General features: G+C 36.1%; 9 protein-coding genes across 10 annotated transcripts; 7 read left to right on the top strand and 2 right to left on the bottom strand.

Annotated features, from left to right (window-relative positions):
• Positions 1-13,810: 13,810 nt before the first annotated feature.
• On the top strand, positions 13,811-21,991 carry LOC123553317 (uncharacterized). Its single transcript, XM_045343056.2, has 3 exons — positions 13,811-14,396; positions 20,796-20,924; positions 21,330-21,991. Exons 1-3 carry the CDS (start codon positions 14,153-14,155, stop codon positions 21,743-21,745), a joined length of 789 nt encoding a protein of 262 aa, XP_045198991.2. The 5' UTR covers positions 13,811-14,152; the 3' UTR covers positions 21,746-21,991.
• Positions 21,992-26,132: 4,141 nt separating this feature from the next.
• LOC123551350 (uncharacterized) lies at positions 26,133-41,134 on the bottom strand. 2 transcript variants are annotated; one of them, XM_045340210.2, is made up of 4 exons: positions 40,955-41,134; positions 40,182-40,432; positions 28,780-28,893; positions 26,133-27,844 (listed from the first exon to the last, which is right to left on the bottom strand). In XM_045340210.2, the coding sequence occupies exons 2-4, from the start codon at positions 40,273-40,275 to the stop codon at positions 27,513-27,515; spliced, it is 540 nt and encodes a 179-aa protein (XP_045196145.1). In that variant the 5' UTR covers positions 40,276-40,432; positions 40,955-41,134; the 3' UTR covers positions 26,133-27,512. The 2 variants fall into 2 exon arrangements, with proteins under 2 accessions (XP_045196145.1, XP_045196144.1); XM_045340209.2 differs by having other exon boundaries at positions 40,182-41,134.
• Positions 41,135-46,519: 5,385 nt separating this feature from the next.
• Positions 46,520-55,198, top strand: LOC128556290 (betaine--homocysteine S-methyltransferase 1-like). Its single transcript, XM_053540860.1, has 7 exons — positions 46,520-46,674; positions 47,998-48,188; positions 50,007-50,201; positions 51,918-52,029; positions 52,886-53,064; positions 53,882-53,963; positions 54,624-55,198. The coding sequence occupies exons 1-7, from the start codon at positions 46,650-46,652 to the stop codon at positions 54,968-54,970; spliced, it is 1,131 nt and encodes a 376-aa protein (XP_053396835.1). The 5' UTR covers positions 46,520-46,649; the 3' UTR covers positions 54,971-55,198.
• A 5,410-nt stretch (positions 55,199-60,608) lies between these two features.
• LOC123551349 (betaine--homocysteine S-methyltransferase 1-like) lies at positions 60,609-73,634 on the top strand. Its single transcript, XM_045340208.2, has 7 exons — positions 60,609-60,792; positions 67,367-67,557; positions 69,043-69,237; positions 69,925-70,030; positions 70,584-70,762; positions 71,514-71,595; positions 72,765-73,634. The coding sequence occupies exons 1-7, from the start codon at positions 60,780-60,782 to the stop codon at positions 73,118-73,120; spliced, it is 1,122 nt and encodes a 373-aa protein (XP_045196143.1). The 5' UTR covers positions 60,609-60,779; the 3' UTR covers positions 73,121-73,634.
• A 275-nt stretch (positions 73,635-73,909) lies between these two features.
• LOC128556580 (sodium/potassium/calcium exchanger 1-like) lies at positions 73,910-76,223 on the top strand. The gene is made up of 6 exons (XM_053542107.1): positions 73,910-74,134; positions 74,346-74,544; positions 74,709-74,942; positions 75,043-75,290; positions 75,525-75,884; positions 75,921-76,223. Exons 1-6 carry the CDS (start codon positions 73,910-73,912, stop codon positions 76,221-76,223), a joined length of 1,569 nt encoding a protein of 522 aa, XP_053398082.1.
• Positions 76,224-78,675: 2,452 nt separating this feature from the next.
• On the top strand, positions 78,676-87,112 carry LOC128556579 (S-methylmethionine--homocysteine S-methyltransferase BHMT2-like). The gene is made up of 6 exons (XM_053542106.1): positions 78,676-78,745; positions 79,569-79,646; positions 80,419-80,613; positions 84,634-84,812; positions 86,091-86,172; positions 86,619-87,112. Exons 1-6 carry the CDS (start codon positions 78,730-78,732, stop codon positions 86,894-86,896), a joined length of 828 nt encoding a protein of 275 aa, XP_053398081.1. The 5' UTR covers positions 78,676-78,729; the 3' UTR covers positions 86,897-87,112.
• A 3,108-nt stretch (positions 87,113-90,220) lies between these two features.
• LOC123553316 (uncharacterized) lies at positions 90,221-94,572 on the top strand. The gene is made up of 7 exons (XM_045343055.2): positions 90,221-90,255; positions 91,218-91,276; positions 91,832-92,024; positions 92,551-92,578; positions 93,149-93,361; positions 93,577-93,689; positions 94,365-94,572. Exons 2-7 carry the CDS (start codon positions 91,233-91,235, stop codon positions 94,500-94,502), a joined length of 729 nt encoding a protein of 242 aa, XP_045198990.2. The 5' UTR covers positions 90,221-90,255; positions 91,218-91,232; the 3' UTR covers positions 94,503-94,572.
• Positions 94,573-98,936: 4,364 nt separating this feature from the next.
• LOC123551348 (uncharacterized) lies at positions 98,937-116,552 on the bottom strand. Its single transcript, XM_045340207.2, has 9 exons — positions 116,491-116,552; positions 109,689-109,775; positions 107,582-107,733; positions 105,569-105,720; positions 105,036-105,148; positions 103,042-103,129; positions 101,976-102,132; positions 99,929-100,043; positions 98,937-99,208 (listed from the first exon to the last, which is right to left on the bottom strand). Exons 2-9 carry the CDS (start codon positions 109,762-109,764, stop codon positions 99,156-99,158), a joined length of 906 nt encoding a protein of 301 aa, XP_045196142.2. The 5' UTR covers positions 109,765-109,775; positions 116,491-116,552; the 3' UTR covers positions 98,937-99,155.
• A 13,298-nt stretch (positions 116,553-129,850) lies between these two features.
• On the top strand, positions 129,851-139,783 carry LOC123552786 (betaine--homocysteine S-methyltransferase 1-like). Its single transcript, XM_053540861.1, has 7 exons — positions 129,851-129,994; positions 130,621-130,811; positions 131,021-131,215; positions 131,780-131,891; positions 136,293-136,471; positions 136,962-137,043; positions 138,889-139,783. The coding sequence occupies exons 1-7, from the start codon at positions 129,988-129,990 to the stop codon at positions 139,155-139,157; spliced, it is 1,035 nt and encodes a 344-aa protein (XP_053396836.1). The 5' UTR covers positions 129,851-129,987; the 3' UTR covers positions 139,158-139,783.
• Positions 139,784-144,179: the final 4,396 nt, after the last annotated feature.

The raw sequence follows: 144,179 nt of genomic DNA, 5'->3' as shown, positions 1-144,179 counted from the left end.
AACTTTCAACTTAAATTTTTTCAAATCTAGTGCACAAGAATGAAACATAAAATAGTCAACTTAATAATCCCACGGTGTAATTATGTTTATACATGCATCGATTAATTAAACTATATAGAGATCTAACTACTTAAAAATGTATGAAAGAAAAAAGTAAAATGAATTGCAAAATATCGACAAAAAAGAAAAACTAATTATTTCTATTTTGTACGACCTCGCTCGCTTTTAAACAAAAATATCGACAAATCTTCGGTTCTTATAGACCCTTGGTTCAGTTAACGTCACCTTTCATTTTAAACTCATTTGAAACCGCTCTTGTTTGCTGACGAGGAGACGTGCACCCCAAGCCTGATGACATACGAATAATTCATAAATTCGTATAAACAAACTGTTTGCGATAAATTATGTTATTTTCACGTGCTGATTGCATGTAGGTCTTCTGTTTGCCTTAGCCAAAAAAACTTACAATATGTACTTGTCGACAATGCTTCACACTAGAATAGAATGTTTCAATGGAAGCGTTTGGAGAAGAAAACATAAAAACATGGTAGTCAAATAATGTTTCTGCACGTACACTTGTAAGAAGAGCCATGCAGACTTGCAAAGTCATCTACACGCATATTTGGCACTCTCATGACGCATGCATGCCTCATGCGCTGTAATCTCTAATATGTAGAACATTAACAACGAAGAACCGAACCGAAGAACGCTGAAGTTAAACATAAAGAAGCAGAAAACGCAATATTGTCACAAGGAAGAAGTGTCTGACATTAATAGTGCATTTTTCAATTAGAAACACAACAAAACAAATGTTTGAAAAAAAGGAAAATTCATATATTGCCGTGTAACACCTAATAAATTCCTAATTAGAGCTTTTGACAGGATTTCTCAAGTATTGGCTATTATACTGGGGTATTTCATGGTCCATTTTGATCTACACTCTCGCTTCATCTGAAATCTCTATAAAACGTTTTCTAACTTTTTCATGCTTAGCGCTTTTATGCTTTTTTTTTTTTTTTTTTTTTTTGTTTTTTGTTGCTTTTTAGGTTTCTTTTTTGTATTTCTAATATTGACAGAGAAGCAAGAAACACTGCACTAAACACTAAATTAGCTTACTACAGAGAGCGTGCAGAGAAAAGGTCCAGGCCACTCTGTCTGTCTTGTTTGATTGCCATTTTAACGCTCGATTCCTGCAGGCGTACATGGATTCCTGGGATCAGTTCATGTTCAAATAAATATGCTCATCGATTGTTAGTAAAGTAATGTCTTACACCAACTGACATAATACTCGAATGCAGATCATTTGAATCACTGTCGTATACTTGTCGCGGGTGCAAGTGCTTGTGTGTTATGATGGATGTGACCATGACCACAGCAAGATTTGCTCCATTTCCTTATTCATTTCATAAAACATTATTTTATTCTGTGTCCGAAACCACCTTAAGTTCTTAAAGAAAAGAAAATCTGAAACACGTTAATGTATTTTTACATCAAGTGTTATGGGCATATAAAAATCATTGCCCTGACGTAAAATACAACAGCTTCGTGTTAATGGCTTTGATGAATTCATCACAATTGATATATTTAAAGTTTTCTTTGTTCAGGGGGAAATAGTATATTGTTTGAATTTCTACTTTGTTATTTTGCAACTTTAAAATACGGAGATTACCTTACTTAACTATGTATTTGCAAAGCAAACAAGCCCAAAGTTTTGTGGCTACCTTCAAGCCTAGGTTCATAGTGCTAGTTACTTTAAAATGTACTAGCATTCAATATCTAATTTTCAAAAACCATAGACATTACTACCCGTTTTATTTTTCATGTTTTGCAAACATTTTGTCTTCATTCTCACTGTGAATCAACATGAGTTCCTCTTAAGTGTCCTTTTGTAAAAACGTCATCATAAAAAAGAAATATCATCATATATTTGAAATGAAAACATTCAGAAAACATCGAAGACTAAAGGGAGAAAATAAATAACCCTTAGATACATTAATTGTTGTTAAACAGATTATATTTTGTCGGATGCTTTTGTTTGAAACGTAAGTTTCTCTCTTTGTCTCTTTAAGCTCTTACATACACACTTTTTACATATGACTATTTGCTTCTTTTAGTGTTTTGCGCACACTTGTAAATTGCTGCCAAGAATGCATAAAGGCTGAGACTAAGACTTAACGTAACAATTATTGCCAGTGCTTTGTAAACAGCTTACAATATTTACAGCTTATCTTGGTTTAATTGCAGACTTCCACTTTAAAATACTGGTCTTCCGAGAAACAGCCAGTCATATTGAGTCTTCTTTTTCAGACCGGTTCCCAAATTAGCTTTATAATGCGTTGCAATTTTTGCCAAATCAGGAAAAAGTGGTATTTTTTACTTCTCTAGAACCAAGAAAATGAATTCTTAACGGGTCTCATACGACAAAATAGTTTAAACTGGCATACTAAACTGACATGTTGTCACTAAAATCTTATCTACAAAGCCTAAAATAGTCTTTGTCTTAAGAACTATAATGCGTAGAACGTTGTTAGCCTTTTTGAACTATGTCTTTGTCGTCCCTCTTGTGAAAAAAAAAAACAATCAGCTGTCTAGCGGCTAGTCGGTGGGGTTACGTATGTTCTGTTAAGTCCGGAAGTATTACTCAGAGAGATGGACATCTTGGGTTCATCCCAAACAAAATCTCTAAACGAATCGTGACTCAGACCCAATAAAACAATCAAGAATGTGCTCTGCGTTTTAGTATAAAAAGTATAAGGAAAAAATACATGTAATGGTAAAATAATCTATCGATTAAATCAATCATATCTTGATAAAATAAAAGAGATTATTTAAAGAGAAAGAAAATATCTGGGAATTTGAATTTGAAATAAGATACAAATAAATTATACATTTTGTTCTGCACGACCTGGTGCACATCTTTTCATTTATCGATAAATCTCAAAACTTGCAGACCCTTCACCTTTAACTTTAAACTGTTCCTGTATTTGGACGAGGAGAGGTGTGATATGTAAATAGAGTAAACCGCCACTTAGTACTAAAACCTTTTTATCACGAACACTTATAAATTTTTTCAAGTGCTGGTTAGGTTCTGTGTTTGCCTAAACCGAACGTTTCAGACCAAGTTTTGTACAAAATATTTGATGCCAATATTTCACAACATGTATTATTTAGGTGCAATTAAAGATGCAAATACTTTGCAACGCTTTTGATGAGTTTTGACCATGTAGTTCAACTACGTATCAATTTTGTATGGTCGGCTTCTTTGAAAAATGAAAATATCAATATACAGTCTAACCTGTACTAACGGTCACCTCTGATCAGCGGTCACCTCCGTTCAGCGGCCATTTTATGACGCCCCCGACGGATTTTCCTCTATTTTATCACTTTATTCAGCGGCCACCTGCCGTCCGCGGCCAGCGGCCACCGAAATTGCCTCCCGACCACCGTATTTGACCCCTTTCAGTGGCCATTTTTCTTCCAAAACCAATTATTTTTAGGCAATAATCGCCGAAGATACCCGATTTTGAGAAGCACGTGGTTGTTAAGTTTCGCGTGACTTCACCAAAAGAACGACAAAATGACATGAGCTTCTCAATTAAAACTGATAACCAAAGGTGTAATCCCCTTTTGTTATGATCAAATGGCCAGTAAGTATCGGTAATTAGCGTGTCACCTCGTGTCAGTTTTGTTGTTCACAGTTTGACCTCGGTTAAAGATAATACTCGATAACTAATTAGTAGCATAATATTTGTGATTTTTTTATACTTCCGTCATCAAAATACTATTAAATTTATACGAAATTAATTGTGTTTGAAAAAATATATAAACCACTCTATCTTGTACGGAACGTAACGGCAATCTTAGATTTAGCGTAGACAATAAACGCCGAGAGTAGCTTCCCTTACCAAAATTGCGAAAATTGTAAACAAACTTGTTCTGTAACAATTTTTGTAGTAAAAAAAAAAGCACGCCGTAGTTTTAGATTGCTAAGAAGACCATTCGTATTGCGAAGGCAAATGCACGTCATTGTATCCTGGTAAAATAATAATGGAAAACCCAAAAAGAAATGGGCCTAAAGGCTAGCCTATAGACTGGTCAGAAGTCTGAAAAATACATATACTGGCTGCACCTCCGATCAGCGGTCACCTGGCTTAAGCGGCCAAATTGTCTGCTTCCCCTGGCTGGCTGCTTAAGACAGGTTAGACTGTATTATATTAAAGAAGCCTCTGTGAAGAAGTTCCTTTTAATAACATGCTTTCATAGTTTTGTTGTAGTCGTCATTGCTTTACGTTTACTGTGAAATCATTAATATTCGTGGGGGACTAATTTTCGTGGATTTCGTTGTTGCGTCAATCCACGAAATTTAACCCCAACGAACAAGTAATATTCCCATTCATCTAAAGTTCAAAAGTTGAAATCCACGACTTTATATCCCCACGAATTTGCCGTTTAGACCATAACCACGAAATTTCATGCCCACGAAATTAAATGATTTTACAGTATATGTCAAGTTCTACACATGTCGGCTATCTTTTAATACATGATGCAATCTTTAGCCATGTCAATAGTCAACAATGTACTGAAGTACGTTAAAGCCAAACATAAATTAATAATTTAGATATAAAAATCAACAGCAAACAGTTATTTGATCGGGAAGATGGACACATAAAAATTAATTTTGAGTACATTTATCAATCAAATAAGTCTTAAAATGTAAAAAAGCAGATAAATTTCTTGTTTGAAAGGAGGTGTAAAAGTATTTGTTACAACTGCACCTGTCCTCAATGTTTTTCGTTTTTCTTTTTCTTTTTTTTTTCTTTTTTTGGACTTTTTTTTTTCAAGAAAGCTTGTTTGGAACTTACTTTAAACACCTTAGATTACTGTAAATTGCTCTTTTTAAGTTCTTAACCAAGACATTTCATCGGTGCTCTTTAAGTGCCATAAATTACTTATTTTTTTCCATTTTTATCACAATGTTTATTTCTTACAATAAAATACCAGTTCTATATTTCAAAGAACATATCGATATGGAAAGATAAATCAGCACATGCTACCTGTCAACCTTAATTCTTACGCATAGCAAAACATTCTTGTTACAAAAATCTGACAAAGAAAATTTTGATAAAACTGTAAGAGTGTCTTTTTCTTGAAAGGTATTTTCTATTGATTAATTCTTCACATCTGTAGCTTGTCTTCTTGTATCGTGATAAATTGCCCTGTTTAGTACAAAAAAATCACATGAGGGATTATAGCAGTTCTTAATCATTACTTTTTATGTTGTGATTCATTATCTGAGCCGCGCCATGTGAAAAGCAACATAGTGGCTTTGCGATCCGCGCAGTCTGGTCAGGATCCATGCTGGTCGCAAACACACTATGTTAGTTTTCTCATGGCGCGGCTCATTTGACCATGTGATTCAGCAGGTACGTGATTAAGCACTTCCTTGTAAAGATCGTAAACTAACAAATTTCGTTTCGCTAAACCCAACAACAAATTCAATAGAAATTCAAAAAGAGGATAAATCAAAGAAAACGCCTTCGTCTGAAAAATTCTGCTGTATTTAGATATTTTCTTCTATTGCTAACTAATTGTCTTTAAGTAACTTGTTATTCTTTTGAAACATATGTAGAACACAAGAAAAATATACAAATGTATCAAAAAGGCATCTGGAAATCGAATGTATAGAACACATCACTTCAGTATGACAAACATCTATATTTAGATTTTCAATGTATCAAACCCTTTGCAGTAAGAAACCAGTAGTTTTGCCTTAATACAAAAGGCGAAGATGATTACAAGAAAAATAGAATTAATGCATGAGAACGATACAAAAAAACACAACAACTAAAAACAAACAGGAGAACAGATCGATTCATACTTATAATTTACATTTGCAGTATAATGAAAGCAATTTTTATCACTATAACTAACATAATCATATAAAATAATTGTGCAATATTATAAAATATCATAAAAAATTGCAGCTGCAATTTTGCATCATTCCAACTGCGTCACAATGTTTGCATTTGCAAGGTTTGTTTGGGTTATTTCAGTGAAAATGGATACAAATATTTGCTTATTGTTTGAATTTTAAACTTGTTATTTTCCAACTTAAAAAGAATGGAGATTATATTATTTAAGTAGGTATTTACAAAACAAACAAGCCCAAGTACAGTGGCTGCCTTTAAGGTACTGGACCCCTAATAGTAATGTTAAAAAAATGGCATTTGTTTGGTATATTCTTAAAGTTGACCGTGTTTCGCACTGTGTTGCAAATTTTAAACAATTTTTACCGTGCCGTTTTTTGTAAATTTTGTATAGTTTATGGTATTTCCTCAAGCTCAAGTGGAGACAAATTTCAGTGTGATGGCCACTATCTAAAACGTTTGTAGAGAATTCATTACAGCATTAATTTTTATAAAAGAAACATCAAACTACTGTTAAACAATTATAAAACACAAAATAAAACTGTAAATATCATTTTTTCTAGGACGCCTCAAGTAAACAGATTTAATGAGACAGAATTCTAACTCCAACATAGAAAAATTAAGGTCGAATCCTGTGGGTCTGCTTTGATATTTGCTCACTTCATTCAAAAATAACCTTTGGGCATAAGTAAAACCTACCTGCATTTCTTCCACAATATGTAATCTAAAGAATGAAGGCAAAATAGAGAACTTTTACCGCATGAAACTCAGTATTTTTAAAGATTTTTAACTCTACCCCTCCTGATTCAGAGGTAATTTCACTTTGAACAGCAAGAAATCACTTATAAAATGAATTTTTTCCACATTTGTACAATACATCCATAATAAGTCTTGAAAGAAGTAAAAACTTACTAGAAAAAAAGGAAAATATGGAAAAAAAATGTGGGTCCCAGTGGGGCTTGAACCTACGCCCCCCTGAAAATTGCAATCAAAGTAGGTTTATGGTAGGAATTGAATATCCTTCAAAAAGGAGGTACTCTATTATGGGTCCAATACCTTAAGTTGAGGTTTTTACTGCTAGCTACTTTAAAATGAATGTATGTTCGTCGTCCGTCAAAATGGTTTATAATCCATCTTTTCTGTTTCCACCTACCCTCTGCCCTTCACCCACTAACTAAAATATACATATACAGTGTTGCGTCATTTTTGATGAAAGATACAACTAAATATATTTAAAATGCATGTTATGCATCGGCGTTATATGACCGTTTTTGTCGATTCGCCGTAAAATCCAACTCACTCAAGTTCTGCAAAAAGGACAACTTGTTTCGAAGATGGGGCCTAAAAGGCTGATATAAAATCAATTGCTGTGAAACAGAAAGGCTTGATTTATTTATTGACATCTTATCTGAGGCTTGAGACTTGAGCATGTGTTCTTTTTTTTCTTTCTTTGCTCTTCAGACTGTTCTTCGCACCATTTTAGCTTAATAAAGAAATTTTCGCACATAGTCAAAATTTCCAACGAAATGTGAGATTGACTGCATGGATAATCATTATTCCTTGGTAATAATAATCTCTTATACTTTCTGACTCTTCTGACCTGTTAGTTGACCAAAATTTCAATTATATGTATTAAAAAGAGAATTATTACGCATGATTTCACAGATTTAATCTATGTGAGAGGCATGAAATAATATTCATTTTCCCGTGGTAAGTAGTAACTCTATTTGTCTACTTCTTTGCTGGTTAAGTTAAAATCACTTGTATGATTAAAAAGAAGTCTATAACTGGCGAGTTTCCGTTCTATGTCGTTCAAAGAGGCACAGTCAAAAAATGATCTTCAGATTGTTCACATTAATCATTCTATCAAGTAAACATGATTCTTAAACATCATGCATATTACAAATTGACATACAGCCGCTTGTTTCCTTTATGAAGCCTTAAACCTTCAAGAACTTTAACACGCAGAAACGTTGTTATTCTAGGTCATTTTGGTCTATATATTTGCCTTCAAAGTACTTGACATGTCAACTGCATCTTTTGCATTACCATTTATTCAAAACTTGCCGGTGTCTTCTTTGCTTTATGGTTAACATCAATTTCCCAACACAGACAGTTGTAAAATCAAACAACGCTTGGAACTTTGAGATTCTTTCTTGAGAAAAAATATTGGTCTGCGAAAAGTTGGAAATTTTACTACAGTTCTTGTCAAACTCTGAAAAAAAATACCCAGTCGGTTGCCTTAGGTACTTAGCTGTTTGCAAAAGATTATTTCATTTTCCATGATTTTACGTTTACAGTGGAAGCGTCGAAACAAACAAAAAAGGCATAAAGAAATGATAGTCATATAATGTTTTGTTAAGTTATCTAAAATATTTATGCAGAGTTTTTACTGATTTTTAAACCATTAACATTTTAACTTATTTGAGATTTTCGGATCATGTAGTTGTTGTACTATACATGGTTAGCCCATCTTGAAAGGACAACACAATGCTTAGCCTAGTATTGATTCATGTTTTATTATCATTATACCAGATTTATATACGGATGTTTTACCGATAGAGTTGCTTTAATGATTCACATTTTACAGTCATTGAGCCGAGAATGTTTTTTTCTTCACGTGCCTTGTTTGAAGAACCACGCAGAGTTACAAAGCTGCCGACGTTGATAATGATATTTGCATTTTGTATTCTAATGCTGTGAAGTGTATTTCACCTATACTGTAATCTCTCACCTGTAGATTATTAACAACAAACTGAAGTGTGCTGAATTCAACCTAAGGGATTAACAAGCCATTCTGAAAGACAGCTATATCCCCCACCGCTGTTATGGATAGTGAAAGGGTTGATGGTATTGGATGGAAGCATTGACGTTTTTAAATATATTTTATAGTCCATGTATGACGACGTCAATATCTTAAGTTGTGACCTTGAGCTTGAGCCTGCATGGCTGACACATGGGTTTTGCAAACCATCTCAATAAAGTGAACACTTGACCAAAGTTTCAAGAAATCCTTCAACTGGTTTAGCAGAAAAGGAGGGGACAGGAAATTGAAGGCTCAAACATTTGAGTTGTGACCTTGACCTTGAGCTGACATGGGTGAATTTGTAGTTCTGAACATCATCTTGATAAGGGAAATATTACAGCCACGTCATATTAAAATCCTTCAAGGTGTTAAGGAGATATAGAGCGGACACAAAATGGAAGGCTCAAGCGTTTGACCTTGAGTTGTAACCTTGAGAGGACATGGCTGACTCATAAGTTCCGCACATTATCTTGATGAGGTAAACATTTGACCCAAGTTTCATGAAAATCCTTCAAGGAGTTTAAGTTATATGGAGCGGACAAAATTGTTACGGATGGACGGACGGAGACCATTCCTATACCCCGCATCCCCACCCCCAATCACTCGTGGCGGGGGATTAAAAAGCAGAGGGAAAGGAAGACGAGCAGTTGCACGTTTAATTTTGAGTATATATTTGATTTAAAATCATCAAAAAATAAACGATGCAAAACGAAAATACGTATTACCATCGCAACGGAACTGCAAGAATTCGTTATTTCAAATATAATAGTACACCTTCATCGGAAATATTCTGCTATTTTAAATATAAGCATCAATAGCCAACCTTTTTTCAATGTACATATTTTTCTGCCGAAATTCAAGAAAACACGTTAAAAGACATGAACTGCTGCTCAATAGCACAACACTAAATGTACATGATAATAATATAATAGATATTATCAACTTCTTTGCGCTAAGAAACTAGTATTTCAGTCTTAATGCAAAAGACAACAACATGTGACAGTTTAGTCAATATCAAGATAAAACCATGCCACAGCTAGCAAAAGGCATTGTTATTCATATGACCCTTTTTACCACACAAAACCCGAATACTGATAGTTACACTACATAAATAATAATATCTGTACGAAGATTCTGTGGAACCAAGCAAATCAAAAGCAAACCCGGTTTCACTGAATCTGTTTTAAACCCATAGAGATAAAACTCTGCATAGAAGTTCCGCGAAAGTTACGTGACACAATTTAATTTATTTATAATTTTCATGACTATATCAGCGTAACATCGGTTCTTCGTCTTACAAAATTATTGCTACAACAGTTCTACCGGCCTAGCAAACTACGAAAAGCTGTGCCTAAATTTACCGCTGATCGTCCGAACTTTTAAAGAAAACAACATAAGCTTCATCTTACACATCCCGTGTACTATAGGGATATACCGAAAATAAAACGATACTTATTTTAATCAAATAGTTGTAAAATCGTTTAGAAAATTTATTAAAAGATGAAACGATGCAAAACTTGCATAGCACATTGCGTATTTGGCGATTTACCCCAACTGTTAGAGGCTACACATTCCTATTTCGCGATGCGATGACTATACAAGTGCGAAACTCCAAGGTGCTTTTCTCCCTAATTCCACACACACACAAAAACCCAAAACAGAGAAAGTGGGTGATTTTTTAATCTTGTAACTTTTTGAATCGGGCTGATGCTATTGATGATCAGACTGCAAACACGTTATTTGAACACCTGTATACTGATACGTTGGATTGTTTCTTTATACTATCTGGTATTTTTTTTACTAATGTAAGAGGTATTTCAGCGGGATTCTTTTACTGATACAGTCTTCTAAAACTAGTTGTAAATAGGGTGAGTGTAGGACTGGCGTTCACAAACCCCACTTTACTTTACATAGGATAGTGACATTTCCAAAGCGGTCTTTATATTTCTAACTTGCTTTTTGTCCGTTTCGTTTTACGTAATATGTACATTGTCTTCTATGTTGGTGGTGTCACTACTCTTCACCTTCCCCTATCAATGCACCCGATCTTATTAGCCCGCTTGTTTTACGCACCCTTTTCTTCTCCCTTTTTTGATATTTTCAGTATAATGCAAATATACTTGCTAACTGGTACCTGAAGACCTGAAGGAACGCGTCACCTATATCTTTCCATTGTAGTTTTGACTTGCGGCTGGCCTACTTTGCATTGTTTTGCTCCTTGTGTGTTTGTGGTGATTACTGCTTCTAGGCCGTCCACATTTACCTGTTATTTTGGCAAAGCAAAAGCCAAACCTTTCGTTGTTGAACAATACTGAGCAAAATCTGATCGCTCCCTAGATCCGATGTTACGCTGATAATCGATGGCTGGAGATTAACTTAACCCTGAGTAATCTTCGTTTTGAGGATTTTATCTATCAATGTAATAAACAAAGGTCGTGGAAGAGTAAAAATAAATCCTCCAATATATGACTACCATATCAAGTTATTTTGTTTCCTAACCTGTGACAATCCACCTCCACCCTTTACTAGAAATATATAGTTTTTTAACGTTTATATTTTGTTTTGAGATTCAACATGGCTTTTTAAAACATTTCTTCACACACACACATACAGTCTTCACATGAATTTCTGATGTAGTTTGTGTTGAGCCAACTAAAAATTTAAAAATTAATGTTTGAAGTAACATGAAGACTCCATCGCTCACATGAAGTAGAGCGGTCGCATTTATATACTTATTTACATTTCGTTTAAAGCTTGCTTGAGATTCAAACAAGAGTTTCTACCTTTGTTTGCTCTATTGTCATTCGTGCCCCTTTCAGATGAAAATATTTGCTTAATTAACAAAGATATCTTTCCTTGGCCTGCTCACGTACCGAAATTCTTAGGACAGTATCGAATATTTGCTAGAGATAAATAAATAACATGTCATATTTGTTAGTTTAACTTTTATTTACGTTGGTTTTGATGAATGCTTGAGCCTGACTGTTTGAATCATTCTTGAGGAGCCAGCGAAAACCTGTTAATCGTCAAATATAATACCTACAGGACCACCGTTTCCCTCGCGAAACATTTTACTTCGTAACTGCCATCCTGTAAGAAGTTGTTTTTAGTTGCTGTAGAAAGCAAGTGTCTTGCTGTACAACCGCTCGAAATTGAGTGCAGGGTCCAAACTTCAGACCAGCCTTCCAAGAGACAGTCAGCATCATGCACTCGGGACCTGAATAAAACTACAATTTGTTAAATTTGACATACCAAATAATATATTTATTTCTCTTGGTTCTGATACGGCATAAATACTTCAAACTGAAAAGTGGCATCTCTGGTTTAACAAAGGCACAACGTGACGAATGACAAACATGTTACAACGCTTGGCCGAAAAGCGCTTGCCTCTGCGTTTGTCTTTTACGTTAGGGAACTGACTTTTGTTGGACTTTGTTGGACACTCACTTTCTTATCATACTTAGCATTAGTCCTAAGCTTAATTGAAGCCCGTTAATTACTTTTAATATGTATGACTGAGGCATGAAGTATTAACCCTCTAACGCTTGTGACCTTGCCTTGTCTTTGGCCTTGGAGGCACGGACCTAATAACAAGATAAGGTAACAAGATGTTAAAACGAAAAACAAACAGAACGCCACTAAGAGTTCCATAGAAAGGCATCTTCTGTAAAATGAAAATAAAATAAATAAAATAAAAAAGAGAATAAAACACGAAATAATAATAAGATACTAATCGTCTCATATCACTGATTAATACTGCTATTGTGTTATATTTATGTTCAACAGATCGAAATATCATATGAGCCGTGCCATGGGAAAACCCAACATAGTGGGTTTGCGACCAGCATGGATCCAGACCAGCCTGCGCATCCGCGCAGTCTGGTCAGGATCCATGCTGTTCGCGAACGGTTTCTCTAATTACAACAGGCTTTGAAAGTGAATAGCATGGATCCTGACCAGACTGCGCGGATGCGCAGGCTGGTCTGGATCCATGCTGGTCGCAAACCCACTATGTTGGTTTTCCCATGGCACGGATCAATTATAATATAATTGCACATATGTCTATCTATTATGAAATGGCCGATCGAGTAATAGACGGCTACTAAAATGACACCGAGAGGCGGCTTCAAAGTATTGCAAACTTGAGTTGTCTTCTTTCTTTAACCATATTAAGTAAAAACATACTAGTTTACATTTCAGTGACATACTGATAAACATTTCAGTGAATGTTAACTTTTACCTGACCAACATATTACTAACTTATTTGTACTTTACAAACTAATTTATTGTTTAATATCATTTGGTACATTACACGGTCCAAAATCTCAGTTTATTCATAATTTCTCATATTTTGTATAGTAAGGGCACTAGAACTGTTAAATTTTATTACATTTTATAGACTGTCATTAGTTTAATCGTACGATTTGTCTATTTATTTAGAATAAAGACTGTGTATATTTGTCGAAATTTACTTTTGACAATTTTACAACTACCATTATATTTGCTAATGCACTTATGTTCAAAATTCTGGCTCTATTTTCACGTTCTGATTAGATATTTCAAGTATCTCCACTATAAAACCCCATGATTTCAAAACATCGATTTCAAAATTTCTTAAATGCCCGTGCCAACCTTCAGAAAGGAAACATTTAAACTTTCAATTGCATTTTTTCGTTATCTTTAATTGGCAAGTAGCGCAAGGCTTTCAATGATTCTCTATACGTATTCAGTATAAAGTAACAATAAGTGTATTTCTCTAAATGGGCTATTATTTCAAAGCCAAAAGGTTATACATTTAATTTCGAATTCATTTTACTTTATTATATTTCAAATAACTCTTTCGTGGAGTAGATAAAGTTTTGCGAATAAAAGGGATTTATTTTCTAAGGTCGAAAAACTTTCAACCATACGTCATTGGAATCAATAGAAAGTCTGTAAACAAGAAGTGTAAGATAGAATTTATCACCAACTAATTAGGCGTGTACGGGGAATATCGTTTCGCCTAAAAACATTTCTTTGTCTGTAAATCCAGTGAAAAGGACGTTGACTTTGGGGGAAAGACGAAGACAAAGGGATTACAGGATATTGTGCAGTCATTATTATCAGATAATTTCATTCATCAATAAAATTTGAAATACATACGACTGTAAGACTGAATAAGGACAAGAAGACAGAAAAGGGCAGTGAAAAAAGGAAAACATGTTAGTCACATTCACTTCTATAAGAACTTGGTATTGATCTGAATATCACAGTAAGAGGAAAAACAACAGATAATTTTGAAATAATATAATAAAACTTAACATTAACTTCATCCGAAGAAGAAAAAACATCAGGTGACATATCAAAAATAACAAAAATAAAGGAACTTTTAAGAATTGAAAAAGATAATTTAAGGAACACAACTGTTCTAAAGCAAGCCATGACTTTAACAACTGCGGATGCGGATGTTGACAGGTATATCAAGGAAAGTTGCAGAAGCTTTAAAGAATGCGAGGTGAAGAATACGGCAAGGAGGAACTCCTTACTCAAGAAAACTCTTGGGATCGAATCCGAGCGGAGGATAGCTAGTGCCAAATTGTCCAGAGAGGAAAGGCAGTTGAGAGAACAACTTAAACAGATGAACATTGAGAAAGCGAAGAACCACATAGTCCACAATTTAAGAGGTAAGTATTAAGATTTTTTTTTCTTAAGTTAAAGGTAATCTGTTTGTTTTAAAGTAATACAAATAGCTGACGCCGTATGACCACTTCGTCAGCATTAAGACGGTTGAAGACCCTGGTAGTAGTAGACCGTCCGGTCATTACCTCAACGCCAAATTTAATTTTGAAGATGACCGGCTCTTCAAATGGAAACATTTTAATCAGCATGGGTTTAATTTTAAGGGACTAGAATTTCAAAGGCATTGGCCGTATTTGCCCCCAATCATTGCAATACTTGGATACGAAGAACCTCAAGGTCGGACACGCACATTTAAAATATCAAAATAACCACACTTTTCAATATCTAGCAGTTTTTTTTTTGTTTGTTCGGGTATAAGCCATACCAGCACAATATATGAGCCGCGCCATGAGAAAACCAACATAGTGGCTTTGCGGCCAGCATGGATCCAGACCAGCCTGCGCATCCGTGCAGTCTGTTCAGGATCCATGCTGTTCGCTAACAGTTTCTTTAATTGCGATAAACTTTAAAAGTAAACAGCATGGATCCTGACCAGACTTCGCGGATGCGCAGGCTGGTCTGGATCCATGCTGGTCGCAAACCCACTATGTTGGTTTTCTCATGGCGCGGCTCATATGTCTTTTAGCTACATTCCAGTTTTTAATGCTGGACGATCTCTCCATGCATTATTTTAGACATGCACGGGCACCTGGTCGAAATAACCGACCTTTGCAAGCCAGCTGGGTCCCGTTGTTCGAAACTTTAACCGGCTGATAAACTAACCGTCTGTTAAATTTTTATTTAAAATATTAGTCTTGGTGGGAAAAACTTGCATGGTGTTTTGCTTTTACTGCAAATACTTTTAGTGTACATTATCATCAATTCATACATTTGTATTTTTAAGTCTTCTAAAATGTCATAATATAACCCTAAAGGTTAATCAACCGCTTAATCGCCTGTTAAAGTTTCGAACAACTGGGCCCAGGTTCAACGGATGCGTTCTCTTTGGATGTGATTTTTCCTGTGGGACCTCTGACATTGTTTTCTTCTATGAATTGAATCCTCTTCAGCGTGTTTAAATATATTTCAACATGGTTCTGCTTTATATTAATTTGAGCATATCTGACCTTTTGGCAACAGTTAATATCTTTACTTAAATTATCAACTGAGGACTAGCCAGGACTTTTATATATCTAATGAATTTGGCCCGGTTGAAAAATGTCTCCAAACATAATCCAAGTGTATCAGTTACATATGTTTCAAAAGAAAGAGAAAAAATATACCTTGCGCTTTCAAGTTTCCGCGCTGTCAGTTAACATAATATCAAACTTTTGTTAATGATACGAAACACTGATACGAGTAAATAATCATTCAATCACTTTAGAATATTTGTCAAAGATAGTGTTCAGGGATGGACCTTATTTGATAATTAAGAAGTTAATTAAACACATGAATGCCTTTTTTTAATAACTGATTCTACAAAGGTCATGCGTAACATACCACATTAAGTAAGAATTTTGATACAGTCAATATGAAAATGTTATAATCATAATAGCTGTAGTTATGTTGAATAATGTTGAACAAAGAATGCAATGTTAATTTGAAATTATATTATGCAATGTTAATTTGAAATTTTATTATATATAATAAATTTCGAAACAACATATAAAAGTCTTACCAAAGTTTAAAATCAAATTGCTTGTAATTGCTTTATGTGTAAGGTGATCACGAATAGTAGTTGTTCATTTTTTTTTTGCAATCGTTTCCTCATGTTGTACTTTCTTAGATTTAACTCATACGAAGAAAGGTTACTGCGTTGTATTGCTTTTTTATAAAATGAAAACGGAAACGCTTCACTTACGCCTAGGGAAAACAAATTAAGTTTAATAGTAATTTTAAAATATTTTATGAGTTAGTACTAAATACCAAATATCATGAATTGCCCTTTTCCTGGCATAAAAAGTTATTGTAGGAGATAAAGCCCTTTTTGCTAAAAACATGTATTATGGAAGACATTTAGCATCTGAACAAGTCCTGTTATATTTCATTCATGGTGCCTATATAGCAGAACCATGTTTTGATATATTATCTAAACACGAAGACCTTCGAAATCATGAGATTGGGTATTCTGTGCATGTTCAGCGTCTTTTTAACAACTTTTAAGTCTTTTAAACGACGGTGTCAAACACATTACCCAACATTTTAGTGCAGCCTCACTGGAATATCAAGCCGTATTCCCGAACCAGTAACATTGTAGTGACTACTGGCTTACCAGTTCTAAAACGTCCCTTTTAATGCTGAGCGTCAACCAGGTGTATGTGTCACAGCATTTACTACAACAGACAACGACTAGGGACATCTCACTGCGGTGAATTTTAACCGCCCTTTAAGCGAAAAAAAAACCGCTATTTCCGAATTTCATACCAGTAACGTTTTTTTATGCGTAATGTTAGAAATGCAATTTAAACAAAAATAAAGCCTTTTGAAATGACAGCCTCTAGAATATGTTCGATCGAACTGACAACGGCTTAGATTTTATTTGTAACTGATATTGAGCACAATTTCCGGAAAACATGCAACATCGTTTGAATTAAAGTGACAGCAGAAAAAAAAGTATTCCATACGCAAAATTTGGTCCAATATTTGTTTACATTTCATGTCAAATATAATTGGACGTATTCATAAATATTTCAATAATGCACAGAGTCCGATAAAAAGACAATAAAAATAATTGACCCGACGTCTCAATATTTGTAGAGACCAAATTCGATAGCCTTTGAGCAGTTAAAAGTATAGATCTGTTTACAATAATTGAAAATAAACAGGCTTATTTACGATACTACCTTTCTTTTATTTAATGGCACCAGACAATGTTTGTCACATTGCCAATGCTTGTTGCGTCTGTGTATAATTAAACCAACAGAGGGGGCGTCGGGATGTTTTCCGATGTATCATTTAGTTCAATTTTCAATTAATCCCTATTTATTTTGAAGAAAACGTTTAAAGCTCTTTTGAACCATTTACTATTCTGATTCAATAGGAAGTGTTGCTGTTAGCGGGACTAGAATCTGTGGTGGTCAACTGACCGTTTATACAAATGACCACTAAAGAGACTTTTGATTCACGAGGTATCCACAGGTTCTTTGATTTTATGTTCCAAAGAACATATTCAAAATACATAAAAACAAAGCCTAAAGATTTTGTAATACATTGTACAAAACTGAATAAAAATGATATCTATTTTTAAAACTAACCTTATTTTTACCCTGTTTCATTTACTTATTTATTTATTTATTTGGATTTTATGGCGCACCAACACAGTATAGGTTAAATGGCGCCAAACAGGACTACAAGTTTTGGTTTCACATCTCATTTACATCGAAATAAAAACATGAGGTATGGAATCAAAATTTGCATACCAGTTGGAATCACAAAATTACAGCAAAACCAAGTGTTAAGACCCTAGTAGTCGCATCTTACGATCATAGGTAAGGCAGTTTTTCCAATTCTTTTTCATACACAGATCGTCCCAGAACCACATGGGGCGTGTTTCATTTACGTCCTCAAGTTTGTTAGATAAAGGCATAATACTAATGTAACCAATAAATTTTAAGAAAGTATCACAGTTGTGAAATAAACAAAAATACGTTGTTAAATACAAGGAATAGCTTCTATGTTCAAAAGTGGATGTTTTGAAACGTGGAAAAACTCCCGCAGAAGAATTTGCCACGGGAGATTCGCCAATACAACGTGTGGAAAGTACTCCTCCGACGGAAAATCTTTTCAAAATGATTGTCTTTAAGTATAACAATATTTAAATAAGGTAAAACACGTCCTTTTACACTTATTAATCAGTTGATAAGTCTGATGTCGGCGCCGACTGGTTTTACTAAATGTTGGAGAAAACCTCCCGTCGGATCGTAATAGAATTGCGGGAGAAAAAAGTACTCCTTCGGAAGAACTATCTTAGATTATTTAAAGTATAACACTCAGTCATACTTTGTAATCGGGTATGTTTTCAGATTTCAAATTTCAAAAAGGAATGATAGCTTTCTGGATTTGCAAACTAAGTCCAGAGACTAACTGTGATAGATTCATTCTAGGATACCTATTGTTACATGTTTTTGTATCTTATTGAACATATGAGCCGTGCCTTGGGAAAACCAACATAGTGGGTTTGCGACCAGCAAGGATCCAGACCAGCCTGCGCATCCGTGCAGTCTGGTCAGGATCCATGCTGTTCGCTTTTAAAGCCTATTGAAATTGGAGAAACTGTTAGCGAACAGCATGGATCCTGACCAGACTGCACGGATGCGCAGGCTGGTCTGGATCCATGCTGGTCGCTAACCCACTATGTTGGTTTTCCCATGGCACGGCTCATATTGTTCTTTGTTATATATAAACGCAGTAACGACTAAAGTAAGGGGAAAATCTGGTTGTAGTTCATAAACATGTAACACTTGAAAAACATGAATAAAGTTGAATAAGCTGAAGTAGACTGACTGACTGTATACACAAAAACTACCCTTGTGGATTATCAGGTGGTATGTAAAAGTACAACTAGTCATTTCACACTGTTAACATTTCAAATTGGATCCAAAAGCAGTATAAAATTGACATTCATATTTCATATCTGTATCAAGAATTTTATTCGTTAAAGATATTCTGCACGCTTGTTAAATCGGAGGTAACGGCATAATGTCATTTATCCAAAATAACGTAGAATCAAGCCTGGGCTCGGTATACGGAAATGAAAATCGTTTGATGAATAAATGGCAACCCATGAATTCATTTAATAAAACGACAGTGATACTATCTTTTTAAAGATATAATACGATATTAAAATGTTTGGCACGTTAAGTAGTTTCAGATAATGTCTTACAATTAGTGTTTAATACACCATATTACTCACTATGTGGTTATTTAGGAATGTGAAAAGATTTTTCATTGTAGAAAAATTCTATTCACGGAAATGACAAAAATTGTGATTTTCTCATAGACGTTATGAAAACTTGTTTGAGGGTTCATCTAGAGAAAAATATCATGCACGCGATCCTGTCTTTTTATTTGTCAAATTTTCTAAGTTTATTCTGAATTACGTAAGTTTTAAAAACTCATTGTCCGTAATCCCATGGAATTATCTTCTTCTTTCCAAAAAGGCCAAGATGCATTATATTTTCGTTAATGAAAAACAAGAAGTCAAATATCTAATCGAATTTTAAATTTCAAAAAAAGCAAATTCTGATAAGGTGAGATATATCTTTTCCGTGGGATAACATATCTAGGTACACCTGAAGCCCATCGATTGTAATGTCAAGAAGGGAATAGGTATGGGAAGACTGGTTGAAGGGTTCTTTTCTCACATGTGACCCAACGTCTATCAGAGCTGTTTGTTCTGCATCATCTGTATATTTTACATCTATAAGCATCAAAGTCACTATGTCCAATATCCTGTTCATAGCTACTATCCAGCTTCCTTTAATATCCATTATGACTGGGAAAGAAATTTTTAAAAAGAAGTGAAAAAAAAAATGACGAGTGTGATGTAAAAGGGCAATCAGTCCTGGCTTTAACCAGGGATCCCTCGCTTTCAGAGCGAGTTCTGTACCTACTGAGCTAACTGGCTGCCTGACACATATTCTCCCCTAATATGCCAGGTTCTAGCCCTACACAAATCTCCACAAAGTGGAAATTCTGCATTGAATTTCAAAGATAAACAAGCCCTACTTTGGGTGCAACATGTCGTAGGGTGAGAAACATTTGTAGTCAATCTGGGACTCGTACCCGTGGGACCCCTCGCTTGCATGGAGAGTTTACTACCGACTGAGTGTACCGGCTGCCTGACATTTATCCTCCCCTAACGTGACCATGTTTGTACCGCGACATACCTAAGTGCAGTTTGTTATTTTATTCTATAAATTTTCTGTATAAAGATCAACGCAACCAAGCAACGAGTCTTTTCATGAGGTAATATATACGCAACACCTCTCATGCCCCATATAAAACAAATGACTGGCGGTCACAAGCCGCCAAAGAGATGTTTCTCAATTTCTGACCTTTCAAGGGCATGAGTTATCAAACCTACAAGAATTTCTTTTGAACAATCATACTAGACTGAAAGTTTCAGAAATCAGAACTAAGATTGAATTGAAACAGAAGCAGACTTAATATATGATATGTTGTTTACAGAGGAGAAAACAGAATTATCTAGTGTCCACCATTAAGATATTTCATATAATCACTCCTTAAACTACGGAGATTCCACAAGCAAAATATTGTTCATGTGTTTGTTAAACCAAAGAAAATAAATGATTTTGATTGAAGTTAAAGGATTATTTTCAGACTCGAACTGATTAAAATGATAAAACACTGAGCTTTAAAAATGATACAATTTTTATTTTCAGACAGTAAGAAAAAGAAGAAGGTTCCAAAGATACCTGAAGAGCATGCGCTTCCTATAGAGCCATATCCGGTTACATTCAGAGCACACACACCATCCCCAGTGGATCTTGACAAACAGTTGGAGAGTGCCGGTACTTACTTTTCAATACTTATCAAATTCGGTTTGTCATCTGCAAATGGCTTGACATAACTAAAAGACATTAAATAAAGAGACCTTAAGATACCTTAAAGACTTTAATTGACAAAACTTTTCTTGGTAGACTAGACATTCGCGAGTTTGACCGCGGTTTCTATGGCCCTACCTAGATTTTTATACTGGTCTGAAATCTGAGTTCAAAAGTTCGAAACAATCAAATTCATTATCGTTAAAACAATAAAGACGTTTATAACATTATGGTACATTATGTAAAATTGCATGTGTATAATGCAGTTTGGTTGTGACTACCAAAACTCGAACGAGTATAGCTAACACTACCAAACAAGGCAGCTCGATAATTTTAAGGGTTTGTTTTCAATGTAGTAATCCTTTATTTCAGGTAAAAGATATGTTGGGTCCAGAAGACGGAGACAGTCGAAAGAGTTCGAAGATTTGTCCCTAGACACCGAGTCTGGGTCCTTGTCACATATTGAAGAGCACGCACACGAAAACATTGGAATAAGACCGCGTGTGTATTCCATGTCATATGCTCAAAAGATTATGTCGGAACACCATAATTCACCAAGAGTGTCACCAGATTTAAGGCGTAAACTTCTCAGCAGGAAAAGTGGAAGGGGAGGTCATTCAAGTAGCTCTTCAAAAGAAAGTTTGAATGATAGCACTGAAAGAATTACCTCCCTTGAAGACTTACATTGGATCGGAAATCCGGAAGCAATTCACTCAGTCAGACGACCGCGAAAAAAAGCAGACGAACTAGAATTAGAGTCAGAAATACATAAACTGACAATAAAATGACGTCAAAATTTTTAAGAAGTGGAAGCTGGTGAAATATGTATATATTTATATACAGATATGATGTGCCAACAATACCATAACAGTTTATGACCTGATTTGACACATTGCAGTATACATAAAATAATTTACAATCTTACGTTACTTTTTATTTCAAATATATAAAAAAGATGTTCAGTCGATGTTTAGTATCTGATTAAATGACAGTTGTTATATATGTACATAACATTAATTATAATTTTAACTGCGTTTCTGTATTTTCTTTAGGACATGTACGTTCTTTATTACTGGTATGGTGTCTCGTAAAAAATATCTGAAAACTTTTAGAAAGAGCAGAAAATAGCATTGCACAAAATCCTACCAGAACACAAACTAATCACATTTTTGTAAATGTTCTTGATGAAGCGTAATTTTGTCAAGTAATCAGTTAATCTCTGCCAAGGAATCTTTATCTTCGTTTAATTTTCTTAAGAAACAAGTGGAAATCAAACTGGTCCTTTCTCGGATTTTTTGGTTTTGTTTTTGTTGGTTTTAACGTCATATCGACACTACTATAGGTCAATGGCGACTTTCAAGCTTTCAATGGTGAGGAAAACTCCAGGTGCCCTTCGTGCATTATTTCGTCTCAAGCGGGCAGATGGGTAGAACCACCGACCTTCCGTAAGCAAGCCATCCCGGCTTCCTCACATGACGAATTAAACGCCCACAATTTTCTTTTGACATAAGGTGGCGCGAAGTTGTTGATCTTAACTGAACTCTTATTAATGACAAGTGCAAGAAGATTGCGCTCCCTTGCTTTGGCATCCCCTCCACTTTCACTATGAGTAAGTAATCGTGCCCACTTTAATTCTTGCTGCCGGAATCCTAAGACGGTGCCCGATTGTTGTTTTGTGCGTATGTGTGCTTGTGTGTCTGTGTGTCTTGGGCGGTGCACTACAGTGTTGATATATCTTACTTGTCTGTGTTTTGTCTTGTACGCGAGTGTCTGCGCTGCTGTGGTTTACGTTGTAGGGTAACTGTGATTAAGGAACGTAGCATTCCCTTTTGAATGTTCATCCTTGTTCCACTTTCCTCTTCAAACCTCCACCCCCCACCCCCACTTCCTCCCCCTTTTTGCTTAAGATTAAAATGTACTTGTTGGATTTTTGAAGCAACCCGTCTATAATATATTTCCGTTACAGCTTCTTTTTGTTGTGGGCCTACATTGCAAATGCGAGGCTCTGAGGCTCTGTGCTTCAGAGAAATCTACCCTTACCTACTATCTTTTATAATGTTTTTGTTCTTGTCTTGGGGCTTTCGGAGACGGGGTCTCTTTGCTGTATACTTTGAGATGCTTTAATATATCAATAATGCTACCCGCATTTTGCTATGACAAAAGAAGGGTCTGCCATGGCAACATGCCAAGGAGACCCAATTCTTCACAAGAGTTGAGATAGATTAATAGGTGTGATGAATTCACCTTAACAAGTCGTTACATTTTGTCAGAATAATTTTATTTTTGATATATTGATAATGTTACACATAAGCACAAATAGTGCTTGACTCCCTTTTCATGCTATAATTGCTATAATGATTGTTGAATTGCTGTTAATAATAGGATTTGGGTCATTTGTTGCTAATTTGGGTTCTTTATGTTGATAGCTGGATCCCAGCATCACGCATTACAATAGTTAAAGGGAACCAGATATTTGTTAGAGCAAGTACTCGTTGCAAAACCCTATGTATAAATGTAGACCAGTCAGAAACAAGTTCTATAAATAGCACCAATCAAAGCTCATGTCTACTAAAGTATGAATAGGTAGATGGATGACAGAGAGATAATTCTGTATCCAGCGATCGAAGAAGATACATCGAGGATGCAACTAATAATTTATCCCAGTACCTTGATGAGGAAGTTATTGCAACTACACTGTCAGGGCGGATAAATTATCAAAAATAAAACGTTTGAAGTTCATAGACTAAAGAAGTGGTGCAGAATTTCAACAAGGTTTCGAGCTATAGGGCCAGCGCATAGGAGTTTTACCTTAAGGATAATTGAATGCTATAGACGATAGCAAATAAAGGCTGAGCATCGGAAAGCTGAGACAGAGACCCAGAGTTTGGTAATCTACTGAGATAGTAGGAGAGTTCCAGCTTATAGACGAGGTTCAGCGTTGTTGGCGAAGTACAGCCAAGGCATCAGGGTTATATCTATATGGTTGTTAAATGCTACATGAGATAGCATATAAGCGCTGAGCATCCAGGAGTCAGGGCAATCTTATTGAGTTACAGTTTTAATTAACAGGACATAAGCTGAGCATCTATGTGATAGGACTCGTACGTTGTTATTCAAAGACATAGTCTGACGGGAACTTTGAGACAAAAAGACCAGTCAAGTATAGTATCTCCAGCCTATAGGAGTTTGAGCTGATTTCATTAGTTGAAGATTAATAGTTTGAATGATTTTTGACTGATCCTTGAAATTATCTTGCTCATAATTGAAATCATTTACGAATCATTGGTACACGAAGCATTAAGGCAAGGTAGCCAGAGGAAAATTTTATATACGAGATATTTGGTCTCACCAGCTCTACGTTTTAACAAATGAAATTCTATATCGTTTGTCAGCTGGTCTAAGACATAGTCACCTTAGCGATTGGACCAATTTCTTTGTTCGAGATACTAAAGGCGTAGGCAATTCCATGGGCAATATAACTCGTATCTTGACACTTTTTAACAAAATACGTTTATATATATTTACAGGAAATTGACCGAATACACAATAACGCACTATAAGTGCGTGATTGGGAAAGTCAATGCGCATGTCAGCTCCGACATCTAGTTTAATTTAAATTTTCACGGAGCAGTCTTTCATTTAAATCCCAAAATCATTAATATCATATCCTATCGTTGTTTTGTTTATTCTGTCAGCATGTCGGAATATCTTTTATAGCATATCAGCGTAACGTTACTTTAAAAGCTAATAAGCATTATATTTGTAGCATATCGATGTTACTTTCATGCAAATCTCATTACTTTATTAGCAAATCAACATTACTTTTAGCATATCTCCATCACTTCATACCAAAATTTAGCATTGCTTTTAAATCATATCGGAATTAATCGTACAGCGAAATGTTGCAATTTTTGTGACATATATCGGAGTTACAATTTTTACAGAAAATTGGGGATTATTGCAAATCCATCATTACATGTCGGCTATGCGATTGCAAATCGGTGTTACTTGTTGCACACAGTGAAATTACAATTTGATTTGGCTTTAGTTCAATATCTTATCTAACTCAATTTGTATAAATTAAGATACAACTGTCAGAAATCATTGCATTCGTTTAAAGTTTGAACTTCGCTGCACTTGTGCACGTAAATTTGTTGGTCTTATTTCATTAGGTGCTATAATTTGAGTTAAATGGTGATAAGAGGTATGTGGCTGTCTTAAAAGGTATTGATTAAGCCGAGTGTTTGTCTTTACCTTCAAAAGGAAATCCGCTTTCAAATGTTAATAAAACTAAACAGTGAGATTACTAAATGACACCCCTCTTTTACTTCTAAAGGTTTTTTCTTTCCATTTGTCTTTAAAATTAGTTAAACTGAATGTTAACACGTATTTTGTATCATCAAAGAAAGAGGCATTGCAATGATTGCCGGGTAACGTAACGAAATGGTGACAAGGCATTTCTTGACCAGCCCATAAGACGAACGGCATGTGCCCATACATGTTTGATTCTCATACGATATACATGTAAATATTTGCAAATGCGCCGTTTAGCTTTCAGTAGCCGACTGAAAATGTGTTTGATCTATTTGTAACAGGACTGGATAAAGAAAAGACCTACTGGACTTGTCGGTGATTTCATAAGCTTCTCTGACAAAGATTTGTTAATTTTCTATCATCATTTATACTGCAAATTGCCAAAACAATAAGTGTAACATTTAACATGACTCCTTATATAAAAAGCCGGTCAATATTTTGTGCTATTGAGGGGACTATAGTTCAACACTTAATTTTGCTTAAAATACACGTGATTTCTGATGTCATGTAATAAAACGCATGCCGTTGGAATCGCATGCCGGTCAATAGTCAAAAATATTTGCCTTCGATCCTTCGAGCAATATTGACCGGCAAACCATACTTAACAATTAGATAGACACAAAACTTGTTTTATATGTTCATAAATTATTGTCAAAAAGAGCATTATATTAGGCATACAGTAATCTCAATAACGTTACATTCCTTAATTTTACATTTATATGAGTCATTCATGAAACGTAAAAATACACTTGGACGTTTCAAGTAAAACTTTAATCACACGGTCATATGTAACTCGGTAGAGTTATCTCCCTTTGGTCTGAATAAAATTGACGAAACGGGATAAAACTAGCAATAAGCCAATTGTCAAATCGACATGTAATTTATTAATAAATGATTTTAATAAGATTTTATTATATACATATGTAAATAAGATTTATTCATAGACAAACAACATTAATATTTAATTAATATACTCAATATTGCAAATATGATATACTGTACACACCATAAAAATACACGTGAAAGAACTTGTACAAAGAAAGTATATATATATGCATGTAATAAAAATATACGTAGTTCTATGTTCTATGTCTCGTTCTGACAGATGGTTCCTACTTTATAGAAACTGATTATTTTTTGTTGTTGTTTGCGAAAGAATATTAGCATTTCATCTAACAATCTGAGCCCAGTTCTACCCCTAAAAAGGAAAGTATCTACATAAAGGTTGCTAGTGGTACAACTACTGAGTAGAACTCTTATTAAACTAATTGTAAAAAGGTGATAACACTAAAAGTCAATACAGTGGTATGAATTAGCAGAATCATTACCAGTGGTGTCTTTCATGATTCGCCATCATTAAATCGCCCCTACTGGATGTACGCACGTGTTGTGTGTACGATATACTGAAACATAGGTTTAACAGTGTACATTCAATGTGCGCGTACACTCAATGCGGGAGAATTAATGCTGACCTTTCTTGAGTTCACACTTTACAATTTAGATGATCTAAAACTTGATATTGTGAAATAAAAAGTCATGAATTTCACAATTTCGCACTTCACTACTTCACATTTTTTCCATTAAAGTTGAAATCGTGTAGTATGAAATTATAATCTTCACGATTTCATGATTGTTGAAATTTAAAAAAAATCATCGGTGTGAAATCCTGAACTTCCTGATTTCATACTTTACGATTTCAAACTTCACAATTTCACATTTTTAGAAAATAAAAAAAAAATCGAGAAATTGTGAAGTACGAAATTGTGATATAATTTCATATTTCACGATTTCACGTTTCACATTATGACGTGTGAAATCATGAAGACACCAACGGTCAACTGTTTCAGTTTAAATCACAGAGCCTACGTTCCCTATCCCAAATTGCAAACAAGAGTATACATGTACAATGCAAGTAATAACTGCAATTTCAGATCAACGCCTAAGAACTTGCAGTCAGTTTGCCGAGGGCTCAGTTTAGGGCGGTTCCACACTGTAAACACTAGTTATATCTTTCTGCCTAAAATGGCTTTGTATGATATTATATATAAACACAAACAGAAATTGCAAATTCAAAGATGCTATTTGTAACACCTTTTTGAACGGATGATGAACACTGTCTAGTAAGATATAAACAAAAAAAGTTCAGAGACTTATAGAACTTTTAAATCCCCTCTTTGGACGGAGAATTTATAATATCACAGCAGTGTTTGCAACCTGGAGTCGAAAACATTTAGTTTTCTTTCATTTATTGTTTGAAACTGACCGTGCAATAGGTTTCTTTTGAATTGTGGGACTAAGTACACCGTTCATTGTTGGCCTTGACCCTGTCTTCTTCAAAGATCCTCCTCTCGTTTTCGCGCCAATTTGCGAATCAGTTTGTCGGCGCGCCAATGGCTTTTTAGTGGCTTGTGCCTTATTTTCAGAAATCTTTAACTCGCCGATTTTGTTATATTCTTCTTCGTCATTTTCGTTTAACTTCTCAAGGTCAAACTTTCCTGTTGAAGCACACATGTGCAGATCTTCTAATTCTCTGGATCGTCTACGTCCTTGACCTTTTGCCTTCGCTCGTTTTACTAAATGAAGAAGGAAAAAAAAAACAATAAGGAAGACTTCTGTACTATTTTTAGAGAAAAAAATAGTTTTAAAATTCTTGGAACGTAATTCTATGAACGGTAACAAAATCATTTCGGTTATACAACTGGTTGGATGCACAATTATTAAACGGGTATGCGTATGTCATAATCAGATACAAAGATTAAGGAAACAAAATACTGTTGGCGCTTGAAATATTGTCATTTGATACATTTAAATAACCACAAGACATGTACTTTAACTGTTAAAAAGTGCAGACTAAGCAGAGATGTGTAACCTTTGATAAAACCGCCAAAGTGTCAGCACTACGGGGATATGTTTGTGTCTATTTGGTATTTTACTTCCAACGAAAATAGCTTTGGCCAAACAAAGTAAAATCAAATTGTAAGGTGTCACGGTACTGATCAAAGACTAGGAACACAAAGAAATTTCCTGACTTCCGTTATATGACAGCCTGCTTGCTAAAAACACCTAATAAAGACAGTTAGTTACTCGTTATTGTTTCATACATTTCAAAACTTACAATGAAATTCTCGTACTGCATATACCAGTCATTCTTAGACGATTTTTTGACACAGTTCCTTTTCAAAAATATGCTATAAAACAAGGATAAAACGTCCCATCTTTAATTACCTTCAGAGACTTTTGTGTCATTTAAAGTGTGAAATGCCACATACTGAATGTCAAATACCAAATATATAATGCTAAATGAAAAGTGATAAATACCTAGATCTACTACGCAGATGGTAATTGTCAAATTCTTAACGTTTTTCTTTAATGTCTATACATGCTTTGTGTATTACATTAATTGAATGTAATCTCACATAAAGCTAATAATGGTATAAAATCTCCACTGCTAAAGTGTTTGTGGTGTACATAACCTTAAAACAATAGCTAGAATGCCAGTCCAACATACCATTTTCATCCGCCATATCTGAGATTAAATCTTTGGGTATAGGAATCCCGTGCTTCTTCCAAAACTTAATTAAATCCTTGAAACCTCCTTCGTCCGGGTTTGGCGCATCTTCAGCTGTAATCATACAAAATGTTGATGAAATGTACCATTCAGCAACCTTTTATTATTATTAATAATAATATTATTACTATTACACCAAATTTATACAGCGCTCTTTTCATGATAATCACGTCCAAAGGCGCTTTCCATAGCTTAAAGGCAGCCACTCAGTCCTCTACTACTACAGACACAGAGTGATCTGACCAGAGGGACAGAGCAAGAGAAAATCCTTTTGATACAGGTTAACTAATATCCTGGTTACAAGACGCTACGAGCTCCGTACGAGTAGATTTTCATCGAATTTTTGACCTTGTAGAGGACTCGGGAACTCGGTGAAAATGTTTCACCGAGATCCCGAGTTCTTTACTAGCTCGTTGAGATTTTCGAAGTCCGGAGCAGCTCGCAAGAGCCCCGTACGGGAACAGCACGGGCCCCGGAAGAGCTCGTACGGGCATCGCACGGATTTGGAAAACTGCAAGGCTTGCTGATGCTTGCACGACTATCATAGGGGACTCGCGCGGTCAATGTACGATGTCCGTACGATATTAAGGACACCGTACGGAGAACGTGCATTGTCCGCACGGGGCTCGCAGGGCATTACAATCAGCTGCGCGGCTACAAAAGGACATTTTTTTCAGACGTCGCAAAACTAGTTTATTCTTGTCGATAGGACACCGTGAAACACCGTACGAGTGCCGTGCTAGCGCCGTTCAAACTCGCGAGTACCGTTCGAGGTACCGCCGGGCTCCCCGCGAGCTCCGCACGACTTGTCTGCGATGTCCGTACAGATATCCTTCCATTGCAGGCTCTAAAGATCATACGGATCCGTAGGTACTGTGACGAGACGCTACGATTGTACAGAGACCGTAAGGATTCTTAAATTGGTGGACTCGTACCTTTTTTTAAAACCGTATGGAAATCGTACGGTTTTGTGACCAAGGCATTAGCCTAACTCTTTGCGAATAGACAAAACTGATACACGCGAAACTGTCTTTCCTGGAAAGAACGAGTACTGGTCTCTTAGTTAGGTGGGAGACACTCTTTACCCTACAGGTCTATCTCTCAGGAAAGATTTTTAATTGAGATTTTCTTGACATAAAATTTTAAGCGAGAATTTCTCGTAGTTAAAACCTTGGACTTGTAATAATCTGGGATTGATCCGCAGCCAATCAGGGTAAAATTAAATACAAACTAATTTAGAATTAAATAGTGAAAGATTTGTTGCCAGACAGTAAAAATTTTAGTCAAAATAATCTAAATGATTTATTTGGCTATGCCACTCCAAATGCCTGAATCACTTTTTATGTCTTTATTTACCACTTCATGAGAAAACATTACATTAGTGTAAAAGAAAAGAAAAAGCAAGAACTATATTTTGCTGTCACCCTGTAGCAGTGAAAACAAGCTTGAATTGAAACATGACACAATAAGGGAGCGACTGTATTAAATATTTTAGAACTATACGCATTGAGTTTTCCATTATGTGGAATGTATGACTTGTTTTTTGTTCAAGGGCGAACCATTATAATATAATATAATGCAAGTTACAGTGTATTAAATCTTCACGTTTCTTGGCTTTTTAGCATTTAAACATGACTCGGTGTTTCTTTTCTACCTATAGGATGTTAACCACTGAATGAACTTGAAACATTTTAACACTATAAAATTGAATAAGATAAATGCTTGAAATATAAAAGAAATTTAATCCTTTCTTAAATTTACTTGATTGATAATTTATGAATACGTTTGTATTAGGGATATAGATCTTCTTTTATGACTTAATTCGCCATAATTTCCTTTAGAATGATAAAAGATTAATAGCCAGTTAAGTTTTTATGTCAATATTATTGAAAAGGTCATTTTTTCATTAACTATCTTTAAATATCACGTTGTCTATTGTGAATTACAAACTATCAAAATACTTTTTGCAATATTAGAACTCAGTTTAACATAATTATATCGAAATTTAACACAGAGGTAAAATCTAAAGTGTAGCGTTTCATTTTCCCACTTTATTCAAACTCAATTTTCGAGTGAGAGGTGATAATACACGTGTAGAATTCATGTAAAAATTCGCTTCAGTCACAGCCTTAAAAAACTTTTAAAACAAGTGAAAAAGAACTTATAACAATTGCCCAAGGGACAGTATGTTATTTATGTATTTTCTCTGAAATCTTTAAAGAGGCGGTTTTCCTTTTAAACTCCATTTGCCAAAGAATCAAAATGGACAATGCAGGGGTAAACTTCAAACGTTATTTTTCTATTTAAATCTGGTCACGTTTTAGTGCATCATTTAGTGTATCATTATGAACCATATATGGAAGTATTTATAACGTCTTCAAAGTATCATTGAAATGATAAATGCCCTAATTTTAACATTAACAAGACTGTCAATACTTAAGAAAGCTTTTAAGGTATTAATTTCTGAGTGTGTCTGTAAGTAATATAATTTTGATAGTTACTGCCTGTCACCCGATGAAATGAGGTCCATGGTTAATTGTTACTGTTAATGATGTTTATAGGTATGGGTGCTATTACTACTGTATCGAATATGTCAACTACAAAGCGGCAATGCAGCTGGATACTTTTTCGGTGTTATAATGTAACATGTCTGACTTTAATGATACAGAAAATCATGACCCATATTAAACAAGAAGATACACGGCCGCATTAGTCAATGCACACTTTAAGCTGCACTCTGCACATTTATCTATGATCGGGTATTTATAAAGCAAAACAAAAAGTACTGAGTTTTTAAAGTAAAGTTTCATGTTTTTTAATGTAGAACATATTTTACAGAACACATATTTTACATCATAATTATATTAATCATAATCTAGGAAAGTCTGACAAAAAATAAAACTGAAAAGGAGGGGCCGAAAGTGGGGGACGAAATGACCATTTTTGAATCGTCGAGAAATACGAAATGACTAAAATGGGGACGAGTTGACTGTGGAACGAGTTGACTAGGGAACGAGTTGACTGTAAATTGTTTACGGGAGATCACTCCGTATCAGAGTGGCAGAGTTGGCAGGTTTGTAGTCGAACTCTGCCGCAGTTTCACTACCGAGGGGATTCAGGTTTATGACGTAAACTGGAGTCCACAGGAGTCTTGCAACGGATTATACTGTCCAACAATACAGCTCAGAGCACCTTCACACCCCTTAAGAAGATATTATCTATTCCATTCGAAAACTTGTGGAATTTTTCATCCACCAATAAAAATGTACAGTTTTAATCAGCTGTTAAATGACCTTCACCCCAGATATTTACAGGAAGTAAAGGTGTTAATACGGCCTATGGCCGGAAAAAAGACGTTGTAAGATTTTTGTAAAAGTACGGTGCCCCTAAAGTGACATGTTACGCACTTTTTTCCACTTAGGTAATGTGAGACTTTTTTGATTTCTTTTAAACGAAATCATTTCGTTTAAACGAATTAGTTATTTTGTTTAAACGAAATAGTTATTTCGTTTAAACGAAATAAAAAAAGTCTCACATTATCTAAGTGGAAAAAAAAGTGCGTAACATGTCACTTTAGGGGCACCGTATAACAGCTTGACAGTGACCCGTTTATTATGCTTATGTTCAACAGAACTGAGAGAGACAGATTTTTGAAGTACATAATACTGGTTTACCATTGACCAATTACGCAAACAAAGAGAGACAACTTTCATGTAGAAATGTGTCTTTTGGGGTTTAGGTATTGCAACAGCTGTTTCTCAGCTTGCCAATGCATTTGCAACTGTGTGCGCAGAAAGCAAGTGGAAAAAGCCATCATGGGATTCGGAAGTTTCGGTCTTTTTCATTGTTTTTAAACAAAATCGACCTGTCGAGACTATTGCCTAGCAAAAAAGTTACCCCCCCCCCCCTTCCCCTCCCACCCCCACCCCGAACACCCTGAAGGGGAATTCGTCATATCTGCTACCATGGAAACCATATTTTCTATATTGAAACTTACTGAAGAACCTGCGTATTCTCCAAACAAATAATCCTGTCTAAGTAAGGTTTCATGAAAAAGATTCTTGTACTTTGAACGTTACATAATTTTCTTAGGACGACGGGCACATTTTTATACTATCTCGCCAGGCATACGTATGTTTTTGACAACACAGAAAACGACGCCAGACGACCTTTAGCTTTTTCCGGAAGTAAAGAAAATGAAACTAAATAGGCTAAACTTGTAAACGAAAGTCTGTAGTCAGGGGTCACGCGTAGAGGTCACCCCGTCTAATACCTCAGTCACACATACGGCGCGGATAGCTACGTCTAGCTACAGAAAGAAGCGTCCGTATCGACCCGTACCTGAGCCGTACCTTAAAGTAGTAATCCGTATCAATCCGTACCAATCCGTACGGCTCAGGTACGGATCGATACGGATTACTACGTTTCTATCCGTGGCTAGACGTAGCTATCCGCGCCGTATGTGTGACTAGGGTAAAAATGAATGCGCGTGGACTTTTTGCTTTTGCTAATGGGGAGTCGATTTCCAGCACTTTCTAACGATTTGAAAATATCTGGGCTTTAGCACGACTTGTCAACTTTTCATCTAGTAAGAAAAATAATATTTGAACTCGGAATAAACACAAATCCCACAGGGGTCTGTAACGGTGCAAGGGTATATGGAGATCTCTGGCACTCCGTCAAATCGTTCAAGGTCCTTTTTGATGATGTCTAAAAGTGTCAGTATGTGTCTCGAATGTTCGATATTTCTGTATTTGAGAGCTGCAGACCTACCCATTTCAGAACTTTTTTTCAAACTAAATTTCGAATAATAAATGTTGATTTTACGGAAACGCGAAAGGGCCATCAGACGCTAATATGTTTTATTACGATACAGGCGCGGAAGGCGGACAAACAGATGGATTATGGGACTCGCGTCTATTTCACGGTATATAATGTGATTGAAAAGTTCATTGTATAGCATAATTAGCATTCGATAACATTACTACTTCAAACAAACGTTATTAAACTTGACTGAACCTCACGGCTAATTTTGTTTTAAGCTTCAGTTACTTCAGTTGAAATTGCGTAAATTGAAATCCGTTAAACAATGTACCTAACTGAACTGACTCAACTCTAATTCGGTCGTGTGTTCGTGCTTGGGGGGAAAATCAACACTAATGCCAGAAACTTTTACAAGTACATTTTTCTACTTCTCAAAAACATGTTGTCTAATTTTATTTTCATGTTTTTCTACTTGTGCTTACACACGTGGACGTGCCGGTTTTAACGTTCGTACATTTTCAATAAAACGTGAGAAAGAAACACTATCTCTTAAGGGTCATTGACTGTCTACAAAATATGCTTTGTCACTTAAAGCATGAAATAAATGGAATTGTCTAAAGGGGTGAAACATGAGACATGGTGTACTTTCCTGGGCGAAAAGGACTTTTAATCAAGTATGCTTGTGTTATGAATGGTGACATGCAGAAAGTCTTTTGCGACTACTTGTAGCTGCGAAAAAAAAAAAAAAAACATTAATAGAAGTGGTTAGAAATCTCCTGCTTGTATGAAACCAAATCAGGGGCCTCGGCTATTGTACCTTGCAGCTTTTTTATACTGACGTAGTTCTCCGGAAAAAGAGTTTAAGTAGTGTGATGCTGCATGACCAATACGAACTTGCAGCTGGAATGAGGTACTGCTGTTGGGGAACCGCAATCAAACCATGAACAGCCTTGCATCAACGGTGCCTTAGGCTCGCCTGGATGCGAGAGATCCAAACTCAAGATCTTTGTGTGCGCGTTCCTAGCAGAGAAGCAGCACTCAGTCTTTGCCCTGACAAGCGAGAAAGAGCTAGTCTCCTTGTTGCAAGTGCGAAGTATGAGACACAGAAAGACCAGAGTGGTGTTCTTATTTTTTCGCCCTATTGATGTGAGAATACCATATCAGGTTCTGAGCATACATGATGTAATCGTAATTCAAAGTGTTAATGTAATGCTATCTTGATATTTCAATTAAATGTAATCATCGTCGTAAAAGAATATGTACTGTGTAATCATAATCAGAGGTAATCAGTTACATTCTGCCATGTAATCTTTTTATTTCCATTACATTATTATAATTGTAATCGAACATGAAAAGGTGTAGTGTTATCGTAATCAGATGTAGTCATTTACATCCTGTCTTGTAATATTGATTATTCAATTTTATGTAACCGTAATCGTACGAAATATAGTGTAATTGTAACCTGAAGTAATCAAATACTTTATTAATAAAGTAATTTCTTTCGATTTCATAAATATGTCTTCTTAATATTGCAACCATTTATAGACTCAAGCTAACTCTTGAATATAATTCGTCAATTGTTTGATTTAGTTACTTCTTTTTTTTAAAATTTAATTGATCAAGGCATTTATGGAGTTATCTGTTGCATGTTCAACTTTACGAGCATGATTTAAAAGTCAATTGTATCTGTCTATGTTCTAAATGGGGATAACTATCTTGCTTGAAATGTTGAATAATTATAAATATTTACCTTAAATATTTAATTGATACGTACTTATGGTAGTCTTGTTAAGCAATAATGATAACACTATTAGGAGAACCGAGGGCATAACACCTACCGTACATAAGAATACTATAGATGGGTCATTAATTTTTCAGACTTGCAATAATTGGAGGCATTGTACTAGAGATCACATTGTAACACCTAATGTAATATTTCATTTATTCCACGGGGGTATGTAATTCAATACACTGGTACTTGCAGTTCCTTTAATCGTTTATCTTGCTAAATCTTATAATTTGTACATTGTAGTAATTTGAAGTTCCGTAATGCTTTTAATTTTATGTTAAAAATATCAGATAATGCAGCTGTCCAAATACAGAACATGCATAATTAAATGGCTAGAAAAGTACTACTATCAATATTACACATGAACTTATAAAATCAGAGCCATAAAGGGAGGTAATCAAAACAATGGATTAAATAATACTTTCTACTGTGTTAATCAAATATTCAAACTTTTGACAAGTACATGTGAAAATTATTATTGAAAATAAGACTTATAATGACAAGAAAATGACCCTATATTTCATGTTCGCAAAAAAAATGTGGGAACCATATTTTAAACAAAGCAAAATGACCCTTTAAGAATAGGTGATCTGCTGCCTGTCTGCATGTCCAATCCTTGTTCAAGTTGTTGATGAAATAATGAAGTACGTAAAATCAAATGTTAATACACAAAACAAATGTGTATTGTCGCTATCCTTGCATTAAAAACATGACACGACGACTAAATATATTGTGTTCATATGTGATGTATAATTCCGGTACAATTTTTAATTACCATTCTGTAAACATGTTTTAAATATCCATAGCCGGGGCCCACAAATCAACAACACTACCAAAAGCATGTACTGACGGTTTTTTAACGTTTCTTTCAAACATGACATTACCCATAACGTTGCATATTACTTGAAAAATTGGTAAACAGGAACACAGTTTCAAGAAGAAAACTGAGTTATTTTAGGTACGAACACATTTCTAGTACGGATGGGTAGGAAGGTAGTAAGAAGCTTTCAAAATTTATATGAATTCTGCGAGATACTAGATAAAAACGACCCGAGTGATACTTCCCAAAATCATTAATATGATTCCTAAAAACAAACAATCGCACAAGTTACAAGCGATTTTTATAATTTCCCGATTATCGACAAAAAAATGAACAGACGCTGAGTTCAAAAAAGGGTAAAAAGAAGGAGAAGCAAGTAAGTACATTGTTGGAGGCAGTGAGTTTGGGATTAGAACTGATACAGCAAAATATATTACGGATTAGATTGAATCTATTAATAACCCCTTTCAATCGATTATATTGAAAGTAATTGGCCACAGATGCTTGGCGGGACGTGGCTCCCTCTTCAGTAACTTGCTTGGTCCGGTCAGACAAGGCCTTTATCAAGCACAGGTGGCAGTAACGTTCCTAGGATACAGTATGGGTCCATGGGCCATATGCACTTAAATTTATTACAATTATAATGTTTTCTTAGGAAAAAAATGACAAAAAGCCATTTTGAAAAAAATTTTGCTCCTGTGACAATGAGCCATCTACAAGGTAAGTATGAACAGTTTCACACGTGCATTGCTACCAGGTCCGTATTTTTTTTTCAAAACAATATTTCCTTATCAATGATTGGCCGCCTTTTCGGCAAGAGATTAATCTTTCAGAAAAACCTTACTTCAAAACCCAGTTCCAAACCGTTTACGCATCACGAGCGAGCAACGGCGTACAAAACGATAGTGATTTCTCCACCCGAAAAAATCCCACACATTTTTCGCACCGAAGTCTCCCCCCTAAAACACATCAAGTACTCCGTCCCAGTTAAAAATAACGTTACAACCGGTCAGAATTGGCCAAATGCAAACTAGCAAGACCGAACATCAGGTTTGACTCTTCGTAATTACTTACAAATTTGCAATTTAACTTTTTCGCTTTCGAAAATTACTTTCGCCTGCCATGATTACCGTTGACAAAACGGTGGTTGTAAAGAACGTTTTCATTGGCGGAGACAGTTTACGTATTTCAAACGTAGCGATAAAATCCAAAGAGTACCCAAATATAAACAAGCAGCGATGGCTCACGAAGATTATTTACCAAATTCAAATAAATAACAACTGGTAAGTAATAAAGTAGAATTGAACCTTACTTTTAGTCTTGTTAGTTTACATTTAGCATATTCTGACTGCTTGTAGCGCAACTTTTAACTGACAAGGTGTACTTGATTTGTTTTAGGGGGGAGACTTCGGTGCGAAAAATGTGTGGGATTTTTTCGGGTGGAGAAATCACTATCGTTTTGTACGCCGTTGCTCGCTCGTGATGCGTAAACGGTTTGGAACTGGGTTTTGAAGTAAGGTTTTTCTGAAAGATTAATCTCTTGCCGAAAAGGCGGCCAATCATTGATAAGGAAATATTGTTTTGAAAAAAAAATACGGACCTGGTAGCAATGCACGTGTGAAACTGTTCATACTTACCTTGTAGATGGCTCATTGTCACAGGAGCAAAATTTTTTTCGAAATGGCTTTTTGTCATTTTTTTCCTAAGAAAACATTATAATTGTAATAAATGTAAGTGCATATGGCCCATGGACCTATACTGTATCCTAGGTACGTTACTGCCACCTGTGTTATCAAGTTGACAGGGTTGTCTCTTATAAATCTCATATTGCTCCACGATCGAGTGGTATATCCTGTCGGACGCCTAGCTAAAACCCATAACAGTCGAGTCAGAAGCTTGTTCGTCTAGAAATAACACGTACACTATTTTACAAAAACATAAATGTATTACTTCGCCTAGGCAACTGTTCATGTTTATCACATTTTTGAAACACAGATAGTTTTGCTCTGTCCTGACACTGAATTGAGATAATATATTATATTACATATAAATGGTTATAAACATTTTTATTCATTTCAAATAGAAACAATAACTTTCATATGAAATGACGTCAATGAATGGAGAAAACTAATGAGCCAAAAAGATATTTGACCTCAAATTGAAATGGTTCAGATCTCTCGCATTTGGTCGCTAAATGGACCTTCTCGGGTGTTTACTAGTCCTGTTCTAAAAGCAGGACGGAGTGCAAAATTTAGACCACTCGCAGGAAAATATCAAATTCCAAAATGGACGATGTGTGGCTTTAGGTCAGATGTTATTAAACAGCGGCATTTCAATTGAATGGAAAAAAAAGGTGTAGGGAAACCCGTACGATTTAAAACATTAGCAAAAACTAGTTTTAAAGTATCAAAATAAAATTTCGCTGTGCAATGTTAGTACTCAATTACATATAGATATCTATGGTTTTAAAATTTGCTCTCTTGTATTTGGAGGTAGTTATGGAAATTGTACCACTGATTTTCATTCAAGACGATTTTAGAAAATTTCCCCCCGATGTTTGAAAAGCTCTATTCTGGTGAGAGAGAGAAAAAAAGCCCGCACCTTATAAGTAAGGTAGTAGATATGAATATCCCATTTCGTGCCTCTTGTTTAATTGCATTATAATAATATAACGGTATCTTAATAGACACTTGACCTGTGTTTTTATTTTTATTTTACATGCGAGATATACTACAATAAATATAGAAATTATACATATACAACATAGACAGAATATGGTCTTGGTTAAGAAATATGTTGTCCTTGCAAGGAAACTCATACAATATATAGAGGATATTACATGAGTGTCTTGTCGAGTTGAATAAAATAATAAAATGCGAGGCTCTGTGTATTATCATATTTATATAATGGCTTTATTACACTCCCGCGACGTGAAGCGTGTGATAAAAAATAAGTAAAAGCTGCGCTTCTTTTGTCTTACGAAATTAAAACTGTCATAAAATCTTCGTCAGAGCAAAACAAATGTCAAAAGAAGAAAATGTCAGATCTGATGAAAGAAACAAATAGGCATATAGACACTTAATAGGAAAATGGCGTGAGAAAACTGGTATTCGCATAATGGCGGATTTGAATAATTCTCAGTTTTATATTTGATGTGTATAACTATTTCCTTATTTTCAGTACTAACAACAACACATAAGTCATTTAAAACAAAACACCGCCATAGCGTTTCAAACTGTACTTATCACTTAGGAAAACGTGCCAAATGGGCAATAAGATATAAATATGTTTATTATTATTTAACCCTTATCATGCTGGACACGATTGATTCTGCCTTCGCGACCAGTGTAGATCATGATCAGCCTGCATACCTCTTTTAACAGTTAATGATATTGTCCAGATTGAAAGATGGACAAGTTCATTACAGAAATTTACCAGAATGAGGGATATCAGGAGAACTAATTACTTATTAATAAATGTTAGCGCTCAGTTTACTCAAATCGTCGTTGGAATTTTAGATGTGTTCATCAATATTAGTTATAAAGAATTAACATGCTTGAACCTATCTGCTCATCTGTCGACGTTTTTCTTACTGACAAAATATTTACAGATGTATCGGTGACTGGGCATTAAGGCAGCACTTTGTTTTTTATCTTGAGAGATAACTCCTCAAGTTGTTCAAATTTTCTGTAATTATGTCCCTTTTATCCATATCTCAATAAAACACAGATAATCTGAGCTAAGAGAAAATGCTGCTAAGATAGAAAAAGCAGAAGCAAGCCTAGAAGGGCAGTTGTTTGTATTCATCTGTTCACATGAGAACCCTCCTGAAACTTTTCAAATTTTAGAATTATGTCCCTTTCCTCCTCAAAAACAATAGGAAATTTGTTGCGATAGTAAAGACAGAAAAGCATAAACCAATATAAATATTTAAAAAAGTAAAAGATTCTAAATATTTTCGATACACACCTTCAAACGATGGTCCTTTTCCAACTTTGCCTCGTGCCCTGCTCATCCGGCGCCTCATACAATTATATTCAGCATCAAGTTTACCGGAAGTCATTTTAACTCTTCAGTTGTGGAGGTTTATTTATTTCTCTTCTATTTACGACTTTTTTCGAGTCTATGCAACCATTTATAATTCAGAGCACGTGAATCTGCAGAGCAACATTTATAAATCTTCGTCTTCTTTTAAGTAATTTTCGCTCGAGAAGGCACGACTTTTTAAAAGAAAAATACAATAATTTAATTGCTTTCAAGTAGATGAATAACAGTACGTATTTAAGAAAATTAGTACTCCCAACAAATAGACTGATTTCTGTCCATACTTTACGAAGACAGTCTATTATCAGAGTTGGTGTCAAATCACAATATATTGTCAATGTTTATTCACCCTCTCAATTTTCGTACCGTCCTAGTTCTAGCTGCGATTATTTAAGAATTATTGTTTCTCAAGTGTTCTTGTCCTCACAAACAATGCAAAATGTGTTTGTCTACCTGCGTACCAGTGGTTACTTTTGAAAACCAGATAACACTGCAGAAATTGGAAACTATTTTAAGCACTTGTCAAAATTAAGAGAAACGAATTTATTTTCTTATCTTTCAAAGTAAATACTTTTACACAAAATAGTCATTCAATCCAATTATGTAATCTAATATTAAGATATTCGCAGCGCCAACATAAATGTTTTATAATTGTAACAAGTTAGAAAAATGCTTCTTTTATATATAAAATTTAAAACCTTAAACGTATTCCATCAAAAAATAATGATGAGCATCTCTTCTCGAAGGAAACATCCCTTTTTATTCCGACTCTACAGAAAATTGATCCCTGTCTTAATTTGCTTAGATGCAAGTTGATTAAACCTTGTTTTCGTATGAATTCGATTACTTGCTATGTCGTAAATCATTCTGATCGAACCCAGTAGAACTATAACAACGTCATAGTTAAAATTACAAGTCAATTATGTTGTAAGGAGAGTCACTGTACGCAATTGAAACTCTGTAAGATTAGCTACTGTGAGTCAATGGAAAGGCAATTTGGGGGTTTCTTCCTGTTTTAACCGACCACACTGGAGCGTTTTGTTTTTTTAACATTGGATTCATATTTGTAAATTTAAATGTCGCTAACGTATTGATATAAACTCTGCATATCCCCACTTTAAAAAATGTTGCTAAATACAGACATTTATCAAAATCATTGTGGATTCACATGACAATTTGTTATATACATTTTTTTGGTCACAGAGGCAGTAATAGGTTTTAAATATGTGAACAAAGAGCATCTATAACAGAAAAGGTACCCTAATTTTACTGTGAGTTATGTTGTAAGAGTAAGAAGTATTACCGGTACAATCAGAGAAAAATAATTTTGCAATTACTTCCCTTTATATGTGGAATTATAAAATGGATTTTTTTTTGCTGTTGCAATTAACAATCGCGAGGTCGTTACAATATCGTGCATTCACAGACATTTTTTTAACGGAAACAATTTTCACTCTATCGATCTACAGAAAAAAGTTGTGTGGGGGGTGGGGGGGGGGGGGGGGCGGGGGGGAGAGGGGGTAATTGTACATTAGGAAAATTGTAATTCCTTTGAATCTTTACATAAAAATATGACTTTACCTGCAAAAGTTTGTTAACTTATCATACCTCTCTGAATTTCTTTACGGTAAGACGAGTAAAAATAAAATATTTCAACAAATTAGATATATGAAACGGATAAAATCGTATTAACGTAATATTCATTCCAATAGTTAAATAGGAACATTAAAGATTCGCCATATTTAAACGAGTTTTATAAGGGGGAAAGTGTACCAATTTGCCTAAAGAATCGTTGTAGCAGATTCACAATTCATACGTAAGGTAAAATTTTACAACAATAAGATTTTTGATAAAAAGACAGTAAAAGCTCACGGATCAGCGGTATTTATAAATGCTATCAATGTTTCGGTTAGGCCCACTTTAAACGCTTTGCTGCCTTATCTCTATCATAAACTAAGTCGCGTCAACTAGAATATGGCAAATATTGAAAATGAAAAGAATGGGACTGCAAAAGTCTGTGTGAAAATTAATCCGGGGTAGAAACATGTCAATTTTACAGCCGATTTCATTCGAACTAAGCTTATCAAGTCAGCGCTTTATGATTTTAATTGGTACAACCTTTCCGCGTGCACCCATATTGTATACTTCACTGATAGGTTAGTTGAATTTTACTAAAATAAATACGAGGAATACATGTTTCCTTTTTTTTGTTCAAATGATAAATGAAATTTTTCAAGCCACTTTAACATTTATTACTCCGCGTGGGTATTTAAGCTATTCTATACTTGTTTAAGAAAATTGGCTAATAATGTTACAAAAAGTTACAGAAAGACCAAAGATTTTTGTTTAAACTTATACTCCATTGAGAGCCTTATTGAAAAAAGAACATAATTCCTCTTGAATACAACTTAATAGTACTATTTTCTGTAAATTTAAGAATTCTTCAAAGGAGGCTTTATATTTCTGCGGCATTTTATTGATGTAGAAAGATTTCAAGGAATGTCAGAGTATTCTTCAATCATTTAAATGAAGAATTGTCAAAGGTACTCACGTCAGTAATGCGTGTGTGTTTTTTATTTGTTTATTTTATTTGTTTATTTTATTTTTATTTTTATTTTTTTTAATACTTGCAAGCTATTACTCGAAAAGAATACGATATTACATTTATCTTTTATTTCGAGTGATAAAAATGATCTCACATTATTTTACTATCGTTTCCATGTTAACGCTTCATCGCTCGATTTTGTACGTTAGTAAAAATAACATTACATATTGTATTATCATGTCAAATTCAATATGTATGACACAAATGAAAATTAAAATGAATCTTCCTGTCTTTCGCTGTCACTGAGTTAACTTGGATACAATAAGTAGTTTATTCCATGACAGATCGAGACAACGACATATTACGGCATGCTACGGACCACGGCAGACCCCGGCAGATAAGGCAGACCATGGCAAAATATAACTCACCATGACTGACCACTGGGGATAAAGCCGGCCATGATACATCACAACACTCAACCATAGACCACGACAGGTAAGTCCGATTATGACAAAACACGACAGACCCCGACATATCACGGCAGATACGGTAGTCCATGACAAAACACGACAGACAGCGACATATCACGGCAGTTACGGTAGACCATGACAAAACACGGCAGACACCGGCAGATCACGGCACATACAATATACCACGGCAAAACATGACTCGCCACGACAGACCACTGCAGATAAAGCCGACCATGATAGATCACGACACTCAACGATAGACCACGGCAGATAAGTTCGACTGTGACAAAACACGACAGACACCAGCAGATCATGGCAGATACGGTAGACCATGACAAAGCACGACAAACCACGACAGACCACGGTAGTCAAAGCCGACCACGTCATACTACGACAGACAACGACATACCATGAGAGACCATGACAGATAAGACTGACAAAGACATATCACTTCACACCACGAAAGACTATGGCAGATAAAGTTAAGCTGAAAAAAAGTAAAAAAAATAGCTAGTCTTAACAAACTTCTAATGGCTGCAATTGATACAAGGACCATCTCTAACCAAAATTTTATAGAATAACATTGTCGGTACTCATACAAATCACAACAAAAGTGGGGGGTCATACTTGCTGTAAGAAATATCTTTTCTGTCAAATAAACACACTGCAAATTCAGCTAAAAAAATACATGTTCAATAAATAGATATTTATAAAGCAATCACCGGGAAATACATGAAAACTTGAAGCTTAATTATACATTAGCACCCATTTCTTCCTGTGTGTGCGTGTTGCTTTTGATGTCATTTACTGATAAGGAACTCCCGCTGAAAAATATTTAGGCAATTGTAATACACTTCGTTTCATGTCGTGAATGAGAAGCCACATAAAAATATTAAGGTAAAATAAGTCAACAGTATCTTTGACAAATAAAAAAACTATTAACAAACTACGGAATCCTGTAAAGTCCTTCGTAGTGTCGTGTTTCTTTTTTTTACCACGACGCGCGGAGGGTACAAAGTACGGTACATAGCGCGACAGTTCAATGGTAAGACACGGCACGTGACATTTTGGTACATGAAAAGTATTGGCCGAGAAAACAACGTGCATAGACAACAAAATAACAGTGTTAAAGTATATGTTTGCCGGCCAGTCGAAAAAAATATAAGGTAACAAGAAACAAATAGTTTGTATCGAAACGATATACTATCGATATTCTAAGTAATTTAGATGATTCATTAGTGCCCATTTACATAATAATTGTTTCATTATCAGAAAATGATTAACACTTGTACAATAATTGATTATTGATTAGTTAAGAACAAAGCAGAGATCGGTTGAACAGAAACGAATGACCGTTAAATAGGGCTGACTCAGCAAGGGAAAAAAACTTGGATTATCAATCCAGAGGCCACGAGTTCAATCCACAGATGAAGCAGACATTTTGCTCGGCGGTTGACAAGAAAAGCATTTATCCTCTATGTGTCTATAAAATATACTTGTGAAATTCAGAAGAGCATGAAATGTAACATATGAACATTTGGACGTTTTCTATATGAGCCGCGCCATGAGAAAACCAACATAGTGGGTGTGCGACCAGCATGGATCCAGACCAGCCTGCGCATCCGCGCAGTCTGGTCAGGATCCATGCTGTTCGCTAACAGCTTCTCCAATTCCAATAGGCTTTAAAAGCGAACAGCATGGAGCCTGACCAGACTGCGCGGATCCATGCTGGTCGCAAACCCACTATGTTGATTTTCTCATGGCGCGGCTCATATGTTATTATATGCAATTACATTGTTATTAATTAATACTTTTAAAACCAATAAAAACAAACAATAATTTAAATGTTGTTTCCCTGAAACAATTTCTTTTTTCGAACTGCCAGAAAAACTCCCGCAAAATTGCTTCATATATGAAAGGTAAATAAATCTAACAGACAGATTTGCAAAATCGATCAAGAGTAGTGACCGAATTAGTGCCCTTGAATAACAAAATCGGTGACGGATTACGGGGAGTCGGGATTAAGATTACTCGATTTTTTTCCTTTTCTTTTTTTTTTTTAACTAAAACTTCGGATGAGACTTTAAATCGCGGGACACAGCAACTGTTCAATCCACCAATTCCGTAGCAGCTGCGCAATTATTATGCATGATTTAAATGTAACTTATAATCAATTTATAGGTACACGCTGGTGGTACATGTAGCAGGATATTTTTTAATTTTTAGATATATTGCGAAATATTAATTTTATTTAATTTCGAGTTTTTATTTCGAAATTTTACACAAAAAGTTGGAATAATATTTTTTGCAAATTAAGAGACATTTAAACGTTGTTTGACAATTTGCCAATAAGTAGAGTCAAAATTTAAATTAAAACTTACTGCTGAAAATACATCGATCATAATGTTGCTTTGATGATTAATTCAAAATTAATCAAAATATGTTGAAAATTTGACTGTATAAGTATTACATAAAGGGTGTTCTGTAGCCTGCCTTTGTGATCACTGCATGCACATCCGTGTAGTCTGATCATTGTCCGCACTGTTCGCTATTCAGTCAGTAAATTTTCAGTGAACATCCCTTCAAATAATAAATGATACTGCCCAAACTGAGTGCTGGACCGGTCCATTTTAGAAATTTAGCAGGGTAAAGGTTAAAAGAAATTAAGAGAACCCTGTTACGGAAATGGTGGACCAAACAGTAAACAAAACAAGTTATTTAAATGTAAAGGTGCATGCTGCGCGCTATGATTGGTCTAAGGGTAATAATCCTCCGATCCCTGCATGTAACTGGTTCGTGTCCTACTGGAGGCCTGTGAGTAGCCTGCAGATGGTGATTTCAGGCTCAATTTTTCTAAGATAATAAAACATTAATTTTAATCCTATTTAGTGGTGAACGGAGACTCGATTACCGGCTATAGAGCTTCACTAAACCTTTTACAACTAACTAATGAAAAAGAATCTGTCAAATGGACCATTTTACCTGTCAAATGGTCCGGTTTTTTTTTCAACGCTAATTCAAACTTCCAGCATGTTTAGCTAATGATTAATGAGGATTGATGATGATAGCTTAAACCCTTTTTGAAATGTAGGCATTTTCAATTTCGGACGGAAACACGGATGAACTGCCGGACGGACAACGCTAGATCTATATCCCTTCGCCTTCAGCGAGGGATAATTAACGAACTTACGAAGGTCCCGAATCGCTTCCCATAGTTAATCATACCGCCGAAAGCCAGTTTAACTTTATGATAAAAAATCTAGTCATGTGTATCTTTATTTATCTTTCAATCTGCTCTCATAAAGAAAGTTAATAAAATTACACACTCATCGTATTGCCCTGCATTTATTCCCCTTTCCTTAAACCTCTACATTGAAAATGGATACGACAAGGAAAACAAAAGGTTAGAATTGATTAATTTTCTCCATTACTATTTTAACAAATATGGCTAATGCATTAATTATTGATTCTAATGACTACACATGCGAGCTTTCTAAACATATTGCAATGTTGAAAGCAAATAATATGATAAATCAGTACATTGAGAATGAAACTATTTAACCTGTAATAACGTTTAGTGCTAGTTTTCCGATTATACATAATTCGGGCAACAGCTGGTGTGTTTGCGCATGTCTATTCAGATATGCATATAGTACAATTTGTTGGGGTCGAAAAGTAATGCCAATGTTTTATCTTGAAAGTATGTTTACAGTAGTAGTTTTAAAATGTTTAAATGTTTATAAAGGCACACAGTATACTTTGTTATTAATCGTAGCGAAATAATAACATATGACCCGAATATACTATAATCAATGTATAATCAATACAATACTATGCGATAATGGCCAGCAAGTCTTATGAAACTAAGCTGCTAGGTGACAGTCTTTATAAAGAATTTGCTTGATTTATATCATACTTTTATCTATGTCCTCCCCCTATTATTACGGATTATTATTATATATACGTCCGTTTGATATTTTAATAGGCTATAAAATGTCAAGACGCAGCGGCAGTTAAAACTCCATGGTGCAGTCTTTTCGTAACCTTAGAGAAATCCTGAATTTGAGAAACGTATAAACTTCTCCATATGTCATAATCTCTGCTCCATATCTTCCATGTTCTCAAGCCGTCCTGAATTTCCTCCATATATATAATCTCTGTACCGTTTCTTCCATGTTCTTCATCCACCCATTTGAGTTCTTCACCAATTCGCCACAATCCACCTAATACCAGTAACCATCGTGCAGTTCCGTCAACTCTTCTCCCTCATGTCCACCAACAGTCCCTGCTTCTTCGCCCATACCCACTAACTCTTTTACCTTTTTACCTTCTTCTGTGACAGTTGTAGAATTTTAATAAAAAAAAGATGTCCAGTCAAAATTTTGACTTTTACAATGTGCTAGACTAGCCACTAGACCGATAATAACTATATTTCTATATTTTTCCCTTTTTTTGACAAATTCAATTTCATAGAGACAAAAGCCAGTCTATTTTAGAGATTTTCACACAGGACTGATGTTGAAATGATATTGGACATAGGATATAGACTGGCTCAGTTCACTACATTCAATCATAAAATTGTAAAAAGATATATCATAGTCTAGGAGCTAGTCTAACAATGTGCCAAAATGTATTCTAGGATCTAAAGTATCTTCAAAATATATAAGAAATCATGCAATACCAGTACAAAGAACCGCATACTAAACCATCTTTTCTAAAATAACAGGTCTACAAGAGCGCTTGCAAGATGGCGGAACTATTGTGATTGCAGAAGGTTACTTGCTCGAATTTGAGAGACGCGGCTACCTAAAGGCAGGAGGATTTGTACCGGAAGTTGTTATTGAGCATCCTAACCTCGTGCGCACATTACACGAGGAATTCGTTCATGCTGGAAGTGACGTAGTTGAAGCTTTCACGGTAAATTTATCTTCATGTTCTAAAAATACAAGGGAAATAATTGTCTCGAAGTTTGACCTGAGAACGTAAATGCATGCTGTTGAAATAAGAAAATACTTCGAGTGTTCACGTTTTTGAATATGCATTTTTATAGACTGGAAGATTTTTTCATGTGATACATTTGCACGAAAATTACATCCACTGTTCGGTTATTGTGCGTTTATCTGTGTTCTACATAAGTATGACATATCTACATGTATCTGTCATATCTACATGTATATGTCGTACAGATGAACATTGTTTGTACTTCAGTTTATCTGCCTAACATTATTAAGAGAGTACATTATCATGAGGGCATCATGATTTAAAACTGCTGAATGGACTAGAACATGTTAATGATATCACGTCGGAAAGTAATGACTGTGTGCCGTACTTTACTGATATGTACATGTTAAATATGGAAGGTGGATATGGAAGGCCGGCGCACAATGCTAATTGTCAAATGCTGTTTAATGGCAAAAACTTAATACAAAATGATATTTGTCAAATATTGTCTACTAAACTGCATGGTAAAATGATAAAATGCTAATTGTGATTTATGAAACAATAAATGCTAAATGCTTGTTTCATTTAGTGCTTATTCAAATAAAGAGCTGAATATATCAGTCGATGCATTTATCCTGTAAATAATCTCTTCTCCTAAATATCTTAGAGTAAACAGTTTCGGTTCCATGTTCCCATGACCATTATGACATGTTATTGCATCTAATCAGACTTGTATAACATGAAATTAGCATTTATCAATAGCTATATTCCCCATCTAGTATTTGGCACATAGCACTAAGTATCTGACATTCAGTATTTGGCATTTGGTATTCAGTGATTTGCATTTAGCAACACAACATTTGTAACTAACATGGCGCACTGGCCTTCCATATCAATATAATCATGACAAAGTGACATGAAAACCATATAACGACCTAATTTTCATGTACCTACGATCTGCTTATAAAACGGGAGTACAATGTAATAGGGATATTATAATCTGGCATGCTGTATTCGGCCCGAGTGGAGTTTTGTCAGATCAGATCTCACGAGGGGCGTAAGCGCCGAGTGTGATCCAACTTTGCAAAATCCACGAGAGCCAAATACAAAATCCCAGATCTAGCTACTGTTATAATGACCCTTTTAATATATACCTGCACCTTTTTGTTTGGTGTTTTGTTATTGAACAAAATCTTCAATTTTTATCGATATTAAAATGGAACTAAGTGAAGTTTTAATGTGCGCTATTCACAGATCTGTGTCAGGTCATGCATATTAATGAAAGTAGTCCGGTAGCATACAGTACAAAAGGTACAATACAGATTTTTTTCTGCCTGCTCATATTTACTTGTGAAATACAAGCCGTTTTTTTACAGAATTTATGTTGGTATATAATAAATGGCTTTATCCGTCTTTACAAAAAAGAAGCTCTGGTATGTACTGTCAAATCTGTCTATAAAGGACCACAATTAGGGAAACGAAAAAAAGGTGTTTGGAAACCGGTATACAGATATTGTACTATTTGTACTATTAGTAAATGTCCGGAGAAAATAGTTGACCTTATGAAATCTTATATAGTTGTGGCGTCTATTTAGAGACGGTCCTTTACAAAGATTTGACTGTATTTTCATTTTTACCTGGTTCAAGAATGATCGTTCTTTTTGAGCCCACATGTTCTGGCACATTTTTTATCATTTATCATTTAAACGTAATCTGAGTCTTTAAACATGATACAAATGTTTACATTTCTACATTTGATTGTGGCAAGTAGGTGAAAGTTGATACACATTTCAGTATTACGGCAACCGAGAAAAACTACGGTCAATTGGTAGGGAAGATGACCTTGAGAAACTCAACAAGACCGCTCTCCGCATCGCACGTGAAGTGGCAGACGAGACTGGAACGCTGATGGCGGGAAATATTTGTGTGACGGGCGTTTTCAGCGCAGAAGATAAAGATTCGCACGAAACAACACGAAATATGTTCATTGTAAGAAACATAGTACAGTCATAATACAAAAGTTAGAGGTATTTGTCGTTTTATGAAAGCTAATGTGCGACTAAACCATGATACGATCATATCGCCTATTCCTCGTTTCTATCCTTTCTACGAACAGACCATATTATGTATATTCGATCTTTAATGTGGCATGTTAAACTTTATAGAATCTTATTCGTTCGGATCTTTCCATGGGTGTGTATCTGTATGTATCATACATATTTAGAAATAATATAAAATTATACATTGTTGGATGTGTCTTTTAAATCTCAAAACAGATAAGATAAAAACTAGAATTGTGTCCATAGGGCACGGATGCCCCCACGTCCTGTGCCCTATATAGCAAAAACAATCAAAGTGCCATAATTGCAGTAAAAATAGTCACAGAACTGAGGTAATATAGTCCTTTATGGTCATCTGCACATCAAACTTTTTCATCTGTGAAAGCTAATAATGTGGAAAGAGTTGGACATACAAGATTTTCCTCCATTTTCTATGTAGCAAACATATCAAAGGGCCATAACTGCAGAAAATAGTCACAGAAAAAAATCTTTCCTTTTTCTTCATTTGCTCATCTAGCTGGTTCATCTGTGAAAGTTTAGAGGAAATCGGGCTAATAGTGTGGGAGGAGTTGGACACACAAGATTTCGGGACGTATGTACGGACATCAGGCAACGCAATATGCCCCCACATAAATGTGTGGGGATGGGCATTAAATTATCATGGTTCTTGTGCCTACATAAAAATATAGATAATTAAACCTAATAAAATATCTTACCCATTATCAAATTTTGTTCAAGGCTTACATTAAGGGGTTACTCCCTATGCTAAAAAGTTTCAGAGCCTTTATAGTGTAATCAGTGCTAGAGAGAACAATGTGACAAAATTTTGAAATTTTGCTTCAAGTTCATTTTATCTCCTAACATGTGCAGTGCAAATGCAGTAAAATTTTTGGATAATCCCCTAGTTGTAAGCCATGACTAAAAATTGATTGCCTATAAGATATTACATATCCTCGTTTTCTTTAGTGACATGTATCTTTTTTGTAGTCATAAGCTAAACGACCAGCAGTGTTTTATCTATTTTCCCCAAAAAAGTTAAGGTTTATATCCTTTCAAAATAAAATACACAAAAAATAAAAACCTTTGAAGATTTTAGAGAATTTTATTTTCTATTAAACGGTAAACATGACCTTAAATGTAAATTTTTGAGGCCTTCGTGGCCAAGCGGTTCAAGTCGCTGACTTCAAACCATTTTCCCTTCATCGATGTGGGTTCGAGACTCATTCGGGGTGAAGAATTCTTTGTGTGAGGAAGCCATTCAGATGGCTTACGGAAGGTCGGTGGTTCTAGCCAGGAACCAGCCCGTAATAAAATAATGAACGGAGCGCCATCTAGGGTCTTCCTCCACCATGAAAGGCCGGAAAGTTACAATATAAAATTATAATTTCTGTCGATGTTAAACCAGTAAATAAATAAATAAGTAAATGTAAATTATGTTTGATTTTTCAGTTATGATGTATATCTTCTTAATGCCAACGGTTAAAACCTAGTTGTATCTGGTATATTTTCTAATAATTTGTCGATGTAGTACATACTTCACGAGTTTGAAGCCAGCACAGTGGCATTACGAAAAGACTGATGTTTTAACTACTCTTGCCAAGCACAGGTGTTCCATATAAAAGCATAGTTATTTTCTATTACACAGGAGCAAGTGAAGTGGGCTGTGGAAGGAGGTTGTGACTTCATCATAGCTGAGACGTTTGGTTACCTTGGTGAAGCAATGCTCGCTCTTGAAGTTATTAAAGAACATGCAAAAGGTGAGTATCAGCAGCGATTCATGTATATTTGTAGTTAAAAATGACAATATACAGAAAATCGGGCTCGAATCGCATAGTTGCTATAGTCGCAGAAAAAAAACGAACTAAGTACTAAAATTTTAATAGGAAAATAGTTATTTTGCTACGGAAATTGTGTGCGAATCGATTTCCACTAAATTTAAACATCTGGCAAAAGGTTTGTGTGTTACATTTAACGTGCTGTTAACATTAAACATGAACTCATTACATATTTATTTTTTCAGATTTATTCACATTGTTTTGAAAACAAAGCAAAACCTTCACAAATACAAATGAGCCGTGCCATGAGAAAACCAACATAGTGGGTATGCGACCAGCAAGGATCCAGACCAGCCTGCGCATCCGCGCAGTCTGGTCAGGATCTATGCTGTTCGCTAACAGTTTCTCCAATTCCAATAGGCTTTAAAAGCGAACAGCATGGATCCTGACCAGACTGCGCGGATGCGCAGGCTGGACTGGATCCATGCTGGTCGCAAAGCCACTATGTTGGTTTTCTCATGGCACGGCTCAAATTATCATGTGTCGGTAAATGTTACACATTTTATAAAAATGCAATGCTAACAAGTATTGGACGGAAAAATGTATCTTGAATACCAAGCCCCGTAATCTTTAATATAACTTTAACTTCTGACACTTGTAGAAAATACCTCTTGTGACTGGTATTTTCATTCCAACTAGATCCATTTATTTGCAGACATTTTGTTTTCCAAGAACAACAATCTCTGTCCTAGGAACAAATGTCAGTCCACACTATAGCGTTTCACTATTAGATATTCCATCACACGTTCTTATGTCTAACGATATTTCTAACTTGCAGGAATTCCAGCTGTTGTCACACTCACAGCTTTTGTTCCGGATGTGACGTTAGACAAGGTGCCGTTTCCAGATGCGTGCCGGATGTTGGAGTTGGCGGGTGCGGCGGCTGTGGGTTTGAACTGTACACGAGGACCGAACACAATGCTCCCTCTGCTAAGAGAAATAAGGAAAGTTTGCCAGGTTGGTCATTCTCACTTTAAATGATGTTTGAAACAGGTGTGATTTTACTGTATTGTTGTTGTTGTTGGTAAAGTATGAAACAAGATTTATGATTTCATTCAAAGTAGTATATCACAACAAATTACTGTCTATCACCACAAAGCATTTATACAGTGATTATGATTATTAATTATAACAATGAAGTACAACTTTTTAACTGGTTTTTAAGTCATTGGCCGAACAAGCAATACATAGATATCCGTATTGTTGCACGAGTATCTTATGGACACAAGTAATTTATGTTTGACCATTGCCGCGTTGTCCTTTATGTTACATTGTTCTTTGTCTTTGTTACATTAATAATAAGTCACATTTATGTTTAACCCTCATCATGCTAAATACGATTGATTCTGCCTTTTCGACCAGTGTAGATCATGATCAGCCTGCACATCCGTGCAGTCTGATCAAGATCTACATTGTTCGCCATTCTTTTTGGTAAGCACCCCTTTTAACAGTTAATGGTACTGTCCAAATTGAAAAATGGACAAGTTCATTATAGAAATTTAGCAGGGTAAGGATTAAGGTAGTGGAACCGTAATAATTATCGGCAATTTCCGTTTGTTTTCATATTCTTCGTAAGCGATTTCGGCATACACCGGTTGTTATCCATTTTCTGGTACGGCCGAAGACTGCCGAAATCGCATACGCAATTTACGTAATCGCACAGAAATTTCCGATAATCATTTCGGGTCTACAACCTTAAATTTAAAGTAACTACATACAGAATGGTTAGTTTTGATCTTTATAGATCTTTATAGATTTCATTTGTTCTTTTAAGGGCCCCATAGCAGCACTTCCTGTACCAATGAATACGACCGACAAATGCAGAACAATGTACTCGTTGAAAGATCCGCAAACAGGTTTGAAAGTTACATCGATTATTTTTGACAAAGTCTACTGTATTTTATATTACCTCTAATAATAGGGTCGTGCAACCGAACCCGCCCTTGCTAGACCGCGTCTCGTTTTAATAATGGCACTAGTACTGGTTTAGCTTAGGAGTAAAGTGGAAGTATTTTTCAAAATCGAACTGAAATTGATAAGTATAAGCTCAACGAATAGCAATACAGTCAAAATTGTAATTGAAAATCACATCTCAATAAATACCATAAAAATAAAACCTGTTTAAAGGCAACTTTTTTTCTTCTCTGCTTACCAACGATGTACAAACACTAAAATTGTACCTGTTATATGCGACCACCTGTTAACAGCGACCTTTTTCATTTTCTAGGGTTGTTTTTTTTTTAATACAGGGTTGGCTGTAATTATCTTACTAGATTTTTTCTGCACAGAAAGTACCTGATACTAATCAAATAAAAAATTCACAAATTTAAAAAAATCCTTAACAAATTCTATTGTTTGTTTTCCACGATATCTAAACTGCCAGCTGACGTTTCGAGAATTTCGTATGTATTAATTTTCGGTATTGGCCGTGATAAAAATGTTTCAAAACTTATCCGGAGTTTGTAATGCTGTTCCACGAAGTATGATACTTTAAATGTAATTCTGTACTTTTTCAGGCGAGTTAATGTATCCGGAAAATATAAACGGTTTCATTTGCAACAGAAAAGAAGTCCGTCGCTTTGCGAAGGAAGCTAAAGAAATAGGCGTGCAATATATTGGACTATGTTGCGGTGATGCGGCTAATCTGTTGCGAGAGATAGCGGAAGAGTATGACAGGACACCGCCGTCATCCAGGTACGCCCCAGATATGTCCAATAATATTATGATTGGCGAAGCGGGAGAAAAAGTCAGCAAAGAAGGAGGGATGGTTAGAAGATATTCATTAGGAGACTTCACCCAAGAGGAACTTGAATCCCTACACAAATCTGCTAAGAAGCTCGATATCCACCATGAACACGAATGAAGGATGTGACGTCACTTTATGTATCCATGGAACGAGACTAAAAGGAATTTAGCTATGGAGATCGCTTTTCAATGAAAACAATTTGCAAATAAGGCGTGAAAGGGGCATCACCATTAATTGTTATTACACTCTTTATTGAATGAAAAGTTCATGGTTGAGGTATATAAAAATGTTGCTCAAGTTATTGTCTTGAAGAACGAAAAATAATCACAAAAAAAGAAAACTGTTTTTCTGGAATATTTATTGATTCAAATGCAGTAACTTGTTAGTTCAGTCGGTATCGCCGATATTTTACGCCGACAATTTGACTGATGCGTCTTTTGTTCACCGGCATCATACACTTATGAGATTTTATTTTACTATAAGTAAAGTAGAAAATCGCAGACTGACCATTATACAGAAGAATAGACAAATGAGGTGCAACGCACCTCGATTGTCAATTGTTTCACATAATCTTTTCTCTGACGTTAAATTACGTTTGTGACGTAATTCTTTGGCAGTTTTGTCAACTATATAGGTAACTGTACCGATCCAATCAATGGTTAGAGCGAACGCAGTGGTCTGACTACTAAACCAGGTCTCGTGAGTTCGAGCCTCCGCTCCTCCTACTTAGAATACTAACATTGGGCTAAGAGTTCCGTGTATAGGTGATTTACAACTGGCACGCTAAAGAGCCAGGGAAGCTTCTGGAATTGGAGCGTCTTCTGAATCTTCTATCCTCCCCAGTATTCTGGAAGAGTTGCCCTTATTGGTAACCGGTGGCGACTATGAATAAGCTTACATACAAACAAACGATCAATGCACATTAGTTTACTATCACTATCCATTTCTAATCGCTTTTAAAATAATGGATACTTTCGCACGTAATGGACATAATATTAACAACTTCGCACCGAGTGCTTTGGGGGTGTGGGTATATCAACCTATGGATTTCGACGTTTTACAGAAATTATAGTCGCGGTGAAATAAATTCTGAACTGGTGCACATGGTTATACCAAAAGAGAACCCCAAATTATCAACAGCAACAACAAAAAATGAAAATCAAAGATTACTAGTAGTTCAAAAGCAGCTACAGAGAGTTTGTTTAAACCTTCAACTGCCATAAAGTAGCCATAGTATACCCGTAAATCATGCTAGAAGGTATAGAAGAAATAAATAGTAGCTGAAATATAGAAAATGACTCATGGAAAACACATGTGGTATGACGAAGGACACAGCCGCGCCGCGCAGTCGGTCAGACCCTTTCTAACATTTAATTAATAGCTTGAAAGCGAACAGCAGAGCCGACCAAGCGCGGAGTGCTACACTATGTGTTTTCTCATGCAGGCCATTCCTTATTCAAATGCTATGGAAAGAGTTTTAATACAAGCTTTTAGCTTACTCCTCAATCCTATCACATTGATAAAAAAATTACATGTTTGTATGAAATGCATATTTGGAAATAAATATTGTTTAAACCAAAAATCTACATTACATATTCTTCTCACGCACTGTGCGTACAAAATTGGTTAAAGCGTTTGCCATAACTGAAACTTGCTATATTCTATACCCGAATGGGTGCGATTTCACCTTTCTACTTTCAAAGTTAAAAAAAAGAAGACAAAATAATATTCTAAATTTTTACTACATGTTTCTTTATTGCAAGAAAGTTTGGTATCAATAATCTGATTAAAATTTAAACCCGATACCTCGAAATCGCTTATCTCAAAATATGAGCCGCGCCATGAAAAAACCAACATAGTGGGTTTGCGACCAGCATGGATACAGACCAGCCTGCGCATCCGCGCAGTCTGGTCAGGATCCATGCTGTTCGCTAACAGTTTCTCTAATAGCAATAGGCTTTGAAAGCGAACAACATGGATCCTGACCAGACTGCGCGGATGCGCAGGCTGGTCTGGATCCATGCTGGTCGCAAACCCACTATGTTGGTTTTCTCATGGCGCGGCTCATATATGCAATCTCGAACCCATCCTAGAAACAACACGTGTCAAGTTTTTCATTCTAACATCTCGAAGTAAAATGCTCGACCCCATAGGATTCGGGATACCGAGTTTTAACTGTATATGATGGTCACAATAAGCTAAATAGTTTTCCCTTTATATTCTATATAAAACTGACCTTTTTTAAAGAGCTAACAAACATAACTAGACCCATTTCAGAGAACAAATCCTAACCTCATTTTAAAGAGTTATGATAAAACTGATATAAAATGAAGAGAAAAGTAGGGGTCATGTATCTTCTAAGAGAGATTTCTCTGGTCACATTTGCTTACTGTAAACTGACATTAAAATCACACTGCTGTGACCTGGAAGTACTATTCATACTAAAATTGAGCTTTACTTCACCAAATACAACCTGCTCTCCCATTTTTCCTACCAAAATGTCAAAAATACATCCACAATGAAATTTAAACAGAAACTAGCTTCAATTAAGACCTCTGTTGCCATGCTAAGTGAAAAATTAGTGTTCAAATACCTGGCAGCCATTACGCGACTAGACCAGATGGCTCCCACGCTGGTTTCTTTAGTTTAGTTAGGCCTGCTCCCTAGAAACGCAAAGCGCGGAGGTACGACGGTACGATGGCGAAGTCACCATAGTACTGTCACTCTTCGCCATCGTACCGCCGCGCTTCGCCATCGCACCTTCGCACTTCGTCATCGTACTGTCGCGTTTCACCATCGTAGTGTCACCATCGTACTGTCGCGCTTCGCCACCGTACTGTCACGTTTCAGCATCCTGGCTTTACATTGTTTACTTGAGGTATAATGAAAATGAATATCAACTGGCAGGGTGTTACGAGTATTTATAGCAAACTATCACAGTATTCAAAATAAACATGTATGGAAAAATAAAATAATAATGCATTTATATGTAGTTAATTGTTTCGTGAAAAAAATGTTTTTAAAGACCCACCACGACCTAGTGACCTACTTTTTCCTCCCACATGAACGTCGTGAAAATCATTCTTATAATACTGGTATAATACTGCTATACTACAAGATGACAGGTGGACAACTTAGGCCATCCCTGAATTAATGTATTTTAACAACTTCGTCTGCCAATTTATTCAGTCAATCTCTTTTCAGTGTAAATTTAAAACTGTATATAGATAACTGTATTGCACAGTAATAAAGTGTAGTCTAAACTCAACTTAATACATCAGATAACGTTCATACTGCCACATTACTTCAATAAAATATTTAATAGACATTAAACACATTGTCTTGGCCTAACACATATCACTGTCAGTTTGCAACTAGATACTTGTATTTCATGTAAATACAAAAGAATACAGATAATCTGCGGTGCGTCTTTAATCAGCTATTATATTTCGAGCCACCAGACGTTACAATATTTATTGTCATCTTAAGATAATAAAACAGAACACTCTTGTTTAAATCTTGTTTATATCAAAGCTTTTGTGTATTTCATTCAAAAGTGTTAATTAGGTCTAGAATAGAGTTTTTTTGTTTTTGCTAACCTGACCGAACCCACCTGGATACCCCCAACCTTAAGTTATTTTTACATGTATTTTGTTGTTTTTTTTTTTGTTTTTTTTTTTCGAAAAAAAAAATGTATAGATCTACGTCAAATAATATTATTAGATCTAGTAAATTAATCCAAAGCACGAACCTCCGTATGCCGACTAAGTGAATTGTTTTGCGCATGCTTGAGAGGAAGGCGAAAGTACTATGACGAAGCGCGAAGGTGAGGTGGCGATGTGCGACAGTGCGATGGCGAAGCGCGCAGTACGATGGTGACACAACGATGGTGAAGCACGACAGTACGATGGTGACACTACGATGGTGAAACACGACAGTACGATGCCGAAGCGCGACAGTACGATGGCGAAACGCGAAGATTTGTACGATGGACTGTCACCATCGTACCGTCGCGTTATCACTATCGTACTATCGCGCTTCGCCATCGTACTGTCGTACCTTCGCGCTTCGCGTTAACACTCTAGAACACCGTAGTATAAACTATACGACTTCCTTGTAATAACGATATAATTTCTCGCAAGAACGCGATATGAAGCACTCAACACGAGGAAAGATCTCGTACTTATATTATGCGGGTAATTTTCTTATGTAATAATGATAAATGATCTCGTAATTAAGGGATAAGAAGCTCATTTTTTCCAGATCGACTGTCTTCGACGTAGTTTTGGGATTGTCATCAAAATTGCATTCACCAGATGCATTTAAAGTTACAAAACGATTGTAAAGACTTTACAATATTTTTATTATGTTATTAAGATACGAAAGACTCTTTCTACGACCCACCAAAAAAGGGACAGTAAGAGACAGTCACCTTACTAGTGTACGACCTCATAGAAACAGCAGGTTATGCCTTATAACTGGTAGGCAAAGACCAAGAGAAGAATTTAAAAGTTCTCAGACTTTCAAAACCAGGTTTCTGTCTGCTTGTACAGGCCTGGCGCTAGTTTTCCCACTACGTTTGTTTGCTTCAAGCGCATTTTCCGTTATAGAATGCGGAGCCTACTACTAGTATTGCATTTTTACAGTAGCTTAAGTTGACGTACGTAAGAACACAACAGTTAATTACACTACGTACCTTAGTGTACGGAATCCTGTTAGGGCCATGTCTTATGTCGTCCGTTGCGCTTTGAGATCGACGCACGACAATGCGACACCACATTTCGAAAATGTGACACGACATCGCGACAATGCGACACGACATTGCGACGCGACACTGCGACAATGCGAAGCGACGGACGGCAATAATATCGCAATGTCGCGCATTGTCGCCTTTTAAAAGCGCGATATTTCGCATTGCCGCGTCGCATTGTCGTGTGTCGCGTCGCATTGTCATGTATCGTGTCGCATTGTCGCGATGTCGTGTCGCATTGTCGAGCGCGACGGACAACATACGACATGGCCCTAACAGGATTCCGTACACTAGGATTCCGGACGGACACTTTCAGTAGAGGATGGGCAGATCATTTGAAATGGGACGGGTATGTAAAGGATTTTATCGAATATCTCCAGGATGTAAACTGAACTGACCGTATAAATACAGAACACTTAAGTTCAAAATCGAGTACATCGATATCCGGGTATACTTACAAGGTTTATTAAGATCAAACAACCTGTATAGTCTTCTGTTTACTTCTTTTTGACATTGTAATTTTGTCAAAAATGTCTTTTCTTTCTGGGCTCATATCAGCTCCCTATTATTAAACGAAATAAAGTCTAATATGATTAGATCTATATGTTTATTAATATTTCAATATTTGATATAACCCGATATAGTTTCTCCCGAATGAATTTTTTTTTAAAGCTGTGAATCTTTTGTCTGTAATATGATCACGTGCATCTTTTACGACGAAGCTACTTCCCTTGACGATTCAGAGCAAAATTCTTACTTGTGAAAATCAAACTTAAGGTATTTTTCGATAAGTTGTCTGTTTTCTTTTACTTCCTTTTCACCCAGCCCTATCAATGTCGATGCGTGAATAAAAATTAATACGCAATGATGTCCGTTTCCTTGGAAATTAAACAACAGGTAGATATGTATAGTCGAGCCTAGCTTTTCTTACCTCTCCTTACCACAGTGGTAGCATCTTTACATGTGCCATAAGACCCTACTCGCTACGCCCCTCTTCAGTAATTGCCATGAAAATTCGTTGTTCAACTTTGATATCATTGAATGTAACCATACTTATCAAACTGAGAGCGCGCGCTGTATAGGTGATAAATATACATGTACGCTTTATTTAGAGAAGTGTAACGGGTTTTGAAATATAAAATTCGGATTTAGAAAAAAACAGCAGGAGACAGAAAAATGCCAGTAAAAGGTAAATTTTATTCTTTCATAAATAATTCAACATTCGAAATGGATTATGCGTTTATTAGCATTACTTTCGATCGTCAGGAGTTTTTTTCATTTTGTTGTTTAACTGGTTGGGTCACAGCGAAACTGATATGTTATATGAATGATATGTTATATTGAGACTTTAATGTTGGAGGAAGACCTCAGGTACCCCTCTTGGCATGCCAGCTTGATTGTTTTCCGACATGTCGGCTCGAGCAGGGCGCTAACCTATTCCACCAGTGACTCAAGTCGGCAACCATCGAAGTCAGCGACCATAACCATTGACTAGTAACGGCCCCAAGTTAAATACGTAATTATAATGAAATGAAAACCAAGAAACGTCTGCAATGTTCTGTGGGATTATCCCAATTTCATTTTGTAACTTTGTAAGTTGAATTTTAGCACACAGGTGCTCAGGTGAGTTTTTATGATCGTACGTCGTCCGTTGTCGTCAACATTTTCCTTCTTTTGTGTTGGAATTGCACAAAACTTGGTCAGTAGCATCCTTGCATAGATCCTTCTTATGTTTGTTCAAATGATTCCAGTTGACGGCATTTGCTAGAACTATGAAACCTTTAAAATGACTTGTTTTTACAAACGACTCTATTGACCTTCACCAAACTTGGTCTGTTACGTCCTTGGATAGACCTTTCTTGAATTGGTTCTAGTAATTACATTTTGCTATATTTAGGGGCCACTAAACATTAAAATATTGCAATACAGGAAAACCTTTAAACAACTCTCTCGTATGATATACAAATGTGTGTGATGGATGTTCACCAAACTTTTCTAAGATAATATCAAATGGTTCAACATGATTGCATTTAGGGCCCACCACAGCTAAATGAATCAGCAAAAACTTTTAAACCACAACATCCATCCCAGCTATCAGTGGGCAGAACATTAAAAACTTGACCAGTATATGGAGACGGAAAATTTCATACTTGCGCGCTACATCTCAATTTGGCAATGTTGCATTCTTAGCGTTGCAGCAGTCATTGTCATCTTCCATCTAAACATGATGACCCAAAGTTCTGGTCAAAACTGACCAAATCTTTGTAGCATCAGGCATGGTCCTCGAAATTTTGTTCAAATTTTAGCCCAAAACAAGCCCTTATTTATCGGCAAGTCACTTGAAAATCTGAGGGTAGGGCTTATTATCCTTAATGCATGAATATAATTTATGCATCAGAAAATTTGAAAACCCAAAATTGATGGTCAGATTTTTATTAAAAAAAATGGCATGTTCCTTAGCTGAATTAAATCTTTTTTTATACAAATTTAATTCAGGTCAGCGAAATAATGTCGTTATGACCTAACTTATCCCGCCACTCTTCTTGAAATACAAGTAGCTACATACGTCTCCAGTTGATATAAGACGTTGTTTTTTTTTCTGTAATCTTTTGAATTTCCTTACATTTACTGTATTAAGGTTTCTGTCTGTTTTATATTATTCGAACGCAGTTACCAAGAGCTTTCTTTTCTCATTTTGTTTTACAAATGCAATGACACTTCAACTTATGTCCATATTACCAAGTAATGAGATCCAAGCAACTAAAAATACTCCTTTCTTTGCATGTAGCAGTGTTTAGATTATGATGCAAATGTATCTGATAACATATACTGTCATTTTGATACAGTAAACATTTTTTGACTGCTAACTTGATTCAAAGTTGTATCTGATAAATCTTTTGAAGATTACTAAAATTTCTTTACTTACGTGTCTGAATCAATAAAGGATCATGAAAGGATATCAAATTATGTCAACATGACATCCACTTTTAGTAATGGTAAAAAAACCAGTATGGTATTATCTATCATTTGAACACGGTGAACATTTACAGTGAAAAAAAGCGCGCGTTTACAATAGATATTATTATATGAATGACAGTTGTGAAATATTTACTAAGCTGTAGGACTAGGAATACCAGAATCTGCATTACGCGAATTTAAAATCTGTATTCAAGCATGTTTATTTTGACCGTATCCAGAGTTTCAGAGACGCATATGCAACAGAAATCTTTTATTTATCACTGAACTAGCTAATAAATTACATTAAAAAGTGGAACATCTTAATTGTACGACTGAAACGTCTAGAGCTGATATTTCTTCAAACATGTCCTCGTAAGTAGGTGTCCGAATCTAAATAATTTGCGCAATGATATGTAGCAGTTTTTATTGATTGGAGGCGGTGGAGGTATGTCGTGTTTAAGATTAAACAAATTAACCAAGCTACGGGTCTGTATTTTCTTCTGAAATTTACAAATCTACAAAAATACAGTTTACTAATATATTCGCAAACATTGGCACTAGCCTCATACCCTCGCCTGATCTGTTTCATTGCGTCTTTCGATCTTTTACCCTTTTATTTTAAAGCTTTTATAGCAAATTTACTCAGCAATCAGCAGAGAAACTGAGTGTGCTAAGCTACACACCTGAGGGTGGGCTGGTATTTTCGGATGCTGCTGGGGAATATTGACAAAAAAACTAATCTGAACGTAGTACGATACTGACATATAATACCTCACAGTTGTGACGTCGTAGATATATGTTATAGTTTGTTCCATATTTTTCTAAACCGAGGTCAGATTCTTCAAGAACGGCTGTAAAGTCATACAGCTAAGGCAAAAACCAAACCAGGAGACCAACAATAATGGCCAGGCAAAACAGTCAACAGAGGCAACGGAGGCAGAAAAAATTGACCGAGGCAGATGAGGCAGAAAAATTGACCGAGGCAAGTGCCTCGGTTGCCTCAATAGCTGAAATACTCGTAATATCACCTTTCAATGATTAGTAAAGAAACACAAAATACGGGCAAAACCGAAGGTTGCACTTGGGAATATTTCTATACCATCACCGTTTTGCTGTTGTTGTTTTCTACCCATGATTCCCCGAACTGCTGCCGCGAAGTTCGCAGTAAATAATTTTCAGGACGGCAACTGCTTAGGCCAACTGTTACAATTATAAGCAGAACTGCCGGCGCCGCATTACCGTTGAAGACATGTGAAAAAGAAAACTAAGTTGAAAATTCGCGGTATTAATGGAATCGGTGTTATTCGGGTTTCTTCATAGTACTTAACGAGTTTACGGATGATTAAAGCGTCCCGCTTATTGTTTTCAATATTGAATAATAACAAACTGATATCCTTAGGACGGCCAGCACATATTTATGCGATCCTGCCAGGCATGTATATGTTTTTGACAACACATAAAATGACGTCACTCGACCTTAAGCTATTTCTGGAAGTAAAGAAAATGAAAGTAGAAATGTTAAACTTGAAAACGAAAGCCGTATTTTGATTCGCAGATAGTCAGGGGTCAGGCGCAGGGGTCACCCCGTCTAAATGTATGCACGTGTACTTTTTTTTAAATTTTGTTTTGCTATTGTGGAGTCAATTTTGAGCATTTTCTAACGAATTGAAATTAATTTCAACCTGGGTATTAGTACTGCATGTCAGCTTTTCATCTACAAAAAGATATTTGAGCTCGGAATAAACACAAATCCCACAGTGGTTCGTAACGGACCAAGGGTACATTAATAATTATTTTGGAACTTCATCAAATCGCTCGAAAGGTCGTTTTTGATGTTGTGTGAGAGTGTCAGTATATGCCTCGGATTAACGAGGTAACCTTATTTGAGAGCTGCAGATATGGCAAGCCAATTGTCCAATAATTACGTGAACCCCAGTTCACGGTCGAAAAACTAGGATTAACGATCGATAAACTAGGTTTTTCGAATACTAACCTATATTTTCGAGTGAAAACATCAGATACCGGACGTAAACCATAGTTTACGCTCGTGAACCCAGGTTTACGTTCGATAAACTAGGTTTCTCGATTGAACTATGAATTTCGGTCGTTATCCTATGTTTACGACCGTAAACTTGGGTTTACGAGCGTGAACTATGGTTTACGACGTTATCCTATGTTTTCGCTCGAAAAAATAGGTTAGCATTTGAAAAACCTGGTTTCTCGAACGTAAACCTAAGTTCACGCTCGTAAACCCAAGTTCACGTTCGTAAACATAGGTTCACGCTCGAAAATATAGGATTAGGTCCGTAGACTATGGTTCACGGTCGTAAACATAGGTTCACGTCCGTAAACATAGGTTCATGGCCGTAAACCCATGTTCACGCCCGAAATTCATTGTTGATTCTATAATCCTAATATATCGACCGTAAACCATGGTTTACGTTTGATAAACTAGGTTTCTCGATTGAACTATAAGTTTCGGTCGTTATCCTATGTTTACTCTCGTAAATCCCGGTTCACGCCCGTAAACCATAGTTTACGAACGTGAACCTATGTTTACGACCGTGAACTGGGGTTTACAATCGTGAACCTACATTAACGAGCGTAAACTATGGTTCACGGCGTTATCCTATGTTTTCGCTCGAAAATATAGGTCAGTATTCGAAAAACCTAGTTTTACGTTCGAAAAACCTAGTTTATCGATCGTTAATCCTAGTTTTTCGACCGTAAACTAGGGTTCACGTAATTATTGGACAATTGGCTTGCCATATAGTTACAAATCGATAAACACGGTTTTACGAAAGTAAACTGTAGTTCACGGCCGTAAACCTAGGTTCACGCTCGTAAATATAGGTTCACAACCGTGAACATAGGTTTACGGCCGAAATTGATAGTTGGTTTCATAATCCTAGTATATCAATCGTAAACCAGGGTTTACGTTCGATAAACTAGGTTTCTCGATTGAACTATGAATTTCGGTCGTTATCCTATGTTTACGACTGTAAACTTGGGTTTACGAACGTGAACCTACGTTTACGAGCGTGAACTATGGTTTACGACGTCATCCTGTGTTTTCGCTCGAAATAATAGGTTAGCATTTGAAAAACCTGGTTTTACGTTTGAAAAACCTGGTTTATCGAACGTAAACCTAAGTTCACGCTCGTAAACCCAAGTTCACGTCCGTAAACATAGGTTCACGTTCGAAAATTAGGTTCAGGTCCGTAAACTATGGTTCACGGTCGTAAACATAGGTTCATGGCCGTAAACCCATGTTCACGCCCGAAATTCATTGTTGATTCTATAATCCTAATATATCGACCGTAAACCATGGTTTACGTTTGATAAACTAGGTTTCTCGATTGAACTATAAGTTTCGGTCGTTATCCTATGTTTACGATCGTTATCCTATGTTTACTCTCGTAAACCCCGGTTCACGCCCGTAAACCATAGTTTACGAACGTGAACCTATGTTTACGACCGTGAACGGGGGTTTACAATCGTGAACCTATATTTACGAGCGTAAACTATGGTTCACGGCGTTATCCTATGTTTTCGATCGAAAATATAGGTTAGTATTCGAAAAACCTAGTTTTACGTTCGAAAAACCTAGTTTATCGATCGTTAATCCTAGTTTTTCGATCGTGAACTAGGGTTCACGTAATTACTGGACAATTGGCTTGCCATGTGCAGACCTAGACATTTCAGAAATATTTTCAAAATAGATTTCGTGTACTAAATGTTGATTCTACGGAAGCGTGAAAGGGCCATCAGACGCTAATACGTTTTAATACGTTAAGGCTGCGGAAAGGATATTGCATTCAGGAATTATGGATTATCATTAATGCAAATAATTGTGTTAATAACTTAATAGAACATCAAACTTCATAAAAATAATGCGTAATGCCAGATATTGCCATTACGATAACACCACTTCTTGAAATTTGAATGGGCAATGTTGATTTATCAAGAGAGATCTGCCATTTAGATAACACCTAATTTCATACTGGCTTCCTATTAATTCTGATGTCTAATTTCTCTTTAAAAAGTTTTAAAAGAAAATTTGCATTCCCGGATTCAGAAATTTGTATTAGAGAAATAAATTGACAGCAAAGGCATGATCGTCGAGGCACATAGCGCCGAGTGTAAGTATGTACCGAAGGGGTATCTTGGACAGTTTTTAATATTAATATGTAAATGGTGGCCACTGTTGCATTTTTGGGACTAGATTCTGAGCACCCAAATATCACTATTATCTTTAACTCATTAACACTATTTTCCATCGTCAGTCTAGTCTTGACACATTTGAAGAAATGATTAGATCTATGTTCATTTAAACTGACACATTTTGAAACATTTGTCTTCGTTCCTAATTTTGATAACAAAAGCAAAACCCTCAGGCTTACTGAAAATATCAGAAAGAACAATTTATGCAGAAAGAATCCATGTGACTAGGTTTTCCAGTCGGATAGGCAGCGCCTAATTTCATATTAAACACGTATCATAGAAAACAAACATCTTTCAATTAGTAAGAGTCTCTTTGGGTTTATACTGCAAAATAGTTAAATTTGTAAAACAACTTCCGTGGTACTCGGAGGCTTCGGTTTTTCCGTTGATTTCGGACAAAAAAAGATGTCCGAATACTAACCCGTTGTAGCGACGGGAAGTATCGCACTAAGTCCATCTGGACTTAAATACATACTATTAGATGTTTTAGAAAGGAAAAATATAGAACAAATATAAATACTTTAAATTTGTGTATTGAATAAAGGAATGTCTAAATTCTAACTTGAAAACAACTTTTGCAGGGCTTACAGAAAGGCTAAAGGATGGCGAGAACATCATCATCGCTGAAGGCTACATGTGGGAGTTCGAGCGTCGGGGTTATTTGAAGAGCGGTGGTTTTGTACCGGAAGTAGTCTTGGAAAACCCGGAAATGGTCAGATCGATGCACTATGAATATGTCCATGCCGGAAGTGACGTAGTTGAAGCATTTACGGTAAGATATTCATCTAAATTCAGTCGAGGAGAACTGTTCTTTTCTCTCGGTAGGTGCATCAAAGGTCGTATGGAGGTTTTTCAGCTTAGATTGTGGATGAAGTCCATCAGTTTTAAATCAGAAATTCAGACTCAGATTTTAAAACAGGCTACACAAGTGCAAATTGTTTTGTTGTTGTAAAGTTAGAAACTGACTGTATTGAACTTTCAAATTTGCGCGAATATGCATTCTGCAGCATATACTGCTCAGCTAAATTTCATCAGTATAGATTTAAATTAAAAAATATGGCCAGTTAAATCTTTGCTTTTCGTGAATGTTTCCAACTTAAGACATTGATAAATACGGGCTCAGGTGCGCTTGTAATTTTTGCATCATTTCTACAATATAATTTCTGCCTTTATTTTGTCATGAAACGCGAACAAACATGTTCATTTTTCATTATTATCTAAAGTCACTTCAAGGCCACAGCATTTACTATGATGTCCTAGTTACTCACTCTGTTTACATACAACTTTAAGTACGCTGATCATGACAATTGGTCATTTTCGACTAGATGTATACTCGTTTCGCGATTGTGAACACTGTTTTGCTTTTTAGATTGCTGTTCTGAAAATTTTAACAGAACACTGATCTATAATCATGCCTGTGAATTATATGAACTGGTCCTAATTCTCCAGATTTGACTGTTTTTCAAAAAAGGACATTTCAGGCTTGAGAAAATAAATTTTCAGTCGTCTTTTTTTAAAGTATCCCACGCCTGAACATGTGAGCACCACTGAGCCGGTGCGTGACGTGTAGTGGGGAACCATTTCCCTTTTCAAGGATCCCGGTTCACGGCAACACTGATACAGAAAACTGATTATTTTCTGTTGTTGATGTTTATATTACATATAAAGGGATAAGAAGAAGATATGAGAAAATTGCTGAGTACCCTGTGAAAATATCCTTATGCAACGGCCCTGATAAATCCCGTTAATCAGATATTACCACCCTTATTGCCCATTAAGTATTATCTCTGTGCAGATAACGTTGAACCTACTCTTTGATTTCTTGACATTACATCATATCATCCCTAGTTGGAGACAAACAAAACTTCGGTCCAGTGAAATTTAGGTTACTTAAGATAAAAATACTGCCTCTGTTGTTTTTATTTGACGAAATGGTTTTTCTTTTTTAATAAAAGAAATACACGAAACGACTGTTGCAAAGGCACACTGTTGTTTAGTCAATTTTAGTCGTAGAAAATTAAAGAACGTTGAAGATCCCAAGTTTAACATAGCCTTCTTAACATCTACTTGCAGCCTTCTTGTCTGGGTTTTTAATTACAGTAGCTGATTTCATCCGCCGCCCCCCACCCCACCAAGAATATAATGAAATAATGCCAGTTAGCTGCACATGCTTTGTTCATTTATTCATTTATCGGTAAATTTGGAAATCCTTGAAAGTAGATCTATTTTTGTCATTTTTTTTCTATTTAATATCCAGTACTATGGACATCGGGAGAAATTGCGATCTATTGGACGCGAAGATGACCTTGAAAAATTGAACAAGAATGCGCTGCGCATCGCACGTGAAGTTGCAGACGATACTGGTACTCTGATGGCGGGAAATATCAATGGAACCGGCGTGTATAGTGTAGAAGACAAGGAATCGCATAAATATGCCAGGGATATGTTTAAAGTAAGTTCTGCAAAATGCAAGAGTGAAACTTTACTATATTAAGAATTCTGTTCTTTTACCAATGAAAAAATGAAATGACAGTTAAGAGAAATGACAAACACAAAATAAAATGAAATCCAGCATAACAACTTTTGTAGATTGAAGTTTTCTGTCATAGTTTACTTTCATTAAATACGTATGTATTAACTGTGTGTTACAGGCGGGTAAAACGTATTTTCTGGTCCTGTACACTATTGAGTACATTCATTTTTACTATAATACAATTCCGCTCACGCCGGTGCTAGAGGGTGTGAGGGGTGTTATACATTCTTTTACTTCACATGAACAGACACAATCAAACCGAGTCTGCTATTATTTGTGCTTGGTTACGTTATAATATGCTTTCAACGGGTCTTTATCTAGTATACATCTTGTAAGCTTGCAAGTTCAATTTTATTGTAAGAAACAAAGTAACTGAAAAGGTGACTATCACAGTTAGGTAACTGAACCTCGACACCTAATTGAAACTCGAAAAGAGTTTTTTTTAAAGCAACGGAGACTTCTTATAGCTGCTTCCTCTATATTATGTAATTTGTCCTCCGGAATTCACCTTTTTCATGCAGCAATATGCGAAACTCCCTGGTTTTCAACTTTTTATGAACTCTTTTCAAGGAATCATTGATTTTATGTTTTTTTCTCATTTTTAAGGAACAAGTGCAGTGGGCCATTGACGGCGGATGTGACTTTATCATCGCAGAAACCTTCTGTTACCTCGGTGAAGCGTTGATTGCCCTAGATGTGATCAAAGATGCAGGTACGAGCGCAGCGAACCTCGCTGAGATTTTAAGTAGCGGATAGGAAGTACAAAGTTCTATGTTCATTACATTGATGACCCGCCTTTAAAACCTTAGACTAATCACAATCTTATCAGGTTAATTTTATCAGTCATGTTGACATAGTTGTAAAGTGTGGTAACATAACATGTTACTGTATATAGGCCTTGACATGATGATGTTTGTTTGTATACGTTGTGGACTGCAATGCTAGCTTGACGCAAAGTTCATTCCTTCGTTGTTTGATTAAGCAGTGTCACGCCAGCGCAGTTCGAGTTCACAACCTTTAAAACAGGTGACCTCACCTTACCCACTACACTACTGTTCATCAAACAAACTGAGTATAGCAGTGTGCTGCCTTTTAGTCCTAAATCTGAGTCAATTGCTACAATATTATCTAACAAAGGACTCCGCAACTTCACATGTATAGCTTGCAATACTGTCTCAAAATGAAGTATAGGACCAGTATAAACCCCGAAAATGTGAAACATTCTAATTTTGTTCCCGCTATACATGAATTATATCCATTGAAAGGTGTGCCGGCAGTGATGACCTTGACCCCATACGTTCCCGACATCACCCTTGATGACATACCTTTCCCAAAAGCATGCCGCACACTAGAAGAAGCCGGCGCTGCGGTTGTGGGTTTAAACTGCTCTCGAGGACCAGATACTATGCTTCCTTTATTGCGGAAAATTAGGAAGGCGTGCAAGGTATGAATCTATCAGCCCGACCAAGATATTCTGCATAATGTGAATTTTCTTTAAAGTTTTTCTAGATACATTTAACACGTTTCCTCTTAAGAACATATGAATGTTTTTGTTCTCTATCATAGCTGAACATAGAAGACAGGGAGAAGAACTCTATAAGTTTTCTTTCGTTCTAATCACTTTCGTACTTGTAATATGTTTTTAATTGTGAAATGTAATTGTAATGTAATTTTCGAAATAATTATGTTTAAATAACATATGAATGTAAACGTATATGTTGAATAAAAGTGTTCGGTATAAAAGAAAAATAAATGTGCCACGTGAAAATAAATATAGAATTTATACTGTTATAAATATTTGGCAAATTCGACACAAAGCTTTACCATTCAAGACGGGCATACATTTTAATAAAGGTGTTGGACGTAAAATAATTTTCTCTCTAACTGGTTAGCGGGATTTATTTGAGCCGTGCCATGAGAAAACCAACATAGTGCGTTTGCGACCAGCATGGATCCAGACCAGCCTGCGCATCCACGCAGTCTGGTCAGGATCCATGCTGTTCGCTTTCAAAGCCTATTGCAATTAGAGAAACCGTTAGCGAACAGCATGGATCCTGACCAGACTGTGCGGATGCGCAGGCAGGTCTGGATCCATGCTGGTCGCAAAGCCACTATGTTGGTTTTCTCATGGCACGGCTCAATTTTGTCTTCTTAGTTTACATGAACAGTTTTTGACATTACATTTTTATTTGCAGGGACCAATTGCAGCATTGCCGGTCCCTTTCAGAACCAGTGAAAAATACCCAACATTCATGTCGTTCAGAGACCCTAACACAGGTATTTAGGCGTAAAAAACATTGTTTGTTTCCGGTATCCCGACCTACCCTAAATTTCTGACCCGACCCTAAATGTTTTTATGGCATTGGAGAATTTTTTTTCAACTTTTTACCAAAAAGTTGCAAAACTTCACTTTTTATGCTTTAAACATGGTCAGTGATGTTAGAAATCAACTTACTGATGCTCTAAAGGTATAACAGACTTATTTGTATTTATTTTTTTACATAAAAATAATTTCCGAAAAGGCTCACTTAATAAAAAAAAATCCAAAAAAATTTTTTTTTCGACCTACCTACCCTAATTTTTTTGAGCATGTTACCGGAAACAAAGAATGTTTTTAGGCCTTACTTGAAACAAGTGGTTTCATATTCACTGACTATTAAATGTTGATCATTAACATATAAAAAACAAATTTTCGTCACAAGAAAATGTCGTAACTGGCCGTTACTTACTGAAGTGGATCTGGTGAAAAATACATCATGTACTCATATATATGAGAAGCTACCTGGCTTTCAGCTAGTTCTATCTTTGTGTATGTTGTGCTTAAAGTCAAGAAGGGCACCATAGGTCTTCATCTAATTTTAAAGTTAGAAAGGCGCCATATCAATGCTGGTTATAAGAATATTCTCATTTGTCCCTGAAAGTCAAAACTCAATAACTTGAGCAAAACAGATGTAACGGCTATGTAAACTTCCCTATAGGCAAACCTCAAATAACATCGATTTACACATAAAGCTGAAAACAAATACCTGTTATTGAATGTTCATTTCTTTTTTTATCACATTTTTTTGATCTTCGGGATTTAAATTAAGACCAATTTTTTAACAGTAACGTGCCTTTTGAAATACGCTTTTCATATGATATACATGTAAAAAGGTAAAGGCAAGCTTTATTTAACGTCTCATATAATCAATCAATAGTCAACATGAGCTACAAAGCCCTTGTGCAACAAACCAGTAAAAAATATCCAATAGCTGATACGTACCAGGGCTTATTTACCTCCTGACACAACCATTTATATATGAGTGCCAAGCCAAGTCTACAATTACCATTTTTCAATTCTTCGGTGTGACCCGGCCAGGTATTGAACCTCTGACCGCCCGCACACAACGCAGACACTCTGGTATTGAGCTATTTAGGCGGTACAGTGCTGTTCTTCTGTTTTTCAGATCGACATCTCTACCCAGTTGACCTTACATGCTGTTTGTGCAATAGAACTGACGTGAAAATGTTTGCGGAAGAAGCAAAAGATATCGGGGTGCAATACATAGGTCTTTGTTGCGGAAACGCCGCTAATATGCTGCGAGAGGTCGCCGAAGTTTATGGGAGGAAGCCGCCGGCCTCGGAATACTCTCCAGACATCTCCTTGAATATTCTTATCGGAGAGACGGGCGAAAAGATTAACAAAGAACATTCAAAAGTTCGAAAATTCTCAGTCGGTGATTTCACACTGAGTGAACTCAAACAATTAAATTTGCAGGCCCATCACGAAACTGAGGAGGAGCATGGCGACTCGGAAAAATAAGACAATCAATTCAACGCTTTTATCCTAATGAAATAGATTTGTCCAAAGGACATACCCACAAAGTCTAAAAATCTAAATCCAAATATATACTAGTACGCAATCAAAGCTTTGAAATACTGTCATGGATAAAAATATATACTCCATTTTTGCTCGTTACAGATTTTATTGGCGACTTCCGTTCATTGTTACTATCCATCAACATTTTATGTCAGATGCCGGTACATGTTGTCCCGGCCCGAATCTGTTTAAGATATACAAAAAAAAAACGTGTCGTCTAAAAACTGTAGTCTCCCGCAATGTTTCTTTAAGTATAATTTTAATTTCACTCAACCTGCTGTTGTTGTTTTTTTGGTATGTTTACTGTACATAGATAACATGTAACGTAATGCACTATATATGAGATAAATCATGCACGGCTTTTGTCAATTATTCACCTATGTTTTAGTGTGGAACTTCCTACTGAAACATTGTGTCCTTAGTTATAGTTCGATATTGAAATAAAAATATAGATATATCTGATTTTTGTTAGTTTAAATTAAATGTCTGATCTCTGCGGTATATGACCGTGGCGGAAAACGACGTTTTAGCTTTCCGACCGTTAGGATCGCCTTGGCACCTTCCGGTCTACTGATGTACGTTACCGTACAACTAGCTTCTCGAGCTAGCCAACTGTGTTTGTTATTGATTGAGAGTTTGCTTGTCATATATAGCATAAAACAATAATTTAGTAATTTGCGCTTTTCGGTTTTGGTTAATATCATGGGTTAATGATTTCATTGCTTGCAAATGATGGTGAGGAAAAGCGCCCAGGTCATTATCAATGCAATAGTGTCCGACTTACTAGCAAAATTACGTGGAGCAGCACACTGCCAAACAAATGGTTGTGAGTTCTATCAGTTTGTAAGGCAGAATGTTCTTCTTGCTAATTTGATAGAAGATAAGATAGAGGCAGAAGGCAAGGCGCAGACAGAAGATAAGGTAGAGACAGACGGCAAGGTGCAGACAGAAGATAAGGTAGAGGCAGAAGGCAATGTGTAGACAGAAGCTAAGGTAGAGACAGAAGGCAAGGTGCAGACAGAAGATAAGTTAGAGACAGAAGGCAGGGTACAGACAGAAGATAAGGTAGAGACAAAAGGTAAGGTGCAGACAGAAGATAAGGTAGAGACAAAAGGTAAGGTGCAGACAGAAGATAAGGTAGAGACAGAAGGTAAGGTGCAGACAGAAGATAAAAGTAGAGACAGAAGGCAAGGCGCAGACAGAAGATAAGGTAGAGACAAAAGGTAAGGTGGAGACAGAAGCTAAGGTAGAGACAGAAGGCAAGGTGCAGACAGAAGATAAGTTAGAGACAGAAGGCAGGGTACAGACAGAAGATAAGGTAGAGACAAAAGGTAAGGTGGAGACAGAAGATAAGGTAGAGACAGAAGGTAAGGTGCAGACAGAAGATAAAAGTAGAGACAGAAGGCAAGGCGCAGACAGAAGATAAGGTAGAGGCAGAAGGTAAGGTGGAGACAGAAAATAAGGTAGAGACAGAAGGCAAGGTGCAGACAGAAGATAAAAGTAGAGACAGAAGGCAAGGCGCAGACAGAAGATAAGGTAGAGGCAGAAGGTAAGGTGGAGACAGAAAATAAGGTAGAGACAGAAGGCAAGGTGCAGACAGAAGATAAGGTAGAGACAGAAGGTAAGGTGCAGACAGAAGATAAGGTAGAGACAAAAGGTAAGGTGCAGACAGAAGATAAGGTAGAGACAGAAGGTAAGGTGCAGACAGAAGATAAGGTAGAGACAGAAGGTAAGGTGCAGACAGAAGATAAGGTAGAGGCAGAAGGTAAGGTGGAGACAGAAAATAAGGTAGAGACAAAAGGTAAGGTGCAGACAGAAGATAAGGTAGAGACAGAAGGTAAGGTGCAGACAGAAGATAAAAGTAGAGACAGAAGGCAAGGCGCAGACAGAAGATAAGGTAGAGGCAGAAGGTAAGGTGGAGACAGAAAATAAGGTAGAGACAGAAGGCAAGGTGCAGACAGAAGATAAGGTAGAGACAGAAGGCAAGGCGCAGACAGAAGATAAGGTAGAGACAGAAGGCAGGGTGCAGACAGAAGATAAGGTAGAGGCAGAAGGCAAGGCGCAGACAGAAGATAAGGTAGAGACAGAAGGCAGGGTGCAGACAGAAGATAAGGTAGAGGCAGAAGGCAATGTGTAGACAGAAGCTAAGGTAGAGACAGAAGGCAAGGTGCAGACAGAAGATAAGTTAGAGACAGAAGGCAAGGCGCAGACAGAAGATAAGATAGAGACAGAAGGCAAGGTGTAGACAGAAGCTAAGGTAGAGACAGAAGGCAAGGTGCAAACAGAAGATAAGTTAGAGACAGAAGGCAAGGTGCAGACAGAAGATAAGGTAGAGACATAAGGTCAGGAAGAGACAGAAAGCAGGGTACAGACAGAAGATAAGGTAGAGACAGAAGGTAAGGTGGAGACAGAAGATAAGGTAGAGACAGAAGGTAAGGTGCAGACAGAAGATAAAGTAGAGACAGAAGGCAAGACGCAGACAGAAGATAAGGTAGAGGCAGAAGGTAAGGTGGAGACAGAAAATAAGGTAGAGACAGAAGGCAAGGTGCAGACAGAAGATAAGGTAGACACAGAAGGCAAGGCGCAGACAGAAGATAAGGTAGAGACAGAAGGCAAGGTGCAGACAGAAGATAAGATAGAGGCAGAAGGCAAGGCGCAGACAGAAGATAAGGTAGAGACAGAAGGCAAGGTGCAGACAGACGATAAGGTAGAGACAGAAGGCAAGGTGTAGACAGAAGCTAAGGTAGAGACAGAAGGCAAGGTGGAGACAGAAGATAAGGCAGAGACAGAAGGTAAGGTGGAGACAGAAGATAAGGTAGAGACAGAAGGCAAGATTGAGACAGAGAATAAGGTAGAGACAGAAGGCAAGGTAAAGACAGAAGATAAGGTAGAGTCAGAAGGCAAGGTACAAACAGAAGATAAGGTAGAGACAGAAGGTAAGGCGCAGACAGAAGATAAGAGAGAGACAGAAGGCAAGGTGGAGACTGAAGATAAGGTACAGACAGGAAAGGTAGAGACAAAAGGCAATGTGGAGGCAGAATATTAGGTAGAGACAAAAGGCAAGACGCAGACAGAAGATTTATAAGGAGAATGTTCAGTTAGTTTTGCGGGAATAAATGGTAACAGTTCCTTTTTATATATAATATCTTCAAAGCTTAAGAGACTAACCACTAAGTTTAACAAAGAACGTAACTGCATTTTTGTCAGGAATGGTGACATTAATTTTGTTTTCCCGTGTCCGAGGTCGTACTAGAGTGTTCAACCGATAAACGATGGTTTAATGTCCTCTTATCTTTCGTTGTTTGCAAGTAAGAGGTGTTCGACCCTTTATGAGCTCCTGTATGCGCAGTCATGATCTGACGATTGGCCTGTTTCTGGTTCAAACGGGTTTGTTATCGCTATTTGGATGATTATTAGATGGTGTAAGTTGAAAAACCAGGACGTAAAATAGTGCGCTGTAGTCTACATTTATATTACGGTCATCATCCGTATAAATTACGAAATTTAAATGTGTTAGTCTTGAAAAAACACGGTCGCTTACTTTATTTTATTTTCTCTATTTATTTTACAAGATCGGCTCTTTCTTAATTATGTTGTTTAGTATCACTATTAAGCTACCGTTTGTTTAACCTTTCAGGGCCTCCGCGGCCTTGTGATTAAAGTCGCTGATTTCAAACCAATGTGGAGTCGAGCCTAACTTGGGGCGTAAAATTCTTCATGTGAGATAATTACCCATCTGGCTTATGGAAGGTCGGTGGTTCTACCCAGGTGTCCAACAGTGATGAAACAATGCCCGCAGAATTAAGTACTTGGGATATTCCTCCACCACAAAAGCTTGATATTCGACATATGACCTATAATTGTGCCAGTAGCAAACAACATGTTTAACCTTTACAGTGCACTGTACGTTTTAGGGCATGAATTGAATTAAACACGCCTTCTGCATGTTTTGGTTGTTTCTATCTGATATATATATATCCACAAGTTCAAATCATTGACCTTACGGTATTAATGTTGTCTGTGAACCACTGTCATACTATTGCATAATCGTAAGAGAGTCTGCATGAATGCTTTGTTTTGCTGTATCTCTGTGCGATTACAGCACGTATAAAAGTTTTGATTCTATAATTTTATATCATATTTTTATTTCTATGTAAACTGGAAGGAACACATACAAAATGAACAAAATAAAGGAGCATGGTAGGGCGGTCAGTGGCAAAACAGCAATGGTTAGCTTTAACCGGTCATTTGTGCACGCACCGTTTAACCTTTATTAAAAACTACTTTACTGGTCAGTAAAATTGCCGGTAGGCTGGAACCATATAAGACCATTTAGTTTATTTTCTGGATACAACATAGCCGCCTTTCTAAGTAAAGCTATTTTGCTTTCTGCAGCCGACTCGACGGTAAGAAATCGTCACATGAAAATAAAGAAACACATTCATGTGTTGCTCCAAACATTTCAAAACCAGACATGTTATTTAACCTTTACCCTGCTAAATTTCTATAATGGACTGGTCCATCATTCAATTTGGGCAGTGCCATTTATCATTTGAAGGGGATATTTACTGACTGAATAGCGAACAGTGCGAGACCATAATCAGACTGCACGGATGTGCAGGCTGATCTTGGTCTGCACTGGTCGCAAAGGCAGAACCCCTTGCTGCCAGCAGGCTAAAGGTTAATTATGTCCTGTGAATCAAGAGGAAGAGGAAATGAATAAAATACTGATATGAAATTCTTGCAGTTATAGCCTGTAACGATGGCACAATCTGTAGCCAACACTGAATTATGTATGGATATGTTGTGTGACGGTATAACCATATGTAGTGATAAATGCACGTCCTTCTAAAATGCCCAACCGTACATTGATGCCAGTACTACAAACAGATCCATAATATAGTCAGAGACAGAGAGCTGAATAAAGATAGAATCAAACTTATGACTGCAAATTGCGAATGTGTAAGTCCAGTCTAATTCGTAATTTAACGCATTAGTTCCCCTTTTGCTTAATGAATGCCATTTTTGATGATAAAGAGTGACATGTTGTGCACCCATATCATCATCGGACAGCATTGATTATTTGGCAAATGAATCAAAACATGTTTATGCGCTAAATTTTCAAACATATATCTTTCTCTTTTTGGCGGCCATCTTGAAAACCACTTTAGATAACTGTGATTTCCAATATCATATAATTCAATCATCTTCACAACTTAAGAACTATACAATTTAGCGTCCCAGTTTATCCATAACACGTTATAAATATAGATTTAATAATTTTCGGCCGCCATTTTGGACGCCATTTGATTATCAGCTTTCTTCCACAGATAGTGCAACTGCATGCAGTTCTGTAATCTAGAGACCCTAACAAACATTAAGTATGTCAAAACTTTGTTTACTCAGAAAGACCGGTACCTTGTCAGATATGTTTAGGGATTTGCTTTAGTATATTGATCTCCCTTAGCTGCCGTTGGCTGTGTAACATGATAACGTTGGTATGTAATCATCACATTGGATGAGTAGCGTGATAGTATGGGGTTTCTGTACGGATGCCGAAAATGAAAGGTAAACATATTTCTTTGCAGTTCTTTAATCGTTTTATCCTTGACCGATAAAATGCATGTATATCTTTTTATCTTTGACTGACAAATTACATGTACGCACAACTTGCCCATTTAAATTATTGCAATTTTGTTGTTTGGCATGATTTGAATACTGTATACACTGTATTAATTAATTCATGTATTGCATGTAGTATACATGTAGAACAGTACTGCTGCTTCACCATGCAAACTTTCGTCTTGTATATATTCTTAAAAAAGACAATCAAATTGCAAAAACAGATATTATCTGACTGAATATATATCATTTCACCTTGCCTAATATTTAAATTTTCCCGACCTGCAAATAAATTCATTTGACCTAAAGATTTGACTTCGGCCATACCGGTTGTATTATAATGTAATCTAGCTGTTAGTGACCATAATTCGTGTCGAGATAGAGTTATTATGTTTGAAAGAAAGATAACTCCGCATACCAAATAGCTGTAGGTCTCTGCAATATTAATCCCCTTGTCTCTCGAATGACTTGGTTCATGAAATATAGTAATCACTAATTACTATACTTATAAAAGAATTTTAAAGCTAGAAAGTGGAAAATACTACTAGGTAGTCACTTACACATGTATGATACGAAACAGTATATAGAAGATAACAACATATGATATTATAAGATAATTTTTCGACAGTGAAAACACAAGTTTACACAATACGTTGTATTGTCCGGTCCTCATGACTGTCCGAGCCGGAGCAGCAACAAAGAATGCCAAGGGTGGTAACCATTTCTTAAGATACTGGTAGTCAAATTAGTGTTTTTGTATGCTTTACAGCCCTGGCGAGATTATTTGGTGTTTCACGGCATTTCCCAACCAGCAGATGTTTTAGTACCAGCCAAACAGTCAAACAAGGTACCACTTTAATTATCATTTGAGCCGCGCCACGGGAAAACCAACATAGTGACTTTGCGACCAGCATGGATCCAGACCAGCCTGCGCATCCGCGCAGTCTGGTCAGGATCTATGCTGTTCGCTTTCAAAGCCTATTGGAAATAGAGAAACTGTTAGCGAACAGCATGGATCCTGACCAGACTGCGCGGATGCGCAGGCTGGTCTGGATCCATGCTGTTCGCAAAACCACTATGTTGGTTTTCTCGTGGCGCGGCTCATTTCTTATTTACAATACGATCATATTTGATATATTAAGGTAAAGGCAAAAGTATAACCAGAACTTACTTTTCATTTGAGGAATAACTCATTGCTTTCGTTTTGTATCCATTTAACCCTTATCATGCATGCTGGACACGATTTATTCTGCCTTTGCGACCAGTGCTGATCATGATAAGCCTGCACATCCGTGAAGTCTGACCATAATCTGCACTACTTGCCATTCAGTCGGTATCTTTCTTGTATGCACCCATTTACCAGTCAATGGTACTGTCCAAATTGAAATATGGACAAGTTCATTATAGAAATTTAGCAGGGTAAGGGTTAAGAGTGAATTACATTAGGCATGTTTAAACCCTCCAAGAACAAAATAGGCAGATGATGACGGAAACCCTTACCCTGCTAAATTTCTTTAATGAACTTGTCCATCTTTCAGTTCGAACAGTACCATTAACTGTTAACTTAGTGACTGGTTAAACATTTGTTAAAAATGTATCAACATTTTTAATTAACATAGGTTTGTTAAAGCGTTTAAAAGATGGAGGATCGGTAGTTGTTGCCGAGGGTTACTTATGGGAATTAGAAAGAAGAGGTTTCTTACAGTTTGGCAACTTTTTGCCGGAAGTAGTACTGGAAAAACCGGAAGCTGTAGAAATGTTGCACGAAGAATTCGCGTTGGCTGGAAGTGACGTTATTGAAGCGTTTACCGTGAGTATGATAACGTCGTTTGTCAAGAAAATGTCAGTGATGTAACAGTCACCGTCACCGTGATCATTTCACGTAAACAGTTTTTTTCTGCATTCTGTACTTGTGCAAGTACTCAGTAACTGCTGTGTTCTTCTGAAGTAACTGATAACCTGCCCCTATTCAAACGGAATGAATGCCTTCAAAACATTGTCTTCTGTCTATTCGCCACCGAAATTGCCACTATAATTTTTAATCTTACAGGATGGTAATGTATGGCTGCATTATGTCTTAGGTGGAAGAAAACATACTGCGATGGAAGCATATCTTTGAACTGCACTGACTTAAGCTTTCAGTTAGCTTCTTAAAATTTAATGCTCTTGAAAACACTGCACTTCGTTAAATGGTTTGGAGTTCTACATGGATGGACTAAACTTACTACATATGAAAAGGCCATTAATTCCATATCTAAGTAAACGGGTCTGTTATTTACTAGTGAAAACTACAGCTGCGTTGTCTTATTGATAATATTCAAGAATTTAAAAATTCTGTTTCGTACGTTTAGATTGGTTTACAGTTCGCCCAAGTTGCTCTGCCAATGGAATTGCTCTATTTCGTTCAAATCTGGTTATTCTAGTTCAAATACAGTTGTCGTATTGACTGTATGTATTAAATTCAATGGCGAACTGTAAGACGGTTATAAGTTGAATACAACTGCTGTATTTATACATAAACCACAACAGGACTCGAAAATCCATGAATATCGCTAGAAGATATGCAAGAAGTCGCAGTGTTTATACCTGTCTAAAAGAATAAATATCATTCAATGCTAACTGCCTAAAATTTAATGTCAAATACTGGTTGTCAAACAGAAATTGACATATTGTAAATGCTATAAGTAATATGCAAAAAGTAAAACAATAAATGCCGAAGGCTTTCGCCTCGATTTTGTGAATGTCTATACGAACGTGTAATGTCAAAACCGCTGCCAACATAAGCCCGTGAGTGCTTACAAAGAGTGAATTTTTGAGGATAAAACAAATAAATAGAATAGAAAGGAATAGCCAAGGCCCTTGCCTATAATAAAACCCTTTTAAAAAATTCTTTAAACATTATAGAAGGGTTTCGTCCCATTTCACATGAAAAAACGGGAGTTTAGACGTTAAGTGAGAAAAAAAAAAAAATGAAAAACATCAATTTCGAAATATCAAAGTACCCATCTTTTGGGCGTTCTTAATTATTAAGTTGAAAAAAAAACCCAACGATATACACAAAGAAAATTTTTAAGTTATTATATTTTCAAAATGTTTTTCCCCAATTCTAAACAGACAAGTTGGAAAAAGGGGCCCGGGGGGTTTAGTGTTTACGTGTGGCCCGCTCAAACCAGGGGTTGTGGTTTCAGCCTCAGGGAGTTCGACAGCTTTTATATGACACAAGTACGGGGTTTTTTTTTCGGGAAAGCATACTCTACATGGTTAAAATAAGCTTAAAATTTCTCACAATGGTTATTAAAACGATAAATAAAAAAGGGAAATGTTTACTTTTAAATGTAGGAGTGGTGGGTAATGATAGACAGAAAAATTTACATTATTTTTTTATACTGTTGTATTATATATATACCTTACATTTAGTACTTGCACAGGGAATTGTGAAGCGCGGGGAAAGGGAAAAAAGATGGGGAAAGGGTTTAAAAACAGGAATGCGCTTGTATTGAAAGGAGGGTGGTGATAAGTCGGAAAAATGATGGCGGGGGTTTTGTCAAACCACTCATTGTAAAAAAAAAAATGACGAGGGAAAACCCATAAAAAGATATATGAATTTTTAAAAAGTACGTTTTTGGTATAATTCGCTGTTTTTGTTTTTTAGTTTCAAATCAGGTTGGTAATTTCAGGCCTTTTGGTGGTTTTGGGGAAAGATCCAGGTGCCCTTCGACTTTATTTCAGGTCGCATGAACATGGGTAGAACCGCCGTTTGCTGTCAGCTTTTGGGTTTTCCCCCTATATGGTCGTCTGGAGAAAAAATGTTTTTAAGAGTATTTTGTTATTCTTTTTGATTTTTTGTCACTTCACAGGTTTTGTCACGGAACGGCCCATTTTCATTTCGAGCCAATACCAAAGTAAACCCGAGTTGCCACATTAACAAGAACCATTGTAAATGCTTCTTAAAATGATGTCAAACTTAAAAATCATCTAAATATTTGAATCTACTCCAGTCTTACAAAGAAGTAAACATAAAACATTTTTACATTCTTTAGTAGTAAAGGCTATTTTTTAAAAAAGAAAAGAATAACCGACCTCAATATCACAAATTGATATTATGTTTAAAATATATATATAAATGTATCTAAAGAAAATATATTTTTAAAAAGAAAATTCAAACTTTAAGTTAATACTTGCGGGTAATGAGACAATGTTTTAAAAGATTTTTTTCCCTAAAAATTTGATATATTTCACCATCGGGAGCAAGTAGAGTGGGTGTCAGGAGGAGCGGCTACGTTTTGGAGGGACTTTTTGACCCCTATGGGAGGCTGAGTGCACTTAAAAATATCCTTGATTGGGAAAGGATTTTGGGCTCTATTAATTTTTCCAGTTGACTGGTCAAAAGGCATTCCCTGAAAAAAAAAAAGGAATGAAAACGCTTTTCATGTAAAAATTGCAATAAACGATTACGTCTGCCGTAGAGAAAAAGCTGTCGTCAAGGTGGCCAGTTTTGTCAACAAATTAATTTAGATAATTAAAAATCCCCTTATGGAAGTCATGACAAGTACAAATACTTTGCAAATTTGGTGGGTAAGGTTTTTTTTTTTTAAAAATTGTTTGACAAATTTCTGTTTACACACATCTGTAAGATTCGTTCGGGCGGAGTATGTTTTTAGCCAACAGTTATTTCTCTCCTTGGGGTTTTAAAATTTGTGCAAGAACAAATGTTTTATGCTAAGTGAAATTTTGTTTTGTGCTACCTAAAAACGAGAGGAAAAAAAGAAGGAATAGCTTTGTCAACCTGTATGGTCCCCTTTGGTATAGTTCCTTGGGGCTTTTTTGGAGCAAATATTTGATATAGTCTGCAGAGCTCTATACTGTATTAGTACCTTGCTAAAATTGGAGCTTACCTTGAAGCCTGTAGAAAAATCCCCGGAAACCCCCGTTTGCCAATAAAAAATGTAGATTAGGGACTTTTGGGGGGAATTTCTTTATTTCGCAAGAACTTATTCTCATTCCAAACCCTTACAAAAATAAAAAACATCACTTACACCTAATAAATTTTTTTCATGATCAAATGAGCGGCCATGAGAAAACAAAGTTGCGTTTGGTCCCGCTGGATCAGACCAGCCTGCGCATCGCGCAGTTGGTCAGGATCCTGTACCCCTAACGTTTTTCTATTTCCCAAGGCTTTTGAAAGCGAAAACCCCTTAGATCCTGACCCGAAATGCGCGGTGCGCAGCCCGTTTGATCCCTGCTGGTCGCAAAAGCACTATGTTTGGGTTTTTTATGGGCGGCCAAGTATGTATTTGGACTAAACCAAGAGCCACGACTGCCAGACGAGATACAAAAACTGAAACCCCATGCATAATGCAGCAATATTTACCATCACCACATGAATTTCAAAGTCATAGTATTTGTTTTTGAATTTGTTTATTTAACTTAGTTTAGTTACTTTAACTGATTTTTTCCATAATGTAGACATTTATTACACTTGTATGGTATACACTTATTGTATATGGCTCGCCAATAGTCAAAACTATTGTCCCAAGTAGTTCCTGATGTCCAAGGGCCAATAGTTTTAAAAACTGATCAGCAAGCCATTAATATGTCTCTTAAAACATAACATCAGAATTTAGTCTTAAGTTTTATAGTTATTTTTTTTACTTATTATCCCAGGAGACATGTGTTGTTAATAGACCAGTATATAGCACAAACTACGGTGATCTATATATGAAGAGTCATATAATAAAATACTCCTTTGGTTTCTAGGCCGAGATAATCATATAGATCAACTCAGCGACAACATTAAAATTATTCCGGATGAGACAAGGTTTGTTTATTTTTAGGTGTACCGGCGGTTATAACTCTAGCAGCCCACTTTCCTGATAGAACAACAGACGAGGTGCCGATTCCAGAAGCATGCAAGCGTCTAGAGGATCAAGGAGCGGCTGTGGTCGGTCTAAATTGCTCACGTGGTCCTGATATCATGATGCCTCTGATACGAGAGGTGAAAAATGCTTGCAAAGTGAGTAACAGTTTTAATGTTTTAACCGGGACGTACCAGTCTACATTGTCATATGATCGGGACGTACCAGTCTACATTGCCATATGATCGGGACGTACCAGTCTACATTGTCATATGATCGGGACGTACCAGTCTACATTGTCATATGATCGGGACTTACCAGTCTACATTGCCATATGATCGGGACGTACCAGTCTACATTGTCATATAATCGGGACGTACCAGTCTACATTGTCATATAATCGGGACGTACCAGTCTACATTGTCATATAATCGGGACGTAACAGTCTACATTGCCATATGATCGGGACGTACCCTCTACATTGTCATATAATCGGGACGTACCAGTCTACATTGTCATATAATCGGGACGTACCAGTCTACATTGTCATATGACCTAACAATATTTTCCCCCAAAAACGTCGATCTTGACAGTACCAGTCTACATTGTCATATGATCGGGACGTACCAGTCTACATTGTCATATGACATAACAATATTTTCCCCAAAAAATGTCGATCTTGACAGTACCAGTCTACATTGTCATATGACATAACAATATTTCCCCAAAAAATGTCGATCTTGACAGTACCAGTCTACATTGTCATATGACATAACAATATTTTCCCAAAAAATATCGATCTTGACAGTACCAGTCTACATTGTCATATGACCTAACAATATTTGCCCCAGAAAGGTCAGTCTTGACAGCAGACATCTTCAAAAGTTGCTGGAGTTAGGGAGGCTACATCTGATCTCAAAGTTGGGGGAGCTGACCCCAACCCTGCTCCTACGCCTATGGGTTATAGACAATGTTAACAGAATTATACACTGTCGTCAACAACGGTGTACTGTTATCGGATGGCTTGCCAGTTCGGACTTATGACCATAGTTTTGACTATTGACTGGCAGGCCATAAATATGTGTTTTGTTATATAACACCAGTAATAAATCTCAAGGTTATTTTTCTGAACTTTTGTCTTTAGTCGAGAAAACCTGTGTTGAACTATAAGCCGGTCAATATCTAAAACTCTGGGCTAGAGGTGTATATAAAGAGTCCTGTAGTAATCACAACAGTCTCCCCTCGTCCATTGAATGACCGAGACCAATAAGGTCTTTTTTTTACATTTTTTAATCAAACGACAACATGCATGTTTATTTTATATTAAATCTATATTTGTTTTATCTGTTATATATATTAGTGTTATTTAAATTATAATGGTGGTAATCTCTTCATGTTAAACTCACTTTCAAATATTTTCTTCTCTTAAAATCTAGGGTCCTATAGCCGCATTGCCAGTACCTTACAGAACAACTGGAAAGCAGAAAACATTTTTCTCTGTAAAGGATCCAAAATCAGGTTTGTGTTAAACGCATCACTTGAATCAGGCAGATGTCTTTTTACCTGTTTTTGTTTAAATGTAGCTCAAACTTGATATGCAAAAATGGCTATGATTGAGTAGTTTTAAAATATCATGGCGGTACTCTTTTTTCAAACAGTTCGTTGCGATTCGGGAGAAATGTTTTAAATATGTGAGTTGCTGTAAACAATGGTTATGAAAACTCCCAATAAAGCTTAGGTAATACTTTCAAACAGATAAAACTGAAAACAAAAGATGACTACAAATCTATCAGACCTTGAAATAACAGTTTCTTATTTTCATAATTTTATATTATTTTGCACAGTTTTGCTATACGTTTTTAAAAGGCGATATACATTAAATGTTTGATATAAGCACGTTTCCAAATTTCTGACCACGTAGACCACACAAAACCAGATATTTTGTACAAATATTCGTATTTTAGGAAAATTGGTGTATCCCGACAACCTAGACTGTGTCCGTTGCTCACGGACTGATATTCGTCTGTTCGCCGAAGACGCAAAGGAGGCCGGGATCCAGTATATTGGACTGTGTTGCGGAAACTCCGCGAGCTTAACACGTGAGGTAGCGGAAGTTTACGGAAAGAATCCGCCCGCATCAAAGTACTCAACAAGTACGGAACAGAGCTTCATTTTCGGCGATTCGGCCCAGGATTATGGCGAGGAGATGCGTAAATTAGCAAAGTTTATGAAAGGGGAATAAAGAATGGTGGTCGTGTTGTTTATCTTATGTACCCTATTTAAAGAATGATGATGGATAAAACGTGGCGTGTGCATGCACATTTATAGAATAAACCTTTAAATTTCTAGGTCACGTGGTCTATGATCATGTTAACGTTTTATATATCTGGGCCTTTTCACGAGGAAACCTGTATTAATAAAATGATGTAAGTTTTACACAATAAAATAGATAAGAATTCTGGGAAATCATTGTTTATTACGTGCTTATGCAGAATATAGAATCTAGTGTAGTGTAATTCAGGTATAGAAGGTAAATCAAATTCTTCAATGTTTGACACATTAAAGTTTTTGGGCGTGCGTGCGTGCGTGCGTGTGTGTGTCTTGTCATGGCAACCGAAATTCCGAAACGATCATGCACCATAAGACACGTGTTTATGTATAAAACGTCCGTGATGAAACTAAAAATACACGGTTAAGCAAACACTTTCTCATTATTCAAATAGATCTATATGATGCGAAGTTAGTGATATACATATTTTGTCGCTTGAAAGACGTCATAATTATTTTACGTCATACTTTTTTCACGACGATCGTGAAAGTACGGTCAAAATTATGTTCTTTAAGAACAACTTTGAAATTTGTTATAAGTAGGAATGTAGTAATTTGCCAGTTATGCCTCGGTGGTCTACTCGAATGTAGTCCATATGATATCAGTATAAAGTGCCATTTTCCCGCCAAGTAAATGCATATTTCGAGCTAGATATAAGCTTTATTATTGATTATTGATTGTAGAAGGGAACGTCTGTGGATGATTTTAAGCTACGATATATACATCCAAGTTTAAGCTGCTGGGTAAAATGAAAGTAAAAGCAGGTATTTCCTGATGTCTACCTAGGCAATATTAGAATTTTCATAACGTGTCTCGGTCACATGACAATGGTTTTGTTATATTATGGTCAGCCACGTGAAAGGCTGGAAATGCTGATAAAAACATATTATACATTGTTGTTTTTACATAGAAAATGGTACCCGGAGGTATTTAGTACCTTCAAACCTTGGCGAATAATGGACATGATGAGCCTTTTTTCACTATATGCATACATATCGGTAGTTTAAATCAATTCACACTGTGTTTGTTGTATCTAGAGCTTACATAGAATTATATTATTTCGATACTATACTTTATCATGCTCCGTTCCTAGAACGAACTTCAATGTCTGACCACATTCTGTATGAATCATCCCAAACCCCTTGATCAAAACGGAAATACCGTAATAAAAACTGTTAACGGCGTTTTCGAACCCGGACACTGTGGTTCGGGATATATTACAGCTAAAAAATTAATAAAAGTAATTAGTTTTCCTTGTTTACTGTCAATAATTACAAGCGTTAAATTTCATATAACTTTGTATATGTGGTAATAAAAACGCCTTTGAAAATGATCATTTGGACTAGCCGGATAACGGCGCACTAAGCCACCATAATGGTGCAGGATAGACGGAAAGAGTGTGTGGAAAAATACAAAAATGAAAATACATACATAAATATGAAGCATATGTATGTAATAAAAAGGTCAACAAATGACTGGGGTGTCATTTCTGGCCGTAATGGTATTTTTAATTTGGTAATTATAGCGCTAGGCGTTCCGTTACGACAGAAAGGCCCATCAAAGGAATATATTAACCGTTTTTCATATACTAAATTTTAACTTTGTAAATCCCGAATGATGCACGTGTTTTGATAACGTCAGCACGTTGTCAGAAAAAGTATTTCTTAATTTCTTATGTTACCATTTACGTTTATGTAACGTCTCAGAGAAAAGGCATAGAAATAATAATAATAAAAAACAAAACATCTGAGCCTTATGAGAAAACCAACATAGTGGCTTTGCGACCAGCATGGATCCAGACCAGCCTGCGCATCCGCGCAGTCTGGTCAGGATCCATGTTGTTCGCTAACGGTTTCTCTAATTGCAGTAGGCTTTGAAAGCGAACAGCATGGATCCTGACCAGACTGCGCGGATGCGCAGGCTGGTCTGGATCCATGCTGGTCGCAAACGCACTATGTTGGTTTTCTCATTACCCTAGCCGGTATTCACGTATTTAATCAGTTTTTGTGGGCTATATGCGCAAGAGCATGTGACTTTTATTGTATCTATGTTTAATTTGCAGCAAATTACTGTCAAACTCTGTTTTGTGGAAAAAATTAAACCCTTTTCAACATAGCATGTGGTCCAAGTCGTTTTTCCTGTATATAGCCTTTCATTCAACTCGTCATTATCACGTGATTTCTTCCTATTTCAAAGACATAAATGTTTCTGTTAAATGGCAAATACGCCCAATGAATCTTTGAAAAGAAAAAAATCATGATAGCAACGCTGCCGAAGCTTCCAACAGATGTTTATAAGCAATGATATATATATAGATTTATGCAAATATTGGATCCCCTGATAGATGGGATTGTACAATGATTGGACCTAACGGGGGATGAATTGGTGAATTGAGACTTTCTGATACATAGATTTATAAGAAAAGACCTTCTGATAGATTTATTTGGAGGGCTAAGATGCTTCCTACGGAGGTGAAGGCCCAGGGTTCGATTCCTGGCTACTACCATTGCTGTGTGTCTTTGGGCAAGGCATTTTGTCGCGATTGCCTCAGTTGACCTAGCTGTAAATGGGTAGCAGCAAATTGCTAGGGATAAGGTATAATTGGTTTTAACTGTTCTTAAAATAAGGTTACTCAAAAGCTTTACAGAGCTTATGTTCATTTCTTCCTTCACAAAGCGATTGTAAATAAAATTTGCTTTTACCTTTACCTATGTTAACTCGATATAGGATTTTGGGACGTCCGTGGCCGAGTGGTTACGGTTGCTGATTTCAAATCACTTGCCTGCGCCGATGTGGATTCGAGCCCCACTTGGGGTATTGAATTCTTCATGTGAGGAAGCCATCCAGCTGGCTTACGGAAGGTCGGTGGTTCTACCCAGGCGCATACCCGTGATGAAATAATGCACGGTGTGGCACCTGGGGTCTTCAACCACCATCAAAGCTAGAAAGCCGCCATATGACCTATAATTGTGTCGGTGCAACGTTAAACCGATTTTAGCCTTTTGATGGAGTTAGTGTGAACACACCTCATTTAGTTAGCAACATTTCGTGAACTTAATCAATAATGTAACAATAAAAAAGTGGGATTTTATAGCTCGTTTGAGAATTAGTCATTATGCAATGTTTATAAACCCTTGGGGCGTCAGAACAGTTAAAGTACATCATTAATCAGTCCTTTCTATTTCAAAACAGGTGGCTCATGTAAAGCTCATCATTGATTTGACGAATATAAAGAGATACCATTTTCAAACGGACTTTTTTCAATCAGTAAAGTAAGATTTTCTTAGATTTTACCATTGTTGAATAGTAAACTCACAGTTTTGTTTCCTATATTATTTAGTGCATTTGAATGAGCGAAACTTTTAACACAAAAATGTAAACATTTTTACCTCTTTGTTTTTTTTTTGTTTTTTTTTTCTTTTTCTTTTTTTTTTTTTGGTATTTTCAGTCTCAATAAGTATTTATGAACTATAATTAAAATTGCAACGAACTAACACTTTTTTTCATTTTCTGTTCATCATGAATTATGATGAACATTACAACAAAAAGACTATGTGACAAAATAGATGAATCATAATGAACAATGTGTCAAACTGAGTAGTCTAAGTAAGAATTTATGAAATATAAATGGAAGTTGCAATGAACTGATAATTTGTCATTTTATTGTAAGTAAGTATTGACACGTTATCGCCGGCTTAGCGAAAAACGGTTGTAACTTATTTGAAATAAAGAAGGAGTTACAACCGTTTTGCGCTAAGCCCGCGTTATGATAAACTGATATTGAACTCCATTTGAATTCAAAAATGCATAAATTGATCAAAATGAAATCTGTAACAAATTAACCATTTTGGCATTTCAAGTCCAAATAAGTATACTGAAGGGGTAAAACGAAAATTACAACATAACTGTACTTAGCCTAAGTTATGATTTGAAATACTTTAATGTTGTTATGTTGCTTACAATAATTTAAGTATTAAAAAAAAAATGACGGACAATATTGAATCAGAATGTGATTTTATATGTTATAGTAATGGTCTAATTAATGATTTAATAGACAGTCATGTTGTAATAACATTTTGAGTATTAAAAGAATTGACGGACAATACTGTCAAATTTTAAGTGAGAGCGTTAGCTCAGATGCATATTACGTTGACGAACAAAATCTATGTGTGTTTTTTGTTCCTTTTTATTCTTTCTTTTTTCTAAATTAATTAGTAGATAATTGATATTTCAGAAACTGAGATACAGAATGCGATTCTCCATCCTTGTGTTGCCGCTAGTGCTTTTAATGATGTAAGCGACATGATTTTATTTCTTTCAACCTTTACACTGCTAAATTTCAGTAAAATTTATTGTTGAAAGGGATGTAAGTCACTGAAAATTTACAGACTAAATAGCAAACAGTGCAGAGCATGATCTGCCTGTACGGATGTGCATGCTGATCTTGGTTTGCACTGATCGCAAAGGCAAAAATCACTTTCCGCTAAATAGGGTAAAGATTAATAAACATTACACTAGTACTAGTCACTTTCTTCACCGAAATCATTTCTGAGATCTGTATGAAAAATGAGGACACTAACCATAACCTCAACCGTGGTTGTTGTTGAATTTGACCATTCGTACCGAATCGGCCCATGGAAACCTTCAATACAGATAATTGGTTTACTATTTTTAGCAGACTCTCTCGAACCCGAGTAAATCAAATAGGTCATCATTTTAGCTTGAGCAGTTATTATTACAAACGAAGTAGGCTTTATATTAACTAGACTTTATTTCTATTGTATAACATGGCACATTTTAACAAGAAGTAAAATCAAGAGTCTAAAATTGGTCTTTTGGTCATTTCAGTAACATTGATGATGCAGAAAGTGTGAACACTACGCAACGGTACTTCATAACGATAGATATTGGCAATGCAAGAGTTAACGGACAGTACGGCGTAGACAATAGGAGGAGCTTGAATCTGATTGAGAATACCCTGTGTGAAACAAGACCTCCGCGTAATTCTGAAAACCCTGTCACGTGCTTTCTCAAATTTAAGGTAATTTTTTAAAAAAATATTTGTTTTAAACTGAGTGTGCGAAATATTTATGAGAACGATGGTTGTAGTACTTAACCGCCTTAGGTTAACCAATTCAGTGTCGTTAATTTTGATATAATACTTGCAGCAAGTCTGGAGGTAAGATGAAGGGCATCCATGGTGGAGGTTTTAAAATCACTTGCCTCTCACCTCTGTTGATTCAAAAGCTGCTTTGGGGTGTAGAATTCTTTCGTGTGAGAAATTCATCCATCTGGCTTACGAAAGGTCAATTTTTCCACCGAAGTGTCCGCTCATGCGTGAAATAAAGCCAAAAGGGGCACCTGGGGTCTCCTCTAGCCGTCAAAAGCTGGAAAGTCGTCACATAAACACTAATTGTATCGGTGTGACGTTAAATCTAGCGTAAAGATAAATATGAGTTATTATAGCAATAAACGCAATAAAATGGATGCATTAACTATATGAACGTTTAATCATTTAGGGTGCGCTTTTTCTTTCAGAATCAAAATCAGAATTCTTTGCATTTCAGATTGTTGGGGAGCCAAGAGTATTTGTTGGTGAGTTCAAAAGAAGTTACTGGCGTTGTATAAACGTATTATTTTCACTCATATCTAATTATCTATATAAAAGTTTTGAGTGTAATAAAATAAATTATCCAAAAAATACCAGTAGATTGTTTGAAGACAGATTTGGGTGATCTAAAATTCTTAGTACAAAAGCCATACATTGAAGCTTGTTGTAGACATTTCACATACTTGATTTGTAATACATTAAGCACATAACACACATTTCCTATTGAAGTAGATAGTAGGTTCGCGGGTTTTGTTCTTTGGTCGGAATTTGCAGCCATTTTGGAGAATGAAATATTCTACATGTGCACATGAGAGAGATGAAACCAGTGTTTTATTTCTTGATATTTATTTATTTGATGATTATGGTATTAACTGATGTTTATATATTGTCTTACAAAACAAGAATCGCTAACTTGCTTGTACGATAACGAAATTTTACAATAGTTTGATATTGTTTTCCGGATCAGCTGTTTTGTACGGAATTATTTTATAATGGCGGTCGTGGGACTTTTTTATGTTCTATTACTTATGCTTTGTAGAATATTTTTCTTTCAGTGGTTGACGTCCTTGACAGTATGGAATTAGAACGTCGACTTAGATCGTTAATTCGTTCCAGTACTTTCCGGTACGAATCTGAGCCTCTCATAGATTACGTCAAATTTGCAACAGAAATCCTTGGAATTGATCCTACATTGGCTGTGCTTGAAGGCAATACCCTTAGAAATATTCCAGAAGCCCTTTGGTGTGAATTCAACATTAATTTCGGTGGTAAGTTATGAGTTTTAGTCAATATGAATACGTATCTGTCGCAACCTGGACTATTTTACGGCCCACCGCTGCATGAAAGTTATATATTTTATTGTACATCCAGTGTTTTGACCATATTGAAGGTTCTCAATAATATAAAAATAATTTTCTTGCATAAATATTCATCATATGCATGTAAAATAAAATCTCGTTCCGTTCTATCAATTCTGTTATAGACAAAAATGCCACGGAAATACTGTCAATCTGGAAACAAGAGGCGGAAGTGGTGTTTCAAGCCAGGAAATCTGGTACTCCGACAGAAGTATTCAAAACACTCGGCGAACGAACGGTACTGAAAGTTGAATATGTATCATAGCTGTCCATTGTACACGAAGACCCGTCGAAGTTCTTGTAGGCCTTTCATTTTAATAATAAAATCTTGTTTTATAGCAGAAAAAAAAAACTTAAGATTTCATAATGCCTTTGTGTGGCTGCCACATTTTTTGTTACAAACACATGTTAATTTCTTATTAAAATCCTATATTCGATATTGTTTCTCCAATATTTTTCAAACAATTGAGACTGACACCCCCCCCCCCCCCCCCACACACACAGTAGTAATGTAAGTAGATTTTCTCTAATCATTACACAGGTGTTTTATATGTTTTAACATAAAATTTAAATCCTTATGAAATTTAAGACTATACGGCGAGTCGTCAGCTACAAAAAAAAATGTATCAAATTACTGGTATATTATATTAAGGCACCTTTTTTTCCATTTGAAAACAAAACTGTTAAACATGCAACTATCATGGTCAATAAATTAGTTTTTAATCATCTTCCCTAGCAAAACTTGTATCATTATTTAAGGTGTTTAGAATTCTAAACTGCACAAGAGGAACTGGATGAAAGTCTTGCCAAATAAGCAGAAAATACCGGATCAATATGGTAGTTGTCATTGACTATAATTATGTCACATTTCCTGCAAAAAAATATGGTAATCTGGGCTATTCGTTTATTTCAGGTACATTTGATGGTAGAAATGGACGCTACCGCATTTGATCAGCTATTGTTTGGAACACCCTTCAACCAGCAGATCCCAAATACACTTTCAACCACGTGCAAAACCATCGTCAGCTTTGATAAGGTTCTCCGTCCGTGACACTGTAGCTACAGATGCAACTGTGGTTTTGAAACATCTTGAAGGTCATTAAAATAACTAATCGACTGAACACAGTTCGTTGTATAAAATTATTAGAAAAGAGAATACTGTCCTACGCTATATGAAGGGCCTTTTAACTTCAGTACTTTTGACTTCTGACTTCCACCTTCCTTACTTCTGATTTCATGACTTCTAACTTCAAACTTAATTACTATATACTTCTAATTTCCAACATCTTTTTTCTTAACTTGTTCCGTTCCGTTTCGTTCCGTTCCGCAAGGTACCATTAGCCACTTTAAAGTTCCGGCAACTTCTTTACTTGTAACTTCCAACTTCATTACCTTAAACTAACAACTTCATTACTTGTTACTTCCAACTTCATTACTTTTAATATGTAAGAAAGTTGGAAGTAATGAAGTTGTAAGTAAGTAGTAAGGAAATTGGAAGTTAAAAGTCATATACTTATAAGTTAGAAGTGGTGAAGTTAGATGTAAGGAAGATAGAAAGTGAAAAATCTCTGCAAGGTCTCCCTAGTATACTGTCGATCAAAGATTGACCGTATGAAAAGGTAGCCTTTTTAATGTATCACAATTAGTCAGATCACGAGTTTTGAATGAACTATCAGTTAAACTATATCTTTTCTTTTGAACAACAGTATAAACAGAAATGAAAAAAAAACTCGTACGAATGTGTCACAAATTTTCAAAATTTACATTTTTCGGAAACGTGTCCGCTAGACACTAAAAAAAAACACTTTTGAATGATGTATACATGTCGGGATAAAATATTTCCTATGGAAGACCGGTGTGCCATGCTAATTGCCAATGCCGAATATTTAATGCTAAATGCCAATTATTTAATACAAAATGCCAATTACTTAATGCTACGTACCAAATGCTTCATGCCATATACTTTATACTAAATGCCAAATGCTAAATGTCAAATAGCTAATGCTAATTGCTAAATGCTAATCGTCAAATTATTTTATTTTTTGAGTCTATGATATATATCTCTTAACCTAACGAATGCGACTTAATTATTTAAGACATATGATATTCTACCAGTCTGACTTGAAACAATAACGTTCTACCGGCCGTTAGAACATTGGACCAAACTATTTACTCTTAAAATGTTTAGAAACTAGATGCGTGTCCATAGGGCACAGGTGCCCCCATTCCTGTCACTACATGGTTTAACGACTCTTTTAAGATGTGTTAAGGACTTTATGTGTATTTTTCACTTAGTGAAGGACCATAACTCTGACCTGGCTGAGTAAAATCCCAAAGAGAACAGTCACCCGGTGCAAAATTTCATAGGCTATAAAATAATCCTAAATGTTTTATGACTCTAGGTCAAGTACATTTTGACATACATGCGGCACAAACATTATTATTTTTTGACTAAGTCAAGGGCCATAACTCTGGTCTTGCAAAGTAAAAAAAATCAGGTGTACAATTTCACATGCTGGATAATATTCCTACATGATTTCATGATTGATTTTTTAAAAGATATATGGAATACTAGAATTGTCACAGGAGTGACGAATAATACCCCCACAATACGGCCTTGTCACAGAAGTATGGCTTTTAAGTTGGAAAGAGGCCATAACTACGTCAAAAATTGGTGGTTTGTAGCCAAAGTCGAATTTTACCTGTATTTTATGATGTTATACATATGTACCAAATGCTTTTAAAATCTGTCAAGCCTTTCATGAGTTATTGTCCGGAAACCATGAGTTTTGCAAATTTTAAGTTTGAAAGAGGCCATAACTCCGTCATTAAATGGTGGTTTGTAGCCAATGTCTAACTTTACCTCTATTATATGATGTTACACCTATCAACCAAAAATTTAAATCTATCAAGCCTTTTATGAGTTATTGTCCGGAAACCATGAAAACAAACGGACCGACAGACCGACCAGCTCACTCCTATTTACCCCCACATAGCAAGCACTTATGTGTATTTTTCACTAACTATAACTCTAATCTGGCAGGTTGACATCCTAAACAGAACACCAGGTGCGCTACTTTACATTGTATATAACACTCTCCAAATGTTTTACGACACTAAGTCAAATACGTTTTAGATACATGTGACACAAACTTGTATTGCATTTATGCATATTTTCGACAATCAGGGGTCATAACTCTGGTCTGACTGATAAAAATCAAGAACAAAATCCCAGTTGCGCAACTTCATATGCTAAATAATATTCCTATGATGTTTCATGATCCTAGATCATCCAGTTTTTGAGATATGTGCGACACAAATTTTATGCCTTTTTAGCTCGACTATTCGAAGAATAGGGGAGCTATCCTACTCGCCCCGGCGTCGGCGTGAGCGTTAGCGTGAGCGTCACACAAATGTTAAAGTTTGCGTATCACCCCAAATATTTTCAAAGTCCATTGAGATATTGCTTTCATATTTTGCATACTTGTTTACCATCATGACCCAGTCTGTAAAAAGAAGGCAACTCTATCAAGCATTTTGACTGAATTATGGCCCCTTTTCGACTTAAAATATGCTTATTGTAATGTTAAAGTTTTAGTCATTGCTTATATTATACTATCAACCACTGAGAATAGTCGAGCGCGCTATCCACTGACAGCTCTTGTTATGCCAATACTTTTTACTATGTCAAGGGCCATAACTCTGGTCCGACTGATATCTGTAAAAAGAAAAGCACCCAAGATGCACACCTTCACATGCTAAATAATATTCCTGCAATGTTTAATAATACTGGGTAAAATACTTTTTGAGATACATGCGACATAACCTTAGGCCCTTTTTTGGCACATTTTTAACTAAGACAAGGGTCATAACTCTGGTCTGACAGATCCAAATTAAAACCCCTGGTGCACAGCTTCCCGTGTTGAGTAGGTTCAAATACTTTGTGATATGAACGACATAAATTTGGACGGACGAACGGACGTTCCTACATATGGGTATTCATGTGGCTACTCTTCTTATAGCCACGTAAAAGACTAGCCACATAAAAGCTTACGGAATGAATCAGAAGAAAAAGTACAGCTATCTATTGTTCCTATAGCTACCAAAGTATGCAAATATAAGCTCGGACGGACGGACAGGAGCAACGTCCGTCCGTCCGTCCAAATTTATGTCATTCCTATCTCTTAAGTATTTGACCCATATTCATCACACCTCACATGATTGTTATTCAGCATGGGAAGCTGTGCACCAGGGATTTCAATTTGGATCCGTCAGACCAGAGTTATGACCCTTGACAGTAACAAAATGTGCCAAAAGTTTGATAGAGACAAAGTTATGTAACAAAGACCAATGATTATGTAAAGGATGCATTCATTCACCGATATATTCAGGGTTTTTAATAAGTACTTAGCAATAAGCATTCGGCATTTATTGTTTCTCACTTCCCAAGTAACAATTAACATTTATTCATGCACAATTTGCGATTCGAACCCATTAAAGAATTACGTCTTTACACTCCTCGTTAATGAATACAATGACAGGTACTTGTGTCAAGTGACCTCTAAATAATAGTGGTCATCTCTGCATGTCCAATCATCCTATTAAATTTCAACATTCTAGGTCAAGTGGTTCTCAAGTTACTTTCCGGAAATGATTTTACATGACCAGGCCCCTGTGACCTTGACCTTCAACAGACTGGCCCCAAAATCAATAGGGGTCATCTACTCTGCATGCACAATCCTCCTATGAAGTTTCAACATTCTGGGTCAAGTGGTTCACTAGTTATTGAGCGGAAATGGTTTTCAATGTTCAGGCCCCTGTGACCTTGACCTTTGACGGAGTGACCCCAAAAACAATAGGTGTCGTCTACTCCAGCAGCCCTACAACCCTATGAAGTTTGAAGGTTCTAGATCAAATGGTTCTCCAGTTATTGATCGGAAATGAAGTGTGACGTACGGACCGACGGACGGGACAGGGTAAAAACAAGAAGGGGGGAGACATAATGAGATTGGGTGTAAACTGCTGAATTTTATTCCATTGTGTTATCGATTGATGATTTGTCTTGCGAGTATCGTATATAAATATAAAGGATTTTAACTGATATGACGCTTTTAAACCGACGTGGCCGAGTTGGCCTTTCATGTGCAAGAGGTTCGATTCATTTGAATGCGGTCCTGGCCGTGTTCACAAAACGTTTTCAGTCTCAGCTGAGATTGATAATGAAACTTTAGTTGTCATTTATATCTAAATAGCACGTTTAAAAGTAAAGTTAATAACTATTTTCAAGCGGCTATTCAGTATTGACGTCAGCCTCAGTTGGAATTTAACCTTGAAGTTTTGGTAAAATTGATATTAAAATTTCAAACTCAAACTCCACTGAGACTAAAGAATGTTTTATGAACACTGGGCCTGGACGCACATCCTGATGAGAGTAAGAAACGTGTTAAGTCAAACATGTCTAAGTTATATCAAAGAAAAGGAAAGATTTTAAACATTAGAACATCATTTTATTTTGTATTCGTGAACAAACTAACAAATAGTTGTCCTATTTCAGTGGTATGCAAGACATTTGTAGACATAACATTTTAAACACACTTTGAATCTGCCATGAATAAAGTTCATCAATAAATTGTGTTGATCAGTTTCAGTTTGGCGTACTATTAATGTTTGTTTTTTTATTCATGTGTAAATATATCCGCGTTGATCAAAGAAGCGACGCTAAGTAGATCATCACCAGTGTCATGAAGAAGCCGGTGCCTGAAAAATAAGGATATAGTGTACTATTAGGCAACAGTTACTATGCATCTTTAAAGACCCACAACTTAGTGAAATACTCGCCCCCCACCCCTCAAAAAGAAAAAAAAATCATGAAAACCATTCTGATATTACATGTATGTTACAGTTTCATGTGAACTACAAGGTGACAGGTGAGCAATGTATGTCCTTCCTAAATAAAGTTTCACAACTATGTGCTAATTTATTCAGCCAAATCTCTTATCACACTGAAGAAATGAAGTGTGATTTAAACTTAACTAAATACCTCAGATACTGTGTATATGGCTACATTTCAATAAAATGTTAACATTAAACAGATTGTCTTGGCTTAATATATACCACATTTTCAGTTGTACGGAAATGTATAACTGATCAAATGTTTCATCTGTTCTCGTCTTTTTTTGTGAATTTCATACTCTGAGCAGGTTAAGTTGTTACATAATCGCTACAAAAGTGATATTCCAGTTTCATTTCCATATTTCCACTCTAGTCACGCCAATAAGATTTAACGACATCGGTTGACAATAGCCGTAGCATGAGCGGACATGATAGTTATTACATTTAAAAACTGTTACGGTGCCTGGTGTAACAGGTCTGAACCCAAATGCAGATAGGAGCATATGATTTGTAGTCTGGTTCCTTTGCCACTCTTGCCCGTGATTTCCCTATCTTCGTGAAAGTAAAGAAATTAGTCCGACTTACGTGGCATGTAAGCAGCAGATGTTGTGTCAATGATGTGCAAAACTTTGCCTATACTCTTCGTATACTCGCCATTTGAACTCCTCCTCCTCCTTTTCCTTGCTGAACCGCAAACCGACTAAAAGAAATGGTCAGACATTAGCAATATCCAACAGTAACATTGATACATTTGCAAGATTAATCGAGTCATACACTTAGTGTAGGCCCAAGCCTGAAGCCGGTAACAGTAAAGCGTGTACACAACGCCAAATATATATCCTATCAAAAGCATGCGCGCCTTGTGAGAGCCGATCTTGCAAAATTCATTAGAGCCGAATACAGCATCACAGATTGAGCTACTATTATAACTAGAGCTATCACTAAAGGTGATGAATGTACCCCCCGCATGCACTGACAGTACATTGCAATTTGACGCACACAAGATTGCATAATTATGTGGACTGTATGTATATAGACTGTTTTTTAGTTACTATACTGTATATATACAAAGTCCCATAACTATGCAGAATATTTATCTAAAAGAATGTAACATGCACCATGCACAACTTGGGTTGGTACTGATCACTTGTGTGAAGTTTCATTAAACTGTGTGCAAGGGTTTGGTAGATTAGGCACGCACAAGATTGCATATGCCGACTGTATGTACATAGTATGTTAACAAGAAACAAAGTCCCATAACTCTGCAAATTTTTTTTCTAAAAGAACCTAACATGCCCCATGCACAACTACTGTTGGTACTGATCACTTGTGTGAAGTTTCATTAAATTGTGTCAAGGGGATGAGGAGAGATGGTGCGCACAAGATTGTGTCTATGTATATAGTATAGTAACAAAAAAACAAAGTCCCATAACTCTGCAATTTTTTTTTCTAAAAGAACCTAACATGACCCATGCACAACTACTGTTGGTACTGATCACTTGTGTGAAGTTTCATTAAATTCTGTCAAGGGGATAAGGAGAGATGGTGCGCACAAGAATGCGTCTACGGACAGACAGACAGACAACCTGAAACCAGTATACCCCCCCCCCCTTACAACTTTGTTGTCGAGGGGTACAATAACCCTATTATTTATAATTAAACTAGAAATGTGTCCATGGGACACAGATGCCCCCACTACATAACATTAAAATGACAATTTTTTCCTAGGTCAGGGGCCGTAACTCGTACAATACTGAATGAATCAGGACGCGAAACCCCAGGTGCACAACTGCACATGCTGACCAACATTTCTGTAAATTTTGGTAACAAATTCAAATACTTTTGGAGCTACGTGCAAATTAAAATGACCAATTTTTTACTAAGTCAGGGGCCATAACTCCTACATGACTGAATGAATCCGGATGCGAAACCCCAGGTGCACAACTACACATGCTGACCAACATTCCTGTAAAGTTTTGTGACTACGTCAAATACTTTTGGGAGCTAGGCGCGACAACATTCCTGGAAGGACGGACGGACGGACGGACAAGGGCAAATCTATATCCGCCCCCACCTCCCCCACAAAGTGGGGGCATAAAAAAAGAAAATAGTATCGACATTGAATCCGCATCACTCGACTGAAACAGACTCCGTTCCATCCTACAGGACTAAAGTCGCATGATATAAAAACCTTTCACTAGGTGAAGGTGCGGGTGGATATATCCGACTCGTGGGTAACCATTCAGACTAAGGAGGCTCTGCCGAGTTACCACAAAACAGTTACCCGAGAGTCACTTTTCCCATCTTGACATTCAACTATCGATAGATGCATCAATAGAAGAAAATAAAAGGAATGCTTTTCCTTTCGTAAATATGTTGTAAAAGTTTTACCGTAATATTTTATGGATTTACTCGTTCATTCATAAGTTACAGGACTAGAGACCTTGTATACCCCCTGTGGTGTAAGTTTTGCCAGCATCCATAAAACGCGGGAAATTCTTGTGCTTATCTAAAAATACTTTATTAGGTTATCAGACACGCGTTTAATTATGTCAAACGAAATTACTTATAGGGAAAAGCAGACATCGTATCTTACTAGCATTAAAATTTGAACTGATCGTAGAATACTTACGTCACAACTGCTACTCGATGGCGGACATACAAGAAGAGTACAAGTTAGGTACACGTTGTCCTCATCGAAGAACTTGAAAGCCTGGATCGTTGCCGATGCCTCAGTATTTTCGGCGTTCGTGGAGAAATTGGAGATGAGCTGACCGACATCGGAACACCTGTATCATAGGAAAATAATGTTCAGTTCTGTTTAGCCTTTAGGCTGAGTGAAGCCTCTACATCGTCTGCACTGTTCGCTATTCAGGCAGGAATGTTTCAGTGAACACCCCTTCGAATAATAAAATTGGTACTGCCCAAACTGAACGATAGCCCAGTCCATTTTAGAAATACAGTAGGGTAAAGATTAAGCAGGAACTGCACAAATGAACTGTTCATATAAAGAACACCCAGATTATATCGTTTATGAAATTTACTATATATATAGTATTTAAATAATTGATCGAAATAAAAGTAAATGCGCATTGTTCAAGTGAGCTTTCAAAATTATTCTAAGGTGTGTCGTACTCGTATCTAAATTTTGCTTATTGTCTATCATGTAATATCCAACGTGAGAATTCCTCCATGCAGTTGCTAAGACAACATACTCAGCGCACTTAAAGGCCTGCTCCGCGGCTATTCAAATTCTAGTGTGTGTATGCAACCCATGATTACAATAGGTAACAGTTAACGGCCACGTGCCACACATTAGCACGCAAAACCACAGGTATTTCATATAGAATTATATGTAAAATAGACTATTTTGACAGATGTCACTGTTCATAGTCAGGATTTTCATGCTTTTTAAGTGACAATTCAAGGTTAAAGGTAAGACGGCAGCAGGGCTTTAATGACAGACCCTTCCCTTTTTTATTCGTTTGGTTTGAAGTTGCACTGACAGTTATAGGTCATGATGGTGCAGAAGACCTCTGGCACTCATCCGTGCGGGCACCTGGGTAGAACCACCGAGCTTCCGTAAGCCAGACCGAATGACCTAAGATACGATCAGACGTCGCGGAGACGAGGTTAGCTATGGCTTCCCACATACATCACTATGCAAGACGTCACACAAACAAATTACTTTCACTTACCAGTCGGTGATTAAAAGAATAGAGTTTGACGACGACGAGTCGGTACCTGGGTAAGCCGTGCATGTTGTTATTTCAAGTGTATAGTTCACTGAAAGTATAAAAAGATTGCATTACAGCAAATAATTCAAAAAGGTGTGGTTGCATTATGTATAAATAGAAATTTGATATTTAACCAGAGCTGTCTGAGGACAGCAACGCTCAACTATTCAACAGCCTTGTCAACTGAATGAATACAAAAGTCGAAAAAGGGGCATAATTTTGTAAAAATGAGAGAACAGGGTTATGAAACATGCGCAGTGCTTATCAGCTCATGACAGTGGACAAGTGTGTGAAGTTTCAATCCATTCCCATGAGTGGATACTGAAATACCAGCTAACATACAAACACTTGACCAAATCGGGACGTACACGCCGACGCCGACGCATGGGTGAGTCAATAGCTCTATTCTTTTAATAGTTGAGCTAAATACAGGTACCTGGCCGGAAGTTAAGAGCTGTCAGAGTACCGCAACGCTCAACTATCCAAGAGCTGTGTCAATTGAAAGTCGGAAAATAGTTTAGTTAAAATGCAAAACAGTTATGGAACTTGTACATGTCAACTCACAGGGAACAACCGTGTAAGTTTCGATCCATTCCCAGTAGTAGGTATTGAGATACTAGCTTACAAACAAAAACTTGACCAAAAATTGCTAAGCGGAAAACGGGATTAAATTTGTAAGTAAGCAAACGAGTTATGGAACATTAACCTTGCTTTGTTTGTAAGTTCATCACAGTGAATAAGTGTATCACGTTTCAATCCATTCCCTCAAGTGGCTACCCATACCAGCTTACAAAATGTTAACAAAATCAGTGCGCAGACGCAGACGAATGGGTGGGTCTAATAGCTTTAGAAATGGTTATGCGCGGGTGGAGTTAAGCATGTGCGAGGGTGTGAATCTTGGCCTACTACGAAACATGAAGAAACTGAAGTCGAAAGAGCGTTAAGGTTTCGATGGAGGCCTTGAGAAACAAAAATCAAACAACACCAAATCATAGAAAGAAAGAGTTATTTGACATGAAAATTGAACAGCATGTAAAACATGTATATTACTTTACGAAACAAGTGTCAGTATACTGATATAAACATTGAATTTCGGAAAAGGGCTGCCTAAAGGGGCTCCACTTCCGGACAGTTAAACGCCTTTAAAAACTCACCATTTTCAAAGAACTGTTACACATGTTTGCTTTGATGCATTTGCAATAGCGTGCGAGTGGTGAAATTTCACGTAACAATGTGGAACATAGTTTTCAGCAATTGTTTATCTTTTTTCTTTACAAATGGCATTCATTTTCAAAGGGAGACAACTTTTTCTCAAATATTACTTAAAATAATCGGAAAAAGTTGTTTCCCTTTGAAAATGAATGCCATTTGTACATAAAATAATCGGGAACAGTTGTCTCCCTTTGAAAATGAATGCCATATGTAAAGAAATAATGATAAACAATTGCTGAAAACTGTGTTCCACCTTGTTATGCGAAATTTCATCACTCGCACGCTATTGCAAATGCATCAAAACGAACATGTGTAACTGTTCTTTGAAAATGGTGAGTTTTTAAAGGCGTTTAACTGTCCGGAAGTGGAGCCCCTTTAGGCAGCCCTTTTCCGGAATTCAATGTTTATATCAGTATACTGACACTTGTTTCGTAAAGTAATATATATGTTTTACATGCTGTTCAATTTTCATGTCAAACAACTCTTTCTTTCTATGATTTGGTGTTGTTTGATTTTTGTTTCCCAAGGCCTCCATCGAAACCTTAAAAGGGGTATCTTAGAAACATTGACCTTTTGAGCCACTGGCTCTAAAATCGGCAGAAACCTTCAACTGGTTGTAGCTACCATACTTTCTCAGAATCTTGCAACCAAAAGCGTTGACAGTTGGGCGGACAACGTCATTCAATAATAAGTCTTTTTTTCAAATTGACCGTGTAAAAAAGACAACCGGAACAGTTACTTACTCGGGAAGTAGATTGTCCAAATAACTGGATCTCCAACATTAGCAGACGTCGGATTTAAGTCGGATGTGATGTCATACGTAACATTCATTGAAGCCACATCGTCGATATCGATGCTGAAAGTGAAGTTAAGTTCCTAAAGAATTAATTGCGAAGAAACCAGCAGACAAATATAGAGTAAAATAGCACAGCTGCAATCACTTAGTTGAAATCTTATACAATATATAATTTACGGCTTCGATGCTGGAAGGGTGCTACCTTTGCACGTTCGTTCACTATATTTAGGAATTTCATATGAATCACTTCAAAAAGTAGATCGGAATACAAACTTGTACAGCAATAGGGCTGTACAAAAGACAAAGTTGCAGATTCTAATTTAAGTGTTTACGATTCGTTTAAAATCTCATGTTGTTTAAAACCCCTCATTTTGTGAAAATTAACAACCTGTGCTTTCTTTTCGAAAACAGACCGATTTTGAATGTAGTTTCAGTAAAACTGCTAAAAGTACATCAATTTATTAAACAAACTATACTCACGAGACTGCTAGTGTGTCGTCAACAGAGGACGCAACACCGGAATCAGAAATCTCAATACACGTGAGGTTTACAATCTCAACTTCCTGCCCACCATGGATCTGATTGGTCAACATACCACTGTAGGAGCTAAATGTAAAGAGAATCGGCTGATCCTGTTGGGGAAAAAATGAAAATGAACATTCGTACAATTGTGAAGTGTGGTGATGTTCGACGTAATATTAGTACAGGAAACATTCACTTTGCCAATGCAAAACAAATAGGAAACAAATATAAAAAGGTTTCCTAACTAAAAAAAAATCACGCTATGTTAGATGGGATGCAAATGATTTAGGACTAATTTGGTTAGCTTAGCAAACTGTTTCGCCTACGGCATAATGAATGTCCTGAAATGTACGAACTGCCTAGTAGTCTAGTGGTAGTCCGACGACCACACCGCAAGCACACGTTTTAAGCCCGAACCATCCATCGAGGCTAAATCCATTGGTGAACTAGAGGAGTTTGCTACAGATTCAAATGAGTGGATGAACAGTAACAAACTAAAAATGAATTCCTCAAAAACTGAACATATTGCCTTTGGAAGTGCCCCTCAGTTGAATAAGTTAAACATTCACGAGATAGATATTTGTGGTGATAAAATCAAGAGACAGAGTAACATCAGATATTTGGGGGCCTATTTGGACGAAACTTTAACTTTCAAAGAGCATATAAAAATAAAGTGTAGAACGGCAATGTTGAATTTTTTCCGAATCAAAAACATTCGCAAATATTTGACTCAGGATGCAACTGAAACCTTAGTGCTATCGCTGGTTATTTCGCATTTAGACTACTGTAATGTTATTTTATACGGTATTTCTGATTGTGACATCGCAAAACTGCAACGCATTCAAAATATGTGTGCGAAGTTAGTTCTGAATCGTAGAAGAAGAGACAGTTCTAAGCAGGCACTCTACGATTTGCACTGGCTGCCGATCAAAGCCAGAATAAACTTTAAGATCTTGACGTACATGTTCAATTGCCATGTTGGAAATGCGCCTGCATATTGATTGAACTCTTAACACCGAAAATCCCCCAGCGCTCCCTCAGATCCTCGGAGTCATCAGTTGACTGTTACATCGTCCCTTTCAACAAGCGAAAAACTTTTAGTGATAGAAGCTTTAGTACTATAGGGCCAAAGTTGTGGAACAATTTGCCGTTGAACATCAGACAAAGTTCTTCAATTGACTGCTTTAGGAAAAGGTTGAAAACGCATTTCTTCAGAGACTACTTTGCATTATTCTAAGTTTTGACTGAGTTTTAAACAATGATGCTGGTGACAGTGATAGAAATTTAATGTTTGTCTGTGATAATTGTATGTTAGTAGTATTTTAAAATATATCATTGACTTTAAATTAATAATTGCTATTTTGATTCGTTTTAATTAATCTTATTTAAAATATTTTATATTTAATATTTTATTTCAACTTGTATTGTAAAACGCCATTGAATATGTTTTAAATGTAGAAATAGGCGTTTAAGCAAATAAACCAGTTTCAGTTTCAGTTTCAGTGGTAGAGCGCTCGCTTCTAGTGCGGAGGAGATCGTTGGTTCGATCCCTGGCCGCATAATAACAAAGATGTGAAAAATGGTACTATAGTAGCTTCCTCGCTTGGCGCTCATCATTAAAAGAATAGTACTAGGACTGGGCACTGGGTGTCAGTATGCGACTCGGTGGGATACCATGCCACGTGTCTACGGCGTGATATTCCAGTGAGACTGCTCTATAAAGTTGGGCATTGCTCTCACTGCTGCAAGTAGACACCCTCGTTTTTTATGACTGACAAACTTGAAAACAGACGCTGTACCCGAACACAAATACACAAACTGAAAAGTACCGTAAAGCTATATTCAAGCTGTACACTTCAGTTGTCTGTTCAAGTTGTAAAACAAAATAGTTCTGTTTGAAATCATACAAGGAAGGAACTGCCAGGTAGGAAGATATTAAATTGCCAATAAAAGCTGTTCCACAATACTTACTTTATCGCATTCAGTAATTTCCGCGGTGCCAGCAGCCTCAACTCCAGTCACAGAACAGTTCTTACCGTCTGCTTCTTGGATCGCAAAGTAGTTCATGGATGAGTAATTAGTCGGCAAACCGGAAACCGCAATGGTGTTGTTTGGGTAACATGCTGAGGAAAAAAACATGCCTTTATTATTGAATTCTAAACAATGCGCAACTAAAACTGTTTGTTGTATATTTTTTAAGATTTAACATTTGTAGGGTTCCCACAAAGCAGAGGAAATAAAATTCCCTGACTTTTCCCTGACCAAAGTCCCTATTTTACACGACCAAAACTCTCCTGTTCACGGAAGCTTAGCTGGTTATAGATCAATAAGTGTTGGCTTCAATCCTCCCTGCCAGCTAAATTTAACCACCTTATAATGATAAGGGAGTAAAGTCATGTATGCTGCAATATATTTAGAAGTAATTTGTTTTGTTTTATATTACAGTAGTATGTAGTTTGCATTGTAAAAAATATTGATAAAAAGTTTAGACATGAAATGAATTAATTTAGACACACACGTTTATTGTCAAGTTAAAAATTTAGAAATAAATATTTTCACCAGAATTTTGAAAAAAAAAAAAAACCAAACTGCTGCAACTGCAATATGTAAACATACCATTTAATACGATTACAACACATTCTTGGTTTTCCACAATTTTAATGCTGGAATATTGTTCCTACTGGAAAGAACTTACCTTACACTTTTTATATATATTGGGCTATTTTTTAACCTGTCAAGTGTGCATACATAATACGCTCTGCATTTATAGGCTATTAGCTTTGTATCGGGAAATATGCACGAGTTCTTCAGCGGAAATATTGCGCGAATTTAGGAGCGCAATATTCTTCCACTGAAAAACTAGTGCATATTTCCCGATGCAAAGATAGTAACCTTTTTATTACATACGTATAGATATTATGTAAATTTCATAAATATGTTCAATAGCCTGAATAGGATTGACAATACTGAACTAAACAGAAAAAAAATAGTGCAACAACACACACTGAAGTACGTCACGCACCCGATATGAAATTCAGGCGTCAGTGTATGGAAAAATATTGACGTTTCCGGTACCAGTGTAACTTAACGGGGAATAGAAACGAGTATGTAATCATCGATATTATATACTCAAACGCAAAAGAAAGTGTGCACATTTTTCTTATACCTTTGTTGAAAGGAAAAACATATTAGATTTCAAATCTGTGCTGTAATACAATGCCACGACTAAGTGAAACTCAGCGAACTGAAGCATTAACAATGTTTCAACGGGGTGACAACGTTATTTACGTCAGCAGAACGTTTGGGTGCCGAAGTAATGTCGTAATTCTTTTGCACAAGCAATTTCAGCAAACTGGTCGAGTTCCTGTGACGTCATTCTACTGTTACGCTATGTCTAAGCGATGCCATATCAATGCTTGGTTAAATAGTAGAGGCGGTCACACACAATATTTAAACAAAATAAAGTTTGAGGAACTGGCAGCTCTTAATCATCTGACAAGATTAACAACTTCCGTTTTTGATCCCTGTAGGCTTTGAAAAGCCAAAAATCCCCATAAATGTCAAAATTAGGAAAATAATCAAAACACATCAAATTGGCCATAAACTGCACTAAATTTTGGTACCAAACATGACATACTTTTTGACAAAATTATCTACTTCGGACGACAATCTACTGCAGTTGACGAAAACCTGAGCGCACACTTTCTTTTGCGTTTGAGTACGATATTCGGTCCAACTTCGGTGCTATCCATATGATTTACGGAAAGAAATATTGGTCAAGTGTCTAAATATCATTATTGGATTGATCCAAAGTCAGCAATGTAGAAATGTCCTTACCGAACAAAGAAGTGCCGTAGGTACAAACAAATAGTTCCGTTCCATACATTTATTTAACCATCAAAATAATTTATAATTATTTTGCCACGACGGTATTTTCAGCTGTCGAACGTCAATTTGAACGTATTTTTCAGTCAATATAGTTGACTTTTTTTCTTCTGACAGCAGTTATATAGACAATTTAGTTCCCGTCTGAATAAAAGTGTTTTCAGAACACATCTTAGCAGAAAATTATACTTACTGTAAGAGTACCCTTGCACGGAATGGAACGGCAATCCCGCCATACCGAGGAAAACTAAGAATGTCCAGGCATACATGATTTCAAGCTCTGAAACAAATTAACTACTAAGCTCTGAAACGATACATTTTTACACTTTAACTGCAATTATTCATTATTCAAGTTTTGAGTTATGTTATTGATGGGTGTTTATAAAATAAACGAAAAAAAAAAACCCACAAAAAACCCCAAAAAACAACACTTTCAAATAACGTTAACTTCTATTATATATCTATTTTACACAAGTTTGACTACACTGACATATATAATCGGTCACCTTGATTTTCATGTATTTCTTTAAGAATAGGTTGAAAAGAAACTATAAAGTATACAATCACTAACAATACGACTCCCACACCACAGACTCTTTCTTGGACAAGAAAGCATTTTTACTTAAAAATTGTCAGCATCACAGCATCCGCTGGCAAGATACTAATGAAAGATCTGTACTTTTTCAATCATTTTCAAAAACAGGAAATATTGCATATTGTGTTGAATATATGAATAAAACAAAAAATCCCAAAAATAAACTATTTTAGAACTCTTCCGGGAACTATACGTTTGAGCCGAACAACGCATTTCAGACGACACAAAACTGATTGCTCTTTGTAAATAATGGCAAAGTTCACCCGAGTGAAATTGCTGAAAAAGGAGATGTCCTTACTTGTTTTAGATTTACGTCCTGTAGAAAGCAATCAACTTGCAACTTTAAATGCATGTTTGTTCTTTAATTATTCCAATATAAAAAACAGTCCGATCTTTTCCGTGAGAAACAAAACGAAGCAATTTAAATTATTTGTTTACCCTTCAACCATGTGAAATTAAAGGCATATACTATCACGAGACTCCCGTGCATTTTGAACCTCGTGGTGAATAAAGTGAATTTACTCTAAAATATGGTGCCTCAGTTGAGCCAATTATGTGTTAATTTTAGAGAATATACATGAGATAAGTGGTTATGAGATTATGCACGTGTACGAATATTTCAAAGTCTACTCTATATAATCGACGAAAGAGAACAAGTGTGCACTCGGCAAATAGCAACACTTATTATATTCAGGTGTATACTGGACACTGATCCCAATGTTCTCAATTTTCAGAATCTTGGTTCCGTAGACAGAGTACTGGGCGGCGCTACTTCCTCTGTTAAGATCGCAGTAATGTAAAGTCAAGTGTCCATTTCTGTGCCGGAATTGCAATACACATTAGCAGTTTTAAAGCAGCATGCCTCCAGATTTTGCTAAAAAATAATCTCTTTCAAACTGAAGTTTGGTCATATTATGAACATTAGAAAAGGGGGGGGGGGGGGGGGGGGGGGTCCCAGTTAGGTGTCTGCGCAAAATGTTTTTTTATTTTATTTATTCTTTGTGGTAATATACCTACATGTATTAAGTTTCATTAACAAGTGTTACTGTTACCAGTTTTGACCTACTTTTATATATATTCACATTTAAAGTGGGTGGGGTAATCTGACATGTGACCAGCCGGGAACACAATTTCTGTTATTTTTTTAAAAATGGTTCAAACCTTTTACCTGAAACTTTCATGAAAAAATAACTATGCAATTGGCATTCACACAATATGTCGCATTTTAAATTGTACTGAATACTTTTTTCATCACAGAGCCACAAAGTGGTCTAATCAAATTTACTGATTTTCAATGGACGAACTTTACCAAAAAGTTAAAACATTTTTCATTAGTTGAGATATTAAGGTGTTATTTTCAGCAGATATTATAAACTAAATAAACATTAAAATGAGAGTATATCAGTATACTCTGATTAATATTGGAAGAGTGGTACACTCTCAAACTGGGAAAAAGTGGGTGGAGTAAATAAATATTCGAAGCAACACTACAAAAATTGTGGAGTTGTTATGCAATGGCCTCATATTGTCTATTACTATCTTAATTTTATTAAATACAGCATTGATAAATTTTAACAAAAAAAATCCCACTTTATACATGTGTGTCATGGAAAAAGCATGGACCTTGAACATGACATTTAGACAAACCAAATTAACCCTGAAAGCTCAAAGTATTTAACAAAAGGTTTTGCCTGAGGCAGTATATTTTGAGGAAAGCTATTGTTCAAATTAACATTAAATTTTCTGCATTGATTTTTCCATGGCACACATGTATAAAGTCTTATTAAAGAGAAAAACGTTTTGTTAAAATTTATCGACCAAGTCTGTATCTAATAAAACTAGAATGTGTCTGTAGGACACAGGGTGTGGATATATTTACTATTTCAGGGGCCATAACTCTGGAAATAGGGGGCAGACCCTGATAAAAAATAGTAGGTGCGCAAGTTCATATCATGATAAACACTCATCAATTTATATCAAATACTTTTTGAGCTAGGCGTATCACAAGGTGAAAATGTGCATTTTTGACTATTTCAGGGGCCATTACTCTAGAAATAGGGCGCGGACCCAGATTAAAAATAGGAGATGCGCAAATTCATATCATGATTAAGACTAAGGCAAGGTTTCATGAATCTATATCAAGTACTTTTTGAGCTAGGCGTGTCACAAGGTGAAAATGTGCATTTTTTACTATTTCAGGGGCCATAACTCTAGAAATAGGGGGCGGAGCCAAACGAAAAATAGGAGGTTTGCAAGTTCATATCATTATAAAGACTCATGCAAGATTTCATCAATTTATATCAAATACTTTTTAGGCTAGGCGTGTCACAAGGTGAAAATGTGCATTTTTTACTATTTCAGGGGCAGTAACTCTAAAATTAGGGGGCGGAGTCAGACGAAAAATAGACAGTGCGCAAGTTCATATCATGATAAAGACTCTTGCAAGGTTTCATCAATTTATATCAAATACTTTTTGAGCTAGGCGCGTCACGAACTTCGGATGGACGGACGGACGCATGGACAAGAGCAAATCTATATGCCCCCACCACTCATGGGGGCACAATTAAGATAGCAATAGACAATCTGAGGTCATTTCGTAACAACTGCACAATTTTTGTAGTGTTGCTTCGAATATTTACCCCACCCACTTTTTCCCAGTTTGAGAGTGTACCACTCTTCCAATATTAATAAGAGTATACTGATATACTGTCATTTTAATGTTTATTTAGTTTACAATATCTGCTGAAAATAACACCTTAATATCTCAACCAATGAAAAATGTTTTAACTTTTTGGTAAAGTTCGTCCATTGAAAATCAGTAAATTTGATTAGACCACTTTGTGGCTCTGTGATGAAAAAAGTATTCAGTACAATTTAAAATGCAACATATTGTGTGAATGTCCATTGCATAGTTATTTTATCATGAAAGTTTCAGGTAAAAGGTTAGAACCAATTTTAAAAAAATAATAGAAATTGTGTTCCCGGCTGGTCACATGTCAGATTACCCCACCCACTTTAAAGTGAATATCTATAAAAGTAAGTCAAAACTGGTAACAGTAATACTTGTTAATGAAACTTAATACATGCAGGTATATTACCACAAAGTATAAATAAAATCAAAAAACATTTTGCGCAGACACCTAACTGGGACCCCCCCCCCCCCCCCCCCCCTTTGCTTCTAACGTATTCTAAAAGTTCCAAATCAAGAAAAAAATGACCGCGCCGGGAATCGAACCCCGGACCGCCGCGGCAATAAAGACATTTTCCCATCGTCGTAACCAATAGTGATATACCTGTAGTATTGAATAATTTCTTCAAAATATACTGTAGATATTTATAATCGAGACAGTTTACCTGGAATAAAAGCGTGACAAACGCTTTTCAATTTTTATCGAATAAAGTAGTAAAAACAGCAAATTCTAATGTGTTTCCGCAACAAAGTTTGTAATTAAGTTTTAAGGCATCGCCACTGTCGCATCTCAGTATCAGTTCATATTTTCAGGCCGAGTATTTTTCTCTTGAAAATTGCACTAAAGCCTTAACAGCTGGTCAAATTATTATCAACATAAGAAGCATATGATGATTTATAGTACATATGCCGCTTGTAAAATATTTTAGTCTCGTTTAGACCGAAAATTTACCCAAAAATATTGAAATTTTATGTGCAGTAGAACTCCAATATAAAAAGTATTACAAAGACACAATTTAGTTAATTTCATAGTACAATATGTATACTGCAAACTCCTACGGATTTTTGTCGAAATTGTTCCTGGTTATTGCATTAGACACAAAAAGACAACCCCATGTAAATTTAATTTAAAATGTTTGTACATGCATTACTGACCACAGGTAGCCAGGTAAACCTATACATAATCCTATAATATCACCTGTTTATATACATGTAAATTATGTGTGAACAGATAACACAAATTGGATAAATTGATGGTGTTGGGATTTGTGTATAATTCAGTAATCAGGTAAAATTTCAAAATAATTTCTGAAGACTTTATTCTTCACAGTCTGCTTTACAATTGGCTGTAATTATCTTTGAAATGTATTGAATATATATTGACTTTGACTGCAGATAAAATTGCAAAATTTTGTCATAAAAAATATCGAATAAAGGCATAATACAGGTAGTGAAATGCACATCCTTCTACTTGCATATGTTCACATAGATATTTAAAACATAATTATGACAAATTTATTGACTTTATAGTTACCACTTAGTCATCTTTCATTTTTATGAAAATTTGCATGTAAAATTTTGAGTCAAATGGCTGCCAGTGTAGGCGATGCCTTAAAGCCTTCTTAAGGTTTCGAAGTAGGCCTTGAAAAAAACACATTGTTTGATTTTTGTTTCTCAAAGCCTACTTCGAAACCTTAAGACGTAGCATTTATTTAAAGATATCTAAAAAAATATCTTTGTTGTCGAACGATCTGGAGGCATGCCGCTTTAAATCTATGAAATGAAAAATTGAAAAAAAAATTCTTTAAGGTAACTCGACATGGGCAACCTAGATGGCATCACGAAATTGGGGTTGGTCACATTATTTACTCGTATAGACGATATGCTGCTACAGAGGTCTAAAGATGCACTTTAATAATTTAATACACACATGTACAGTGTAAAAATTATAAAATCAAAGCAAGAAAATTAATCAATTTTGTGCACATTTTGCGGAAAATTTATGTATCCAAACTGAAAATAATTTATATCCTATCTTTGAATATGTACTTCGGCTGCTCCAACTATGAACAAAAGAACTTATCCATTGAGTTTTATGCTACTTGCTCTGTAATTTACAAATTTCAATATTTTGTTGCAAATAAATTCAGTTTCAAGGGGCTATGCAATTCCAAGAATGTGTTTATCGTAAAACTCACCCAGTCCTATCAACGGAAAGTGAACACATAGCTGTTTTTTTGGGTATATTACATTGTGTTTGACGACCATTGCATGTTCAAATGCAGAAATCCTCATCTAAACTGTCTGTATGGGGATTGGGGGGGGGGGGGGGGGGGGGGGGGGGCTAAGACTCGCGTTCCATGAGATTTCCATGCAAGTCAGTGAAGTTTTGAAATTGAAGGTTATTCAAACAGTAGCACGCACATTTGAACTAGGACACAGATTGAAAAGATTTTAAACGTTTTATAAAATTAAAATACAATCAATGTAGAATTACTAAGAGATTAACACAGCACTGAAAACACTAAATATTTGAGGATGTAAAGTGTCAGAAATAAGGACAAAGTAAAATTACACGTACTTTGAATTTTTAATGACCCTCATACTATAGGCAGGCTTTAACTTTTTAGGGTGTAAAATATAGAAATTTATAATTTACGAACGAAATTCCAGAGCAAATAAGCAGGATAAGTTCTTTTGTTCATAGGTGGAGCACCAGATGGCCATATTCAAAGATAGGAAGATATAAATTATTTTCAGTTTGGATACATAAATTTTCCCCAAAATGTGCATAAAAATTGACTAGTTTTCATGGTGAGTTTATATTTTGATTTTATAATTTTATAAATTAAATGCATTTTTACAATTGTATACGTGTGTATGAAATGATTAAAATGCATGTTTAGACCTCTGTAGCAGCATATCGTCTATATGAGTAAATAATATGACCAACCCCAATTTCGTGACGCCATCTTGGTTGTCCATGTCAAGTTACTTAAACGAAGAGCCAAGATACAAAAAAAGTACTTTTGCGTCTACAATTGTATACAAATTGTATTACCTCCAAATAGTTGGCTGTACATTTTTTTCTGTGATTTAAATTATTCTCACTGTGTTTAAACATTCTGCATAAATTCTCAAATTATATAAAACCTGAATATATCAAAATTGATTAGTTTGCGACACATGAAACCACTATCCACATCCACAGACATTTGGGGCTTTGACAAGCTCATCTTAGTATTGGTCAAGAACGTTCTACCTATTACCAATACACAGACCTATCTGGCGAACATGAACAGTTTCCTAAGCATCTAGAAGCATTTTGAGAATACCCTATAAACTATCAGGCCTAAATATACTCAAGATTCCAAACTTCTCATTTTTTACATCTATTGACCTTCCTCCGGGCAGTTTTATTTAACGTTATCTGACACACTCATGTTTAGCTGAGGTGTTGCATGTGCTTTGGAACAGCTGCATTTGAAAGCTTTGGTTCACTATATTTTCACACCATAAATGAAGGTCACCCCAAATTCAAGATGGCAGAAGTACCTTAATCTGTTGGAATATTATGATAAGAATCTCTTACTTAGCCGATTATATTCAAGAAAATGAAATTATTGAATGTTTGAAAGATGTACAATGTACAAGTGTACTACAGTATAATAAAAATAGGGTCAATAAAAATAGGTTCAATATAAAACTTACCTTGAATAACCTTTCTTCTGTGGATCCGAGCTGCTAATAACTACCACGCTATGAATCTCCTATTTATACGTAACAATTTTCCCGCCAAAAAGAAAGCGGGAAAACGAGCGGGAAAAACGAGCTCTACGTCTGCACGTAAATACCGAAACCATCAACTATTCACTCTGATGTGTCGTGTTTGCCAAATAATAGGCTGACTAAAATATCGGGGGTTTCTCAAATGACTTATAGTGTACACACTATGGTGTAACCTAGAAACAGCGCTTTAGCAAGCGGGGCGGACAGAATTGTTACTATATCTAATTGAAAACATAGCACTATTTTGTTTCTTCTAATCGTTTGCGTCTGCAAACTAGAGATACACCTATTCATATGTTTTTTTTTTTTAAAGTTGGATGCGTTTCGGTAATTTTGTACGTACTTAGTAAGCGTTTAAATACATGTTTTAATGACATTTACTTGTTTGTATTATTATCGAACTTGAAGGATTTATATATTTGAAAACCGAAATCTAGTGAAACAAATCACATTTTCAAAAACATTTGACAGCTTCTGACCTCAGATGTACGATTAATCTATCTATCGTAGTTTCGCAGTTAAGACAGACTAAAGAGGGTTCATTGAAAACTAAACTATCATTTCTTTTTTTACTTAATGAGAAAAATATTTTTATTATAATTTATATTATTCGGAAAAATTGTGATCCTAGAGAACGTAACCCGAAAATTCGACTTATTTACTTCAAATTTCGAGAGACGTTAAACTTACTGAATTTAAATTTCTATGTTTATCAAAATTTCAACTACTTACTCGATATTTCCACTTACGCAACTCGAAATTTTGCCTTACTAACTCGAAATGTTGGCTTACTTACTGGAAGTTTTGGCTAAAAATGGAATATCAAGACCAAAAAAAAAAATGAATAAAATATGGAGTCTGATTTGTGCCATTTTGTTATTTAGTTCTGTCGCAGCGATACAACGACACACGTCGTTATGAAGCCTCTGCCACACGTCGTCCAGCATTACATGATAGTATTAATTATCCCCCGACGAATATTGGAGGGATATAGTTTTGGCGTTGTCCGTCCGTCCGTCCTTCCGTCCGTCTTTCCGTCCGTCCGTCCGGAGCCATATCTAGGAAGTGGTTGGGAATATTTATATAAAACTTCACAAACATGTTCACTACTATGAGTTTATGCGGCCCGTCAAGTTTCAGTCAGATTGCCCTAGTAACACTAGTTTCTAGTGTTAACTATATAGGGTACTATAAATATGGCAATTTCTGCATCATAACTTTTGATATATTTGACCTAGAACTATGAAACTCAAATAGAATTTAGATCACCATAATGTGGTTGTGTACAAACAGTTTCGTTTGGATTTATTTTGTAAAATAGCATTAGGTAGAATTTCATTAAATTTCTTCCATTTTTTTCCATGAACATTTATTGTAAACATGTGAAGTTATGTACCCACACCTGGTCACCCCCTTAACTTGGTCACACCCCCCCCCCCCCCCTTCCCGACACCCCCCCCCCCCCCTCCCCCACCAAAAAAAAAAAAATAAAAAAAAATCATTCCTTATTTTAGATTTTTTCAAACGAACTTCATATACATGTCCACCACTATGAGGTCATGGGGCCCATCAAGTTTCAGTCAGATTGCCCAAGTTACACCAGAGTTATGGCCCTTAGAAGTGTCTAGTGTTAACTATATAGGGTACTATAAATATGGCAATTTCTGCATCATCACTTTTGATATATTTGACCTTGAACTATGAAACTTAAACCGAATTTAGATCACCATAATGTGGTTGTGTACACACAATTTCGTTTGGATTTCTTTTGTAACTTCAGAGTTATTGCCCTTTAATTGTATAAAAATCCACATATTTGTACATAACAAATTTACCATTTGGTAGAATTTCATTGAATTTCTTTCATTCTTTTTCATGAACATTTATTATAAACATGTGAAGTTGGTCACCCCCTTACCTTACCCTTGGTCACCCCCCCCCTCCCCCTCACACTCCCCCACCCATCCCCCCCCCCCCAAAAAAATCATTCCTTATTTTAGTTTTTTTTTTCTAAACCTTACTTGAATATTTATCAACGTTCAAGTTGTACCATTCTCCCACCTCGCTCCTCCGACCAGTCATGCCCAACACCGATCATGCATCCTCTGCCCCCACCCCCCGCTCCCCCACTCCACTTCACCCATTTTTTTTTTTAATTTTTCGTCAATATTTATAATCAACATGTGAAGTTTTGTGTCCTCACCCGTTCAACACCTCTTCCCCACTCCCCCCACTGCACCAACCTTGTCCCCAGCCATGTTCAAGATATCTTACTTGATTGTGTTCTCTTAAGGACATCTGTTCTTTTAAGTTCAAATGTACATGTTAAACAGCAACACCTGGTGCAAAACCACTCAAAGACAATATTTCGTTCCAGTTAAACTTCAAGCTCCCATTTCAATTAACTGCATTTAATTTTAAAAGCTAAGCTTATTGCAGTAAGCATATTCCATTCAAAAAAATTCTTTAGTCAGGATCAAAGTATCATACATTTATTATGTACTCCTTAATTAAATATTTGTTTTCTGTTAAATTGATTTTGACTAATGAAATTATTTGCTTCTTAGTAGCATCCTTAACTTTTTGCCGGATATATATTTTTGCCATTCCTCACCACAAACCCTTTCGGCGGGGGATACCAATTCGTCGAATTTGCTTGTTAAACTGGAGATAAAAGGTAGGTAGTAAGAGTTTGATATTGATGGAATATTTGTAAGTCTCTAGTGACATATTACCAGAGAATATTGCTCACTCCTATCCCGAGCGCCACTCTACACACTCCCAACCACGACCTCATATTACAGTCCGCCGCCCCCCCCCCCACACACACCCACCACCGTATAATTTTTACCCATATTATAAAGTTGTCCAACATTGGAAAAACACCTTACGCTTGCCTCAGTTAGATGGACTGTCGTGCGAGCAAACACCAGATCCCTATCTGAAACGTCAATACAACACCTTCGTGAGGGGGTTAGACAAGGATCATGGCAGATCTAATCCGAACAGTAAATTCAGCACTCGTAGAGAAATCCGATTTTACTTCATCAATGATACGGCAAGTGCAATGCAAAACTCAGGCCCTGAAGTCAGGCGACGTTTTTAGGGCTATGTTTGACGGGGTGCCATAATGACGTTTGGTGGAGTGACGTTATGCAAGGCGACATTCGGCGGGAAGGTATTTGACGGGGCGTCATAACGACGTTCCGTTGGGCGACGTTTGGTGGGGCGAAGTTCTGCGGGGGCGCTATAACGACGTTTGTCGTTATATAGCTGCGACAGAATAATTTACGCAATGTCAGAAATCAGCCACCATACAAAAAAAGAGGATAGCACAGAATGAATAAATACAGAGATATTTGGAACAACATTCCTCTTTCCTCATATGTAAAAAACTACTTTCGATTATATCAAAACGGTTTGACGAATACGGAAATGATATACGATCGACGCGTGATACGAATTGTGAACATGGACTCGAGCTCTATATAGCCTTCCGTATGTCGATCGGTCGGTCATGTGAATTCCAAAACAGAAAAATACAGACTGGCGGTCGATCAACCGACTTCCGAATAAAAACTACGACCAGAGTATCGGCGGCGGTCACCATATGGCTACATAATAAGTGACATATAGCATTGTCTTTGCAGTAGCTGGAGATCGAACATCGCAGTCCAGTTTTAAACATATAATCTTAAGTCGAAATTTCCAGATATAAAGTTGAAATGTTGAGTATTAAAGATTAGTAAAATTCCATTTCTGGAGTAACTTAATTCGAAATGTCAAGCTAGCAAGACGATATTTCGAGTAAGGTATCTCAAACTTTCGAAATATAAAGTAACTCGAAGTTTAAATTTATTACTTCATAACGTAACAAGCAGCTGGCACTAATGCTATTCCGTATAATGCAGCCTTTTGAAAACGTTTAAAATTCTATAGTAAAAGTTTATCTATTTTACAGTTCTGCTTGAAATTGTTTACGTTTGTCTTTCTTGGAAACCAGGTTACAAATGTATACAGCTCTGAATTTAAACGCCTTCCTGTTGATATCCAACATTGCTCAAATTAATGTTCGTGTACAACCTCACTCTAAAACGTTTAAAATAAAGTTATGACATAATAAGATATTCCACAAGATTGTTATGAAATAAATGAATAAAGTCGTGGCCTTAATATTACTCTAATACCATCTGAAAAAAAGCAGTTTAATACATCACTTGAATATTTTGAGATGCCCCCTTACATCCTTAATCCGGTTTACATCGTCATTGGGATAGACTTGAAATGCCTAATACGCCGTGCATAACATATGTGTAAACACGGCGTATCATCGAGTAACACGACGTATCACAAATAGACAATGTGACAGTTGATAATCAAGAAAATAAATAGAATATTTCTGTATATACTTATACTCTGTCTACTAAGCCATGTCTCATATAAATATCTTCTTTTTCAAAAGACAATCGAAAGGGTTTTTCCCTAAATAAGTGAAAAACTGTGTGGGTTTCATTCCAAACAGACGTCACCCTTAAAACACAACACAACAGCATATGGAGCATAATGAAACTGAAAAATAACACCATACGTAAAACACAACAGCATAGCACAGAAAATAATGAAACAGAACAAAGAAAAAAAGAATAAAAATAAGGCTCAAATAATGATGTCTATTTCGGACGCCTGAGACACCTCCCTCCCATCCGCAGAAAAATAGGAGACATATTGTTTTGTCCTGTCCTTCCGTCCGTCCGTACGTCACACTTCATTTCCGAGCAATAACTGGAGAACCATTTGACCTAGAACCTTCCTACTTCATAGGGTTGTAGGGCTGCTGGAGTAGACGACCCCTATTGTTTTTGGGGTCACTCGTCGAAGGTCAAGGTCACAGGGGCCCGATCAATAACTAGAGAACCACTTGACTCAGAATGTTGAAACTTCAGAGAATGATTGATCATGAAGAGTAAATGACCCCTATTGTTTTTGTGGTCACTCCGTCAAAGGTCAAGGTCACAGGGGCATGAACATTGAAAACCATTTCCGATCAATAACTAGAGAACCACTTGACCCAGAATGTTGAAACTTCATAGGATGATTGGTCATGAAGAGTGGATGATCTCTGTTGTTTTTGGGGTTACTTCGTCAAAGGTCAATGTCACAGGGGCCTGAAGATTGCAAACCATTTCCGATCAATAACTAGAGAACCACTTGACCTAGAATGTTGAAACTTCATAGGATGATTGGTCATGTAGAGTAGATGAACCTTTCTGTTCTTGGGGTCACTCCGTCAAAGGTCAAGGTCACAGGGGCCTGAACATTAAAAACAATTTCCGATCAATAACTTGAGTATCACTTGACCCAGAATGTTGAAACTTCACAGGATGATTGTACACGTAAAGAAGATGATCCCTATTGATTTTGTAATCACTCCGTGAAAGGTCAAGGTTACAGGGGCCTGAAGATTGAAAACCCTTTCCGGTCAGTAACTTGAGAACCACTCGACCAAGAATGTTGAAACTTCATAGGATGATTGAGCATGCGGAATAAATAATCCCTGTTGTTTTTGGGGTCACTCCGTTAAAGGTCAAGGTCACAGCGGCCTGAACATTGATAACAATTTCCGATCAATAACTTCAGAACCTCTTGATCCAGAATGTTGAAACTTCACAGAATGATTGAACATGCAGAGTAGATGACTTCCATCGATTTTGGGGTCACTCTGTTAAAGGTCAAGGTCACAGGAGCCTGAACATGGAAAACAATTTCCGATCAATAACTTGAGAACCACTTGACCCAGAATGTTGAAACTTCATAGGATGATTGAACATGCAGAGTAGATAATCCCTATTGATTTTGGGATCAGTCTATTAAAGGTCAATGTCACAGGGGCCTGGTCATGTAAAATCATTTCTGGAGAATAACTTGAGAACCACTTGACCTAGAATGTTGAAACTTAATAGGATGATTGGACATGCAGAGTAGATGACTCCGATTTATTTTGAGGTCACTTGATCAAAGGTCAAGGTCACAGGAGCCTGAACATGGAAAACAATTTCCGATCAATAACTTGAGAACCACTTGACCCAGAATGTTGAAACTTCATAGGATGATTGAACATGCAAAGTAGATGATCTTTTTTGATTTTGGGGTCAGTCTATTAAAGGTCAAGGTCACAGGGGCCTGGTCATGTAAAATCATTTCTGGAGAATAACTTGAGAACCACTTGACCTAGAATGTTGAAACTTAATAGGATGATTGGACATGCAGAGTAGATGACCCCTATTTATTTTGAGGTCACTTGATCAAAGGTCAAGGTCACAGGAGCCTGAACAGTGACTTGAGAACCACTAGGCCAATAGTGTTGAAATTTAGCGGGATGACTGGACATGCCAAGTAGATGATCCCTATTGCAGCCAACCATCAGTGTCTCTTTGACTTTCGCTCCTGACCCCTATTGACTTCTTGCCTATAGGACTTTGCATTGGGGGAGACATGTGCTTTTTTACAAAAGCAATTTCTAGTTTTGCCTAGTTCACATTTGGCTTGCGATGCGTCTGCAGAGCCCGTAGATTGCCCGTATCTACCTTTCCGTGCGGCCTCCGTGTGAAGGCATGAGGCAGCTGTGTGATTTTTGTACGCATTCACGGGCTCTGCAGCCTCTACAATTTTATTTAGCGAAAAGTTATACAAAATCGTAAGCCCCGTAGCCCGTACACAGGTCTCGGTTGGCATTGCACAATCCCCGCACGGGCATCGTTAGGAGGCCGCGCGCTGATCGTGCAACCATCGCACGATTTTCCGTGGACATGGTGCCCAAAAGAAATTGTAGGGAGATTGTGAACAGCCCTCGACAGCTGCCGTAAGGCTGCCGCTCGCTGCCCGTGCAGTACCCATGAAAACACACGGATATTGAGCAATCATCGCACGGCAACCTTATAGCTGCCGCACCATTGCCGTGTGGCGGCCTTGCTATGGGCATGGCTATATATATTGGCCATCTCCAGCATGTTTCCATTATTTGTCTCTTCAGAGAAATGAGAGTACCACTAACACTCAGAGCGGTATACCTGCGGTTGCAGTTGAGGCAGGTCAGCAGAAATATGAATTTTTACACAACACTCCTCTTTATACGCTACGGACGAGCGCCATACGATTTCCGTGGGAAGCTTGCAGAGACTTCACGGCAACTGCACGCGGCGTCCGTACGGATTTCTCACGACCTTCCCCCGAGAGCCTGTACTAAAAATGGCACGATACTCCTATAAAATGAGAACTTATACGCCGTAGCCCTTAGCCACCTACGATACCCCAAAACCCAAAAGGAAAACCATAGACTAATTTATCGCACTCTGGGACATACGTAAAGAGTGTCAGTATTTATATATTTGAAGTGGGAAGGGTCGAGGACAGCAATTTTACATGACACCCTGTTGTTCATAACTCATATCAAAGACAAATCATTGTGACGTGTAGTACTTCCAGAAAATTTTATATTTTTATATTCTGAGGAATTTCAGGCAGCCAATATATTTGTAAAAGGTATTTATCTTCTGAAATTATTTGTGATTATTTTAGAGTAGAGTTCGAGAGCTGGAATGGATAGGGGCAAGACTCTTATAGTGCATAACCCATTTTTATCCGCCATTCTGTCCCAAGATCGACCATTTTCATAAGATAATCGGAGGGGCATGCAGGCTGCAGTCCCGAATTCTATAAAAACCGGTATGCATAATTGAAGCTGATACGTTGTAGATATAATGACAGGTTACTGTTCAAGTGCTGTGTTCGAATCCTTCATTGTCAAAATTTCTTTAACAACAAATAACGTACTTCTTAATGTTTGAATTTGGCTATTTTTTATTCCTTATTCTGGCAAGTTTATGCGTTGCAATATTACAAGCCTATCAGATTTACCAAGTTAATCGCTAAATCGAGGACACTTAATACATTCGCATTGATATTTTAATGTCTAAACGAATGTCTTATGTCTATACAGATAGACATTCGCCTCGATTTTTTGAATGTCTACACGAATGTCTAATGTCTAATCAGACAGGCATTCGCAGTAATTGTTTTGAATGTCTAAACGGATGTCTAATGTCTATACAGATAGGCATTCGCCTCAATTTTTGAATGTCTATACGGATCTCTTATGTCTATACAGATAGACATTCGCTTCGATTTTTTAATGTCTATACGGATCTCTAATGCCTATACAGATAGACATTCGCTTCGATTTTTTAATATCTATACGAATGTCTAATGTCTAAGCCTCTGCCAACTTCACGCATCGTTCAACTTGACCAAATGCAATATGGCATTTTGCTACATCAAAGGCAATAATATTTCTGGTGTTTTAAATCTGATGTTATTAAAAATCGGTCTTGACTAAGGTAATATCGTCAGATATAACTTTTTCAAATATTGGAATTAATCTATAAGTCTGACCGAAAATCGAACTTGTCTGCTGTAAATAAGCATTCAAATTCAAAGAGAACATCTAACATTCATTAAGAGCTCAGTCGTAAACTTATTACATGACCAATATCTGACTGACCCACTGCAACTGGTAAGAAGCGAATTACGTTTTGCGATCGAAAACGTTGGTCAGTAAAATGAGCATTCTTTTGCTGTTTCAAATCCCAAATCCCGTTGAAAATGAAAAAAAAAATGGAGATTTTTTTTCCCTTGTGATTGAAAGCCGAACTAACGGGCTCAGAAATTTCCTCATTTTGTGTTTTGAATGCCTTTTTATTTTTCATTAATGGTGCTATTTACGAATAACAGCAATCTTAACTGGGTGCCGTGTGGTGGCCGCAAAAAGTCTCACCGTACTTGGATTCAGTATTGTTATATTTTCTGTTCCCTTCAGATCACGGATTCCATTCAATATCTTTGTAACAGAATTCCGCTTAAAGCCGGTTCTAGGGGCTATAAGAGGTGCTGCATTTTCCATTACTTGCCATGAACAGACTCAGTCAGACCGAGTCTAGTATTATTTTGCTTGCTTGCATTCTATTATGCTTCCAAGGGATTTACATATCTTAGGCCACACCAAATTGATTACTTGGTCAACGGATTTCCCGCTCCATTTTTTTTCCAAAATCAAAAACAAATATTTTTTTTTTGAAAATCAGCTTCCGCTCACTTCAGATTTTGCAGACCGATTAAAAAATTTCAGAGCGGGCGTTTTTCACCGTTTAGGGGCCTTATTATCACTGTGAAGCGACAGTAGTTGATAAAATTTAATAATTTTAATCATATTTGTCCATTAAAACACCAGAAGAACATGTTTGAGGCTCTGTGTTGCCCCAGTTCGCAAAACTGACACCCGAAATGACCGTTAGAATGTGTAAATAAATCCTTGAAAGATCATTAGAAAGAGTTTCCGCCAAACATTTTAAAACAGTGTCATTTAATAATGGCTGGTGATTAAAACAACGTTTTGCTGCAATCCTTAAAATTATACACTTATATCAGCAGTAATTTGGTAGTACTTAAATGATGAACAGGCGGTATAATTCAGTTTGGACTTCACATACAGTGTTACATCATAGATAATGTATTGTTGGAATAACTTTGATTTTAAGGACTTGAACATTGCTTCTATCAGCCATGTAAAATGAACACAATTTTCTTGCGGAGAATGGGTACGCACATGGAACTTTATTAGGGCAGAGGAATCCTAAAGAGCTTACAAACTCACAATCCAAGAAAAGATGCATTAAAGGCTTACTTTTTTATTTTTCAAGTACAGTTGAAAAACAAGAATATTATATAACTGTATATAGATCCTTTTTTCAGATTTGTTTAATGGGTACCATCAGATCTAGTTATCAAAAAGAAACTAAAGGTGACAATGCATTTATTGTTCAGACTTGCATCATCTAAAGTAAGTCTTTCCTTATCTGCCAAAGTTAAATGTGAAATCAAAGAACAACAGAAAGTGCAAAATGTGTTATCGACTTTACAAGTGAATTTGGTCATCAGTGAATGATGGATTCCTGGTATCTTGTGAAATTGCATTGAAAATTGACAGACACTTTGATATATAGGTCATGAGTATACCTAATATACTGGTGGGGATATTGCAGAATTTTCCATATATATAATGATTTCTGTTATATATGTACACTACATGAGAGTAACTTATGTAGTGATAGAATCTAAGGCAAAACCCTTTATGTGGCCAGGGTACTGGCTTGTCTAGGATAAAACTTAGCAAACACATTAGTTCTATACACTAGAAATATGGTCAAATTGCTAGATCTTCTTGTATCCGCCTGTTGTCTTCCAGTTTGTTTAAATGTCTAAATGTTTGTAATGTATTTTGGGAACAGTTTGTAATTAAACCTTAAACATCTGAGGATCTTTGGTTCTTTTATGTATTTTCAAGCCATTTTGATATGTTTTTGCAGTGCTTGTTGACTTTTGTGACTTTTGTGACGAGGTTTTTTTTTTGTTTTTTTTTTCTTCAAATCGCTTATCGCCCGCTCCAAAAATAGGTGAAATCCAAAAACAAATATTTTTATTTTTATCTCGCTCGCTCGCTCCTAAATTTTTTGGAAAAAAATCCGATGACGAAGAAATTACTTTGGTGTGGCCTTATTATCTGTCTACCTTAAAGGAGTTCATCACAATATTTTGTGCGCAGCTCAATCACGCAGCAGCGATATCCACTGTAAAGTTCAGAATTCGCCGCCGAAATTGCATAATTGTCGGATATGTAGCGCACTCGCGCAAAATATATCGTATGTACTGACAATATAGGTCGTGCATCCATATTTTACCTTTAAAAATGATGGTGCTTTATTGGAGGAGTAGTTGTAGGAAGTGCTCGAATCGAATACATTGTGGACAGCCAATTTGAAAGTAAACTATTTCGTCCAGTAATGATGCGGCCGACTCCAAGTCAAATAAAATTCCAGAAAATCTTAACGTAGATATATCTCCTTCAAGTTTAAATGTGACTTCCTAAAAATGTTGTTATACTTTTTGTGCCCCATCCCGTTTTTCACCTAGTAAGACCAGAGTTATGGCCCTTGATAGTCAAATTGTACATAAAGGGTCTAAACATTTGTGTCGCACGTACCTCAAAATTATATGCGCCAAGAGTCGTGAAACCATACAAGAATTAAATTCAGCATGCGAAGTTGGGCACCAGTGCTTTTATTTGAGGTTTCACTCAATAAAAACAGATTTATGTCCCTTGACGTGGTCAAATATATACGTAAATGGGATGTGAAAGCTTGTGTAGCACGTATCTCAAAAAGTATTTGACCTAGAGGCATGCAACCTTAAAAGAGCATTATTCCGCATGTGAGTAAAAATATTGGTTAAGGAACTGATAATAACATTGTGCAATTTGTTTTGTAAGAAAAAAAAAATGTTCATAATTTTTAGGTGGGTGGGGTAATGAAAAAATACTTTTGTGGGTGGAGTGAATATTTTTTAATTTTTCTTGAAAACAAGCACGGGTTGATATTATTTTTTTTGGTTTAGATTTTTTGTCTTAGTTCTAGCTTACATAATATAAAATATGGAAAAATTCTGTCCGCTAGATTTTACATATTAAAAAAATACTTCGTGTTTTTCTCAGTTTCAGATACTTTCAACATCTGTCAAGAGTAATTTTTCTGAGTTAATATATCTACATGTTGACATTTTATACATAGTTATAGTGGTGTTATAAATTCGGATGCATAAACAGTAACATCAGAGTGAAACTTCGAATAAATAATTGTTTGCAGTAGTTTTATTATGATATGTATGTACTGTTTCTTCAGACAAAAATACCGATTTGGTGTTCTTAATAAACTTTGAATATTGAAAAAAGAAGCACGGGTACCTACTATTTTTATTTTTTATTTTAACTTGTTATACATCAATCTATAAATATGCAAAGTTACAAAAAATTCTGTCCGCTAGAAATAATTGTGAAAAACATCTTTAAGTACACGTGTCATGTTCTAATTCTTATCTTTTAGATAAACCAAGTTCATAATTCTTGTACTTGATTTTACCCTACGTCTCATATATATATTATGAGCCGCACCATGAGAAAACCAACATAGTGCGTTTGCGACCAGCATTGATCCAGACCAGCTTGCGCATCCACGCAGTCTAGTCAGGATCCATGTTGTTCGCTTTCAAAGGCTATTACAATTAAAGAAACCGTTAGCGAACAGCATGGATCCTGACCAGAAATGCGCGGATGCGCAGGCTGGTCTGGATCCATGCTGATCGCAAATGCACTATGTTGGTTTTCCCATGGCGCGGCTCAATTATGATTATCATTTCTTTATATAGCCATCGAAGGTCATACTATGCGAAAGCATGCGTTTCCCTGGTGTTAGCTTCTTTTATCTATTTATGACCGAATGTACACGACACGATAAAAAATAACGAAAGTTCTTTACAGTTTAGTCAAGGAAATGTAACAGTTTATAATTATTGTTTTAATATTAATGCCAGCCTTCTTTATTTTCTACGGTGGCATATTTCTGCCATTTCGTTCCGACGTGTTGGCTAGTTTGAAGAATGCTAACACGCCAGAACGACTAACTAGCGTGACAATACTCATTTGTCGTAACAGCGCACTTTTTAGTTAATCGTTCTTGTGTTTTGGCGTACTGGCGGACCTTCACGCCAGAGCGACATGGCAGAAACCAGCCACCATACTTCTAAATTTATAACTGATAAGATTTAAATTTAACAGTTCATCAGTTCTTTCAACAGTGATAACGCTCAACGCAAACGATAAGTATAAATACAATATCTCATTGAATGTATACCAAACATTAATTAAGCAAACTTCAACATGACCAATACATGCATTACGCCCCACCCTCAAGTCAGTACCAGGTTTTACTGATCATTTGACTGTGTTTAGACCAATGGAAATGATTTTAATGAAAGACTATATAATGAAAGATATAACAGTAAACTGAAAAACACTTAATGTTTTTAATCTAGATCTGCCACTGTATTAATCTTCTTAAGTATGTACTTCTTGAAAGGCAAATACATGTACATGTGTTTCTTTCATTCGGTGAGAAACTTTTAATTCAATACCAGCCCCTGTGTCCCCGATAACTGTACAATCAGTCAGGAAATTTATAACTGAGCCGCGCCATGAGAAAACAAACATAGTGCGTTTGCGACCAGCATGGATCCAGACCAGCCTGCGCATCTGCGCAGTCTGGTCAGGATCCATGCTGTTCGCTAATGGTTTCTCTAATTGCAATAGGCTATGAAAGCGAACAGCATGAATTCTGACCAGACTGTGCGGATGCGCAGGCTGGTCTGGATCCATGCTGGTCGCAAAGCCACTATAATGGTTTTCTCATGGCGCGGCTCATATGTAAATTCATCATACTATTGTATGTGTGAAACAAAGTAAGACAGAACGGAAAGACAATGAAAGGTAAGAAACGTTTAATATATGTAAATATGCACCCCTCTAAAACAGCTTTTAAAGGTTTATAATGCCTTTTAAAGGTTTATAACGGCTCTGTTTAAAATATGGCTACCATGTATGAATACAAAATATATCAGTTTCTTGTTAAATCCTATGTGCGATAATTGCTTTCATAACATTTATCATAGGTATGAATATTGCTGAGTATACTAGAATGTTTTACTGAATCTTGTTTTTTATTACCTCCCTTTATGACTCTAACTATAACTTTTTATATGCAACATTGACAATGGTACTTTTCTAACCATGTAATTAGGCACATCATCTAATATTTGGAAAGTTGTTTCATCTGTTTTTAAGATGAAAATCTTAAACCGTTTCAAAGTGCAGATCATTTTTACCTATATACATTGCCTCATTAAACTGGTATTAGAGATACTTTTCATACTTTAAAAAATAATCGTTATAAAACTGCCGCAGATTTACTACCCAAACTGTTTTCTATAAATTCTGATTTTCCCCCTTTGAGCAGGCAATAACTAAGCAAATGTTAAAATGGTACCGTTTAAAAGTTTTGTATCTAATGGCTTAATATTCATTAAGCTATGAATTTGCCGTTTATGTTTCAACAGGCTTACTTGAACGCCTAAGAGACGGGGACTCTATTGTTATCGCGGAAGGATACCTGTGGGAAATTGAAAGACGCGGCTTTGCGCAGTTTGGTTCCCAGGTTCCCGTTGTTGTTTTAGAAAAGCCGGATGAAGTGGAGACGCTGCATGAAGAATTTGCACTTGCCGGAAGTGACGTCATTGAAGCATTTACAGTAAATATTTTGATACTTTAAATCAAGAAAATTTTAAAATTTAAAAGTAATTTTGCTTTCTGTTATACCGAAAACGTGCTTATTCCGGCAGGAATTTGAACAAACCTTTACCATGTATTTTTTTTTCTGATTTTCAGTCTAGGGTCCATATTTGAAAAAGTGTCATAAAATGTTAGAATATGTTATCATTTTGAATTTTGTATTGGCAGTACTTTGGTCATCGGGAGTATATGAAGCTTCAAGGTCGGGAAGACGAGCTGGAAAAATTGAACAGGGATGCTCTCAGTATTGCACGGAAGGTGGCCGATAAATACGGTAAACTCATGGCCGGCGGATTGTCAAACACGCCCCTCTATTCGACAACGGACAAGGAAAGTCATCAGAAAATATATGACATGTTCAAGGTAAAACAATTAACGCAAAACCGAGAAAAATCTGCCTCCATTGTTGTAACACAAGTACTTAAAATATCGTCTAATAACATAAATGTCGGTTATGATATGATCTTTATTCAATAAAAGCTGGGGGTCGTGGGTTCGAGCACCACTAGAGTCACGATCACGCCTTCTTATATTACACCATTACTGGTTTTCCAGAAAGAGGACTCGTTTGTGGTTCAAACAAAGTTGATGCTTTCATATTCAGGCTTACACAACTTACTTTAACATAAATAAATAAAAAAAAAACAAAAAAAAAAAAAAAAAAAAAAACAACAACAAAAATACATTGTCTGATAGCCTGGCTCCCTGAATGCATGGTTCTTTTTACAGTTACTGCAAACATTTTATAAGAAAAATTTAAGCCTGACTCACTGATGGCTGACCCTATGTTTAAAACCAGGGGCAATAAAAATATCAATGTAGAAAGAACCTGCTGGAGTTACTTCCCTCTTATATATGTAAATAAGAACAAGCATAGGACGGGAGCCAGTCTATGTCTGATTATCACTCCAACTATGTTTTTGTCAGGAGCAAGTCATTTGGTGTGTAGAAGGGGGAGCGGATTACATTATTGGAGAGACATTTGACGCCTTTGGTGAAGCTGAGCTCGCATTAAGGGCAATCAGGGACCATGGAAAAGGTTTCACGGTTTATAGTTTAATTCTAACAGTTGCCTAATTCCATCTTTTTTTCCCCATTGACTATAAAATAACTGAGAAATTTACATTGTTCCATATTTCCCTTTAAGTTTTATATTAACATGAGAAAAATCATATTTCCAAAACAAGTGTGAAATAGATTACCTGGTAATTTCTTGTCTGAATGATGTTGAAAGCCTTGTTTCTGATGCTTCCAGACATTCCGACTCCGTCTGCACTCCTACAACCCTCATCTCCCGGTCCTTCAACCTGCTCCGTAATTCTTTTCTTTGGCATCTCGGTGGTGTTTGGGTGGACAACTTTGTAAATAGCCAATAGATCTAAATAAGTGGCAATTAGAGCTACAATATCTAGGCTCATCATCATCATCATCATCACCATCATAATTTTCATCATCATAATCAACAACATCATCATCACCATCATCATAAACCTCATGGTCATATCATCATCATCAGTCATATCATTATTATCATCATCAACAACAACATCACCATCATAATAATCTTCATCATCATCATTATTATCACCATTAACAAAAACATCACCATTACATAACCTTTATCGTAATAATCATCAATATTGTAGATCTATTATATGAACTATCATTGATCACTTTTCTACTGTATCTATCTTTTTGTACTGGTAAAATGTATCGTCATGTCCACTGTTTGATGACACACATATGTCCATATTCAAATTTTACATTGTTTTATAAACATTTTCATCAAATTGTTAAGGTTTAGGAGTATATCACCAAAACACAGAAATTTTTGAAAAACGAACAACATTGTTACCAATATTTTACCTGACCATTACATGTTCTGCCGTACTGATCCGTACTTAAAATATCCTGAAAAGTTGTTCCCCTTTGAAAATGAATGTCATTTGTAAAGAAATAAAAATAAACAATTGCTGAAAACTGTGTTCCATCTAGTTATGTGAAATTTCAACAATCGCACGCTATTGCAAATGCATCAAAACAAACATGTGTAATAGTTCTTTGAAAATGGTGAGTTTTTAAAGGCGTTTGACTGTCCGGAAGTTGGGCTTCTTTAGGCAGTCCTTTTCCGGAATTCAATGTTTATATCAGTATACTGACACTTGTTTTGCAGTTTTTGTAATGATAGCGTGTATATTACTCTACAAAACAAGTGTCAGTATACTGATATAAACATTGAATTCCGGAAAAGGAGTGGCTTATGGGGTCCTACTTCCGGACAGTCAAACGCCTTTAAAAACTCACCATTTACAAGGAACTGTTACACATGTTCGTTTTGATGCATTTGCAATAGCATGCGAGTGTTGAAATTTCACATAACTAGATGGAACACAGTTTTCAGCAATTGTTTATTTTTATTTCTTTACAAATGGCGTTCATTTTCAAAGGGGGGCAACTTTTTCAGAATATTTTTAAGTACTGAACAGTACGGTAGAACATGTAATGGTCAGGTAAAATATTGGTAACGATGTTGTTCGTTCATAAAGTATTTCTGTGTTTTGGTGATATACTCCTAAACCTTAATATAATATTATAAAATTATACATTAATGGTCAGAGGTGTTAAACCTACCTCATTAAAGTGTCGAGCGCAAAAGAACGCAAATATTAATTTTCTGCCTTTTATACCCGCGCTCAGTTAATTCTTAGAATTCGGTCACATGACCCGTTCAACGTAATCCTGGGGCGGAGCTTGTTTTTGCGCTAGCTTATAATGTTTAATCTCAAGCGATTAAATAGTTAGTTATAGCTCTACTAGCTAGAAAAATAAAGTTACTCTATGTTCGCAAAGAACTAGACAATATATACTTAAACGCAAAAGAAACTGTGCACTTTTCTTTTTTAATAACTTTTATTCTACAAAGTGTAGATCTACAGTTGTAAGAATCTCAGTCGTTACGGTTTTCTAAGCTAGGCTATGTCTTACGTAATATCTCTAATAGCGATTTCGCACGATTTCCACGTGCAGTATGTATACATAGGCACAGGTGGTAAAACTTGTTTTCTTTACATTCATTTGCACATGTACGAATGCGAATATCACTTTAGAATTCGAAATATTAAAGCAGCAAATATGCCACGACTTTCGGAACGTCAGCGTATTGAGGCTTTGATGATGCTGAGTAGAAAAGTTCCGTCATAGCAGTTTCACTGGCAATTAGTTGCCATAGAAACACTATAATATTGTTGAGAGATAGATTTGTGCAAACGGGTACTGTTGCCTACCGTCCTCGATTTGCCCGACCTTCAAAACGCCTTGCGGTTGGAATGGAACCGTCTTCTTGTGAACGTAATACAGTGTCACGTTAATTCCATAAGACGGCGTGTTGTGCAAGTTGTTAGACAAAATGGCGGGCAAATTAGCTCCTTCTATAAGGAAAATGAAAACGACAAATAATAAATATGAATTTTAATGCCAAATATAATCACACGTGTATCAATTTAATTATCCATTATATAAATATATACTGAAAACCGTCATACGGCAAGATACTTATTAACAACATTAACCATACAGTATATCAACATCACGAAAATTCAAACACAGTTCATCTCTGAAACAGAGTTCATGACACTACACTACTCGTCATCTCTGCGCCTAACAGAGTTCATGAACACATCATTTTTTCACTGATATCACATTAGCACATGAATACTGAATATATGAACATTTCATCAGTCTCTGATACAGAGTTCATGACTGTATGATCACACACCCTTGCACATGTAATCCAAGAATGAATTTAATTAAAAATAAAATTATATCAATATTTATGTAAACAGAAAGTAATTAATAACTGTAAACTAAGAACAATATATATATTTATTTGGCTGTAAGTTAGCGGAGGGTGGGAGGGTTTTTCGATAAAGAACGTGTGATCAGTTCGAAGACAAAAACAACAGTGAAGAAAAGAGTTAATTCTAAACAATGGACTGACCTCACACTACGTCAGAAACCGCGGGGAAATACAGTCTAAAGCGCCAAGACTAAACCAATCAAAAAGAACGAAACAAAATGTAATTCGGAACTATGACCAATGAAATTTAATAACTCAAAAATTATGGACTGGTTTATTCAAACCATTTTCAAGAAAGGTAATTAAAGACAAGAGTAAGTAAACATGTATAGCAAGAGTTATCCCTCGCTAATTAAATATTTTAAAGTTAAACCTTAAAATAAACCCACACGATATTAATAATGTAGGCATTGTAACTGAAAATACAAACTTCAAGTAGGAGCTATCTATATTATATGTATGTGAAGTTAACTGCATCAGAATACGAAGACTGAAAAAATTATTAAAATATTATTTCTTGAAAAAGAGTTATTTGAGCTGAAAAAAAATGATCCCGGATGAAATATTTGGAAAAAATGGAGACAACTCCGCAAAGACTTTATGATAGGCTTAGGTGACAATTGACCTAGTACCTCAAGCAAACTACCCACTTTTTACCTCTAATCATGAAAAAGCATGCATACTTGCCACATGAATTAGCAACCTGAATACAAAACTATGTAAAGATTAAATAACTGATTGCCCTGGGGAAAGTAGGACATTTTTTGTGGTGAAATTTGTCAACAAACAGGCGATTTTTTTTTAAAATGTCAAAACCAACAGAATTTCACAAGGTGAAATATGTTGAAAAAGCTACTGCTGGAAAGAGAACAATCTCAACTACCCATACATATGCGTCAAAGTATGGGAAAAATATCTAGAAATATGAGAAAATCGAAGAAATTAATTTCAAGAATGTTAGATGCATACCTGTGTAATCATACATGGCATTTATCATAGATAGGTTACTTTTCCTTTGCACTGATATAACACGGACAGGATTAGGATTAAGAAACGGTGTTCACTCAACAATTTCACCATATAATTAGATTGTTTCCCTTGCGTAAAAAAGGCTTAGGGTAAATCTCTAAATAATGCAAAATTTTCATCACTTTTGATCGAACTACAGTAAATGAACACAGGAAAACGCTTCTAAGCTATTTGTGTATTATTTTTTTTTTATTTTGAGCCCTACTAAACGCAGATGCCTCAAAACTTAAACGAATACGTTAACAAAATCACGTTTGTTGAAAAGATAATGTTTATCCTTTAAAATAATACCAAACATGACAACATGCCATCACTGGATTCTGAGAAAATCTGAAAATATAAAATGCACAGTTTCTTTTGCGTTTAAGTATAACATCACTGAGTCGCAAGTACTGGAATACATTTTACAGCCACCACACGACGCTTAAAGACTACTGTTTCTTGGGCCATACATGTCACAAATAGGAACAACCTCCTGAGCTATTGACATGATGATGTAATTTTTCTATTTTCGTCTTGAAAAAAAAAACCCAACTGTTTCTGGTGTATTATTAGGTTGCCCAGCAGTGATAACAATGGCGGCTCACATCCCGGAACGGACCACCGATGATATCCCTATAACAGAAGCGCTCAAACGTCTAGAAGATCAAGGAGCAGCGGTTGTTGGTCTAAACTGCTCACGTGGCCCTGACATTATGATGCCACTTTTGCGAGAAATAAGAAACGTTTGCAAGGTACCAAAGTTTCTAGCAGTTTAACTATTGTATGATATTGGCACAGTTCTAGTTTTTCCGTTACTACATTACCTTTCCTAAAATACATTTACTGACATGAAAAAAAATATCATGAATTCAGATTCTGAAGTGTCAGGTATATCTTTTTTTGCGGACTAAATGAGAAGGAAAGGTATTAATAACTTTAGTTATAAATAACTGATAGTCCCACCCCTTTACTTTGCCATACTGGACACTTAACAGACACACCTATTCAGCCCCTTTAATATAATAATACAGCCTATACTTCCTTCCTATGTATCCAGATAATAAAATGTTGAGGCATTTGACCCCTGTATAAGGAGTAAGACATTTTTATAATTTTATGTAGATGCTGCATTTTCTACACAATCGTGAAACATCGGGTATTTCCGGTATTCTCCGTATAGTACACGTCTATTGCGTAGTATAAAGGCCGAGGTGATCAGATTGTTTATTTTACAATGTACAGGGAGCTATTGCTGCCATACCGGTGCCTTATAGGACTACAGAAAAGGAGAGAACCTTTTATGCAGTTAAGGATCCAAACACAGGTAGAATAAAACATGGTGTGATCAAGCTTTCATATGACATTTACATATTATAATTCTAAAGATTAAATGCCTTTATTTCCTAAGACCAATATATAGAGGATATTTGTTTGTTTTAGAGTAAGATCGAAATATATTTCACCGAGTGAACACTATAATGCAATATTTTCACGAGTGGCACAGCCACCAGTGAAAATGTAAATTATGGTGTTCACGAGTAAAATATATTTCGATCTTACACTGAAACATACAAATTTTCTATTTATTTTATGTTTTGTAAATGGTTTTAACAAACTTATATCCAGTTTGTTCGCGCAACGTCACGTGCATCGCAACATAACGTCATTATGTCGTGACGTCAGGATATCTTTGAAGAAAAATTGTAAATAGTTCTATTACGTTTCCTGATTTCTTTTATATTTTATTATGATAGAATGTATATATTTATGATCCTGTTAGTATTTCTATACATATATATCTTTACTGAAGTATATTTTGCAAGGAATTACCTAATATCTATATAATTCATATTCGTTCGCATTCAAGTGTAGTTCCGTACCAGTGAAAAATAAAAATGATATTTTCACTGTTTAACAAGTGAAAATATCAATTTTATTTCACTGATAAATTTCAGTATTCCATTGAAGAACATAAAATAAATATAACTACTTCTTTTATATCATCTGCTCTTGGCGTACACTTATAACTCCTCTTCGATCGACTTCGGGGCTACATTTCTTATACAAATTATGGAATATTATGAATGGCTTAAACATTTTACATTTTTATTACTACAAAAGTTTCCTATTTCATTGTTAATTCAATAGAGTATATCTCCAGATATCACTTACCTAGAATGTAAGTGATAATTCAATATAGTTTACCTCCAGATAACACTTACCTAGAATGTAAGTGATAATTCAATAGCTTTTACCTCCAGATATCACTTACCTAAAATATAAGTGATCATTCAATATTGTGTACCTCCAGATAGCCCTTATCTAGAATGTAAGTGATAATTCAATAGAGTATACCTCCATATAGCATCTACCTAGAATGTAAGTGATAATTTCCGATTTATGACCCATGAACTAACTAAGAATGTAAGTGATAAATCCAGCTTTATTGCCCATGATTTAGGCGAAATATTTTTAAATAATCTGTTATATCAAAGGACACTTTTCTTGAGCAATACTGTTGTAATACCTTTTAAGGTGTAGGTTTAGTTTTGCAGAATTGGTATAAAACACCAGTTTTAGTCCTTGAGATAGTAATATTGCCATATGCCAAATAGTTAATTCATTACAAGAAGGAAAAACCTTGAACAGTGAAACAAACTTAGAATATGTGTGGTTGTTTTTGGACAATATTTGAGCAGTTCTACTTGTACCCAGGCCACAAAATATTTGATAGTTTTGTTCATATAGGGGCTACTGATCAATTATCTTAGATTGTGCAAAAGTGTTACAATTCACCTTTGGAAAAATGCTGGACAAGTTACATTTATTGAACTAAATCTAATTTTGACGACAGTATATGACGACACATCTATCATAAGTACTTGACAAGTAAGATCAGGGTGATCGCCCTTGCGTAGTAAAACCCATCTGGCTATACCAGTTTAAATAGTTAAACAGATCACGCATGTGGTTAAATACTAGACATTCATCCTAGTTTGCATGGCACTGTTGCGTTTTTTTTTCAAAGGTGGGTAATCGTATGCCAGACTGATATATCATATGTAAATGTTTAATTATGTAATGTAAAATAATACCTATAAAACAAATGATTCCTGTGGCACCAATAATATGAGACTGATATATAGGTCCTATATTTCCTTTATTTCAGGAAAGTACTTGTACCCGCACAACTTAGATCAGGTTCGCAGTTCACGTGAAGAAATCCGGAAGTTTGCAGAAGATGCTAAGTCCTTAGGGGTTCAATATGTGGGCCTTTGTTGCGGAAATTATCCCAGTTTGATTCGTGAGGTATCAGAAGTGTATGGAAAGAAACCTCCGGCATCAAAATACTCCATGAAGGGTGCATGGATTTCTGGGGAAGCACCGAAAACTGAAACTCTGAAGACGATAAGGAAGTTTATGGTTGGAGATGAATGACAAGGATTTTGAATTCTTTGTGACGTTAACGAACGTGAAGATGAATATCACATAATCCTTCTTTTGTGTAAAAGACCAGAAATACTTGTATGAAACATGAATTCTGTAAAGTGTATTAATATCTTTGAAATCCTTTCCATAGCCGTAACGTACTAAAACGTATTATCCTCTGGTCGCCCTTTCACGCTTCCATAGAATCAACATTTATCACACGAAATTCATTTTGAAAATATTTCTGAAATGCCTAGGTCTGCAGCTCTCAAATACGAAAATATCTCACATCCGAGGCATAAACTGACATCTTTAGACAACGTCAAAATGGACCCTATGAACGATTTGACGAAGTTCAAAAAATCTCCATACATTGTATTCCCGTAATGGACCCTAGTGGGAATTGTGTTGTTTTTTTGTTTTTTTTTTCCGAGTGCCAATAAAATCTTAATACATTGCAATATAGCAACAAATACTAAAATTACTAAGGCTTGTAATACCGTAACCAGTTCTCTCTTGCGACGAACCGTATAAAGATGAGTTTTGTGACGCAAAGAAACAATTCAGTCAGCACCAAATGTATTTAATAGGTCATGTGTATTAACTTTTGCAACGTCAAATTTTAATTTCTGACTAAATTGAGAACATCATCCAGTCCTTATTACTGCACCGATTCCAAAGCGATACATCTCTTATTGTAATTCACAAGCTCAAAACACACGAAGTAGAGCGACAAACACAAAGTATGCAGATCGCCGTTTCAACCGCGAATAAAGTTTGTCTTGCGTTTGTCTGCATGGTAAATTTATTCACCGTCAGTTTCCTTTTTCTGAAAGGGATTTAAAGATCTTGCGGAATAAAGTTCTACGAATGAGTGAAATTCTGGAAAGTAAACCAAAAAAAACCTGTGTTAAAATGCTACGCTTATTAATAAAAAGCAGCATATCTTAGGGGTATATCACCCGTATAAAGAAAGTCATAATTTCGTTAGATGCAAGATTTAGTAATTTGTTCATGACCAATAATGTTGACTAACAGTATGAGCGCACGTGGAATGTTCTGTTCTATAGTAAATATCAATGTATGCAACGTACGTCGAAAAAGTCTGTTAACTGGGCTCCTTAACAGTGTCATGACAACAATCTCCTAAGACTTCTACAAACAAACCAGTTTTATGATAAGGGAGCCATTGTAAAACTTAAGTGGCGACCTTTCCACCAGTATATTACATTTGGCATTTGAATACAGATAAGTGATAGTAAAACGGCAACAAAATTTGATAAAAAACGAATCAAATGTCAGTTGGACAGATGTGCAAGAATCTTCTGTCATATTGAAAGATGCTTGAATATCTAAGCAAGTAACTTTCAAAGTAAATGTCTGCGCTGAACATTGTGACTCAACATAAGCTCCATCATTTCCATTTATACAATGTTTTACATTCACATTTTCATAGCATATCCTTTCCATAGCCGTAACGTACTCAAACGTAATATCCTCTGGTCGTCCTTTCACGCTTCCATAGAATCAACATTTATCACACGAAATTCGTTTTGAAAATATTTCTGAAATGCCTAGGTCTGCAGCTCTCAAATACGAAAATATCTCACATCCGAGGCATAAACTGACATCTTTAGACAACGTCAAAATGGACCCTATGAACGATTTGACGAAGTTCAAAAAATCTCCATACATTGTATTCCCGTAATGGACCCCAGTGGGAACTGTGTTGTTTTTTTTTTCCGAGTGCCAATAATAATCTTAATACATTGCAATATAGCAACAAATACTAAAATTACTAAGGCTTGTAATACCGTAACCAGTTCTCTCTTGCGACGAGCTGTATAAGGATGAGTTTTGTGACGCAAAGAAACAATTCAGTCAGCAACAAATGTATTTAATAGGTCATGTGTATTAACTTTTGCAATGTCAAATTTTAATTTCTAACTAAATTGAGAACATTATCCAGTCCTTATCACTGCACCGATTCCAAAGCTTTACATCTCTTATTGTAATTCACAAGCTCAAAACACACGAAGTAGAGCGACAAACACAAAGTATGCAGATCGCCGTTTCAACCGCGAATAAAGTTTGTCTTGCGTTTCTCTGCATGGTAAATTTATTCACCGTCAGTTTCCTTTTGCTGAAAGGGATATATAGATCTTGTGCAGTAAAGTTCTACGAATGAGTGAAATTCTGGGAAGTAAACCAAAAAAACCCTGTGTTAAAATGCTACGCTTATTAATAAAAAGCAGCATATCTTAGGGGTATATCACCCGTATAAAGAAAGTCATAATATCGTTAGATGCAAGATTTATTAAGTTGTTCATGACCAATAATGTTGACTAACAGTATGAGCGCACGTGGAATGTTCTGTTCTATAGTAAATATCAATGTATGCAACGTACGTCGAAAAAGTCTGTTAACTGGGCTCCTTAACAGTGTAATGACAACAAGCCCCTACGACTTCTACAAACAAACGAGTTTTATGATCAGTGTGTTATTGTAAAACTAAAGTGACGACCTTTCCACCAGTATATTACATTTGGCATTTGAATACAGATAAGTGATAGTAAAACGGCAACAAAATTTGATAAAAAACGAATCAAATGTCAGTTGGACAGATGTGCAAGAATCTTCTTCTGTCATATTGAAAGATGCTTAAATATCTAAGCAAGTAACTTTCAAAGTAAATGTCTACGCTGAACATTGTGACTCAACATAAGCTCCACCATTTCCATTTGCACAATGTTTTACAGTCACATTTTCATAGCATATCCTTTCCATAGCCGTAACGTACTAAAACGTATTATCGTCTGGTCGCCCTCTCACGCTTCCATAGAATCAACATTTATCACACGAAATTCATTTTGAAAATATTTCTGAAATGCCTAGGTCTGCAGCTCTCAAATACGAAAATATCTCACATCCGAGGCATAAACTGACATCTTTAGACAACGTCAAAATGGACCCTATGAACGATTTGACGAAGTTCAAAAAATCTCCATACATTGTATTCCCGTAATGGACCCCAGTGGGAATTGTGTTGTTTTTTGTTGTTTTTTTCCGAGTGCCAATAATAATCTTAATACATTGCAATATAGCAACAAATACTAAAATTACTAAGGCTTGTAATAGCGTAACCAGTTCTCTCTTGCGACGAGCTGTATAAGGATGAGTTTTGTGACGCAAAGAAACAATTCAGTCAGCAACAAATGTATTTAATAGGTCATGTGTATTAACTTTTGCAATGTCAAATTTTAATTTCTGACTAAATTGAGAACATCATCCAGTCCTTATCACTGCACCGATTCCAAAGCGATACATCTCTTATTGTAATTCACAAGCTTAAAACACACGAAGTAGAGCGACAAACACAAAGTATGCAGATCGCCGTTTCAACCGCGAATAAAGTTTGTCTTACGTTTCTCTGCATGGTAAATTTATTCACCGTCAGTTTCCTCTTTCTGAAAGGGATACATAGATCTTGCGCAATAAAGTTCTACGAATGAGTGAAATTCTGGAAAGTAAACAAAAAAAAAAACCCCTGTGTTAAAATGCTACGCTTATTAATAAAAAGCAGCATATCTTAGTGGTATATCACCCGTATAAAGAAAGTCATAATATCGTTAGATGCAAGATTTAGTAAGTTGTTCATGACCAATAATGTTGACTAACAGTATGAGCGCACGTGGAATGTTCTGTTCTATAGCAAGTATCAATGTATGTAACGTACTTCGAAAAAGTCTGTTAACAGGGCTCCTTAACAGTGTAATGACAACAAGCCCCTACGACTTCTACAAACAAACGAGTTTTATGATCAGTGTGTCATTCTAAAACTAAAGTAACGACCTTTCCACCAGTATATTACATTTGGCATTTGAATACAGATAAGTGATAGTAAAACGGCAACAAAATTTGACAAAAAAAAAACGAATCAAATGTCAGTTGGACAGATGTGCAAGAATCTTCTGTCATATTGAAAGATGCTTGAATATCTAAGCAAGTAACTTTCAAAGTACATGTCTACGCTGAACATTGTGCCTCAACATAAGCTCCACCATTTCCATTTGCACAATCTTCTACATTCACATTTTCATAGCATATCCTTTCCATAGCCGTAACGTACTAAAACGTATTATCGTCTGGTCGCCCTCTCACGCTTCCATAGAATCAACATTTATCACACGTAATTCATTTTGAAAATATTTCTGAAATGCCTAGGTCTGCAGCTCTCAAATACGAAAATATCTCACATCCGAGGCATAAACTGACATCTTTAGACAACGTCAAAATGGACCCTATGAACGATGTGTCGAAGTTCAAAAAATCTCTGAACATTGTATTCCCGTAATGGACCCCAGTGGGAATTCTGTTGCATTTTGTTGTTCTTTTCCGAGTGCCAATAATAATCTTAATACATTGCAATATAGCAACAAATACTAAAATTACTAAGGCTTGTAATACCGTAACCAGTTCTCTCTTGCGACGAGCCGTATAAGGATGAGTTTTGTGACGCAAAGAAACAATTCAGTCAGCACCAAATGTATTTAATAGGTCATGTGTATTAACTTTTGCAATGTCAAATTTTAATTTCTGACTAAATTGAGAACATCATCCAGTCCTTATCACTGCACCGATTCCAAAGCGATACATCTCTTATTGTAATTCACAGGCTTAAAACACACGAAGTAGAGCGACACACAAAGTATGCAGATCGCCGTTTCAACCGCGAATAAAGTTTGTCTTGCGTTTCTCTGCATGGTAAATTTATTCACCGTCAGTTTCCTTTTTCTGAAAGGGATATATAGATCTTGCGCAATAAAGTTCTACGAATGAGTGAAATTCTGGAAAGTAAACCAAAAAAACCCTGTGTTAAAATGCTACGCTTATTAATAAAAAGCAGCATATCTTAGTGGTATATCACCCGTATAAAGAAAGTCATAATATCGTTAGATGCAAGATTTAGTAAGTTGTTCATGACCAATAATGTTGACTAACAGTATGAGCGCACGTGGAATGTTCTGTTCT

The sequence above is a fragment of the Mercenaria mercenaria genome, chromosome 4, assembly GCF_021730395.1.
Source record: "Mercenaria mercenaria strain notata chromosome 4, MADL_Memer_1, whole genome shotgun sequence".
NCBI lineage: Eukaryota > Metazoa > Mollusca > Bivalvia > Venerida > Veneridae > Mercenaria > Mercenaria mercenaria.
The sequence above is the reverse complement of the archived record's forward strand: the minus strand, read 5'-3'. Positions and strand labels throughout refer to the sequence as shown.

Coding starts and splice junctions, on each gene's coding strand:
- LOC128556580 (XM_053542107.1), top strand. CDS start 73,910: ATGGTGAGGAAAAGCGCCCAGGTCATTATCAATGCAATAGTGTCCGAC. Junction 74,135..74,345: donor AGGTGCAGACAGAAGATAAG/GTAGAGGCAGAA, acceptor TGCAGACAGAAG/ATAAAAGTAGAGACAGAAGG. Junction 75,885..75,920: donor AGGTGCAGACAGACGATAAG/GTAGAGACAGAA, acceptor ACAGAAGCTAAG/GTAGAGACAGAAGGCAAGGT.
- LOC128556290 (XM_053540860.1), top strand. CDS start 46,650: ATGGATACGACAAGGAAAACAAAAG. Junction 46,675..47,997: donor TACGACAAGGAAAACAAAAG/GTTAGAATTGAT, acceptor CTAAAATAACAG/GTCTACAAGAGCGCTTGCAA. Junction 53,964..54,623: donor GTTGAAAGATCCGCAAACAG/GTTTGAAAGTTA, acceptor GTACTTTTTCAG/GCGAGTTAATGTATCCGGAA.
- LOC128556579 (XM_053542106.1), top strand. Junction 79,647..80,418: donor CAGCCAAACAGTCAAACAAG/GTACCACTTTAA, acceptor TAATTAACATAG/GTTTGTTAAAGCGTTTAAAA. Junction 80,614..84,633: donor TATTGAAGCGTTTACCGTGA/GTATGATAACGT, acceptor GTTTATTTTTAG/GTGTACCGGCGGTTATAACT.
- LOC123553317 (XM_045343056.2), top strand. CDS start 14,153: ATGACTTTAACAACTGCGGATGCGGATGTTGACAGGTATATCAAGGAA. Junction 14,397..20,795: donor CATAGTCCACAATTTAAGAG/GTAAGTATTAAG, acceptor TTTTATTTTCAG/ACAGTAAGAAAAAGAAGAAG. Junction 20,925..21,329: donor CAAACAGTTGGAGAGTGCCG/GTACTTACTTTT, acceptor CCTTTATTTCAG/GTAAAAGATATGTTGGGTCC.
- LOC123553316 (XM_045343055.2), top strand. CDS start 91,233: ATGCGATTCTCCATCCTTGTGTTGCCGCTAGTGCTTTTAATGAT. Junction 92,579..93,148: donor GGAGCCAAGAGTATTTGTTG/GTGAGTTCAAAA, acceptor TTTTTCTTTCAG/TGGTTGACGTCCTTGACAGT. Junction 93,362..93,576: donor ATTCAACATTAATTTCGGTG/GTAAGTTATGAG, acceptor ATTCTGTTATAG/ACAAAAATGCCACGGAAATA.
- LOC123551350 (XM_045340209.2), bottom strand. CDS start 40,275: ATGACTTCCGGTAAACTTGATGCTGAATATAATTGTATGAGGCGCCGG. Junction 28,894..40,181: donor AAAAGGACCATCGTTTGAAG/GTGTGTATCGAA, acceptor GTATGATTACAG/CTGAAGATGCGCCAAACCCG. Junction 27,845..28,779: donor AGATATGGCGGATGAAAATG/GTATGTTGGACT, acceptor TTCTTCATTTAG/TAAAACGAGCGAAGGCAAAA.
- LOC123551349 (XM_045340208.2), top strand. Junction 67,558..69,042: donor ACGTAGTTGAAGCATTTACG/GTAAGATATTCA, acceptor TTTAATATCCAG/TACTATGGACATCGGGAGAA. Junction 69,238..69,924: donor ATGCCAGGGATATGTTTAAA/GTAAGTTCTGCA, acceptor CTCATTTTTAAG/GAACAAGTGCAGTGGGCCAT.
- LOC123552786 (XM_053540861.1), top strand. Junction 131,892..136,292: donor AATCAGGGACCATGGAAAAG/GTTTCACGGTTT, acceptor GTGTATTATTAG/GTTGCCCAGCAGTGATAACA. Junction 137,044..138,888: donor AGTTAAGGATCCAAACACAG/GTAGAATAAAAC, acceptor CCTTTATTTCAG/GAAAGTACTTGTACCCGCAC.
- LOC123551348 (XM_045340207.2), bottom strand. CDS start 109,764: ATGTATGCCTGGACATTCTTAGTTTTCCTCGGTATGGCGGGATTGCCG. Junction 100,044..101,975: donor CATCGAGTAGCAGTTGTGAC/GTAAGTATTCTA, acceptor CATTTCTTTTAG/TCGGTTTGCGGTTCAGCAAG. Junction 99,209..99,928: donor ATCTGCTGCTTACATGCCAC/GTAAGTCGGACT, acceptor CTTATTTTTCAG/GCACCGGCTTCTTCATGACA.